Consider the following 126,935-nt stretch of genomic DNA (forward strand, 5'->3'; position numbering starts at 1 on the left):
ACTGAGCTTCACAGCTCTTTCAAATATCTAGGGATCTGTTTTAATGAAATACTTTATTGGAAAACCCAACCCGAAGCTGTTAAACTGATTATATCAAAACATATCCTACAGATTTTAAAATTCTTTTTCCCTCAAAAGGCAAGGCAATTGATAGAACCTGCCCTAAAAGCATTTGCAAGGGAAGCAGTTGCCCAAGAGTGTTATGAGTCTGAGATATGGGGTGAAGGCAATATACTTCACTGGATGTAGTATAGAATGGATTGTTAAAGAAAAATTCTAACATTGTCTCCATAAAGACCAGCAGCCCTGCTAAGAGAAAGGCAGGCCTGTCCTCTATGGAATCAAGAGTTAATAAGAGTATGAACTGGAAATGGTGCAGCCTAAACAAAATTGCAGATGTATTGAACAAGGAGTCAGTGAGGAAGCAAAGGTGATTAACTAACCTGAGCTATCATTGGAGGTTTTTCGTTAACTTTTTTATCACCCATGGGACTTATGATACAGGGTGGGTGGATAATAATCATATTAAAATAATAATTTTAGCTATGGCTTGTCTGTTAAATTAGAATTGGGAAGCTCAGTAACTCTTTTTTCTTTGTTTTTTACTGTTTGCATAGGCCAGTGACCATTTTATCTACTTGCACTGGCATGCTTTCGAACTGCTAGGTTGGCAGGAGCTGGGGCAGAGCAATGGGAGCTCACCCCGTCGTGGGGATTTGAACCGCCAACCTTCTGATTGGCAGCCCAAGAGGCTCAGTAGTTTAGACCACAGCACCACCCATGTCTCCTAAAGTTAGGATAAAACTCTCACTATATTTTGCTTCCTGCAGGTCCCAATTTTTTCATGCAATCTCATATTGGGCATTTTCTTAAAGTACAATCTTATTATTATTTTAATTTATTACCTTCCCCTGCACCCTAAGGTCCCAGTGGAGGTTACAACACTTTAAAACAACTTTTTAAAATCACAAAGAATACAATCGCAAAAAGTCAGGCGGGGATTCGAACCGCCGACCTTCCGATCAGCAAGCCCAAGAGGCTCAGTGGTTTAGACCAGAGTGCCACTCACTCCCCGCTAGTAAGATCTAGTACTACTGTTGGGAGGACCTAACGTGGAACAATGTTCTGCATCCCTCCAGGAAATCTGTGGGCCTCCAGGTGCTGTTGGACTCCAGCTCCCATCAGCTCCACCTACTTTGCTAATCATCAGGTATTCAGCACCATCAGGAGGATCACAGGTTCCATACACTTCCTTGAACTTTGTTGGCACCTGGGTTGATGTGTGGGCATGTGCCTTTTCTACACACACACAAGCACCCAGGGGACGGGTGTGTGTGCTCTGTATAAGTGAATCATTTCCCACGTGTTCCATGTGTTGTGCTTCCACAATTTTTTCAGAGACTGAAAAATGTTAAATGAATGTTAAAGGATGGGCCTAATTGCAAGTCCAAGGAAGGTATCTTGCTACCTCTCAGCATCAAATACTCACAGTGAGCAGAAAGACAGAGGCAGAGGTTAGTACCACTGTGGGAGCCTGTTGCTACAGCAATAAAGGAATAATATATTAAGAAAGGGGTGATGATTAAGTAGTCTCACTCCCATGGTCCCAATTTCATCTACATGCATATTGATTTTAACAAATCCAGGAAATATAGCTTACCATAAACATGCTAGCAGTAAACATGACACTATTAAGAGGCTTGGGCTCTAAACTTTCATGTCTCCCAGTTTCTCCAATTTTTGAGGGACCATCCTTATCTTCTGATACCTGCCATTGGTAAAACAATGTTCCTATCTTTTTTATAGGGAGATATGTGGGGTGCTGTTGTCCCCCCTTCCTTGAATATTCTTATTGTACGCTGTGATGGGACGATGAGCTGCTTGTGTGTAAAATCCTAGTCCCTCAGAGTTTGGTCAAGTTTGCAAACCTCTGTCTGTAACGGAGCCCCTTAAACATGGCTCCGTCAGTCGCTGGCAGATTCCGACAGTGGTTGCTTTCGGAATCGCTTCCAACATAAAAGCTCCTTAACGGAAACACGTCTTCTGGACTCTCTGCGTGACAGTTTCCGGCGAGGAGTGGGTGTCCCTACAGGAGGTCCTGAAACCTCCCCACTGTTTTCGCTGGAAGTGTCTCTGAGCCATCCCTCCAGCTCCCTTTCCCTCAGCTCAGCTCCTCTCCCCCTACTGGTTCCCTCTTCAGCTGCTGAGTCTCTCCCAACCTGTGTGAGCCCTTTCACTTCCCTTCCTTCCGATGGCAGTTCCCTGACATCCACCTCCCCTCCAGGGCCCCCTTCATCCCCTCTCGCCCCCTCCTCTACGGGCGGTGAGGAGGCAAAACCCCGGAATGAACTTCCTTCATCTTCCGATGTCCCGAACACTTCTCTCCACCTGTTGCGGTTCCTGGTCTCGAAGTACTCCTCCTCCTCAGAGTCCATCTCCCCTTCCCCTTCCGATTCCGAGAATCCTTCCAACTCCTCCTCCTCATCGGTGGTCCCAAAGTATTCCCTCCGGAACCTCTCCACAGGCTGAGGTTTCCTTGGGAACCTTTGATGGAACGTTTCTATCAATACCTCGTCATTGATATCTTCTGCCATTACCCAAGTGTTTTCTGACTCCGGTTCTCCTTCCCACGCTACCAAATACTCCACCTGATCCCCCTTCCATCTGGCGTCGAGGATTTCTGCCACATGGCTGCTGCATTCCCTTTCTTCTATGACCGGTCCCCGAGTGGCCAGCCCTTCTCGTCCCCCCTCATACGGTGACAGTAACGACCTGTGAAATACTGGGTGCAGTTTCATGTGGTTGGGTAACCGGAGCCTGAAAGCCACTGGGTTGACCTGTTGAATGACCTCAAAGGGACCCAATCTCCTGGGTCTTAATTTCTTACAACCTCCTTTGAACGGCAACCCTTGGGTTGACAGCCACACCCTATCTCCCACCCTTATGGTTTCACCTTCCCTTCGGTTCTTGTCTGCCTGCCTCTTGTATTCTTCCTTCGCCCTTTCTAAGTTGAGTTGGAGCTGACGATGGATTGCTTCCATTTCTTCTACAAAATGCTCGGCTGCCGGGACACCCCATCTCTCCCCTTCTCCCCCTGGGAAAGCCCTGGGATGACACCCATAATTAGCCAAGAAGGGGCTCATCCCTGTGGACACATTCTCGGCATTGTTGTAGGCAAATTCCGCCAGCGCCAACTTTTCTACCCAGTCATTCTCTCTGTCATTGACATAACACCTCAGGTATTGCTGGAGGACCCCGTTTGCTCTTTCCGCCTGCCCGTTGGTTTCAGGGTGCCGGGCAGTCGAAAAGTTGACCTCCACCTGCAGTAAGCTCATGAGCTTCCTCCAGAACCTGGAAGTAAATTGTTTTCCTCGGTCTGAGACCACCCTCAATGGCACTCCGTGCAACCTAAAAATGTGTTCTACAAATAACTTCGCTGTCTCTTCCGCCGTGACTGCATGCGAGCAGGCTACAAAGTGGCACATCTTTGTTAGTAGGTCTACCACCACCATGATGGCTGTTTTCCCCTTGGACTTCGGCAGATCAGTCATAAAATCTATCGACACTGCCTCCCAAGGTCGTTCTGGGGTTGGTAAGGGTTCTAATAGCCCCGCTGGTGCCCGCCTCTCCCCTTTGGCTCGCTGGCATTGCTCACACCCTCTTACATACTCCCGTACATCTTCCCTCACCTTAGGCCACCAAAATTCCCTGGTGACCAACCACATGGTTTTGTGTTGTCCAAAATGCCCCGCCGTGGGGCTGTCGTGCAACTGCTTGAGTACCCTCCCCCTTAAGTCTCCTTCAGGGATATACAGTGCCCCTTTGTAATACAAAGCTCCATTTCTTTCCTCGAAACCCCCTGGTTCCTCTCCCTCACCCCTAAGACCTCTGAGCTTATTCTGGGCGTATTCATCATTCTCTGTTTCCTCTACCAGTTCTCTTTGTCCCACCAATGCCGCCCCACACACCCAGCGGTCCTCTGGAATGACATGTCTCTCTTCGGGTGCTCCCTCCCCCTCCAAATATTCAGGTTTGCGTGAGAGAGCGTCCGCCCTAATGTTCTCTGGGCCTGGCACGTAACAAATCTCAAAGTTAAATTTGGAGAACTCCTGGGCCCATCTCACTTGCCGTTGGTTGAGCACTCGTGCCGTCCTCCAATACTCTAGGTTCTTGTGGTCAGTGCACACTTGCACCTTATGTTGTGCGCCAATTAGCAGGTGCCTCCATCTCCGGAACGCCTCATGAATGGCTAGTAGTTCTCGGTCATACACCGTGTAGTTCCTCTCGGATTTGTTCAGCTTTCGCGAAAAAAAGGCACACGGTCTCCACTCTGACTCCTCCTTCCCTGGCTGCAGAAGCACCGCCCCAATAGCTCTGTCTGATGCGTCAGTTTCCACTCTCATCGGTTTTTGTAAATCCACATGCAGGAGTTGTTGTTCCGAGGCGAAGGCCCTTTTTAGTTCCTCAAATGCTCGCTCCGCCTCCTCAGTCCAAACGAACTTCTTCTTACTGCTGAGACAGTCCGTAATGGGCGCCGTCAGGTGGGCAAAGTTTCGGATGAACTTACGATAGAAGTTCCCAAATCCTAGGAACCTCTGCACATCCTTCCTTGTTTTGGGTGTTTTCCATTCCAGCACCGCCTGGACCTTGCCGGGATCCATGGCCAATCCCTTGTCTGACAGGCGATACCCCAGGAATTCCACCTCCTTGGTATGAAACTGACACTTCTCCAGTTTCACCCACAGCTGGTTGGCTTGCAGCCTGCTCAACACTTCTCTGACGTCTCTCACATGCTGCTCCTCATTCTCAGAATACACCAACACGTCGTCTAAGAAGGCCACACAATTCTTGTAAAGCAAAGGCCCCAGGACGTGGTTCATAAACGATTGAAAGCACGCGGAGCCTCCTTGTAGGCCGAAGGGCATAACTAAATATTCAAATGCCCCCAAAGGGGTGAACATGGTGGTTTTCCATTCATCCCCCTTCCTTATTCGTATCAGGTTGTACGCCCCCCTTAGGTCCAGTTTAGTAAAAATCTTTCCCTTCCTGACCCTTGTCAAAATGTCGTCAATCCTGGGCATAGGGAAAGCCACTGGTTCTGACACTGCATTTAAGGCCCTGAAGTCACACACAAGCCTCGGCTTGTTCGTGTTTTTTTTATCCACAAAAAACACTGGGCTGCCCCCCACCGCCCTGGACTCTCTGATGAACCCTCTCTTCAGGTTCTTGTCAATGAACTCTCTTAGCTCCTGCATCTCTCTGTCTGACATGGCGTACAGCTTGCCTACAGGGAGCTGTGCCCCAGGGAGTAAATTGATTTGACAGTCAAAGGGTCTATGCGGGGGTAGTTGGTCAGCTTCCCTTTCGCTGAAGACGTCGCGGAGATCTGCGTATTGTCGTGGTACCTTCACGTTCTCCGTTACTTCAGTCCCTGCTAGGGTGGCTTGGGCCCCTGCCAAACCCTTTCCCTCTTTGCAGTGTTCTAAGCAATGTGCTGAACCAAAAGAAACCACTCTCTGATGCCAGCCCACCAGCGGATCATGTAACGCTAGCCAGCTCATCCCCAATATAATGGGAGCTCCTCCCAAGGTGGCCACATTAAACGCTATCAGTTCGGTGTGCCTTGCCACCTTCATTATCATTGGGACGGTCTGCAAGCTGACTTCTCCTCCCAACAGCTCCCTGCCATCGATCGTGGTCACCTGCAGGGGGTTGCTTAAAGGGATCGTCTGTATCTGGTGTTCAGCTGCAAACTCTTTGCTCATGAAATTGCAGGAGCTGCCTGAGTCCAACAGCGCCTTTATCTTTAGAGGGTGTCCGTTTGGCAGCTCTAGCGCCACTTCTATCACTAGGGCGGGTTTAGGAGGTTCTGGCGTGGGCACTTTCACTGCTCTTTGGCCTGGCTGCTGTGCCCCGACGGTGGCAGCCAGGCGTTGGCTTTTACTTGCTTCGGTATTTCTTCCTCTCTTCCCTCCACAGCTCCTACCATCCCTTGCCATTCCTTCCTCTGGGGGCAGACTCTGGCAAAGTGACCTGGCTGTTGGCAGAGATAGCATTTCCGGGCGCCTTTTCCCTCCTTCTTTCCCCCCTCACTGGGCTTTGAAACTGCGCGCGCGCGCGCTGTTCCGATTTCCATCGGCTCTGCCGGCGGGAAAGTTGGCTCTGGAATGTCTGGAATGCGGAACTCCTTCCAATGTTCCCCCTTCCCTTCCCGCCTCTCCAATGCTCTCGCCTCCTGGCGCGCTCCTATGGTCAGCGCTGATTTGGTCAGCTGGTCCATAGACTCCGCCCTGGGCGCCCGGGAAAGTTCGTCTTTCACAGCCGAAGAAAGCCCTTCTTCAAAGAGCATTTGAATGGGTTCCGCCGATAGATCCCACCCCAATTTATGGATCAACATGGTGAACTCAGTCCAGTACTCACGGACAGATCGGCTCCCCTGTTTGCAAGCCATTAACTGTCTGCGGACCACTCCCTGTTCAATATCGCTGGAAAACATCAGATCCATGGCGCGAAAGAACTTCATCGTGTCCTTTAGGACGTCACTATTCGCTGCCATCAGGGGTCTAACCCAGTCTCTCGCCCCCTTTTCAAGATGCCCAATCACGAAAGCCACTCGTGATTCCTCGTCAGGGAATTCATCAAACTGCAGATTGAGGGCATATTGCCTCTCTGTCCGAAAGCCATGATAGTCTTTGGGCTCCCCCCCAAACTTCTGCACCAATCCTGGTACCTTTCTGACGAGCTGGGTGTCTTTCCCCTTTTTGTCTGCATCCTGAGCCCTCCTCTCCTCAAGCCTCGCCGTCTGCAGCGCTAGCTGGACCTCCAACACCCGGTACCTTTCTTCCAGGCTTGGACCCGCTCCAGCTCCTGCTTCTCCGGTTCCGGCTGGGTTGCTCATGATGCCTTCTCCTGCACAAGCTGCTCACGAAGACTGTCGGAATGCTGTGATGGGACGATGAGCTGCTTGTGTGTAAAATCCTAGTCCCTCAGAGTTTGGTCAAGTTTGCAAACCTCTGTCTGTAACGGAGCCCCTTAAACATGGCTCCGTCAGTCGCTGGCAGATTCCGACAGTGGTTGCTTTCGGAATCGCTTCCAACATAAAAGCTCCTTAACGGAAACACGTCTTCTGGACTCTCTGCGTGACAGTTTCCGGCGAGGAGTGGGTGTCCCTACAGGAGGTCCTGAAACCTCCCCACTGTTTTCGCTGGAAGTGTCTCTGAGCCATCCCTCCAGCTCCCTTTCCCTCAGCTCAGCTCCTCTCCCCCTACTGGTTCCCTCTTCAGCTGCTGAGTCTCTCCCAACCTGTGTGAGCCCTTTCACTTCCCTTCCTTCCGATGGCAGTTCCCTGACATACGCCTACTAGTGTTCAAGTTTCGTTTTCCTCCCCTTGCTCCCAAGACATGGTTTATAATATCTGAGGATGGGAAAGTGGCCAATGTAACATCATGCTTAAAAAAGGGATCCAGGAAAAAGCCTAAAAATTATAGGCTGGTTAGTGTAATATATGCGCTGGCAAAACTGGTAAAAAGCATTGCTAAAGTTAGAATTACAGTGGTACTTCAGGTTACATACGCTTCAGGTTACAGACACTTCAGGTTATAGACCAAGAAATAGTACCTCGGGTTAAGAACTTTGCTTCAGGATGAGAACAGAAATTGTGCTCCAGCAGCGCAGCGGCAGCGGGAGGCCCCGTTAGCTAAAGTGGTGCTTCAGGTTAAGAACAGTTTCAGGTTAAGAATGGACCTCCGGAACGAATTAAGTACTTAACCTGAGGTACCACTGTACAAAGCAGAACAAGTCTTGCTGTCCCAAACCAGTATCCCTTCTGCAATGGTCAGTCCCGACTCACCAACCTTTTAGAGTTCTTTGAGAATGTCAAAAGCAGTAATAGGTAGAGGTGATTCAGTTGTTGTTGTGTGCTTAAGATTTTTGAAAGGTTTTTGGAAACTTTGCCAAAGAGTCCTGAAACTTAGCCGTCATGGAATAAGAGGAGGTGTCATCTTATGGACCGGTAATTGGTTAAGAAGCTGGAATAAGAAAATTGGAATAAATGGGCAGTTGCTCCAATGGATGGATATAGATCCCCGAAGGATCTTTGCTTTTGGAGACCTGTTTTTTTAAACTTGTTCTTAAATGATCTTAAATGAGTTAGCAGTGAGGTAGCCAAACCTGATGATGAAGGCAAATTGTTTAGAGTGGTTAAAACAAAACAAAAAAGGACTGTGAGGAGCTCCAAAAGGATCTATTGAAATGGTGCGCTGGCACAAAAACTACCTAGTTCACATAAATGCTCATAGGATTCAGGCCTGGTGGTGACTGACAAGGAACAAGACTGTGGGGGCGCAGTGGATAATTCAATTGAGATGTCAACCCAGTGTGCAGCAGCTGTGGAAAAAAAAAGACTAATTGGATGCTAGTGATGATTAGGAAAGGGGTCGAAAATAAATCTGCCAACTTCACATACAAATCTATGGCACAACTGCGCTTGGAAAGCTGTGTACCGTTCTCATCACCTCACCTGAAAAAGGATACAGTGGTATCTCGGGTTATAGATGCTTCAGGTTACAGACTCCGCTAACCCAGAAATAGTACCTCAGGTTAAGAACTTTGCTTCAGGATGAGAACAGAAATCGTGGTGCGGCGGTGCAGCAGCAATGGGAGGCCCCATTAGCTAAAGTGGTACCTCAGGTGAAGAACAGTTTCAGGTTAAGAACAGATCTCCAGAACGAATTAAATTCTTAACCCGAGGTACCACTGTATTGTAGAGGTGGAAAAACTCTGGTAAATGGCAATCAAGGAGTTGGAGCCACAAGTAGCAAGACTGTTGCTGCACTCAGGACCTGCTTGCAGACTTCTCATGGACACCTGGTTGGCCAATGTGTGAACAGGATGCTGGACCAAATGGTCCTTTGGCCTGATCCAGCAGATTCTTCTTATGTTCTTATCTTCTTAGTCTCTAGGAGACCTGGACTCCCGTCAACATACACAAACAATGAACTCCTCCCTCCCCTCCAGTGCTGCAGATCCAAATGGCGAACGCTGGCGAACGTTGTAAGAGTTGCAGATACAGTGGTGCCTCGCAAGACGAAATTAATCCGTTCTGCGAGTCTCTTCGACTTGCGGTTTTTTCGTCTTGCAAAGCACGGCTATTAGCGGCTTAGCGGCTATTAACGGCTTAGCGGCTTTAAGAAAAAGGAAACAAACTCGCAAGAACTCGCAAGACGTTTCGTCTTGCGAAGCAAGCCCATAGGGAAATTCATCTTGCGGAACGACTCAAAAAACGCAAAACCCTTTCGTCTAGCGAGTTTTTCGTCTTGCGAGGCATTAGTCTTGCGGGGCACCACTGTATCTTGTGTTAAGTGCAACCAGGTTCATTATGAAATGAATCAATCAATCAATCAGTAAGTAAGTAAGTAAGTAAGTAAGTAAGTATAATAATAATAATTTATTATTTATACCCCGCCCATCTGGCTGGGTTTCCCCAGCCACTCTGGGCGGCTTCCAACAAAACACTAAAATACAATAATCTATTAAACATTTAAAGCTTCCCTAAACAGGGCTGCCTTTAGATGTCTTCTAAGACAGCATTATTTCAATGCTAGAACCAGGGGTCAGCAACTTTTTCAGCCGTGGGCCAGTCCACGGACTATATTCTGAAAATAATAATAATAATGAACAGATTCCTATGCCCCACAAATAACCCGGAGAAGCATTTTAAAACACCAGGCAGGCCCCACAAATAACCCAGAGATGCATTTTAAATAAAAGCACATATTCTACTCATGTAAAAACATGTTGATTCCCAGACCGTCCGTGGGCTGGATTTAGAAGGCGATTGGGCCATATCTGGCCCCTGGGCCTTAGGTTGCCTACCCCTGTCTAGAACTAACTGCAGTCTGAGGAAGAGAAGCAGCAGATGCTGGCAGCAAGGAGAAAATGGTGTTACTCTGGCAAGACGGAAGCACTGTTAGTGGGTAGCTCCCATGTCAGAGAAATTGGTCAGTTGCTTACCCTGGATGGGGTTGCCTTTGCCCTGAAACAGCAGCTTTGCAGTCTTGGGCTGCTTCTGAATCCAATTTTGTCAGTGGAGGCACAGATAGCCTCATGGGCTGGAAGGGCCTTTTACCATCTGTGGCTGGTTTGATAGCTACGGACATTCCTGGACCGGAAAAGCCTTGATATGGATTAGTTACTTCAAGACTGGAGGATTGCAAAGTGCTCTATGTGGAGTGTCCCTCAGGCTTGATCCAGAAGCTGAAGTTAGTGAGGCCTCTGTCAGCATATAACAGCTGCGCTCAGAGATCTGCACTGGTTGACAATTTGCTACTAGGCCAAGTTCAATATAAAACATGACCCTCCAAGTGTTGAAAGGACCATAGAATCTCAGAGTTGGAAGGGACCCCAAGGGTCATGGAGTTCAACTCCCTACAATGAGATGGAAGTTGAGAACTTTCAAAACTCATATGAGATCTTGAGAGTCTACTGTCTGCTAGCAAGTGACAAAGCCACTTCCGCCCATCAGAGGAGGTGGAGTTGCGGACTTCACGGCCCCACCACGCACGCGGTGGCTGGAACCCAGCCCTTGCACGATTGGGGGGATTCCTGGCCATGTCAACTTCTGGCCAGCCAATTGGCTGGCTCTGGGGGTGTGGCCTGCCTTATTTAAAGCAGGATGTGGCCGGGGATCTCCCTCTTTGCCACCTGCCAGCTGTTCCTGCTTTTCCCACCCTCCCGCCCTATAAGGTTTTCGTTCCTTGACCTTGCTGTGGACCTTGGTTGGTCGCTGTTGAGGGGCGTGGTAGGAATTTTTCCACTTGGTAAATTGACATCAGCCACTTGGTTTTTGCCGACCTCATAGCAAATCATCACAACTTTATTGATATTGGCAGTTAGGCATTGGTATAGTTCTGTAGATGGAAGAGGGGAGGTAGCGCCATCACCTGTCCCGCATATAGAAGGGTAGTCTGATAAAGGATTCCGGGGGGCGTGGCCCTGTCCAAAGCCTGGGCCTAAGGCACGCCCCCTATCAATGACCCCGGGGGAGTTCCTAGTTGATGTGCATCAGCAGGACTCCCCCTACTGGTGGTTAACCCTTCCCGGACTTCAAGCAGACGGGCTGAAGTCGGATATAGTCGGTTAGGACCAATGCCTAAGCCAATACCGCTCATCACCTGTAACCAATAAAGTTGTGGCCTTATTTAGCCGATTAACCTTAATAATTGTGTCATGTGTCATTATTTCCACTGGGGGGGGGCGGGAACTCACCACACAACAAAATCCTTGAAATAATTAAAAACAAAATTATTTTTATTTTAAAAATAAGATCCTTGAAATAACAAAGGGTATTATCCCACCCAGCTTGAGTGTGGGGTGACACACTGCAGATTTTAGTCCTATGATTTTAGCTGTGATTTTAGTCCTATGCACCAGGCCACAGTCAAGCTTAACTGTTTATGGTTTAAAATGTTGAGCAAACTAGGCCAGTTTGTTCAACACCTATCTCTCTTCCTCTCATCATCCCTGTTATGATTAGTTTAAAATGATGAAACTGAATGCAGGTTATGTTTTTCATGACTGAAGCTCTCAGATCCATTAGCTGAAGGGAAGGAAGAGCCTCTACCTTGGCTCTGTTAGATTTACTGGGATAGCAGTATGACAACCATATTTCATCTTCATGAGTTCTCCAGGGGAATAGCCCTTATATGATTTTTACAGCGATAGTCTTCAGCTGAAATGCAATGCAGGATACTGCAAGAGTATTGTCAAGCAACAGAAAGTCAACTATATTTCTTTTTGGGGGAGTTGCCTGAACAATATTGTTGTGTGCGTAAATAATTCTTAAAAATTGAAGCAAGCTGGTGTTTATATGAAAAATATTCTGAAATAATAGAGGACTTGTGGCCAATCATACTTATTATTCCTTTGCAACTATGCTTTAACTATTCCTTTATTTATTGTAGGAAGCGACTGATCTCACAGGAGGCAGACCATTTATTTTTTATTTTACAAATATCAACATCTTGAAAGGTGCCATGAGGAGGCCAGGTGTGGCTGGGGCTTACATCTGCTCTGTACTGCAGCCGGCCTGACCAGATGTAGACATGATCCGGACAAATGTGGCTTGGTGTGATGGCTGGCTACCTTACTCTCTTCTGTTGCCCTGTTGCAGGGGTCACCAACCTTTTTCAGCTGTGGGCTGGTCCACCGTCCCTCAGACCATGTGGTGGGCCGGACTATATATATATTTTTTTTGGGGGGGGGGGAGAACAAATTCCTATGGCCCACAAATAACCCAGAGATGCATTTTAAATAAAAGGACACATTCTACTCATGTAGAAACACACTGATTCCAGGACCATCTGTGGGCTGAATAGAGAAGGTGATTGGGCTGGATCTGGCCCCTGGGCCTTAGTTTGCCTACCCATGCTATAGAGCAGAGGTCAGGAACCTTTTCCAGCCATGGGCCGGTCCACCATCCCTCAGACCCTGTGGTGGGCTGGACTATATTTTGTAAAAAAAAAAATTAACGAATTCCTATGCCCCACCAATAACCCAGAGATGCATTTTAAATAAAAGGACACATTCTACTCATGTAAAAACACACTAATTCCCGGACCATCCGTGGGCCGGATTGAGAAGGCGATTGGGCCGGATCTGGCCCCTGGGACTTGGTTTGCCTACCCCTGCTATAGAGGATACCAAGGAAAAAGAAGAGAGAGAGAGAGAGAGAGAGAGAGAGAGAGAGAGGAGAGGCAGAGGCTATAGAAAAGAGACCCGTCCCCAGTAAGGGGACATAAACAGTGAACACTGGCTGGAACTGGGATAACTTCTCACCCTGCAGCTGAAACTAGAAAGAGATCTGGTGGTCCAGGCTTTCAGAAAGGACCAGAGAAACACTTTTGAGTTGCATGGCTTCTTTAAGGACTCAGTGGTCTTTGTTTTGCCTAAACGCAACAGAAGATGATAGGCGATTAGGAGAGGAGCCAGGTGCCTGGGATGAGCTGGCCTTCCTGACTCTATATAAAGAACAGGAGGAAGGTGTGCTCTCTGGATTAAAAGGAGGGGTGACTTTAGTTAGGCAGGGCTTCTACTTTTGGCTTAACCATTAGTTTGATACTTGTGTAGTTTGAAACCTGGAAAGAAAAGTGATGCGGAGGGAAACAACAGCAACAACCTTTGTCTAGAAGTTGCTCGCTTTGGGTCTTGGGAGCCTAACTGACCTCACAGAGAAGTTGAAAGTTGAAAGGGGATGGGGGTAAAGAATTGTGCACGTAGCCCTAAGCTCCTTGAAGGAAAAATGAGGTGTAAAAGAGTCAATGCAATGACTGCACTGAGGGAGGGAAATAGTCCCGTCTATGTTAGAACTGGCTTAGGAGGGAGATATGAAGCTCTGCTCCCATTTCTTCATCTGGCAGAAGTTTCCTCCTTATTCAGATCAAAGAAGGAGAGTGTTAGCAGCTTTGGGGAGTCTAGCATGCAGGCGTCATAACTTACTTCGTAGTTTATGAGAAAGGTGATTAAAAGCAGGAGGGAAAGCCAGAAGCCATTCAGGTGCACAGCTTGTAAACAATTTAGTGTCCATTAGTCGGAGCAAATCCACATAAAGAAGGTACGAGTGAAACACCTCCATTCAGAGATGCAGATAATGAGAAGAATCAATATGTAGCTGGCAGGGCTAAAAATGAAATGCTTCTAACATCATTTCTGTATCAAGCTCTTCCTTGGTGGTTTACACTTACAAAGGAGTATGCATCAATGTAGCTTGATTGCCTTAGGTGCATTATGGAAGCTGATTATCTTCTGATTAGAGTTGCCGCTAGAACTTCACCGAAGCAATATTTGAATTGAATTGAGGAATGCATTCTTGGATAAAACGCATGTGGAACTCTAAAGCCTAAATAGTTTTGATTAGTGTTGTGGGAGTAGGGAAGATTGATACCCCCTCCCACCAAAAAAACCCCCCAACTACCCAAGAGTGGAAGAGAATTTGGAGATGATTCAAGAGCCAGTGTGGTGTAGTGGTTAAGAGCGGTAGACTTGTAATCTGGTGAACCGGGTTCGCTTCCCCGCTCCTCCACATTCAGCTGCTGGGTGACCTTGGGCTAGTCATACTTCTTTGAAGTCTCTCAGCCCCACTCAACTCACAAAGTGTTTGTTGTGGGGGAGGAAGGGAAAGGAGAATGTTAGCCGCTCTGAGACTCCTTCGGGTAGTGATAAAGTGGGATATCAAATCCAAACTCCTCTTCTTCAGAAACTGGAAGTTCAGATATAACTAGTGATGTTTCAAAATGAGGGTGGGTTCAGTTCTTCATTCCAACTTCATATTATCTCTGATTAAGTCATCAAGCATATCATTCATTTGTTTTTTAAAAAAACCCCAATAACCACCTATAGAAATATCATAGTTAAAAAATTGAATATCTTCAGCTCCTTGCTTAGATATACTTTTGGGAGACATACGAGAATGGTATTTCAGCACGGTCCTAATAATGTTTTTTTTATATATATAAAAAGTAGTCTCCAGGATATGTGAAACCATGAATTCGATTGACAAATGAAGCCTGCTCATGCGAAGAGTGGATTTATGTTGTATTCCTAAACTGTAAAAGCATTTATTGCAACATGAGTATTGATCTAGAAAAATCAATGCTGCTTCCACCAACTTTGTTACTGTCCTTTCTCCTTTTCTTTAAGAAAGACAAGGTCCCACCTTTTAAAATATGGAAGCTTTCTGAAAGCTAGAAAATCTCAGGGGTTTCTGAAAACTTTGTGGTTTTTTTTCTATAGTGAGGTATGGTGCTGGCTGTAAAACAAATTGTAAATTGGCTTTTAGTGACTGACTTTCAGTGTGTCCTCACTATTTACAAGTAAAGCTGTGTTTTTAATTAACTTCAAGTTTAATAATGGTACTTTAATAGTAATTTACAAAACCATTTACAAATGCATTTCAGAATAATAAAAAGTAAGAAAACAAACTCATTTCAGTATTATAAAATCTAGTATTTTGGTTCTTCATTTCTCTGTACTACAGATTTAGAATCTGATACATGTATTTTTGGTAGTTAAACTGAAATTTCAAAGACATCCACAGCTAAAAGTTGATGGTAAAGTTTTTTGGGCAAATTTTCAATGTCATATAGGTCATATAAAATTCTCAGCTAAAGATCAGGAGTAAATTATTAATTTCATTGTTGCTAGTTAACCCAGGAATTTCCCAAGTAACTGCTTGGGGAATTCAAACTTTAATACATTATTTCCAATTCTGAACGTGAAATTTGAGTGCAAATTGTGCAATCATTTTGATTATAAATGTCTAACAAAGAACAGTGTTGAAAGGCCCGTAGCTGCATTAACAATATTGATAATGAGAAGAGGTTAACACTAAAGTAATCAAGAAAATATCATTACAATTCCAGAATGTACATTTCAAGAAAGCTTATAAAAAGCATATAGCACAAAAATATTTATTGAAGAATGCTTTTAAGCAACTGAAAACAGGCAAGCTTCCAGAAAAGGTCCTGTTTTGAAGAACTTCAAGGGGTGATTGGACCTCAAAGGCGTTTCAAGGCCATTTCAAGGTTCTAATTGAAATTTTCACAGCTGGGAGGACTTAAGAAGTTACTGTATTCCAAGAGGATAATACCACTCAAAGATCCAAAATTATTTTTGTGGCTGTTACATAGAATTGTGCCCTTGTATACAATTTTATAAATATTCAGCAATTACTTGGCGAAGGAAAGATTGCCACCATCAAAATTTGCACTATAGTATGCTAAGGAGGGACGCAGGTGGCACTGTGGGTTAAACCACAGAGCCTAGGACTTGCTGATCAGAAGGTCGGCAGTTCGAATTCCCACAACGGCGTGAGCTCCCGTTGCTCGGTCCCTGCTCCTGCCCACCTAGCAGTTCGAAAGCACCTCAAAGTGCAATTAGATAATTAGGTACCACTCTGGCGGGAAGGTAAACGGCGTTTCCATGCGCTGCTCTGGTTCGCCAGAAGCGGCTTAGTCATGCTGGCCACATGACCCAGAAGCTGTACTCCGGCTCCCTAGGCCAATAAAGCGAGATGAGTGCCGCAACCCCAGAGTCGGCCACGACTGGACCTAATGTTCAGGGGTCCCTTTACCTTTACATTTATGCTAAGGAGGCACTTAGGAAACATTTCCCCCTGATTTTGGTGATGAAGCCACCATTTGCATATGGAATTTTCTTGGAGAAAAAGGCTTGATAGTCAGTGGATTATGACCCAGTCATTGTCCAAAACCGCAGGTAACATTTATTTTTGTTTGAGACACCTTATATGGCTAATAGGTTAACAACCTTCTTTGGGTGCCCCCCCACAAGAGTTCCAGAGGGTGGCAACATGAGAACGGCCCATTTCTGTGGTGGCTCCCCACTTGTGGAAAGCTCTCCCCAGGAATGCTTGCCTGGCAACACTTTATATATATTTAGGCGCCAGGCCAAAACTTTCCTCCATAGCTTAATAGAATAATATTTAAAACACAAGGTTAGCTTTAAAGACATCTTTGATTTAGTGAAAATTATTAGCTTATAGAAAACATCATATATCTAAATGTAAACAAGTTTATAATGAGAGGTTTGTTGTCAAATGTAAGCTTTAAAAATTTGAAGTTCATTGAAAAGGGGGTCAAAAGTAATCTAAAAACATGAAGATACCGTATTTTTCGCTCTATAAGATGCACCAGACCACAAGACGCACCTAGTTTTTGGAGGAGGAAAACAAGAAAAAATATATTCTGAATCTCAGAAGCCAGAACAGCAAGAGGGATCTCTGCGCAGCGAAAGCAGCAATCCCTCTTGCTGTTCTGGCTTCTGGGATAGCTGTGCAGCCTGCATTCGCTCCATAAGACGCACACACATTTCCCCTTACTTTTTAGGAGGGAAAAAGTGAGTCTTATAGAGCAAAAAATACGGTAGTTAATCTCAATGTTAATTAAAGGGTTGTGGGTTTGAGCCTCGCCTTGGAGCAATTCCTGCATTGCTGGGGGTTGGACTTTGTTGTTGTTTAGTCGTTTAGTCGTGTCCGACTCTTCGTGACCCCATGGACCAGAGCACGCCAGGCACTTCTGTCTTCCACTGCCCCCCACAGTTTAGTCAAACTCATGCTGGTAGCTTCGAGAACACTGTCCAACCATCTCCTCCTCTGTCGTCCCCTTCTCCTTGTGCCCTCCATCTTTCCTAACATCAGGGTCTTTTCCAGGGAATCTTCTCTTCTCAGGAGGTGGCCAAAGTATTGGAGCCTCAGCTTCAGGATCTGTCCTTCCAGTGAGCACTCAGGGCTGATTTCCTTAAGAATGGATAGGTTTGATCTTCTTGCAGTCCATGGGACTCCCAAGAGTCTCCTCCAGCACCATAATTCAAAAGCATCAATTCTTTGGCGATCAGCCTTCTTTATGGTCCAGCTCTCACTTCCATACATCACTACTGGGAAAACCATAGCTTTAACTATATGGACCTTTGTTTGGCAAGGTGATGTGAACTCTGCAATTCTATGATTATATGGGGTGGGGGAAAATGAGAAAATAAAACTATGTTTCTGTTCGTGCTAAAACATATGAAGGCACTTAATTATATGCAGCTACATTTGAGATAATGGCCTTTGAAATAACTGTATGGCCCAAGTTATTTTTAAGATGCCAAATTAGTTTTGCTGATGTGTGCTTATCAGTAATGTCCACCCCCATACCAAATGGGTTATTTTGTTTATCAGAAGTGTGAACAATTCTTCTTTACAGCCAACAGAAGTAGCACCAATTTCTCTCATCATGTTTAATTGGAGGGAAAGGATATCCAAATGCAAGAGGCAGAGTCTAGTTTAGGAAGCGAAAGTGATGGTACAAAATCCAGCCACCATAATTTCTGAAGAAGATAAATGTTTAGCCTCAAAGGTCACTGTTGCATGCACCTCCTGCAAATACATTAAGCATTCAGTTACTTTGATTTCAGCAAAGCATTTGACTCTTCCATGAAAACGTTTTGGGCAAGATAGTAAAATGTTGGGTACACCCAAATGAAAATACCAGGGTTTACTTCTGAGTAAATGTTCATTGGATCAGATTGCATGGTGCTTAACTGTGGCCAGAGAGTGCTCTAGTTACTTGATGAATAAGTAACAGGGTGGTTATATCTTGTAGCTCCTGGCTTGCAATGAATTCAGTGTTATTAACTATATATATCTGCAAAATCCTTAGGAAATTTATTTGAAAGTAAATAATATATGGCACTTTGATGGCCCACTTTTACCTACATCAGAAGTTATTCACAGACTGAAGTCCCCCCCCCCCCCCGTAACTTTCTGACACTTGCAATATATTTTTAAAAATATTTAACCTGCGAAAAATATCGTCTTTTTCAGCTTGATAATCACCCTTTTGGATTTTCCCACTCTGCTGCCTACCAGAAGGATTTATGCCTGGTGACAGAGGCAATTAATGAGGCATGGCAAAGCACATATACTTAAATCCAGTACTTTTTTCATGTAAATAAAAGAAATATTAGGAGTCAGTGGTTGGAACACTTCGGATGAATTGGGTTGGATAATAAAGGATGGCATTTCTGACTCAGCAGTTGGAGCTGCTGCAAATGTTTCCACTGAACAAGAGGTGGTGCAGTGGATGTCCTTGGGCCGTACAATAAGATGATGCCAAACATTTGTTGGGCATCCTGAATTTTTGCCACCCACATTGGGTTCAAAGTGATGCTCCTGTAACTTGCATGTCTCTGAAATATAATTGATTAACCTACAAATTAAGATCACCCTTATCTAAGACTTGGTGAAGCTGCAATATAATAAAAATTCTTAGATTGTGTGTATGTGTGCACACACACACACAATTTTCTGGGCTTCTTGCCCAAGCACGACCTATATCTCATGAGACATCATACCCTCCAAATGTCCCAATTTTCCAGGGACAGTCCTGGAATTACAGAAGCCACCCCAGTTTCTGATTTGATCCAGGGATGTCCTGGTTTTGTTTTTCCCCTCCCCCCCATGTCAATGAGAACAATTAAAAGGTGTGTGTATCACAGGAGCCAACTCCTAGGGCCGTTCGGTCCCCCTAATGAAATATTTGAGGGGGTCAGCCCCCCCCCAAAAAGTTAATGGGCATTGTCATTCAAATGGTGGGTGGATGCTGCCTCAAGTGATCAGTTATATGGGGCAGGGCATACCTGCCCCCCATATTTTACTCAGGTTGGCACCCCTGGTATGTGTATAGATGCAAAAATGGAGTTCCGTTACGCTGAAAATAAAATACCTGCACCCAATTTAAGGAAATGGTGAAGCTAGCATATAAAGCCCTTCCTATAATTTTGGAGGAAACAGTCACCAATCCACTTTAAATCCTAAGCATTTTTACTCAGAAGTAAGTCCCACTGAGTTCAATATGATTCACACTCTGGTATGTTCCTGATAATTCTCTGGTGGTGGTTGTTGCTGTTATTTTCCCACCATTTTCCCTGACGGGCTCAAGGCAGCTTACAGCTAAATTTTTATCTCATTCTATTTTTCTGTGGAAGGTGTTGTACATGATCCCTTCCCTCACACATCTTTTCTGTATAACAATCCTGTGAGGTAGGTTCTGCGGAGAGGTTGGAAGTGACTCAAGGCAACAGATGTATATGACCTATATGTGTGCGGCGAGATGAAACGCAGGAATGTTGGAGCTTATGGGAGCTTCCACTATTTAATGAGAATATCCCAATTCTCTTTCTTTAAAAAAGAAGTTGAATTCTGTGACCTGCATGCTTTGACCTCCCAGTGAGTTTCTGAGCTTGATTCAGTGTTCATCTTATGCTTTAAGGCCTTCTTGTCGCCAGCCTCATCCTGCAGTATTAAGTCCAAACCAGCCAAATGGCAGAAGGAAAAGAAAATAACTGTTGAGAATGTGGTCATCCAATTATGGAAGTTGCGTTCAATTTATGTGGGGGTTATATCATTGGCTTGCCCAGGCAGGGGTTGGCACTTATTCAACTTAGCAACATATCATCCTAAAAGCCAAGTTAATAGCAGGGGAGGTCACAGCGCTGGAGTATGATGCAGAATTTAGGGAGAGGGCGGCGGAAGATCCCACAACAAGGTGGGATGTTCAGGATAGTGACACGTAGTCAGAGCTGGTTGCTCCTGATAAGAAAAAATCCTGGGCTGCGGATTTACTCTGCTGCCCAGCTCGTTGGGGTGCCACTCCCTGTGGGTCTCTCCGGTCAGCAAAAGGGTTCTCCAGCCAAGTTAAAGAAGCAAACAGTGGTCAGTAGACCTGATCTTTATTTGTTGCAATGAGGTTCAAACAGAGTAGGAATCCTGAACACGGGGTTGCGTGAACTTTTAAGACCTCTCCCCATTTTCCATAAAACATTTCAATGGCTTCATCAATACATCACAAATATGCCACAAAGTAGGAGTGTTTGGCATGTAGAAACATGAGCCCATCACCCACCCCTGGCAATAACCCATTTCCGACACCTTTTAACTACCCTATTCCCCAAAGAACAATAAGAGTATTTACACATCCCCCTAATAATGCCTTTATTGTCATTGTACAACCTGTGTACAATGAAATTAAATGAGCATCACTGCAAGGCTTTCCTGTATCAGGATTTATTGTGTGGCTTAGTTCAAACCTTGTGGAGGAACAAGGAGAATGTGACCTTATGCTTAAGGGATTATGGAGGCAGGGGGAGCCCAGGATTCCCCTCTTCCAGAGGAGTCATTTGCCGTTGGAACCAAGGAAATCTGTCAAACCGTTGAATTTTTGAGATTTTTTGATTCTATATTGGATAGTCAGAGGAAACAGTGTGATACATGGTGTCCGCGTATTGCTACAATTTTACAGACTGCCTTTCTGAACGGTTTTGCCGTTCTGAACCCTTGGTCTACCCGGCAGCAAGTCAGAATGCAAAGTTCATAGTCCAGGGGTCAATCCACATAAGCAAAGCTTAAAGCTTAGGATAAATTCAAGTAGCCAAGTCTGAAGTCCAGCAGTCAGGATACAGTGAAGAGTCGAATCCGAAGCACAGTCCTACTAGAGCTCCATCAACACAGGCAGTTGAGCACTCACAGAACCTCAGTTCTGCTTCCCTTTTGTAGTTTGCATGCTGTGTGCTGATGACGGAGGAAAGACGTCATGAAGAACAGCTGAAAGCCATTTTTACATAATAATAATACTTTTATTGTCAATGTACAACCTGTGTACAATGAAATTAACCGAGCCTCCCCCCCAAACACTCAGTCTCATTGCACTCTGTGTGCTTGTCACACAACACACCAACCCTGAAAGTCAGTTGCACTGTATTATTTTCTGTTCAGCAGCCTAACAGCCCATGGATAGAAACGAAACTTTTTTAGCCTGTTGGTATGACTGATTATACTTCTATATCTCCTGCCCAAGTGTAGAAGATTAAAGAGGCGCTGGCAGGGGTGTGAATCGTGCCTGAGAACTATTCTCACTCTAATGCAATGATCCCTTGCGATGTCATCTAGTGGGCTCAGGGGACAGCCCATGATACGTGCTGTGTTCACCACTTTCTGTCTGTGGCTGTCAAGCCAATGTACTACGCTGTGATACAATATGAGGACACTTTCTATTGTGGGCTGGTAGAAGGAGGTCATTGTCACGGTCCGGTCTATGGCCGATCGAAGTCCCAACTGAGGACGTCGGGACCGTGGGCAAGATGGTGGAGTGGGAGCAGGAATGAGAGCCCAGAAGCCAGGGATCCGAGGGCTGAGAAACAAGGAGGCACGAAGTCAAGGGTCCGAGGGTCGAGAAGCAAGGAGTCAAGAAGCCAAGGTCTGATGATCAGGAAGCAAGAAGCCAAATGCGGCAAGGCAGGAAACATGTTGCTGTGGCCAAGAGCCGAAGGGAAATGCTGACCTTGTATCCCTTCCCGGCTCTAGCCACCAGGTGCAGTGAGTTACCAAGTGGCCTCACCTGTGTGGCCTCACCTTGCCTTTCCAGAACAAAGTTAGGAAGGCCTCAGTCCTGTGAAGCCCTACTGGTCACAGGGCCCGGCTCCTGCACACACTCCTGACAGTCATCAATTGTTGTTTAACATTGTTGTTTCACAAGACCCTGAGAAAATGGAGTCTCTGTTGGGTCTTCCTAACCACTTGAGTTATATTGTTATCAGTAACTAGGGTTTAAATCAGGGGTAGAGAATTGGAATCTGCCAGAGGGGGGCTGCCCACCTGCCAATCACCTGATGTCATATGATGTAGGTGATTTATTTCACACACTTCCTTTGTAACCCTGTCTTGAACCCCCTCATTTGCAAAGTGTTGGCCACTACCCCAGCAGTGTGCTTCAAGAAACAGAGAGGGGCAAGAGTTAGGGGGATAATGTGGTTGGGTGCATTGTTGCAAACACCTTGTCCCTTTCATCAGGCCACATCAACTGAAATTGGACCCATGATGTTGTGCTGGAAAGCTCACTGGAGACACTACAATAATTGTGGTGTAAAGCTTGCTATGGAGGCAACTAACTTCATATACATATGTCTTGCATATACTTTCCAGTTGGCTTTTGAAGGATCTAAAATTCAGTTGTTTGTAGGCTTCTCATAGGCATCTGGTTGGGCACCATGACAGCAGGATGCTGGACCAGATGGACCACTGACTTGATCCAGCAGACTTTACGTATGCTCTTATTGCCTGGAGTTGATGTTTAACAGGCCCTGGACTATATAGATAAGCTTCCCTGAACTGGAGTATGTGATAGAGGCAGTTTGATACTACTGACCCATGGTATTCTCCTGGACCATCCAGGAGGGTTGGGAGTTGGAGGCAGTGTTAGGCAGTGGTTCTGCTCCTTCTTCCTGGGCCATGCCCAGCTCATCATTCACACCTCCTATGACCCTGTAAGAGCAATGGGTTTGATCAAGGGGGTAAGTGGCTGCATTTCAAACATTTCCCCCTTTACCTGACAGTGAGATGCAAATAACCACTATGATCCCAATCTCTATGTTTCTCTGAGGGCAACCCGCTCATTCTTATGAAGGGAAATAGCCATGGAGAGAGACTTCTTATGGTAAGCATGTGTCTTTAGACAGCAGATGGGAACTCATATCAATGAATGTCCCCACACCCCAAAAAAACCACACCCCAACTTGTTAAAATACCTGTGTTCTTTGTAGAGGGAATTTTTCGTATGGTGTAAAATTCATACAAAATGCCCTCCCTTCAGATGTCAAGGACATAAAGAATTACACATTTTTCAGAAGACATCTGGAGGCAGCCCTGTGTTGGGAGGCTTTTAATGATTGGTGTTTTTATTATGTTTCTAGATATGCGGTAAGCTGCCCAGAGTGGCTGGGGAAACCCAAGCCAGATGGTCAGGGTATTAATAATAATAATAATAATAATAATAATAATAATAATAAATTTCTTATTATGATTACTCATGTGGTCTACCGCTTGTAGCCACCTTAGTGAGGACGAGGGACTATATTAAGGTCTACTTTGAGCAGTCACTGTAATTGGAATGTCTGGATACCACCCACAAACTCCTTCACACAAAGAGAACATGTCTCTTCCCCCCTCTCCTGAGTGTGTGGCACTCTACAAGTTGCTGATGTGGGGAGGATCAGCCACAGTACTGCAGCTATTCAGGATGTTCAGTCTCAAACCCTTACCCGCGCATACCTTATTTATTTTAAATTCATTTTTATAATTCCTATTATATACTTTCCTTCAAAAGAACACAGCATGCTTTACAATGCACAACATAATAAACAGTGTATGTCACTACATAACATAACAGCCTTACAATACAAAAAACTAGAAGTTATATAAATACAATTCATAATAATAAGCAATACATAGTCATAATACATAGTGAGGATAATGAATGTGAATACACACTGAAAAGCAAAGTCAAATTATACACAATGTCATCCCAGCAATAAACTCAACTCCTATAAAATAAAGTCTGATAGCATAAGTTATTACCTACTTATCTGGGGTGCAAATATAAAACATAATGCATATCTAACAGCAACAGCCGTCTGAAAAACAAGGGGGGGACGACAACAAGCAGCAGCATATCTAAAGTGTACAGAACTGTCTATACGTGAATATATTTCTCTCCGTACAAAACTAGCTTGATCTCAGAGGGTAGCCTCTGTTATTAAGGAGAGGGAGAGGGAGAAAAATGTTTGAAGTTCAACTCCCTTTTCTTTCCTTGATAGCTGGGCTTCTGGGACCACTGTTTTTGCCGTGGGGAGCCACCATTGATCTTAAAATTGCTGGGGCAATCAAAGAACCCTGAATCAGCTGATCAGCTGCAAAAGTGATGGGAGATGCATGCCATTTGAAGTAAAGAAGCGTTGGGTGGAAAGGTACTCTGATGTAGAGGGGTTCACAGCAGAAAGTAATTAGTGGAGGAAGGGTAAAATATTCATTGCCTGAGTTCTTCTTGTACCCTGCAAAGTGCAACCTCTCCTCATCAGTTAGCAGACGTTAGGAAGTGAATGGGATTCTCAAAGTCCTTGGCTAACAAATGTTTGTTTCCACTCTGAGATTCCTACACAGTGCTTGGTACATAGACTTGGGTCATAGGTTCTATTTGTATTTGCTCTCTATGAAACTCCTTGGAGTGCATGTTGCATCTTGTACTTTAGCTGAGTCTTGGCAAGTGATAATCAGAGCCAGAATAACTGTGGGAGCCAAAGCTCGATACTTATTTTCAAGGCTTTTAGGAAGTGTCTGGGTAATTTTCCATTTGCACACAACACCAGCTGCAAAAAGAAAACATGCTCTTCCCTGCAGCTGATCTTAAAGACAAATTGTCTTGCCAAATTCTAAGGCATTGTTGTGGAGATAAATTGCCTCTAAATACATTCTTCTTTTGGATGGACTAAACAATTGCCATGGTTAGCAGGGTGATGATAATTGCAACAAACAGTTGGGAATAGAAATTTTATTACACACATCAAGCTTGTATGCTGCTAAATGCTGCCTGCACATTCCAGCACCTTCAGAATCTTAAACATTAAGCAGCATCATGCATCAGAGCTTTCCTTCTCAAGCCTATTGTACCTGTTTAATGCAGTCCTGCTAGGTCCATTTTCTTCAGTATCTGATGGTGAGATGGAAATTGTCCCAGAGATTGCAGGGAAGACATACAGGAGAGAATGCAGTGTAATATGTTGTGGTCAGCTTCTGAAAGAATAAAATTATGGTGCCTTGAGGAGCAATGGAGGTGGACCCTGATGGGGTCAGGGGTGCTTCATGGGTGGAATCCTGTGGTAAAGTGGCAGTCCCCAGAAATAAAACTTCATCTAAGGTGTAAAGCCCTTGTCTGTCATATAGCAAGTCCCTTTTCATCAAGATAACGGTAAAGGTAAAGGGCCCTTGACAGTTAAGTCCAATGGCTGACGACTCTGGGGTTGCGACGCTCATCTCGCTTTACAGGCCAAGGGAGCTGGTGTTTGTCCGCAGACAGTTTTCCTGGGTTATGTTGCCAGAATGACTAAGCTGCTTCTAGCGCAATGGAACACCGAAATCAGAGCGGCGCATAGAAATGCCGTTTACCTTCCCGCCGGAGCGGTACCTATTTATCTACTTGCACTTTTGGGCGTGCTTTCGAACTGCTAGGTTGGCAGGAGCTGGGACCGAGCAACGGGAGCTCACCCCGTCACGGGGATTTGAATTGCCGATCTTTTGATCGGCAAGCCCAAGAGGCTCAGTGGTTTAGACCACAGCATTACCCACATCCCTTTTCATCAAGATATATGCCCATCATTGACACCATAAAATGCAAAAATGGGTAAGTGTCCAAGATGTTGACAAAATGACTGTTTTATTTTTGTAGCAGCCCAGCACATTTGATCCAACTATCATTTTAGTCCTTCTTCAGGAGCTGTAAAAAAAGACAATGCATCACATGAATATTCAACATCAATATTCAATGTCAAAAAACCAAAGTAAATTCATTATATATAAAAAGCATAAAAGTTGATATGTATACTTATTCAAATTGATAAACATCCTGCCGAGATCTCTAAGAAATGTATAACTCAGACACATAAGTGGCAATTGTTTGAAGGCAATGAATTATACATTCTGTGAAGAATCGTACATAGGTGTTGTCATATGTGATAGAAAATTGAGGACTTTTTGACTTATAAACATAACAACCATGCACACATGAAGGGAGCACTCAAAACCTGTACACAGATTATGGTTAGGGTTAAGGTCACAGATGGAGAAATACCATGAATAAAAATGGCTTTGGAAAGGAAGGTTGCATTTTCAGAAATCCAGGCCTAAATAAAATATCCCCCCTCCCAATACTTCAGACAACTCTTGTTTAACTTTGTACATGGCACTTTCTAAAGAAACAGGTATGACGAGGCCCCACCTTGCAATTAAGGACACAAGGAAACAACTGGGGGGGGGTGTTTGGAGGCATTGGTAGGAAGGGGAAGAATATGTGAATATTTCCATTATATGTGCTTTGGCTAAGTTATAATAAGGTATAGGGACCAGGGAAGGGTAAAGGTAAAGGTAAAGGGACCACTGACAATTGAATCTCTGTGATGGAGTGAGCTCCCGTTGCTCGGTCCCAGCTCCTGCCAACCTAGCAGTTCAAAAGCACATCAACTTGCAAGTAGATAAATAGGTACCGCTCCCGCGGGAAGGTAAACAGTGTTTCCGTGTGCTGCTCTGGTTTTTCCAGAAGTGGCTTAGTCATGCTGGCCACATGACCCAGAAAAACTGTCTGCGGAAACGGACAAACACCGGCTCCCTCGGCCTGTAAAGTGAGATGAGCGCCGCAACCCCAGAGTCATTTGCGACTGGAGTTAACTGTCAGGGGTCCTTTACCTTTAAATTACTTAGAGTCCTAAATCGCTCCCTCTTATCTGTCCTCACACAATGTTTCTGGACACTGAGCAATACTTCTGTTCTCTCTTCTCTATCTTCTCTTTGCCTGCATCTGGCAAAGATTGTGACATTTACATACTTGGCCTACCTCCAAGAATTCATGCTGCAGAACATTTCTCCACCCCCCAGCGGGAACATTTGATTTGTCATGTATCAAATCAGTCGTGTTCTACGTACTACCCGTGGAGATTGTTGGTACCTCTTGATTCATTTCCAGCAGTATTCGAGACTTGAGTTAACAGCTGCTTTTTCTGGAATAGAATGTAATTTGCTAAGTAAGACAAATGTCTGAAACTAGGAAAGCACTGTCAAGGCAAGTCATGATTCTATGTCTTGCGGTGCTCTTGTTTGTACCCCCCAAAACAAAAATGTGATTTGGTTTAATGCCACCCCAATCTCTGAGCAGAGAGATTTCAGGGCTTCTAGGCTTTTACCCAGGGTTCGTGCTTCCTTTGCAACGTGGCACAATGGAGACTCTGGTGTCTTTATGATATATGGTTTGTTTACACATATATACAACCTGAGCCTACGAAGGAGAGGTTCACAGCATCAACACCCCAAGAGAGCCTTGCTTCCTTCATAGCCACAGCCTTGGATCAAAACAGAAATAAAACATTGCTCTGTCTCTCTCAGTTCCAAGATTGCTGTAAGTCACACCATTTTACTCTCTGCCCTCAACTCTGGCTTTGTCTATCTAACTCTCTGTGAGTTGGGGGAGGGGGCCCACCCATTTGCTGGCCCCACCCAGATTCACTTCCCCTTAATGGCCCATTACCCAGGTGATCGCCTAACCAGGAAGCTAGTCTAGTTTATATTTTAACACTTGCTGGATCAAGGGTATAGAAAGGTCTTTGACATACAGCCTACTCCCCCCGCCACAAACTCATCACAATATGAATTAGGGAGTGTGACGTTAACATATGAGAGTGCTGGAGGTGAAATAGTTAAACAGGTTACCCAATCAGAACCCAGGGAGGTGGAGTCAGAGGGACTATAAAACCAGCTCTGGGAGGGGCAAAGGGAGGAGTTTGTTGGGAGTTGGGTGGTTGGTTGGAGTGGGAGTGAATTGGGATAGAGTCTGTGGGTAGGTTGAGTTAGTGTAGTGAGATAAGCTGAGTCAGGAACATTTAGGAGCTAGGAAGACGAGCAAATATCTGAGAGGTGGTTTAGTGAGTGAGAGCAGGTAGCAGAAGTTATAGGTCTGGATAGGCACCCCATGATTGTAATTGGCCGATACCGTTTATGAAACCACACGCTTGTTAAACTGCAATAAATAAACAGAGGTTTATGTTCCAATTTAACCCTGACTGGACTCAGTATTGTACCAGGTAGGGCCTGGGTGGTGGCAGCGAGAAATAAAGTGGTGGCACAGGGATCAATAGACGGTGAAATGTCCAGGGACCCTGTGTGATCGCTACAGGGAGTAGCTTTGCAAGCAATATATTTTTCCTAAGATAGTGCATACTCTATTCTATCACAATCTCTACTTTCCCAAGCAGAACAACACTTATTCATTTAGAGCATTGATAATATGCTCAGCTGGACCCCGGGGCAGAAAATGCATGTACATTAAAACTAAAATTAACAATTTAAACAAAAAATAAAATACTACTGCAACAATGGTATAATTTACTGTAAAATCACAGAATAATAAAACCACAAGGCAGCAGCAAAAACCTTTTTTTATTTTAAAAGAAGGGGGGGGCTCCTATTTTTTAACAAAAATCTTGGCAGTTAGGTGAAATTTGCCGGCTTAGCCACCGTTTCTGCGGGAAGGGATCCTGCCAAACTTGAGACAGATAGATGCAGGGTTGCTGCTGTTTTGAGTGGGGGCAGGAAGAATGTCTCCTATGCAAACAGAGATGTCAGAAGTTAGTGTGCATCCTCAGGATGTTTTGTGCTCTTGCCATCTAACTGGTAGCCTCTGCTTTGCCCACTCCCTTGCCCCCAGGGTCTCAGCTCTTACTTCTGGGTCAGGGTTGGCAAACGCACTCACAATATGTCCAATCCAATTTTCAATCTCCAACCTTTTCAGGGGGTCAACGCCACCTCCGTTCTCTCCTAATTCCCTTCCTCTGTGATCGGGTGTGCTCCAGTTTCTCAGAGCACAATCCCGCGAGCATGCCAGGCTGGAAGCCTTCCATAATACACATTATCTATCTGTTGCGTGGCAAGTTCCCACCTCCCCCCTCAGAAATAAAGATGCAAGACACCAGAATTTAAGGTTAATGGGTCAAATTAGGCCACAACTTTATTGATTACTGGAATTGAGTGGTATTGGCTTAGGCATTGGTCCTATCAGCTAACTGGCTTCAGCCCGTTTGGTTGAAGACCAGCAAGGGCTAACCACCAGTAGGGGGAGTCCTGCTGATGCACATCGACTAGGGGTCACCGATCGGGGGCATGCCGTAGGCCCACACCCCCATAGGCTTAGGACAAGGCAACGCCCCCTGGAATCCTTTACTGGACTACCCTTCGATTTGGGGGGAAGGCGATGGCGATTCCTCCCCCCACCCAATTCATCTGCATAACAATACCCCTACCAATGCCTAACCGCCAATGCCCAGGAAGTTGTGACGGTTGCTACGAGGTAGGCGAAAAACCAAATGGCTGATCAGCTGGAGCGCGGAGAGGAAAGAGGGAGGTTCTTGGCCACGCCAGCCCTAAATAGGGTGGGCCACGCCCCCCGGCCCAGCCGATTGGCTGGCCAGGGGGATGACGCGTCTGAGGATTCCCCCAGTATCGCGGGGGCTGTGCGCCACCCCCGCGTGCGTGGGTAGGGGCGTGAAGCCCGCAACCCCACCTCCTCCCTAGTTCGGAAGTGGCTTTATCTACTTTGCAAAAATTAGTCAAAGCATATTAAGGATTTTGTTTGGGAACAATGTTTTTCTGGATACTCTGTAACAATCCCACTCATTTTTGAATTTTTGGTTTGATTGGTTCCTGATTGCCTCTGTTATTTTGCTAGTTCTAGATATTCACATAATTTAATTTGCCATTCTTCCTTCGTGGGTGTCCCCCCCCTCCTTTCCAGTTTTTAGCAATCAGCATTCTTGCTGCTCTTGTTGCATATAAGAAAACCCTCCTCTTATCATTTGGCATATCAGATGTCAAAATGCCTAGAAGAAAGGCTTCTGGTTTTTCCACAAATATTTGTTTAGACTTTTTTTTTTAAAAAAACTCGTCCTAGACAATATCCCATTGAAAAAAAACAACAAAAACCCCACAACCCCACTACATGTGGTACATTGTTCCCTCCGCTTGCTTGCACCTCCACCATATGTTTAAATTTGTTTTATATATTTTGGCCAGTTTGCTGGGGGCCATGTACAATCTATAAAGCATTTTCATAATTTTTTCCTTTAGTGTGATCCAAGCAGTAAACTTGAAATCTCTTCTCCATAATTTTTCCCAATCGTCCATCTGACTGGAGTAACCAAAATCCTTTGACCATTTGATCATCACATCTTTAACTTCCTCCTCCTTTTTTAATTTTTTTAAATTAAATTTGCTTGGTAACATAACATTATTATATATATTCTATAAAACAAAGAATACAGAACAAAATTCATTCATACTACAATGCCTAACTACTTAACATTAATATAAATGGTTTCTGAAAAAAGGCTTACATAACAAAATCAGTTCAAAATACCATCCGGTTTACTTCCCCCTCCCTCCCCACTCCAGCCCTCCCCGCCCCTGGTCAGGCCTTCCTTCTTCATATCTTTATCCATGTACACAGTCTGTTCATTCGAGCTTGTATGTTAGGGTTGGCTTCCTCTCTTTCTATCCAGTTCCTGTAAAATGCCCATTTATTTGTGATTCTTTGGCATTTATTTTCCCATCTATCCTCTGCCACTATCTGTGCGAATATTTCTGATTGTACGTATTCAAAAACATAATCATTCCATTTCCCCATATTGCATTTGGCCTTTTCTTTCCATCCCAAAGCAATAACTGCCATTCCAGCTAAAATCATAATTTTGTACAACTTTTGCTTATTACTCTTTACTTTGTTATTTCCCAGTATTCCTAAAAATAACAAATCCCTATTAACTTCTATGTTTATTTGAAATAATCCGGAAATTACCTTTATAATCTTTTGCCAATATTCCTTAACCAGATTACATTCCCACCACATGTGTGAATATAGTCCTTTTTCCTGACCACAATGCCAGCATTTGGGACCAAACCCTTTCACTATATACGCCATTTGTGCCGGAGTTCCATAACATTTTAATAAAAATTTTCTACTTAATTCTTTATACTTTTCTATTTTAATATTGTTCATATTCTTCATCAGTTCTTGAACTGTGTTTGGATGGATCATACCTTCCTGCTCCCATTTAATCTGAATTATCCTTATCATTCTTTCTTTGTCGCTTATCATCAGTTTATATAACATCCCTGCTATCCCTTTCTCCGTTATTTGTCTTTTGTTCAACACCATATCTATTTTGATTTCTGTCCTCATCGTTTCCTCTGCTCCTTCCGTTTTTATTAAATCATAGGGTCCTTGCACTTTCAGCCAATATTGTTTTCCTATTTTTTCTAAAAAAACTTTTTTTGTAATTAAATTCCCTTCTTCATCGAACATATCTTTTAATTTATAAAATCCCTGATCTTCTAATTTCTTCCACCAACCCGATTCCCTTTGACCCTCTTGCATATATTTTAATGGCGTCCACCTTGAGTATGTTGGCATCCATTTGGAATTCCAATTCTTCCAGATTCCTAACGCAGTTTTCCTTGGTCCTATTGTCTTCTTAAAAGCCATATTAATGTCTCTATTAAATATCCCTTCTCTTCCTATTCCTTCATTTATTTCATTCTCCAGCCTTATCCATTGAATCCCATCCTTATAGCCAATATCTATTAGATTTTTCAATTGGAATGTTTCATAATAAAATTCTAAGTTCGGTATTCCCCATCCCATCTCTTCTTGAGATGAATAATTTACTATGTCTGGGGTTCTAACTCTTTTACTTCCAAAAATCCAATTTTTAAATACCTTATTCCATGTTTTGAACCATATTTTCCTAATGGGTAGTGTAATTACTTGAAATAAATATAATAATTTTGGTACCAGAAACATTTTAACTGCTCTAATCCTCTAATCCTACCTAGAATAGATAAATTCTTATTTTTCCATGATTTTATGTCCTTCTTGATCTTCCTCCATGCTTCTTTGTAATTTACATCTGGAATCCTAGCAATATTTTTAATAATATTTACCCCCAAGTATTTAATTTTTTTTTTATTGATATCCATCTTTGTCATTTTTGCAATTTCCTTCTTCTCCTCTTTATTTACATCCCAAAATAAAATTTCAGACTTCTCCAGATTTACTCCCAATCCCGACTCCTCTTTAAAGTCCTTCAAAATTATCATAAATTCTCTTACACCCTCTAAGGGGTTTGTAAATAATAATAGGATATCATCTGCATACATGTTTAACTTGATTTCTTCCTTTTCTTTCTTATATCCTTTTATCCTTACTGAGTTTCGTATTCTATCTGCCAAGTACTCCATACCTAATACAAATAGTAGTGGTAAGAGTAAACATCCTTGTTTAACTCCTCTTTGTATAATGAATTGATCTGAAACCCCCTCATTCACTCTGACCACAGCCTTCCCTTCTCTATACAATTCCTGGATTGCTTCCACAAAGTTCTCTCCTAATCCTACCTCCCACATAATATTCCATAAGAACTTATGTCAAAGGCCTTATACACATCCAATTTTAAGACCACCAATTTTCCTTTTACCCTGCTTATTAATACGTTAAACACATTTCTTATAGGATGGCCTATGTATCTTCCCTTAACAAATCCATATTGATCTTCCTTAATTATTTTAGGTAGTACCTTTTCCAGTCGCCTTGCCAGGATCTTTGTAAATATCTTATAGTCTTGATTTAATAGGCTAATTGGTCTGTATGACCCCACCTCTGTAGGGTCCTTTTGTGGTTTTTCAATCACTACTATTTCCGCTAGTTTCCAAGTGTCTGGGGCTTTCTCCCCTTCTAAGATATTATTAAATACTTTTTTAAGTTCTAAGCCCAGGATATCAATTGTTTCTTTATAAAAATCTACCGTAATTCCATCTAAACCTCCCAATCTAGCAGGTGTCTTACAGCGACATCTGTCACCCCATTGATCACCAGGGTGGATTCGGCTGATCTGGCTGGCTAGGCGGGTATCCCCTTCCTCCCTCACTGCTCCATGTGCGTCCCTCCTGAAGCTGCACGCTCGGTGGAAGAAGACGACCATCCCAGATAGAAGGAGTGTACCGTTCTTCAGTCAAGGGTATACGATAGCTGCGCTCCCCTGCTAGAACCTCCAAACAAGCTCAACTTCCTCCTCCTTAACCTCCCAATCTTTTTTTTTTATATACTTCTTTTTATTAGTTTCAATTCACTATACAACACCAAACAATAATAGAACAAAAGAAAAAGAAAAGGACAAAACATTACATAACAAAAAAACACACACACACACCAACAAACCAAACATACAGTAACTAAACAACACATCAATAATTGACTTCCCTTCAACTCGGTTTTGGACTATATTACAAAAGGTTGAATGAATGAATTTATTAATATGGTCACAGACCAGCGTCAACACACACAATATCACAGATCATAAAATAATAATAATAATAAAAAATATCAAAAATACAGAGGACAATATGAGTATAACAAGCATTTAAATATAAAAAAATAAAATTAATTATTAGCGTGCCCCCTGTAATTAACATTTGGGGGTTTGGTCATTATGGGATACCACTTGCTTCCTGCGATTAATTGCAGACGCACAGAATTTGGCTACATTTAATGTAGTCTTGGGATTCTTGTCCTCTAGCAGTAGTTTTAAACTATGGTGTCCCGATTCTTTCCTGGACTTTTGCAAAACAGGTGTAATAAAAGTCAAACGTATATCCTCATAAAGACAACAGCGTAATAGTACATGTGAAGCAGTTTCAACTTCCAACGAGCCACAGGGGCAGACCCGTGCTGTGTATGGTTTACCCTCAAATCTGCCCTGAAGTAAGGCAGAAGGGAGAACGTTGAATCTGGCGAGGGTAAAAGACCGTCTGTATTTGGGTACCTGAAGACCTGACAGATAGTTAGCTGGAGAGAAACCTCTCCCATGGTCCCTTATTGCAGGATGTTTGATCATTTCGCTCATGTGGCGTTGTAATTCTACGTCCCAGATACGCTGGCGAATTGTAGTCCTAGCTTTCTCGAAGCCTGTCGCTATCAGGGTCTGCTGTGGGATCCCCAAGCCTTTAAACTTTTCCAGCAGTGTAGCTTTCCATTTGGATTGGTACGTATCCAATAAGGTTAAAGGTGCCAGCCCAACCGGGAAGAAAATAAGCTTTAGCCAATAATGGATCTTCAATATCCATATCCGAGTACTGATAGGAATTTGCCCAACCTCCAAACGGACCGCTATGTTGGATATGCAAGAGGGGATCCCCAGCAGGCAGCGGAAAAACTTAGTTTGAAATGCCTCTAAGAGAGTAAGGTTTTTAAAGCTGCAGATCTGGGATCCATATAACAATTGTGATAATATTTTGGCAGCAAAGACCTGGGAGGCTGCCGGTATGTATTGGCCTCCTTTCCCATAGAAGAATCTTATTAACGCTTTGGTAGATCTTTCTGCATTTGCAATAGTATTATTAATCTGAAAGCGCCAGGAGCCCCTTTCCTGGAAGGTTACACCCAGGTATTTAAAGGTTGCTACCTGTTCTATTAAGCGATTGTCTATTCTCCATTTGTGCCTCCTCCTTTTTTTAGAGAACACCATGACTTTGGATTTGTTGTAGTTAACTGTTAATTGTTCGGTGCTGCAGGATTTGGTGAAAGATCTCAAAAGTTTTCTTAATCCAACACAAGAAAAAAGAAATTAAAACTGTGTCATCCGCATATAAAAGGACCGGGAGGGGCGTATACAAAAGGTTTTCTCTCTGCAGTTTCACTTTCTTAATCTCTACACGTCGCAGGAGCTATATCGAGCCTACTGTGATTTTTAAATTTCTTACATCTGCTTCAATATATGTCATAAATTTATTCCATTCATTAATAAACTTTGTACGTTTTTGGTTTCTATTTTTTTGTGTCATTTTTGCCAATTCTACGTATTCAAATAATTTAGTTTGCCAATCTTTTACAGTTGGAGTGTTTGGTGTCTTCCAATTTTGTGCTATCAATATTCTAGCAGCTACTGTTGCATATTGGAATAATATCTGGTCTTCTTTTTTAATTTCTTCTCCAATTATCCCCAAAAGGAAGGCCTCAGGTTTTTTTGTAAAAGTATATTTAAATATTTTTTTTAGTTCATTATAAATAAGTTCCCAAAACTTTTTAATTACCTCACAGGTCCACCACATGTGGTAAAAATTGCCTTCCTTGATTTTACATTTCCAACATGTTTTGTCTCCAGTTTTGTACATTTTTTCCAATTTTACAGGTGTAATGTACCACCTGTACATCATTTTTCCATGTTCTCTCTAAGTGCTGTACAAGGTGAAAATTTCATACCTTTATTCCAAAGTTTCCTCCAATTATCATACTCTAAATTGTATCCAAAATCTATCACCCATTTCACCATTACTTCTTTTATCTCTTCATCTTTGGTATCCCATTCTAGCAACTGGTTATACATTTTGGATAGAATTTTTGATTTGCCTTCCAATATTTCTACCTGATATCTGGATTTATTTTTCATTCATCCCGATCTTTTTGTCTTCAGTCCACAGAGCATTAATTTGATGAAATTGAAGCCAACCTGTTAGTTTATTCTTTATCTCTTCATATGATCTGATTTTCCATCCTTTTTCTGTTTTTACTAGAAGATCTTCATAAGTCCATCTTTCACCTTCAATATTTATTTTTTTAGTTGTTAAAATGTCAATTGGTGATAACCACCAGGGAGTACTTCTTTCCAGTAGTTTTTTATTTTTCTCCCATACTTCCAGCAGTGGCCCTCTAATAATATGGTTGGAGAATCCTTTGTGAACCTTTTCCTTATTGTGCCACAGATATGCGTGCCAGCCGAATCTGATGTTGAAACCTTCCAAATCCAGCAGGTCTGTGTTCTTTATAACAATCCATTATTTGATCCAACAAAGGCACGAGGCTTCATAATATAGTCTCAAATTTGGAACCGCAAATCCTCCCCTATCCCTTTGGTCCGTAAGTTATTTAAATTTAATTCTCGGCCTTTTCCCTTGCCAAATAAATTTGGAGACCACTTCCTGCCAATCTTTAAATACTGAGGTTCCCCTGATTATCGGTATGTTTTGGAATAGAAACAGCAGTTTCGGAAGTAAATTCATCTTAATTGCCGCCATTCTTCCCGACCAAGAGAGTTTTATCCTGTTCCAAGTATCCAAGTCCTTTTTTTTATTTCTTTCCAGGTGTTTGTATAGTTATCTTCCATTAAATTTATATTTTTCATAGTTAGCCAAATTCCCAGATATCTTACTTTTTTTACTACTTTGATCCCAGTCTGTAATTCAAGATGATTTATTAATTCTTCCTTCATATTCTTTCTCATCTAGCAGGTGTCTTACATTTTGGGTAGTATTTTCTTTTTGTTCTGTAATATAGCTTTTTCCAACACTGATACATTAAGATCTAATTTGAAAACATCATTTAGTTGATGATACTGTAGCCAATCTGTAATATGATGTTTGATTTCTTCAAATTTTCTCAATTTAAGTTGGTTTTGGTCTTCCTCTAATATTTCTTTATAGGTTGCCCAGTCCCCCCCCCCATGTTTTTCCTCTTTACTTAGATAGCCTCTAGAGGGGATAACCACCAGGGGTTTTTTGGTTCCAATAAATTTTTGTACCTGTCTCACACAGTGTATAATGATTTCCGTATTAAATGATTTAGAAAACCCCTGTGTATTTTTACTTTTCCATAGCCCAAATAGGCATGCCACCCATATCTATTGCCCCATCCTTCCAAATCCAATAAATCATTATTCTGCAAGCTCATCCACCCTTTTAACCAGCAGAGGCAGGACTCTTCATAGTAGAGCCTCAAGTCTGGTAATGCAAAGCCCCCTCTATCTTCAATATCAATTAGTAATTTGTGTTTAATTTGGGGTTTCTTCCCTTGCCAAATGAATTTTGATAGCTCCCTCTGCCAATCCCTGAAACATCCAGTCCCACCCACGACTGGAATCATCTGGAACAGAAACAACATCTTTGGAAGGACATTCATTTTGATTGTTGAAATTCTCCCCCAAAACGAGAGGTTCAGCCTGTTCCAGATTTCCACATCTTTTTTTGCTTAAAAGTTGTGTAGTTCTTTATCTCCTTGACATCTGAAGGGAGGGTGGTACTGCTGGGAAGGCCCTCTGCGTGGTTCCCTGTAACTCCCTCGCAGTGAGTGAGAAGTCTCTGAGTGTGCATCAGTTTTCAGTTTAGCAGCATAGCAGGTAATAGTAACTGCATTGTGAAGAAAGCTCCCTAAGCCAGCTTTAAGCAAAACACTGGCTCCTTTTCCATGACATGATGTAACCGATCATGATGCTCAATTCAAGGAACCTTCAAGACACTGAGTGCTCACCCCTCCCATCTTGAAGGAGCAAACACCCCCCTCCCATCAGAGGTCTTCATTAACCGGTCTTCACTAGCACTGGCCTTCAAGGACTGATAAAGAGACACCTGTGTTTGCTCTCAGTGCTTAGGAATTTCTAACAATTCTAACACAAATCAGAAAACTCCAGGCTGGATGCAAAATTGTTGCAGGAGATCTTGGAGTTCTTACTGGACCCCAATGGCAAAGGTGGTTCTGTTAGACTACGAACTACCTGAAAATGTATCTTTTTTTCCTTTTGACAAAGTAATAATCATAAATAAATAAGAATAAACATAAGCACCTCACCACCGAGACCATTGCAACCTCCCAAAATTTCAACACCTATTGCGTGGCTAGACCCCTCCCACATGTGAAATGAAGACACTGGACACACTTATTTAAGGTTAATGGGCATAAACAGGCCACAACTTTATTGATTACAGAATTGAAAGGTATTGGCCTTAGGCATTGGCTTCTATCGACTACCCGGCATGCAGACCGGGAAGGGTTAACCACAAACCGAGGGGGTCCTGTTGAAGTACGCCAACTAGGATCCCCCGGGTGTCACCGCTCGGGGGCGTGCCGGGGGCCCTCACCTCCCTAGGTTTCGGACAAGGCAACGCCCCCGGAGTTCTTTACCGGACTACCCTTTTCTTGGGGGAAGGTGATGGCGCTTCCTTTCCCCCCATTCCTTTGCATAACAATAAACCCCTGCCAATGCCTAACCGCCACTCGAGCAAAGCTCGCCGCCAATACCTTCAAACCTGTAACCAACTCCTAATCCCAGCTATGATGTCCCCTAGCCAAATATCGTTACCCGCATCTGACAGATGCACGCCATCCCATCTGTAGAGGGCCTCGTTGCTGTACTGGATGCCTGGGTGCCTTATGATGCACCCACCCAGAGCCGCCACTCTACGTTCCACAGCCCGCTCCAAGACCTTTCTTGCTTTATTGATTCCAACAGGGCTCACACAATCCCTCCCCGTCCTCCTCTCAAGCAACGAGGACCACAAGATAGTAATGTTTGGGTAAACCGCCCTCAGATCTGCAAAATCGTCAAAGATGTTCCATCTAAGGTCAATAGCTTTTCGGTACGCTAGGTCGTTTTCCCCCAACTGGACAACCAGCGCATCGGGTGGACCCTCAGAGGCAGCTCTCGCCATCACAGCTGGCTTGAATTCACTCCAGCGCATGCCCCTTCGCGCTATCCACTGCAGCTCCACATTTGCAGGCAAGCCTAGATTCATACCCAACCCGGTATCCATGGCACGATCTTTGGCCCAGTGCACGATGCTGTGGCCCACCAACCAAATGCGCACCCGCTTGAATTCTGAAAGGCAAATAGACAGAAAAACCACGGTCAGGGGAACAAACGCTAGTCATAGGTTCTTTCTCACATAAGCTTTGTATGCGTTAGATTTCCAACGCCCTAAATCCTTTATCCTCTCAGTGGAGAGCCCAAGGTGCACAGCGGTGGTCGCTGCCCCGATCCGGAAAGAGTGAGCTGCGAATTCAGCCGCGGGCAGTACGCAGGCTGCCAACGCCATGCGCATCACCCTCATAAACTGATGCCTGGCCAAGAGTGATCCATTCGCGTGAATAAACAAGGGTCCGGGGCCCTTGGGTCTTAGGTAGAGGAAACGCCTCGTATACCTTACCGGGCATGGCCCCCTAGCTTGTGCGGCTGGTAACCGCAGGAGAGCCCCCCTACCCTGTTGGTCCGTCTTAGAACTCCGAACACGAATTATAAGGTCAGTCTCCGATAGGGTCAGGTCACTTAAGAGGATGCCCCTCTGGCAGTGGGCAACCCCCCCTTCGCAGACGACCTCGCCTATGCGCAAGGCACCAAAGAAGGCTATGGAATAAGCGGCAGAGAATATGCGAGCTTCATACTTTGACCAGCATATTTCTCGTAATTTTTTGTGTATCTGGATCAGAATATCGTACGTTATGGGTTTTCTCATGTCAGAGCTGGGGGGCTGTTGCCGGCGCCAGCCCTCCAAAGTCTTACGCACAATAAATTGCGCACACGGGTCGGTGGCGAAAAAGGCTTTACAAAAATAGGAAATCCCAGCTGAATATTGAGCGTCTTAGGTGCCCTGCCCAGCTCCTTCAAATGGGTTAAATAGCGGAGGACCTCCCTCGTAGAGGGCACCGAAGTCTGCCTAGTGTTGGGCATTCTGCTGCGGAACTTCAAAAAGTCAGACCAGGCCTTCCTATATGATCTCATTGTGGAAGGGGCGACTGCACCGAATACTCCCTTCATCACTTCCTGTTCCCAAGGCTCCAGAGATGCTCCGGGAAAGACATCGATGATTGCTCCGCATCCGGCGCGGAAGCGCTCCATCTGAAAACGAGACAGAGCATCCGCGATGTCATTATTAACGCCAGGTACGAATTTGGCGGAAAAATATATATTCTGTTCCAAGCAAAGGAGGACAAAGGACCGAAGCAAGTTTCCTACCCTGGTGGAGCGCGCCGATTGTCTAGAAAGAACAGTGACAACTGCCTGGTTATCTGTGTTAAAACAAACCCTGTGATTGCGGAATTGATCTGCCCAGAGATGCACTGCTACCACGATAGGGAAAAATTCCAGGAATGTAAGGTCCCGAGTAATGGGCTGACCCTGCCAGTCTGCAGGCCACCTTTGGGCGCACCACTGGCCCCTAAAATACACTCCGAAACCCAGTGAACCTGCTGCGTCCGACTGAACTTGGAAATCAGCGTTAAGTGCCAAGGAATCCTGCCACAAGGATATACCATTGTACTTGTCGAGGAATTGTAACCACATTCCCAAATCCGCCTTGACTTCTTTGGAGAGGCGTACCCTATGCTGTGGGGCCCTAAGACCCGCAGACAGTCTGGCCAGACGGTCGCAAAAAGGGCGCCCTGGCGACACTACCCTGCAGGCGAAATTTAGGTGTCCAAGCAGGGTTTGAATTTGCCTAAGGGTAACCTTCCTTAGGGGCAGTAGTTGTTGTATCAATGCTTTAAGAGCGACCAGTTTGCTCTCCGGCAACCTAGACGACTGGGCCACGGTGTCCAACTCAATGCCCAGATAGACCATAGAGGTAGCAGGACCCTCAGTTTTTTCTGCGGCTAGTGGTACCCCCAGCTCCCCGGCTAGGGAAGTGAAAGCCTCCAAGAGGGCGGAGCATCGCTGCCTGTTATCTGCCACTAAAATAAAATCATCGAGATAATGCGACACGCCCAACGACCCGGTCCTGAAGCGTAGAGCCCAATCAAGAAATGTACTGAACGACTCAAAAGCTGAGCAAGCCATGGAGCAGCCCATAGGCATTGCCTTGTCAATGAAATAAGCCCCCTCAAACCTGAAGCCCAACCAACGGAAGTCAGCTGGATGGACAGGAAGGAGGCGGAACGCCGACTCAATGTCACATTTGGCAAGAAGTGCCCCTTTTCCAAATCTGCGAATCATTTTTACTGCTTGGTCGAAGGAGGCGTATTTCACTGTACAAAGTTCCTGGGTAATAGCGTCATTGACTGAACCTCCCCTTGGGTAAGAGAGGTTGTGGATCATGCGGAACTCTCCCGGGGTCTTCTTCGGTACGATGCCCAGAGGGGATAGGTGAAGTCCTTCCAAGGGGGGCTCGGCGAAGGGGCCAGCCACCCGACCTGCCCTAATTTCTTTCTCAATCTTTTTTCTGACTATCTCGGGCCTTTCCCTAACTGATTTTTGATTTTGTGGGTCCCCGGTGTTAGGTGGGAAAGCCACTGGGATTCTGAACCCCTTAGAAAACCCCTCCCACAGGTATTGTGCAGCTTTCCGATCAGGATATTGATCTAGCAGGGTTTTGAGAGGCTGCAGCCGCACGGGGGAGAAGGCCAGACCCAGGTGCGTATTACTGGCGGTTACCGGGTCCCTGGTTGGAAGATCCGGGGGCACCTCTATTGCTGTTGTGGAAGTACCCCCTGCCTCCACGAAAGGGCTGCTGTTTATTCTTGAAACACACGGAGGCAGGGTGGTTTCCCCAGCACCGGTCGCATTCATGTAGATACTTACAGGAGGGTCTCGAGCATGCACCCCTGTTGAACTCCCAGCAGAGGCGACGCCGCTTGGCCTCTGTCTTACCCGCCTTGGTCGGAACCTGGTTTTTCTTTTCAATGTAGGGATTAACGTCCTCGCCCCAGTAGTTAGGGTCCGTTAGGTCCCATCGGGTGGAAGGCAGAAGAGAAGCATTTCTACGGAAGTTCTCATCATATGTTAAAGCGAAATGTTCCCCTGCGAGCGAGTGAGCCCGCCTAACATGAGCCAAATAAGCAACTAAATCCATGGAGCGCCGAGGATAAGCAGCACAAACAACACCCATGAAAACTTGGTACCCGTCCAACCAATTCTCGAAGGTGCGCTCCGCTCTAGGGGTCCTATACCTCCCCTTACCGGAGGATCGTCTCTTTTCACCTTTTCCTATTAGTTTAGTAGGCGGGAGCAGGGTAAACATGTCGACATAGTCCCCGTTGAGGATCTTATTCCTCTTCTTCTGGGACAAATGGTTCCCCAAAATAAAATCAGTGGACTGATTGGTGGCAACCTTTACGTCATCGACCAACGCCCCATCTTTCCAGTCCAGCACCCCGTTGAACGTCTTACGATGAGAATTGGCTCTCCTTTCATGTGCCCAAAGTGGAATCCCGCGATTCCCTTCACCCAAACCCCAGTAACCATCCATGGGGCCCTCACTATCTGAATCAGAAGATGACGTACCTGACTCGTCCTCCGTCTCGGACTGCTTGCTTCTTTTCTTCTTTGCAGACGTGTGCTTCTTCTTTGATTTCCTTTTTCCGCCCTGTGCCTCCAAGTTGGCCGAGATCGCACTGGCTACTGGCTGAACAATTTGAGGTTCCCTGTGCTCCTCCTCCAAGCCGGAACCTGCACTGTCCTCAGTAGAGCTGTGCTGGGGCTGCTGCTCCTGCAACACACTAGGAATATCTACCACCTGTGAAAAGGCATTGCTACTTGTCCCTTTGGCAATGGCCTTCCCCTTGCCGGGCCCTTATGCTGATGCCTTACCCACTCCAGCGTTTTGGTTGGCCCTCCTAGTAATGGCTGCCTGGGCACGGGTATTAGGACGACCTGGATTTGCGGTTTCTGACTGGGCACTGCCCCCCGCAGCGGCTGGGATTCCCTGCCGCCCTTGATTGTTAGGAGGGGTGTCGGGTATTACCTCCTGAGATGGTTCCGGGGCAGGGAGCGCCAGCGCCCCAGGCCTACATTGTCTATAAAAGGTTTCAAACGCCCGAAAAAATTGAGCGAATGCTTGCGGGTCACAAGTCATGGCCGCAGGTTGGGCGCTACCATTACTTGAGCCAGGTGCCATTTGATTGCCGGATGTGGATGCCTGCTGGTCTCCACCAGAAGCCATGATACACTATATACGAGACCTGAGCAATCTCAGAGTACTTCCTAGACAAAATGCACCCACCCTGAAACAACGCGCCTCCGAGGGGTTCTGTCTAGCTCAGTATTGTCTACACCCTTTGCGGCTCTACCTGTCTAGTTCAGTATCTTCTACACAGCAATGGCTCAAAAGAGCAAATTCTCCTGATTTAATCTAATTGATTGAATATTTATTTATTTATTTATTTATTTATTTTGGTATTTATTCTCCTATTTATTTATTAAACTATGCGCTGAGAATAATTCGATAACCGAAATGCTCTATGTTGTAACTACGACGTAGCCTATAGTGTTGGGCCCCGGCTCCTAGGCAGGAAGGATGCTATTAATGATTATTGTCTACTTTAATTAGAACCTCTTTTTCTTTTTTTTCTTTTTGTGTTCTAATATAAGTATATATATGTTATGTATATCGATCTATATAAACTGTATTTTCTTATTATTTATTTTTTATTTATTTTATTTATTTAAATATTAAAATATTGTTATGACTATTATTATTATTGTAATATTATTATAAATCTTCAATAAAACTACCTAATTAAATAACGGATGGTTTATTCAGACAAATGCCACCTAACAAAGAAAGGCTAATGAATTGCTATCGCAAAGAACAGCAAAGCCAATGATGCTTGCAGAAGCCCCTTCTAATGATTGCCCAAATACGCGGCGCCAGGGAAACTCCCCTGTCCCAAAGGACGCTAGTGATTTCAGTGGCAGCTCCCCCGAAGCCCACAAGCTTTAAAGATACAACCGAATAAACCAGGAAAGACTAGAGGGACGTTAGCCCTTTGAATCACCGCAAGGCACAACGTGAGGCAAATCCGACTATAACGGCAGCGTCAGGTTACTATAGAGCGAGGAACCTCTCGGCCTCCCTAAAGCAGGCTGCAAGAAAAAACAGGCAGGGAACAGCAGCGCCAGTTACTGCTGCGCCGCTTGAGAAAGTGTTTCCGTTCCCTACTCAAAATGGCTGCCCGGGCTACTCCACGTGGTCCCTACAAAGATGGCGTCCGGAATCAAATCTCGCCCCACCCCCTGCCTATAGGCGATATCGGCGCTGAAGAGATTAGTGCCTCACTTAAAATGGCCGACGTAGCTGAGCCTCCAACACGTGGTCCGCCAAGAGGCAACGCGAAATGGCCGTTACCCTAGCAACGAGGAAACGCTTCCCGTGCAAGAGAAGCAGACGCTCCACGCTAAGAATAGCAAGGTCGGCCCCAAAAAACCAATAGAAATAATGAGCGTCCCTCCCTGGCAGTACACAACCCGAAGTACGAGCAAACCATTTGGCAAAAGAGGAAACAAAAGGAGAGCCCACGGCCAAACCTCACTCCTCGCGTCGCTTCCGAACAGTGTCCTGACGTCGCAGAATCCTCAGCTGACCAGAGAGAACGCGGCAGCAAATTGCCCGATATAATCCACGTGTAACGAGAACGGATACCCGGCCGAGCGGAGAGCCAAACAGAAAAGCCGCGTGGAACCCGCTAGGGAAACCAGGGCTCCGGAGCAGCCGAACTAGCGACAAATAAAAAACTAGTGATTTCAGCTCTTTTCTCGTGTCGCTGCTGCACCTCTCCTCATGGGCTCGACTTTTCGGCTCGATGCGGGTGTCCTGAACGCTGTTGGGAAGCACAAGCTCAAATATTGAGGCAGGGACTCCAGCGAGGTAAAAAACCGCTCAGCTGGCGCGGAGAAAGAGGGCGGTCTCCAGGCGTGCCTGGCCTTAAGTATGCTAGGCCACGCCTCCCCGGCCCGCTGATTGGCGGGTCGAGTCGCAGACACGCCCAGGGATTCCCCTGATCTCGCGGGGGCAAGGCCAGCCCCCGTGTGTGTGGGAGGGGGTCGCCCGCAACCCCCTCTCCTCACGAACTCGGAAATGGCTTTGCAATGGTTTGACCCCTTTCCATTTTAACAGTACAAATTCTACAAACACCCTCCATATCTCCTCAAAATCATTTCTCCTGCATATTCCCCGTCTTACCTTAATGGCACATGTTAATTTATCATTAATCGCTATATCCCACATATAGCTGAATAAAGTATCTTGAAACTGTTTTCCACAGATGCAACAGAAGCAGCAAAGAAAGTTTGCTTTGTCATCACTATCACCACTTGGTAGGCACAACATTGAGCTCTCATCTGTTTTCGGTCAAATTTTGGAATGAGTTTTTCGCTACTGGCTCACTAGCCACCTCAGTGATTGTTTCACAGCTGTTTCATTCCAGAATCATTTGTATACCAATAATAATAATAATAATAATAATAATAATAATAATAGAAGACAACATAATATCAAACATTTAAAGCTTCCTGAAACAGGGCTGCCTTTGAATGTCTGTGAAAAGCCATCTAATTGTTTCTCTTTGACATCTGATGGGATGTATAATGCAGTTGTCACAATACACAAAGCGCCACAGGCTGACTGATAATAACTGTAAACATTTTACTGGTTATTTCCTATTGTAAAGGTCTAGCCCAGTATGTGCAACATATACAGTTCATATGTACGGTGTATCACATAGGAGGCTAATTCCAATATTAATACATTTCTTCTTTTCTTTTCTTTTCTTTTCTTTTCTTTTCTTTTCTTTTCTTTTCTTTTCTTTTCTTTCTGCTTCTTCTAGTAAGTTCCTGTATAACACAATCCTTAGGTGAGAATAGAAAAGTCCCCAAGTTATTGAGAACAACACAGCTGATGTAGACTGCTGGCACAAGGTGCAAACTGCTAACTTGGGCAGAACAAGGTTTCTGGATAATCTCCCCTATTTCTCCCCGAAGGGCTTCCTCAGCTGATATTAGAGCTATACAATATAAATGAATGCATGGTAATACAAAATTTGGTATCCGAGGTACAATAATAGTGAATAAGATATCTGCTGCATCGTTAATAATATTTGTGCACCATATTTTTAGTAAGTATTGAAAAATCCAGAAGTTGTAATTTTCAGTACTTTATTGCTGTCCAAAGACTCACAAAACAATTTCAAAACTAGATACAGTTAAAACGACCAGACAGGCAGATGGAAAAAACCAAGGCAGTCATTTTGTTTTATCTAGGGCATAATGATCTTTGATTCTTATAACCTCTGAAAGAAACTTTACCACGGCCAGTGTAATATCATTTGACCTGTCTTCCAAAATATATTTATATTGGGAGGCTTCAGATTTTCCCGGCAAATTCACCAGTAAGGGTTTGGTCAGTTGATCCCTTGCTTGCTCATATTGCCCACAATGCAGTAGGATATGCTTCATACAATCGACGTCCTGGGAACATAAACAAAGCCTATTTTGATAAGGGATGCCTCTCAGTCTGCCATTTAGAACTTCCGAGGGAAATCCATTTAGTCTGGCTTTGGTAAATAAACGCCGATAGGTAGGTACAGACAAATTCCTAAGGTATGAGGATATCTGAAAGTCGAACCCGTATTGGATTCCAGCTGCGACCGGGCTACAAATTACATAAGATCCGGGATTGCAGGTCGCTATGTGAGATGTCCCAAAGCCTTTGCCTCAGGGATTCAAGGGCAGCGTCGTGACCCAGATGATGTAAGAGGGATGATGGCAGTCCAATCAAGGTGGTTTTCTGGCCATAGTTTTCAGCCATGGGCTGACAAACTTCTCGTTGGTTAAATATATTAATAATCCCTTCCCCAGGCTGAATACTGAGATATTGAGCCAGTATCTCAAGGCAGCCCACCATGCTTTGGTGGAGAGTGGGCATTCCAGAAATAGAATTGAATTTGGGATACAGTTTGGGACCTGTAATAGGGACCAGACAAACTTTGCCTGGAACCCATCTAACTTAGGAAATGAACCATTGTATCAGACGTTTGAAGCATAGAGAAGTTGGGAAACAGATTCTGCGTTAAAAACCTTTATGGCTGATGGAACATAATGGCCTCCCTTTGTAAAAAAGAATCGGAGTATAGCGTGTTTGCTTATCTTCGCCTTTTGATAGGCGGTCTGCCTGTAGCAGTTCCGGACTTTGAGTGATGAAATAAGAGTCCTAAATACCGGAAGCATTTGGTCTGCTCTAGGTTATGGCCATCCAGTGCCCATTTATACGGGGAAAATCTTTTCTCAAAAACCAGTATTTTTTATTTTTTATAACTAATGGATAACCCATTGACACAGCAATAATCTGAGAACTTCCTCAGTTGGTATTTCAGGCCAGGTCTAGAGCGAGACACGATGGCTGCCATCATCTACATACAATAAAAGAGGGGTCTTTCTGGTTCCTATTCTTGGAAGATGGCCATCTGGGTCCATTAGGCTTGCCTCTAGATCATTCAAAAACAAACTAAACAAAGTGGGAGCCAAAATGCAGACCTGTCTCACTCCCCCGGCCATCTTGATACAATCCGAGAGCTGAAGTTGTACATACCGTCAATGTGTATAACAGGTACACATGAGCAATACACATGAACAATACACATTGCATACTTTACAACATAAACACACCTTGTTGTTGTTGTTTAGTTGTTTAGCCGTGTCCAACTCTTCGTGACCCCATGGACCAGAGCATGCCAGGCACTCCTGTCTTCCACTGCCTCCCACAGTTTAGTCAGACTCATGCTGGTAGCTTCGAGAACACACCTTAGACACTAACTTTTGAATCTTCTCATTGTACTGTTTTACATTTTGTTAATATGTACACGGTTCATTATTATTTTTTAACTTTCCCGTTTTGTATCCAGAATATTCTTTTATATACTGTCTTTGTATTTCAAGATTCATTCTAAGTCTGCCAGGAGTTTACCGTTATCACAATAGTTTTTAAGATAGTCTTTAAACATTATCCAATCTTTATTAACTTTCTGTACTGAATTTCCTCTTATTCTCCCTGTCATCCTTGTGAGTTGTTAGTATTCTATCATTTTTGCTTGTCAGTCAGTTTTTGTGGGGATGTTATCACTTTTCCAATTCTTTGCTGTTAAAATCCTAGCCACTGTGGTTGCGTACATGAAAAGAGGTCTAAGATTTCTCTTGATTTCAATGGACATAATTCCTAATAGGAAGCCCTCAGGTTTTTTGTAAATGAGAGTTTGAGTATCTTTTTAAGTTCATTATATATACTGTCCCAAAATTCTCTTATTCTCTTACACTTCCACCACATGTGCCAAGGTCTATGACATCAGCAAATGCTTTTGCCTCATAATTTTGTTTGCCTACTCTGATTCCTCTTATTTCATCATTGCTTCTTATTCTTTCCGTCAGTATTTCTAAGGTAATAATAAATAATAGCAGAAAGAAAGGGTAGCTTTGTCTGGTCCCTTTCATTATTTTGCACTTCTCTGAAATGTTATTATTTATGAAAGTATTTGCCGTTTGGTCCAAGTAAATAGCATTAATACTTTTTAGAAAGGCACCACCTGGTATCATTTCCCCTAAGACTTTTTTTTCATGAATAGCCAAGAAAGATTGTCAAATGCTTTTTCAGCATCTAAAAAAATCAAGACAGACTGCTTTTCATTGTGGACCTCCAGGTATTCTATTTTATTTATTATGTTTCTCACATTGTCTTTTAATTGTCAACCTGGTAAGAACCAAGCTTGGGCAGTATGTATTAAATCACTCATTACTTTTCAAAGTCTATTTGTTAGTTGTGCTGTGAACAATTTATAGTCACAGTTCGCCAACTAGCTGTGGCCCAACTAGGTGAGATGGGCTCAGGCATCCAGGCCAAGGTGTTGGCCCCAAGGTATTGATGTAGCATGGGCCAATGCCCAATGCACCATTCCATACCCCTCAAATGTCCCAATAAAACTGGGACATCCTTTTTTATTATTATTTTGCATGGGAGCATGGAGGCCATTTTGGACACTGCAATCTCACCCCCCAAAAGTGTGTCTTTCAGGGCTGTGCTCTCGCAAGGGTCATGTGACTTGTATGGAAACACAGCCCCAGGAGATGGCATCCTGGCTTTTTTGCTTCAGCATGTTGGAGGGTATGTAACTAGCCCCCAAAACATTTTAGGTGCCTTAAATTTAGGTGCCCATGACAATAGCAAATGATAATAATAAATTCGCACCTGCTGGCTCCACTTTTGGGGGGCAGTTTTGGGTGCCCAAAATGCCTGTAGTCCCATAAAATCCAAAACCAAGCATTTTGAACACTATCTGTAGCTTCTAGGTACTGAGAGCTTCCGCGGCATTCTGGATGCCTTTATTAAGCTCTGTCGACCTACAGAGGCTGTCAGGAAAGATTGCTATCTCTCTGCCAGGATTGAGAGCCACTTGTCCTGTTGATAGTGCTTTACTTTATGTAGCAGAGCCAGCAAAGTGGAGAAGCAACATAAAAACACCATTCAAGCGCAGACGGAAAGCTCAGCAACCTAAAGTGAGCGACGGGGTGCAAGAGTTGTGCATTTCTCTTGGCAACAGGAAGCATTTCAAGAGAAAATTTCTGAAGAGCAGCCTTGGGAGGTGGGGTGTTTTCTCAGGGGTCAGCGTTTCCTTAATAACAATGCACAAATTGGCAATGAAATACGAATTGGCAAGTGAAATAATGATTCAAATGGAAATCGTTTATGAAAAGTATGAATTTAATATGAAAAAATTAACGCTGTGGGGATATGGTTCAATGGTCAGTGCTTTGTTAGTTAATGCAAAGATGAATTTACTGATATTGTTTTAGGATGAATGAATGAATATGTATTTGATCATTGTCCCCTGGAGGGGTGGCCCATGGCTCAATGTGGTCCTCAGCCCCTGTAAAAGGTGAACCACTCTCACAATAGGTGATAAAGGAGAGACACAGAAAGTGTGCCAGGAAGTTAGAATGAGTTCCCAGTGGCAGATTTTGGGCTTTAAAATTTCAGTGGTGCCCTGCGCAACACCAAAATTCCGCCCCCCTCTTGCCTTCTGTTCTGAGTCATTGTTGCAATACTCCCTGCAGCACCCTCTCAACTTAGCATCCAGAGTAGGCAAACTGGTTGTGATCCCCTAAATCTGCCTCTGCTGCTCTTCCTCTTGACTAGAGGGATGGGGCGCTTGTGGCTCTCCAGATGTTGTTAGACTCAAGCTCCATTTGCTGAATGGCCAGTGGTCACAGATGATAGAATCCAGAATGTAACAATTCTGCCAGTTGTGAATCCTATTTTGCACTGCAGTATTGTGAACCTGTGATTGCAGGGGCCCAAAAAGGGCCCCTGACACTTTAACACAGGGGTGTCCGACTCCCAATAGACTGCGATCTACTCACAGTATAAAAAAACAAACTGGCAGTGATCTATCCATTGTTGTAAAAAAACTGGCAGTGATCTACCCAAATTTGTTAAGCTTTTATTTTCTTTTTCAAGTAAATTTTTATTATTTTCTTTACATATTCTTTTCCCAGCAATCCTTATTGTTACCATATGTTCTCTTTGACTCTGCCGAGTCTTGACTTCCCTCCCTCCCGGCAATTGGTATATTTATCCCATTCTTATTGCACACATTATTCTTATATCACAACTGTTTTACACTGAAGGTATTATTCCAGTCCTGCTAGTGTCTTTACGTTTTTACAGTTCACCTTTAGATATTCAATAAATTTACTCCAATGGTTCCTGTATCTCTGATCTTCTTGATTATGGACTCTCTCTGTCAATTTGGCAAGTTCCGCAAAGTCTGTCATCTTCACCTGCCACTCCTGGATGGTTGGTATATCTTGTGTTTTCCATTTTTGGGCCAGTAGGGTTCTTGCAGCGGCCATGGCATACCTAAACAAATTCTGATCCTTTATTTGAATTTCCCTTCCCATTAGACCTAGCAAAATTGCTTCCGGTCTTTTGGGAAAGGTGTACCCATTTTTTTTTTAAGTTCATTATAAATTAATTCCCAAAATGTTTTGACCTTGTCGCAGGTCCACCACATATGAAGATAGTCACCCTCAACTTCTTTACATTTCCAACATCTTCTATCTCTCTTTCTATACATTTTTGCCAATTTTATTGGCGTTAAATGCCATCTATACATCATTTTTAATACATTCTCCTTCAAAGCCATACATCCAGTAAATCTCAAACCCTCCTTCCATAGTTTTATCCACGCTTCCAGCTCTATATTGTGCCCAATGTCAATTGCCCATTTTATCATCGATTCTTTAACCTCTTCTTCTTTTGTGTATCATTCGAGCAGTAAATCATATATTCTAGATAACGTTTTACCTTCATACTCTATCAGCTCAATTTGGAATTTTGATTTTTTTATCCTCAAACCCATTTCTCCTTTTATCTTCATTCAGTATATCATTAATCTGGTGATATTGTAACCATCCTGTTAACATGTTTCCAATTTGTTCATATGGTTTGAGTTTTACCGCCCCCCCCCCCAAAGTTGTTAAGCTTTTAAAGCAAAGTTTTTGAGCTATTTTAAGGAAGCTGAAGTTGTTGAGCTTTGGGGGTTTTTTTGTGGGTTTGAGCCAGAGATTGATCAGGATCTACCAGGAACACCCTGCGATCTACCAGTAGATTGTGATCTACCTGTTGGACCTGCCTGCTTTAACAGATGGGTGGGATTTCATATATTGATTTGAACTAACCAGGCAGTTCCTTGGCTACAGGCCTCTCTATAGGAATGAATGTAGAAGAACATCACTTTTGTTTAAACTATACCACAGAGACATGTTGTTTGCTGTTTCTTCACAAATGGGATATAAATGCAGGAATTATAGATTGCTTTGCTCTTTTGCAGCTGTTGCCTTAAATTCATTTTCAGGGTGTTTCTAAAGTTGTTCACATCATCACGAGTAATTTGTTTGGAATCAATAAGGTTTTACTGAGTATGCCTGAATCAGAAGTAAAAAGGCAAATTTGGGGAGATGGGAAAGTCTTCTGCAATCTGCTGCTAGTTACATAAAATCATATATTCTCCCATCTACCGCTACTTCTGCTTAATTTTAACCGGGACAAAACAGCTGCCTTAGATAAGCAGTAAGCTATTATATAGTTATCTGTATGCACAAGTATGGATAAATTACATCAAATGTGTTCCATTTACCAAAGTGAAGATGTAAGTGACTAATACTCCCAAATACTGAGGAACTGCATATTGGCTCCTAGGGGCATCAATTCACAGAAATGTATTGCTAAGGTTAATTATGTCTTAGAATTAGCTGGCAGAGTGGTCTATTAAAAGATGTTGTGCTAAAGCTGAGTGTCCTAAATGCCCATTAAAATAACCAAATATTGATATGGCTTAGTGTTGCTTGAGGTGAAGGACAAAATGAATAAAGAAGCATACATGAAGAGTCAGAAAAATTGACGGAGCACAAGGATTCTCTCTTTGTTGTATTGGAGAGAGAGAGAGAGAGAGAGAGAGAGAGAGAGAGAACTCCACACTACTGTTAGCCTAATGGAATATTCTTCTACCCAAAGCTTCCACTATCCTACTATTCCTTCTTACAGCTTCCTTTTCTGGGAGCTGTAAGTCGCCAGGCAACAGCTCTCATTGGGAACTCATGAGGCAAGGGAGGCAGTAGGAAATTATTTGGCCCATGCTGGAAGAAGTCTTCCCTTGCTGGTAGTTGCCAGGCGACAACTCCTCTTCAGGGGTGGCCTGTCCCGTTTTGTTGCCTGAGATGAAATCGGAAGATGTCGCTCCCCTGCCACACCGTGGCAGCTTCACTTATTGGTGTCGTACATTGGCAGCTTCTGGCAAGATCTTGTAGAACTGTCGTGAGATCTTGTGGCTTCTCCTGACTTTCTTGGCAGCAGTAGGGGTGGGGTGTGGCACCAGGCTGTGGGATTCCATTACCAGAGGTGGCTGCCTCAGTCCACTTCATGGGCAGATCAGCTCTGTTCCTCTTGCATGCATGTAGGTTTTGTGCCCACTGAACTGATGCCTGTATGGATGTTGGTGGGGGCTGGCACCCCAGATATGATAAACTTTCCTTATAAATGGAATTCAGACTTATTTATAGGCACAGGCATTAGTATGTTGCAGGCAGATTAAACTCGACAGACTGTGCAGGTTTTTGTTATCCAGGTGGTTTTGGGATCAGTTTACATCAAGATAAGAAGGGGGATTGTGTAGAGGATATATTCCTCAGCCTTCAAAATCTTTGCAAGTTTCAAGAAAGTGCCTGCCAGTTTTTTAAAAAAAAACAAAACAAAACAAAAAACACATTTTTGGTTCCTGTTTTGTTTTTATAAAAACATTGGATTCTGTAATGAAGCACAGCAGGTGGAAAGATATTGTGTGGATTTCAAAAGCGAATGCAATAAACCAGGCTGAAAGCCTTGATATTCTGGAGAATGCCAATAGTTTTGCAAAACAAAGCTGTTGCCAAATCATTCCAGAGCGGATGGGATACATCCTACGATAAGTTACTGTATCACCGAGAGCACACCTCTATGCAGCAAGTAAAAGCAAAGCATCGACTCAATCTAGAAAACAAAACCCTGAACTTTGAAATGAGAATGAGAGTGACAACAAGTTGTGTCTTTCTTTAACTTCATTACAGTCACAGACCGGCATAAAAAAACCCCATATGAATAAAATAGCAACTAGGATTTAAGCAGATAGTTATTAAAGCAATTAATAGCAAAGAAACAAGCATAGGATAAAAAATGTGAATCGAATACGGGATTAACACAGATAATGGATGGATTTTAGTGTATTTTTGGTTTCTATGGAAGCCGCCCAGAGTGGCTGGGGAAACCCAGCCAGATGGGCGGGGTACAAATAATAAATTATTATTATTATTATTATGAAAACTAATAATTAAAACAGATAAAATCAGAAAGCACTCAATTAAAATTAAAATAAGAGGTGCGGCTTTAAGGGAATACAGGTCTTACAATATGGGCTTTCAATTTCAGATTGGTTTGTAGCACAAACCATCCTTCAGCGAATATCCATCATGGCAGTGCAAAATTTAGCAACTGAGTATGTGACATCTGGGTTTTCATCCTGGAGTAGTAGGGAGATGTTAAGTTGTTTTATGCGTCCTGGGAATTTATGAAGAATAGGCAGGATAAGCCTGGCTCGTATGTCTACATAGTACTGGCAATGGGGAAAGGCATGTTCCGTTGTTTCCTGCTGCCCAGAGCCACATGGACATTTCCTCTCCTCGTATGGTGTCCTTCTATAACAGCCTTCCTGAATGGCTGAGGGGAGGGCCTGACAATGGGCCCAGAGTAAAAGCCCTTCACTGTTATATTTTTCCCTGCTCATTTCCATGTTGATTGGAAAATGTCCTTAATAGTCAGGGGAGCAAGGCTGCTCGGGAAGAGGGATAGTTTCAACCAGTAATTCAGGGTGGCAAGCAACAATCTGGCCTCGATTCTTATGGATCCAGTTTCAAGACATATGGTAGCTTCGCAGCCATTTGGCTAAGATCAAGTGTAGTACCTGTTCTTATCACAACAAGTTATGGCTTATGGCAGAATGTCTCATTTCAGCATTGCTTGTGTTAACTACCATTAGTCAGGCCTTGTAAACAAGGGAACTATCAGTCTGGCTTTATATTAATATCATCTGTTTACTTCTGTGCCATTTTTAGTCCAAGACCCTCAAAGCACGGAACAAATTAACCCAAGAGAAAATACCATAACACTATAGTAAATACAAATACAAAAGCGCAATACAATAAACCAATAAAAATATAAAATAGCACCAATGGAGTCACACCATTAATCACACTTAATACATTCATGAGTTGCATTTGTACACTCAGCACAGCATAACTGCCCAGAGGTAGATTTAGAACAGCATGACCAGTTTCCCCGCAATGGACGCCTAGCCGAGGGGAGCACCACAGGACATAGTGCATGCGCAGAACAAAAGGCGAGAGGCACAGGGTGTTGTTGAAATTTGAAAGACCAAAGTCTGCCCCTGAGACTTCTCCCTGGAAGCAGCTCAGGCTCCCAGGTGCAGTAAAGAAGGGATAGGGAGGATAAAATTGGTCTTTACCTCCCAGTCTGCAAGGGTTCCATTGCTGATCCTTGTCTAACCCTAAGTACAGAGCAGCCTCCCTACAGCTCTTACAATTACTATCCAGGATGGGAGCGTTTGGCTAAGCCCCATTTTAAGAGAGGTATGCAGAAAAACCCTGTGGTATAAAGAATTATTGTGCCCAACCTGCAGGCCACATTTCAGGCAGCAGATAGGAGCATTCAAGCGATTCTCTGCTTTTTGAGTCTGAAATAGTGCAATTCCAGGAATTCTATACCCTGTCATTAGTTTAATGGAGAAAGCATACAGAGCAAAAGTGAAGTAGAGTTTATTACAAAGCATAACTAGAAATGGTGAAAGGTCCGGTAATCTAAAGATAGTAGCTGGAGTGGTCGAAACAGGCCTAAAGACACAGCTCCTGAAGCCATCCAAGCCTAGCTTGTGGCAACAGAATATAGCACAGAGAAAATAATGTCCTGATTATAACATTTCCGGTTATTTCCACAATGAAAGAGCCTCAAGCGAAACCCCAGAAATCAATGGCGCTTCATAGAATTTTTCAGCAAGGTGGCTGTGAGGATTTTAAAAATCCATTTGTTTGTATATATATATTGTAGTTGATATACCCTCCAACATTTCACAGATATAAAATATCTTGTGTATTTGGAGCACCACAGTTCTTACAGCATAGGCCACTCCATCCCAACCCCCAACCATCCCATGCATTGCTGAAGAAAATTTGATTCTTCTTGATTAGTTTGCCATGTATCCTCCTTGTGTCAGAAGGAAAATGAATTGATACTGATTTATACATGTTAGAAACTTTGTATTAATGTAACATTTTTATATGTAACCATGTATTTTTGTAATATTCAAAGTTGTCTATTGTTGCTTCTTTTTGTTAAATAATTTTTATTAATTTTCAGTTATAAAAATCTAGTATGTGCCATATTATATTAATATCAAATAACAATACCAATTCAAATACAAATCAATTACATAGCCAATTATAAATTTTGTGTGGCTTCCCATGTGCTGTACTTCAAAGTCTAATTCCCTGTAATTCTGCCCCCAGACTATTGCTCAAACCAAATACAATCCACTCTTGATAAAATCCATTATACCACAGCTACAATAATTAACGTCAATTTGCATTGACACATATAATAATTTGTAAATTCGCAAGCGAAGTTCTCCTTTCTTCTTCCTATGTGAGGTTTTAATAATAATAATAATAATTTATTATTTATACCCCGCCCATCTGGCTGGGTTTCCCCAGCCACTCTGGGCGGCTCCCAACAGAATATGAAAAACACGATAAAACATCAAACATTAAAAACTTCCCTAAACAGGGCTGCCTTCAGATGTTTTCTAAAAGTTAGATGGTTGTTGTTTTTTTAAAATGCTTTTTATTGAAATTTTTCCACAAACAAAATAGAACAATCTTTACAGTCATTATTGATGTCATCTTATTTACACTGCGTATAATCACGCCTCGACTTCCTTCCTTCCCAGTTGCGGTTTTCTTAATATATATCTTCTCCTACAGATTCTTCTTCATTTCTATACACATCACGGGATTTATATTAGCCCTGCTGTAGTTTTTAAACTTCTACAGTTAATTCCTATATATGCTACAAATTTGCCCCATTGCTCTTCTTACTTTGTCCCTTTTTGGTGTCAGATTTTATACGTCATTTTAGCTAATTCTGTGTATTCAAAAAATTTAGTCTGCCATTCCATAACCGTTGGGATCTCCGGTGACTTCCATTTTTGAGCTACAAGAATCCTGGCCACTACCGTGGCATATTGGAATAGTTTATGATCCTCCTTTTTTACTTCCTCCCCTATTATCCCTAGTAGGAAAGCCTCCGTTTTTTTCGGGAATGTGTACTTAAAAAGTTTCTTAAGTTCATTGTATATTAGGTCCCAATTTTTTTTCATCTTTTCACACTCCCACCACATGTGGTAGAGATCCCCATCCTTAAGTTTACATTTCCAACAGGCTTGCTCAATTTGTACATTTTCGCCAATTTGGCCGGGGTAATATACCACCGGTACATCATTTTCCCTAAGTTTTCCCTTAAAGTGGAACACGCTGTAAATTTCATCCCTTCGTTCCATAGTTTTACCCATTTATCATATTCTATGTTGTAACCAAAATCAATTGCCCACTTTACCATTACTTCCTTTATTAACTCATCCTTAGTGTACCATTCCAACAGATAGTTGTACATTTTGGACTGAAGTTTTGTTCTTCCCTCCAGGATTTCTATTTGATATTTAGACTTTTTCTTGCTAAATCCTGTTTTTTGTCCTCTTTCAATAAGCCATTTACCTGGTGGTATTGTAGCCAATCTGTCAACCAGTCTTTCATTTCCTCATATGTTTTAATTTTCCACCCACTCTCCGTTTTCACTAATATGTCTTCATATGTTACTCTCTTTCCCTCCATATTTAGTTTTTTTGTTGTTAACAGGTCTATCGGAGATAGCCACCAGGGTGTGGTTCTTTCTAATAAGTTTTTGTTCTTGTCCCATACGTCATGCAGGGCACCTCTAAAAATATGATTTGTAAAGCCTTTTTGAATTTTCACCTTGCTTTGCCACAAATAAGAGTGCCATCATATCTATTATTGTACCCTTCCAGATCCAGCAAGTCAGTGTTTTTCAGAATTATCCATTCCTTTATCAAGCACAAGCAGGATGCCTCATAATATAATTTTAAATTTGGAACTGAGAACCCTCCTCTTTCCTTCCGATCCGTTAGTAATTGAAACTTAATCCTGGATCTCTTTCCCTGCCAAATAAATCTTGATAGGGTTTTTTTTGCCAATCCTTAAACTGAGATGACCCCTTAATCACAGGGATCATTTGAAAGAGAAATAACATCTTTGGAAGGATATTCATTTTAATCGCTGCCATTCTCCCGGTCCAAGACAGCTTTAATCTGTTCCAAATGTCCAAGTCTCTTTTGATTCCTTTCCACACTAAAGTATAATTGTCACTAAATAAATTAATATTTTTCATTGTTAGCCAGATACCTAGATATTTTACTTTTTTCACCACATTAATTCCGCACTTCTGTTCCAGTTGTTCTGTCACATTCCTGTCCAAATTTTTAACCATCATTTTAGTCTTTATTTTATTTAATTTGAATCCTGATAGTTTACCAAATTCCTCTAATTCCTCCAGTGCTTTGCCAACACTAGTTTGAGGTTCCTCTAAAGATAGTACAAGATTGTCTGCATAGGCCTTCATTTTAAATTCTTTAGTTCCAATTTTTATTCCACGTATTTCTGATGATTTTCTTACTCTGTCTGCTAGAACCTCTAGAACCATTATAAACAAGAACGGAGATAGAGGGCATCCCTGTCTCGTACCTTTCATGATGTCAAAAGACTCTGTCAAACTGTTATTAACAATTAATTTAGCAGTTTAGTTAGAATAATTTGCTGTTATACTCCTCATAAATGAACCCTCTATCCCTATTGCTTCCATACTCTTCAATAAAAATTGCCACAACACGTTGTCAAATGCTTTTTCTGCGTCGATGAATATTAACGCCGCTGGTATTTCGTTTCTAATTTCCAAACATTCTATAACATTTACGATATATCTTATATTGTCTTTGAGTTGTCTATCGGGGAGAAACCTGGCTTGGTCCTTGTGAATCAAATCCTTCAAACTTCAATCTATTTGCTAATATTTCTGTAAAGATTTTATAATCGTTGTTTAACAATGAAATAGGCCTATAATTCTTGATATTTAACCTGTCAGTTTCTTGTTTAGGAATTAGGGTTATGTATGCTTCCTTCCATGTATTTGGAATGTTCCCTCCTTGAAGAATATTATTCATAACTTCACAAAGTACGGGAATTAATTGTTCATTCAAAGTTTTATAATATAGGGCAGAAAGTCCATCCGGACCTATTTTCATCTTTTTTATCGCAATTTGAATCTCTTCTGTTGTTATTGGGTTATTTAGTTGTTCTCTTTCTTCCTCTGTTATTTGTTTCCCTTTATGATCTTCTAAGTACTTTCCTATTTTGCTTGTTTCTTCATTCTCCTTCTTATATAGATCTTTATAAAATTCCTGGAAGGTCTTCTTTATTTCCCTCGGATCTTTTATTTGGTGTTCTCCTACTTTTATTTTATTTCTCACATTCTGTTTTTGTCTTTTTCTTAATTGCCATGCGAGGAATTTCCCTGCTTTATTAGCCGATTCAAAAAATTTCTGTCTCATTAATTTAATTTTCCATTCAACTTCTTGGTTTACCAATATCGAAAATTGAGTTTGTAACATTTTAATTACTGGCTTAATCTGTTTGTCTTTAGGTTTTATCGTTAATTTCTTTTCACATTCTTCCAGTTGGGCCAAAATTTCTTCTTTTTTCTTTTCTCTCAACTTTTTCCTATAATTATTTTGCTGAATCAAGAAACCTCTCATGACGGCTTTACTCACATCTCAAACAATGTCCAGACTTGTTTCTTTATTTAAATTCCATTTAAAATATTCTTTCAAAGTTTCTTTAGCTTTTTCAATCACTTCTAAATTCTCAAAAAGATTTTCATTCATCCTCCATCTGAATGAATTTTGTTCTTTACTTTTTAACTCTAAAATTATAGAGTTATGATCTGATAATGTTCGTGGCAATATTTCACATTTCACTATTCTTGTGGTTAAATCCCTTAAAACCCATATTAGATCTATCCTTCCCCAACTTTGATGTGGCTCAGAGAAAAAAGTAAATTGCTTTGTGGTTGGGTGTTTGAGTCTCCAAATATCTAATAAATCAAAATTTTCAACGAGATCAAAGAATGTCCTTGGTAGTTTAACTCATTTACCTCGTTTAACTTTTTTCTTTTTTGTTAGTCTGTCTACTTCTGGCATCACCACACCGTTGCAATCTCCCATTAATATTATCTTCTGATCGACCGTTTCTATCAATCTTTCTTCCAACTTCCTATAAAATTCCACTTTGTTTGTATTGGGAGCATAACTCCAACCACATTAATTCCCCCCCCCCAATTAATTTGTATAACAATTACTCTCCCTTCTTCATCTTTGCAAATTAATTTAGGCTCCCATTTCTCTTTGATATATAACACCACACCTCTTTTCTTATTAACATCTGAATTAATAAATTCCATGCCCAACCTTTTATTTTTCAAAATATGTTTATGCTTTTTAGCTACGTGGGTTTCTTGTAGACAAATTACATCAAGATTTCCCCCCCCTCAAAACATTCTCAATACACTCATGCACTAGTTAGCAATTGAACAAGACCCCAACTCCCTCCCTACTCCAAAAATCATTAAATCATTTATTTATTCACTTGATTAAATAATCAATTAATTAATCTATCATTTGCCTGGCTGGTGTACAGTGCATTCATTAACTCCACATGCTATAGAACAGCATAAATGCAATCATATCTAACAGCTGAAAGTGAACCTTGCCAGATGAAACATGTGAAGAAGTAGCCATGGTGGTCATGTAGATACATGATGCTCACGAGGGTCTAGAGTCTTTTCAGCCCATGTGAAGGTTTAACTTCTAAGGACCTGGACTGGAACTGAAACTTGAAGCACATCAATTCTACTGCACAGTCCCCTGTCAACTAATACTTTAAAACTGTAACACCGAAACCTCGGTGTGAAGCAAAATACGGACAAATTAAGGACAGTGATTTACTAGGGACATGTACCAAACTGGGAATATTTAAAGTGCATGGGAACTACTGAAATGTGTGGGTTTCCCTACCCAGCCTTCTTTTAACCCTCTGATGCCACAACTGCACCCAAAGCAGTTTACAAATACTTGTTGTTGTTTAGTCGTTTAGTCGTGTCCGACTCTTTGTGACCCCATGGACCAGAGCACGCCAGGCACTTCTGTCTTCCACTGCCTCCCGCAGTTTGGTCAGACTCATGTTTGTAGCTTCGAAGACACTATCCAACCATCTCGTCCTCTGTCGTCCCCTTCTCCTTGTGCCCTCCATCTTTCCCAACATCAGGGTCTTTTCCAGGGAGTCTTCTCTTCTCATGAGGTGGCCAAAGTATTGGAGCCTCAGCTTCACGATCTGTCCTTCCAGTGAGCACTCAGGGCTGATTTCCTTAAGAATGGAGAGGTTTGTTCTTCTTGCAGTCCATGGGACTCTCAAGAGTCTTCTTCAGCACCATAATTCAAAAGCATCAATTCTTTGGCGATCAGCCTTCTTTATGGTCCAGCTCTCATTTCCATACATCACTACTGGGAAAACCATAGCTTTTACTATACGGACCTTTGTTGGCAAGGTGATGTCTCTACTTTTTAAGATGCTGTCTAGGTTTGTCACAAATACTAATCCTCTAATCCATGGGTAAGCAAACTAAGGCCCAGGGGCCGGATCTGGCCCAATCGCCTTCTAAATCCGGCCCACAGACTGTCCGGGAATCAGCGTGTTTTTACATGAGTAGAATGTGTTATTTTATTTAAAATGCATCTCTGGGTTATTTGTGGGGCCTGCCTGGTGTTTTTACATGAGCAGAATGTGTGCTTTTGCTAGAAAAGCATCTCTGGGTTATTTGTGGGGCATAGGAATTCGTTCATATTTCCCCCCCAAAAAATATAGTCCGGCCCCCCACAAGGTCTGAGGGACAGTGGCCCGGCCCCCTGCTGAAAAAGGTTGCTGATCCCTTCAATCTATACCACTCGTCAGGTATTCTGCTATAATAAGGAAATCAATTGTTTTGTGGTGGTTCAACACTTTGCATGTATGTTTTCGCTGTTAAGTATAATTATTTAATTGACAATGAAATGGCAAATGCCTGCATGTATTTCTGAAAGGTTTAACATTGGAAAATTCCACTGGAGTATACTAAGTGGCCTCCGAACTCCTTGATGGGTTGATAATTAGCTATTGTTGTTCTCTAGTAGTTAACACGTGAGTATTTAACCTTTGATCAGGTGAAAAAGGTATTTGGTTGCAAATCTCCATTCTGAAAGCCTTTGGTCTTTGTTCTCAGGCTCTGTGAGAGTAAGATGCCTCTCCAGGAGCAGCATAGCTAAAGGGGCTGGAACGCAGGCAAAATAGAGGCTGTAAGGAGAGAGAACTTAGCTTATAGGTCTGTTAGAATCATAGAATCATAGAATCATAGAGTTGGAAGAGACCACAAGGGCCATCGAGTCCAACCCCCTGCCAAGCAGGAAACACCATCAGAGCACTCCTGACATATGGTTGTCAAGCCTCTGCTTAAAGACCTCCAAAGAAGGAGACTCCACCACACTCCTTGGCAGCAAATTCCACTGTCAAACAGCTCTTAATGTCAGGAAGTTCTTCCTAATGTTTAGGTGGAATCTTCTTTCTTGTAGTTTGGATCCATTGCTCCGTGTCCGCTTTTCTGGAGCAGCAGAAAACAACCTTTCCCCCTCCTCTATGTGACATCCTTTTATATATTTGAACATGGCTATCATATCACCCCTTAACCTCCTCTTCTCCAGGCTAAACATGCCCAGCTCCCTTAGCCGTTCCTTGAAATGTTCTTTTTATTTCTAAGATGCTGAGCCTGTGCTGGACAGCACAATATATTGTATAGAATTATTTGGTTGTATCATTTACTGCTTTTTGTTCTGTTTTGAAGAAAGCTATGCAAGTAAAGTTTTGAACCATCTAATGAGTCTCGACAATGCTTCATCCCAAAAGGACTGAGTTTTTATGCATCCAGTCGCTTCAGCTGTGCAATAATAATATCTGTAATATTTGCTATATTGAACTGTTTCATTGAAAGGGCTCGGGAGTTATTTAGATCTCAATTGAAGTAATGTAGTGTGAGAGGAAGTGCGGAATGAAACACTGACAATCCAAGTTTTTGGAGGTCTAAATTGCCTGAGCATTGCAAAAACTCTCATTTAATATTGCAGTAGGTACTTGATGCTGAAACTTCAGTTAAGCCCTCTAGGAAATAAACTGCCCTCCACAGCTCTACTGCATCATACAATTTCTGGTGGTACAATTCCATAGTTTTAGTCAATTGTAATCAACTGGATCACAATTTTTGAACTATATGTCTAATGGTACTGCCTTATGCAGTGGGACTTTGTTATGTATAGTAAGGTAAAGGTACCCCTGCCCGTATGGGACAGTCGTGTCCGACTCTGGGGTTGCGTGCTCATTTCGCTCTAGAGGCTGTGAGCCGGCGCCGTCCGAAGACACTTCCAGGTCACGTGGCCAGCGTGACGAAGCTGCAGCTGGTTATGTATAGTATTGCAGCTCTAATTGGGGTCTCGTTGACTTTCATATCACATTTTATCACAGGAAGGGGGGTTGGAATGGTAAAATGGTTGCTTCTGTGGCACAATAATGATAAAGCCGTTTCCGAACTGGAGAGGAGATGGGGTTGCGGGCCACCCCCTCCCACACACGTGGGGGCTGGCCTTTTGCCCCCGCGAGAGCGAGGGAATCCCCCAGGCATGCCTACAACCCTGCCCGCCAATTGGCGGGCTGGGGAGATGTGGCCTAGCTCATTTAAGGCGAGGCGCGCCCGGGGACCACCCTCTGTGCCCCGTCCAGCTGACCGGCTGCAAGGGGCCTGGTAGGAATTTTTCCAACTTGGCGCACTTCCAGCCTTTTGGTTTTTTCGCCTACCTCGTAGCAAACGTCACAACTTCCTCGGTATTGGCGGTTAGGCATTGGCAGGGGTAATTGTTATGCAAATGAAGGGGGGGAAGGAAGCCCCATCACCTTCCCCCAATGAAAAGGGTAGTCCGGTAGAGGACTCCGGGGGGCGTTGCCTTGTCCAAAACCTAGGGAGGTGAGGGCCCCCTGCACGCCCCCGAGCGGTGACACCCGTGGGATCCTAGTTGGCGTACTTCAACAGGACTCCCATGACTTGTGGACAACCCTTCCCGGTCTCCATGCTGGGTAGTCGATAGGAGCCAATGCCTAAGGCCAATACCTTTCAATTCCTGTAATCAATAAAGTTGTGGCCTTTTTATGCCCATTAACCTTAAATAATGTGTCCGGTGTCTTCATTTCACTTGGGGGAGGGGACTTGCCACGCAAAAATGTTTTGTGATCTGAAAGCGGCCAGTTTTTAAGAATTTTCTGAAAAGCAAGTTTATTTTCAGAGGTCTGTAGGTGGAGCTCCAAACTCGTCTTCCTTTTGTACTATGCACAGAGGACTGTAGGAAAAGGATTGTGTTCTAAATACAATACCCAAACAGTAAAATTTCTACAGAAGAAGCTGCTTAAAATTTTTATAACAGAATGCTTTTCGCAGAAGAAATAATGAGAACTGATAGCATTTTTATAGTTACAAAATCATGTTGTTTATTTCCCTTAGCTCCTCAATCTTATCAGAAGAAGCAATTTCTTTCCCCCCCAAGCCTGTTACTTAGCCTTATAAAATTTTTAAATCTATCTTAGAAGAAGATACAAAGGATATCTCTTTTTTTAATGGTTGATATATTATGAATGTTTGGCTTCTCTAACATAAGGCTGCTCCATGTTTCTTAATAAAAAGAATGTGCAGGAACTGACTTAGTGTGCTCAACTCTTACGTTTTACTGGTTTATAAAAAAAGATCTTCTTGACACAAGTAACTGAATGATGAGGAACATACACAAACCTGATGTTTATATCTTGACTCTGTAGTGATAACAAGTTAATGGATAAGGCTACAAATTGTGTCCACCTTACTAACAAATCCTGCACAATTACTTTTTCATGAGCTAAGGGGTGTTCATGCATTGCATTCAACATGCCCACAATCTATACACATGTATGGTTATTATTCAGACAAAATGGAAATGTCGCTGGCCCTACTGTTAAGCAGGCTGAAGTAACTGCCTCAGGCAGCAGATGTTGAGGGTTAGAAAACAGTGGTGAGGTGCTGAAAGTGTTCCAGTCCTACTTGGATGGTCATTTTCAGAAGGTGAAGCTTCAAGAGTGCTCTTTGGCTCCATGGAGCCTTCAATGTGGGGTTTGTTGGGGTACAGTTTTATACCCCATGTTGTTTAGCATCTACATACTACAAACCAGTGTGGTATGCTAGTTTGACATCAACTGATAGGAAGTGCCTACAGAGGGTGGTGAATACAGCACAAGATATTACGGGCTGTCCCGTGAATCCGCTGGATGACATTGCAGAAGAATGTTGCCTCAGGAGAGGGAGGAAAATTCTCAGGGATGATTCACACCCTGGCCGGCACTTTCTTGATCTCCTACCCTCGGGCAGAAGATATAGAAGCATGATTAGTCGCACCAACAGGGCAAATAACAGCTTCTATCCGTGGGCTGTTAGGCTGCTGAATGAAAAGACAACAACAGGGCAACTGACTTTTGGGTTTGGTGGGTGTTCGTCAGTAAACGAGGGGACTTAAGACTAAGAGAGCTGAGTGGGGGGGTGCTCATGTAATCTCACTGTATACAAGTTGTACAAGTGACAATAAAGTATTTCAATTTCAATACATGAGACTGCCAAGTGGGGTCATCTGATGTTTTGGAGCACGATGTCAGCAAGATGCTGATGACACAGAGCTCTACTTCTCCTTTACATCTGCAGATGTGACAGTGGATGGGCTGGACCATTGTCTTGCTTCAGTAATGGACTGGTTGAGAGCTAACAAACAGAGGTTCAATCCAGGTAACACTGAGGCAGTGCTAAATGGTTGGTTCTCTAGACCAAATGGACATGGGAGGTTGCTGTTCTTGATGGAGTAACGCTCCTTCGTAGGTATGTAGCTTGGGAGTACTCCTGGATCCTTTGCTGTCGCTTGAGGCTCAGGTGGCCTCAGTGGCACAAAGAGTCTTCCATCAGCTTCAACTGGTGGCCCAGCTGTCCCTCTACCTGCACAGGGATAGTCTAACTTATACCTATACTCTGGTAACCTATAGGTTAGATTTTTGCAATGTGTTATACATAGGGTTGCCTCTGAAGAATATGGCAACCAGGTTGCTCACTGTAGCATGATGGCTTGAGCAATTTACACTGATCCTGGCCTGACTGCACTGACTGCCGGTTAGTTTCTGTGCCAAATACAAAGTGCTGGTTTTGACTTATAAAGCCTTAAATGTCTCAGGGCAACAATACCTCAAGGACTGTCTCTCTCCATGTGAACTGATCCAGACCCTCAGATCCTCTTCTGAGGCCCTTCTTTATGTCCCATGAGGAGTCCAGAGGGTGGCAACACAAGACTGGGCCTTTTCTGCAGCATCTCCTCATTTGTGGAATGCTTTCTCCAGGGACGCTTGCCTGACACCTTTGTTACATATCTTTAGGCACCAGGCAAAAAATTCTTCTTCTTCCAGGCCTTTGGCTTTTAAGCAATCTATGACCTTTTAAACTGTGTGTATTAGGGATTACGGAGGTTCATAAAAAACTTTTTTTTGAAAATGCCTGCTCCAAAGGTCTTATCTTACTACACTATAGCTATATCTGAAATTTCATGCATATCAATTAATATCTTGACCCTCCTCCACAAAAATAGTTGTTTACTTGGCTGTTTTCCTGTGTCGTGAAGGCTGAAATTTCAATTCAGTGGAGCAGGGTCAAGATATTAACTGATATGCATGAAATTTCAGATATAGCTATATAATCCCTAGTGTAGTAAGATAAGACCTTTGGAGCAGGCATTTTTTAAAAAATAAAGTTTTTTTTTTAATGAACTGCCTTATTAGGGATGCGGGTGGCACTGTGGTCTAAACCACTGAGCCTCTTGGGCTTGCCAATCGGAAGGTCGGCGGTTCAAATCCCCGTGACAGGGCGAGCTCCCTTTGCTCTGTCCCAGCTCCTGCAACTTAGCAGTTCAAAAGCACACCAGTGCGAGTAGATAAATAGGTACTGCTGAAGTGGAAAGGTAAACGGCATATCAATGTGCTCTGACACTTGTCATGGTGTTCCATTGCGCCAGAAGCAGTTTAGTCATGCTGGTCACATGACCAGGAAAGCTGTCTGTGGACAAACACCTGCTCCCTCAGCCTGAAAGTGAGATGAGCACCACAACCCCATAGTCGCCCAGGGATCCTTTACCTTTTTTTAACTTAAACTGTGTGTGTGTGTGTGTGCAGGGCGTATTGTTTTTCTTTGTTCCTATGGTATGTATTTTTTTGTTTTTATATTGCAAACTTCCCTGTGATCCTCGGTTGAAGGGTGGCATAGAAATTCAAATTCTAACAGCAACAATGAAAGAATCAATGAGAGAAGAATAGGTTGTCTTTTGGTCTGTGACCTCTCCACCCCCATACTCTGGCTCAGTTAAGATAAGGCTTCTCATCTGAAGAAATGAGACAAAGGGTTAATTTTTCTGTTGTTTACAACTGGAGATGGATTGGCTAGTATTGATTGCTAAAAGCTCATAAGCTGTTTGTCAGCAGCAGACTTCCAATTAGGCCTCTTTCATGGGCTGCAGCTGAGCTTGGAAATTCAATCAGTGATTTTGGAGGGAGCTATATGGGGTTCTCAAATGGTCATACATTTCTATTCTCCATAGCTTAAAGGTGATAAGTATGACTACTGCTAAAGACATCACTGCTTGTAAAATACAGTAATTTAGTTCCCACCCCATATATCACATCCAAATTAGAAACGGTCTAGACTCAATCATTTCAAGGAATTTTCATGAACATTACATGCCTTCCCCATAAGACAAAGGCTGGTTCAAACAGATACATAACACCATTTCTCTAAACAGAGTCAAAATGGATGTGACACAGCACAGGCCATAGGTAAACTAGTTACCCATGGCAACATTCTGTATGATCCCATCATGTTTAAATACACTTAGCACCTGACAAGACGGTTGCGACTTCCTAGCACTTGGGTGTTGTTGAGCCATGGCTGCTGTAGGCAACCCCAGCAAGAGGCTGTGTGAAATCTGCTTTCCTCAACTTCAGGGTTCATTGCTTACTATTCTCAACTTTCCCTTCCCACAGTACCATGAGTTCCTAGGGGACAAAGATGATCATTACTTTCACCATGTCAGCCAGTTGTTTCTTATTAGTTGAAGAATCACTGTTAATTCTTCATACCCTCATTTGTTCATCCTATCTGTAGAGTTTATCCACAGAACATTCTAGTATTATTATTGCTATTTTATTCATTGCATTTCTTACGTGCCCTCCATGATAAGGACCCAGAGCAGTTTATGACAATGTTAAAACTATTTGCAATCAAAAGAATAGTATGGGCCCCAGTCCTCTAATAACAATCTTATTCCTTCCCAAAGTTCATCACCAAATCGTCTAGTGCCCTGTTTCTGGCTTTCAGAAGTGGGTCTGAGACCCTCAAAATAAAATCTGAACAAAGTTGGTGAAGCAGCAAAGAGTTTATTGAATACAATACGTATTCCAGGTGTCCAGAGTAGGCACACCCAAAATTGACAAAGCACAAGCTTACATTCCCTATCCCCGAAGCGCAGGTTCCCTCCCTTGTTTCCCCATTGGCTGGGTGCTTGCAAAGTTTACAGCCTATCACGACTGCATAATTTTCATACTAAAACCCCGCTTTTGTTGACATATTGTATCCTCCTCAAAGAAGGTATGTGTTGCGTGGGATCACCAGGCATCCCCTTCTTCCTGGTTGTGCCTGATCATCGGCTTGGATGGGCTGGTGGGGCGTGGTTGGGGGGGAGTGAGCTATATAACCCACAGCGCACTGCTTCTTGGTCCTCTTTGCATCGCACGGCGGATCACCCGCCCGCCCACCCTAATTTCAGGTTCCTTATTGGCCTTGCTATGGACTGTGTTGGTCGCCTGTTTTGTAACGGGGGCCTGGTAGGATTTTTTCCATCTGGCAGATTGGTAAGAGCCATCTGGTTTTTGCCTACCACTTAGCAATCGTCACAACTTTGTAAGGTTTGGCAGTTAGGCACTGGATCAGCTAGGTGTGGGGAGGGGAGGTGCGGCCATCACCTGCCCCTCCAAGATCAAGGGTATTCCGTTAAAGGAATCCAGGGTCAGTCTGGATCTGTCTAAAGTCCGGTGGAGGGGCTAGGGCCATGCCAGGACCCCATGGGAACCCTGGGTGAGCTTGAGTCGATTCCCATCGATGGGGCTTCCTTTGCTGGTGGTTTACCCTTAATAGACTTCCTGCAAGGCGGGCAGGAGTCAGATATGGTCTATGGATGCCAATCCTAAGCCAATACCACTCACATTCTGTATTTAATAAAGTCGTGGCCTAAAATTTGCCCATTAACCTTTAAACTAAATTCTGTGTCACTGTGTCATTATTTCAGGTGGTGGTCTTGACGAACAACTCCCATTACTCTGAATTCCAATGCCCACCCCCCATATTTACCTTATTCCTTATTTGGTCTATCCCCCTATGCATTTACCTGTTGACGTAAGTGACATAGCCACATCCTAGCCACCAGGTGTCCCATTTGCAAATGTAAGCGAGTTCTATACCTTCTACAGCCCAAGGGCCAGAGCCACATCCTGACCCCTAGTTCTTCTAGACACAGGTGTAAGCGAGTTCTAAATCTACCAATGCCTACAAATAAACAACATTTCAACCACAAGCTGTCCTATTTATGAACATCCTGGTCACAAGCTGTTCTAAATATGAGTGTAAGCAATTTGTGGTTGTCTAGCAGTAGCAGCATTGTGGCCCAGGTGAAAAAGCAACATTATTATTATTCCTCACATTAGCTGCACTCAAACCCTATTCAAGCACCCGTCTCTTCCCGTGGTTAAGACCATATGGAGAGAGAACAGTTTTACACAAGCTGGCTCCACCATCATGTCCTCTGCTCACATGCCCCAGCATGGCAGACTCTCTCATGGTGAGAGTCTACATGCATTCATTGTGCTTCCCTTTGACAGACAATCCTTAATTGCCTGAGCAGTGTAGGGGCAAGGATGGCAAAGAATGCAGAGGTGAGGTGCAGCCAGCGGGCACCACTTTGTTCTCTCTACAGGTGATCTTTTTTAAAAAAATTATAATAATTATACATTTTTTATTAAATTTTCCATTTTACAATTTCAAATAAACATTTTACATCCTTAATATATCAATGACTTCCCTTCTCTTTCCATGGTTCATTTTATGTATCTCAAATTCCTTCATATTTTACAAAAACCATACCAATCGGTTTTCCATTATCGCATCCATCAGAGCTTATTTACACTGCTGAATTTATCTTTATGCTGCCAGCGTTTTCAGCTGTACACAATTATTTTCCATATATCCAATAAATGTTTTCCAGCCTTCTTCAAACATATCTTCTTCTTGCCCGCTTATTCTATATGTTAAGACTGCAAGTTGTGCATATTCGATCAACTTAAGTTGCCAGTCTTCTTTGGTTGGGAACTCGCTCATCTTCCATTTGGGGGTCTCTATAGGTAAAGGGAAAGGGACCCCTGACCATTAGGTCCAGTCGTGACTGACTCTGGGGTTGCAGCGCTCATCTAGTTTTATTGGTCGAGGGAGCCGGCATACAGCTTCCAGATCATGTGGCCAGCATGACTAAGCCGCTTCTGGCGAACCAGAGCAGTGCACGGAAACACCATTTACCTTCCCGCCAGAGAGGTACCTATTTATCTACTTGTACTTTGACGTGCTTTTGAAATGCTAGGTTGGCAGGAGCAGGGACCAAGCAACGGGAGCTCACCCTGTCGCGGGGATTCGAACTGCTGACCTTCTGATCGGCAAGTCCTAGGCTCTGTATTCTGTTAACTTAAGTTGCCAATCTTCTTTGATTGGGACCTCGCTCGTTTTCCATTTTGGGGCCTCTATAGGTGATCTTAATCACACAGACAGAACAAGACATGTATTGGTCTTCCGAACATAATATAGACTAAAACCGACACTTTTACTTTCCAAATCTGTATAATTTTGGGAAAGGGTAATGCCAAAAGCTATAGCAGTTTTGAATACATAGCACCATGCTGAATGCAGCCTGCTCTGAACTGTTTTAGTATGTATGCCTTGCTTAATGTCTCTTCAGGCAGTTCTAAGCCTCTAACAGATGGCAAGCCTGACACCCAGTGATGTGGAGGGGGGGGGGTGAAGGCAGGGACAGAGAGGGAATGGCAACAGAATGCAGATTGTCAGCTCTGAAGGCAAGCAACATGTTTGCAGCTCTAAATTAACTGTCTCATTATTAGGGGTTCCTGATGAATGTATTAAAAACCTATTCCCTTGAGGATTAATTCATCTGTGCACATTATCTGAGCTGTTTGCAAGTTGTTGCTTTTTCACAGTAGGGAACTAGTCACAAGTAAAAGAAAAGGAAAGTATATTTTTTGTAGGTATGGGGAAAGTTATCAGCCATATTATATAGGACAGGAAAAAAGCATTAAAAATGTTTGCATTCTCTGTTTCCCAGGGGCCTGTTAGGAGTGACACATACATAGTGCCTTCCTAAATGTGTCCACCTGCAAAAATGTTCAGAAAGTCTAGCTCTTCTATGTAAATTGGTAGTACAGTTTGTTAATTAGGAGGAATATATCATTTCCTTTTCGTTAAAAAGAACAAAAAACCTTCTAGCTATTTTTTGTTAGTTCCTTTTCATTGGGTTGTTATATAATTTAATAGTAATGGATTCTGTTTTCAACCTGTTATATGTAATTTATAATTTTTTATACAGTTAAAAACTAGCATACTTGTCAGGGGCTGGGCTGGATTGGAAGACTTGGGATTGCAATCGCACGAAGATCAGTTCCTAACAGAAGAGGAGGGGAAATATTTGCCCCCACGCCCTGCTTCCAGCATTTCCAGAAGCAGAGAGAGACAGGCAGACACAGAAGCTGCACAGTTGAGAGAGGAGCTATGCAGCTATGAGATAGTAGCTAAGCAACCAGAAAGGAGGGAGCAGCTGGGCATCAATAGAGAATGGGAGGGGAACCCCTCCCTCCCCCCAAACTCAGAGGTCTGAGCGTGTCAGAGAACAAAGGAGTTGCGGCGGGAGGGGACTTCCCATTGGCACGCTTCTATTTTTTTTTTTTTTTTTTTTGCTGATAAATTTTTATTGGTATTGTACATATATACATATAAACTTATACAAAGTCCAATACTTAAATTACACATAATATATTCATTCCATAAATCATAAATACATTTATTTTTGGCTCTGCCAAGCCTTGAACTTCCTTCCACTCCTTTGGTAAGTATCAAATAGACTTTATATTCACGTATTTTATCTCTTTTACATAATAACCTTTTACTGTTAGAGTTATTCCAATCCCGCCAGTGTCGTTTAAAGTTTGGTCCCAATATATATCCAATATTTAATCCAATTGTCATGAAATTTCTGTTCATCTTGATCTCTTATTCTTCCTGTTATTCTAGCGAGCTCGGCATAATTTGTTAATTTAATCTGCCAATCACTTATATTAGGTATGGCGTCCGTTTTCCAATTTTGTGCTAACATGATTCTTGCGGCTGTTGTGGCATATAAAAATAGTACCTTATCTTCTTTTTTAATTTCTTTACCTGTCATTCCTAGCAGAAAGGCTTCGGGTTTTTTGGGAAACGTGTATTTAAAAATTTTTTTAAGCTCGTTATAAATCGATTCCCAAAAGCCTTTCACTTTGCTGCATAACCACCACATATGGTAGAAGTCACCATCTACTTCTCCACATTTCCAACATCTTTTGTTCTTTAACCTATAGATCTTAGCCAGTTTCACTGGTGTGAGGTACCACTTAAATATCATTTTCCACATATTTTCCCTTAATGCCATACATGCCGTGAACTTCATGTTAATATTCCATAATTCTAGCCATCTCTCAAAATCGATGTTATAGCCGATGTCTATTGCCCACTTAGTCATAACCTCCTTCACCTCCTCGTCTTTTGTATACCACTCCAATAAAATATCGTATATTCTAGACAGTATTTTGTTCTTTCCTTCAACAACTTCCACACTGAATTTGGATTTTTTATCTTCGAATCCTATTTTCTTTTTATCTTCTTTTAACAGGTTATTTACCTGGTGGTATTGCAGCCACCCAGTAAATGAGTTTTTAATCTCTTCATAGGGTCTAAGTTTTATACCTTGATCCGTTTTCCTAGTCAGTTCTTCATAGGTAGGATTCTTCCCTTCCATATTAACTTTTTTGACCGTTAACACCTCTGTTGGTGAGATCCACCAGGGTGTCTTCCTTTCCAATAGGTTTTTATTTCTTTCCCATACTTGGAATATTGGCCCTCTAAAAATGTGGTTTAAAAAGCCTCTATGTACTTTCACCTTTTCATACCACAGGTACGAGTGCCACCCGTACCTGTTATCGAAGCCTTCAAGATCCAAGATGTCTCTGTTTTCTAGCGTTATCCAGTCTTTCAACCACGATAAACACGCCGCCTCATAGTATAAACATAAGTCCGGAAGGGAGAAGCCCCCTCTTTCTTTTTTATCTACCAGTGTTTTCATTTTTATTCGCGGTCTTTTTCCCTGCCAGATGTATCTCGCCAAGGCTCTTTGCCATTCTTTACATTGCTTTAAACCTTTAAGTACCGGGATGGTTTGAAATAAAAATAATCTTCTAGGCAAAACGTTCATTTTAATAACCGCTATCCTCCCCAAAAAAGATAATCTCATTCTCTCCCAGATTTCTAAGTCTTTCTTAATGTTCTTCCAGGTGACCTCATAGTTATCCTTATATAGATTGATGTTCTTAGCCGTAATCCAGACTCCAAGGTACTTCACCTTCTTTGCCGTCATAATTCCGGTTTTTTGTTCTAGATCTACTATATCTTCTTTAGATACATTTTTAGTCAGTATTTTAGTCTTATTCTTATTGACCTTAAAGCCTGCCACAGCACCAAACTCTTCAATTTTTTGTAGGGCTTCTTTTACACTGTGCTTTGGATCTTCTAATGTTAGAGCAATGTCATCCGCAAAAGCTTTAATTTTGTGTTCCTTAGTTCCTACCCTGACTCCTTTAACCTCTGCTGTATCCCTCAGCCTCTTAGTAAGTACTTCCAATACTAAGATAAATAATAGGGGGGACAGAGGGCAGCCTTGCCTCGTCCCTTTAGAAATATCAAAAAATTCTGATGTAGTATTATTTATTATAAGTTTTGCCTTTTGCTCATGATAGATAGCCTCTATACCTTTTCTGAATCTTTCTCCCATCCCCATCCTTTTCAAATTTTCCATCAGAAAGCGCCAAGAGACATTATCGAATGCCTTCTCCGCATCGATAAATATCAAGGCCGCCTGTTTATCTATTCTAGTTTCCAGGTATTCAATAATATCTATCACATTTCTTACGTTATCCTTTAGTTGTCTTCCTGGTAGGAAGCCCGTTTGATCTTTATGAATTCTATTTTGGCACGCTTCTAGCTGCAGAAGTGAGGAGGAGTCAGAGTAGGCAACTGAAATCCTTGCAGAAGGTTGCCTGTTTGTGCTTTTAACAGAATGTTGTAATAAAAGGACTATAAATCTACCAAATGCTCATTAATTCTTATTGGTGAGCCACCGGAAGGGAGAGGGGAACTCCCGTACTTAACAATACTCTATTTCATACAACAAATACTAATATGGATTAAAAAAAAAATGCTAGATAAGCAAAACTGGAGACTCAATAATTTAAAGACAGATAGACAGTCTACATAGGCCCAGTAAGTAAGAATGACTGATGTATTTTGTAGGCTGCTGGGATGCCAACTTGAATAAAATATTGTGGGAGTCTGGTAAGCCCCATCACACATAATCAATCACATGATGAAGTGCGCACACATCATTGAATGGGAATGCCCATCAACTTTGTGGGGGCCCACCCCCTCAAATATTTTATTGTGGGGGACGAAGCCCCCACGTCCTCTGAAATTGGCTCCTATGGTAGGCTGTCATGCAAAATTTTGTGACTAAAGCTGTAACCTCTGGTTTTCTATCTTCAAGAAGGAAACTGGACAATTACAAACTAGAATTTCTGGGTTTTCAACCTGTTGTAAGATGTCTACAGTGAACAGTGCTAGGGGTTGGAATGCTAGGCGAATTGTTTTAAATAATAAAGGCCCCAGGCCTTCCAGAAAGGACACGCCTACTATCTCGCATTATTATCTGGGAAGATCATGGAAACAAACAACAGGCTTTAAAGGATAAAGCACAGACATCATCCTCCTTGGATACCCGGACTTGTTCTGCTGCACACGGAACTACACTTCTGATGCTGCCAAATGTTTTGCACAGACCTTGCCCCTGAGGTCATACAGTGGCAAAAGGTAAAGGACCCCTGACAGTTAAGTCCAGTCACAAACGACTCTGGGGTTGCTGCGCTCATCTCGCTTTACTGGCCGAGGGAGCCGGCATTTGTCCACAGACAGTTTTTCCAGGTCATGTGGCCAGCATGACTAAGCCGCTACTGGTGAAACCAGAGCAGCGCACGGAAATGCCGTTTACCTTCCCGCCGTAGCGGTATCTATTTACCTGCTTGTCCTTAGACGTGCTTTCGAACTGCTAGGTTGGCAAGGGCAGGGACCGAGCAATGGGAGCTCACCCCGTCGCGGGGACTCGAACTACTAACATTCTGATCGGCAAGCCCAAAAGGTTCTGTGGTTTAGACCACAGTGCCACCTGTGTTCCTACCACCAGCTGAGCCATTTGTCAGATCCTGGTCTTATCCAGCCCCACGAGGCACCTGAACTGCCAAGCATAACTTCTTAGCTCTCAGAGTTAGCTGACTGCCTCTGTGTCCAGAAGTCTGGTTTTTATACCCCACCTTGATCTCTGAATTAATTTGACACCACACTGGAATTTATAATTTGGTAATGAAATTAATTACGAATCAGAAAAGGTAGGTTCCTCCACCCATAGCCTGTATTACAAAGAATTGGGTTGTTGTGGCCCTCCCCCACTGACTTTGCAAAAAATGTGGTGGTGGGAGGATGAAACAGAGGGTGTGGGTGTTGGGGGAGAGAGAGAAAAATACCACACTTTGTTCATTTAACTACCTAGAGTTGTAAACCTTGTTTTTCTTTAATAGCAGACATTCTGAGGCTGAGCATGGTGCTCACTGTAGTGATGGGCATCTAACACAATCTTTAGAATTTTTATAGAGAGCTTCCTTTCTCAAATTCTTTGCAGCAAATGCCTAGTTAAACCTTACAGCACATCTGTGCCAAAACAAAGCATCAATACCTTAAAACTACAGGTAGGAACGCAGTGCACTGGGAGAAGTAGTCAGAAATTGCTTGTTTTCAGAAACTGGTTAATTCTCTAGACTATGCAATTATGCCTCATGTAAATAATGGGAGTCATAACAAAACTATGAATATGTAAAAGTTCAGGGGCACTGCTGCAAGAATTCAAGTTCATTGTTTCAGAGCTCCCTCCCTGCAGAAAAAAAACCCAGTTCCAAATGGCAATAATGTATTCCTGGTGTCAAGGAGAGTTCAATTAACTATTTCTTCCCACCCACACAATGATCTTTTTGTGCAGCTCCTGTAGAATTAAGGGCAGGTTCACACATTCATTTACATCAGGTAATTTCTCTTAAAATGTGTTCTTTATCTCCTTGACATCTGATGGGAGGGTGTTCCACAGGGAGGTTTCTAGATTGTGTGAAAGCACTCTGACAGCTTTGGGAAACAGTCAACTGGCCATTCCTAAGTGTATTTCTGTATGTTTAATTAACTGGGTTTTTTCTCTTTAAAAAGGGGGTGTTTAACCTTACAGACCTCTTTGAGCACTTTATAGAAAAGCAGTGAATAAATCCTGTAAAAAACAAAGCAAGCAATATGTGATGGCCTGGGAATCCGATTCAGAGGGTGAACTGGAGGAATCCCAGCCTGCACAGGAGTCCCCGCCTCCAGGGCCGGCTGAACTGGGGCAGGGCCTTGATTCTGAAGCGCCTGCACCTGTGCCGGATCCTCAGGAGCAGGCACCAGGTGAATCCACTCTGGCTCCAGAGGTGGTTGAGGACTCAGTGCCTACAGGTGAGTCTCCCCCTGGGCCCAGTAACCCTTCAGCCTCTCCTGAACTGCAGAGGCTCAGGGCAGAGAGGCGAAGGGAACTGGTTTCTCCCAGGAGGAGTGCTCGCCTTAAGGCCAGGAGAGGTGGGTCTCCTGGGGGCCGGGACCGCCCCTGGCCTCAGAGAAGATAAAGGGCAGTCAGCCCGGTCCCAGGTTGTGGGAGCAACGTCGTCGTTGAGTACCTGCTCCTACCCGGACCCAGACCTGACCTTCCAGTGTTCCTGTCCCCGCCTGGCTTCCTGCTTCGGACCTCGCCTCGCTCCTTGTGAACTGTTTCCAGGCTAGTGACTCAGGACTGGACTTTGACTACGACAACAGTAACCTTCCCCCCGGGACTAGCACACAATAATTCTGAATAAACCTAGTCTTTCTGAATGGCCACTCACCTGGATAAAAAACAATCTGGAAACAAGAAGTAATAGCAGTCTGGGGGACTCTAAAGAAAAATGCAGATTGACTGCAACACCTTCTGTATACCTGAATAAGTACTGAGACATATTAACGGCACCCACATGGAGACCAATAACAAATATGCCCCGCTAAGCATCAGAACTGTTGATGCACTTTCAATTCTAACAGCATCTCTGTGTAGGAAGAGACAGAAGACCTGAGTTACTATTCAGCAAATGAACCAACATCTGTTAGGCTCCAATGTAGACTTGCACAGACTTTACAAACATTCACTCTGACTGCAGTTCTGTACACATTTACCTATGACCAAACTCCACTGAATTCAACAGGACTTATTTCTGACTACATAATGTAAGATTGTTGTGTAAAAGTGTCGACATACTAGCCTAGCCTATGGGGAGCAAGGACAGGTATGATTAAGTAGGTTTCTCTCTTCAACACCATTTAAAAATTATTTTAAACAAAAACATAGCTTCTGAGACTAGATATACAGGTTCTTGACATATTGAAGCAACTGAAAACAAATAAAAAATTGTGGGTACCTGGTTTCATAGAATCATAGAATCATAGAGTTGGAAGAGACCACAAGGGCCATCGAGTCCAACCCCCTGCCAAGCAGGAAACACCATCAGAGCACTCCTGACATATGGTTGTCAAGCCTCTGCTTAAAGACCTCCAAAGAAGGAGACTCCACCACACTCCTTGGCAGCAAATTCCACTGTTGAACAGCTCTTACTGTCAGGAAGTTCTTCCTAATGTTTAGGTGGAATCTTCTTTCTTGTAGTTTGGATCCATTTGCTCCGTGTCCACTTCTTTGGAGCAGCAGAAAACAACCTTTCTCCCTCCTCTATGTGACATCCTTTTATATATTTGAACATGGCTATCATATCACCCCTTAACCTCCTCTTCTCCGGGCTAAACATGCCCAGCTCCCTTAGCCATTCCTCATAAGGCATCGTTTCCAGGCCTGTGACCATTTTGGTTGCCCTCCTCTGGACACGTTCCAGTTTGTCAGTGTCCTTCTTGAACTGTGGTGCCCAGAACTGGACACAGTACTCCAGGTGAGGTCTGACCAGAGCAGAATACAGTGGCACTATTACTTCCCTTGATCTAGATGCTATACTCCTATTGATGCAGCCCAGAATTGCATTGGCTTTTTTAGCTGTCGCGTCACACTGTTGGCTCATGTCAAGTTTGTGGTCAACCAAGACTCCTAGATCCTTATCACATGTACTGCTCTCAAGCCAGGTGTCACACATCTTGTATTTGTTTCATCTGTCAAGCTATTGTAAAAAGAACCCCCTTGTTTATCCATTTATGATAGTCTGTTATGTGACAATAATAAACTATTATGTTCACTGCTATGTGTTGGTAATATTTCAAATAATGTCTACCTAATGTGAAAGTAACCTCTGCGGGGGTACATTCCATGTGCTTGTCATTTTGAGAGAGATGAAGAGATATAAAAGTTCTTTTGGTGAGCAAAAGGTGATGGTTCTCAAACACTTTTCAATTTAAAGAGTTCACACCTTTGACTGAGAGCCATCAAATGATGAAAGATCATGTATGCATGTGTGAACCAGATCACAACTGACTGCTGTTGCTGAAATTATTTCAGCAGAGATGGATCCTGCTCAAATATTATGGGAATGATAGTAGATCGGTGGCAGAGTACCAATTTTGTTTACAGAAGATGCTAGGTTCAGTCCCCAGCCTCTCCAGCTAGAAGAGCTCACATAGCAAGGCTGAGATAGACCCATGCCTGAAACCTTCAAGTCATGGAATCATAGAGATGGAAGAAACCCCATGGATCATCTAGTCTAACCCCATGCAATACAGGAATACGCACCTATACGGGGATCAAATCCATGACCTTGACCTCAGCAGCAGCACGCTCCAACCAACTGAGCTAACCAACAAGACTTGGAGAGCAATTGCCAGATCAGAGGAGATGGAACTAGATGGACCAATACTCTAACTCACTTTACAGCAACATCATGCATTTATTGTCATGGAATTTTACTCAGTATTTATCCAGAGCAGAACTCCAACGTATAGTTAGCAGAGTAAAAATTTAAACATGTTGCAGGATTCCCCCCAAAATAGACCAGAGGCAATTAATATTTCATCCAGCAGAGCTTTACTACTCCTGAAGGCAAATGAGCATAATGGTTACAAACCCAATACAGTGGTACCTTGGGTTACAGAAGCTTCAGGTTACAGACTCCGCTAACCCAGAAATAGTACCTCAGGTTAAGAACTTTGCTTCAGAAATTGCGCAGGTTCTTCAGGTTAAGAACAGTTTCAGGTTAAGAACAGACCTCCGGAATGAATTAAGTACGTAACCAGAGGTACCACTGTACATTCAGGATTGGCCCTGTCCATAAGAAATCCAGTTGCAGCAGACTTAACCTAAACTTACAATAACTTATAATAAGTCTAAACCTCAACACTAAGCGTACTATGTACAGAACACCACACCAGGAGGAAAAGAAAAAGTGAAACCCAGGATCCTTCTGGCCTTACTATTGTAGTCAGTATGACCTTGACAGAAGAAATAACAAAACCTGTTTAATCCATCTGTACTCAGCTTCTCTGAAGGAATAACCCAAACACCACGAACCTTCTGCTTGTTTCTTTCACACAGTGAAGCTTCCAGAACCCTCTTGAATTAAGTAGAATAGGAAAAATCTCCACACATCAAATCAATACTTTCTACACTAAGAAATGCAAACTGACATTCATAACCTTGAGATCTGTAATTAAGTGCTAAAGAAAATCCAGATCGCTAGACTATTTGCCATAACTATAATTTTTACAAATAAGAAAACAAAGAAACCCAGAATTTATGGTAGCTAGCTACAAATAAGGTTATGTATTAGTAACATTTTATTCTTACGTTTTTCCTTCAGTGGAGAAGTTGCAAAAAAGTGTGTCAATAGTGCTATGTTTTACAGATGGTTTCATGAGAACATTGTGTTATCCAGTGCTACTTTAAAAGGTAAAGGTAAAGGACCCCTGACAGTTAAGTCCAGTCACAGATGACTCTGGGCTTGCGGCACTCATCTCACTTTACAGGCCAAGGGAGCCAGTGTTTGTCCGCAGACAGTTTTTCCAGGTCATGTGGCCAGTATGACTACGCCACTTCTGGCGCAACGGAACACCAAAACCAGAGCAGCGCACTTCCCGCCAGAGCGGTACCTGTTTATCTCCCTGCACTGGTGTTCTTTTGAACTGCTAGATTGACAGGAGCTGGGACCGAGCAACAGAAGCTCACTCCATTGTGGGGATTTGAACCGCCAACCTTCTGATCGGCAAGCCCAAGCGGCTCAGTGGTTTAGACCACAGCGCCACCCGCGTGCTACATTAAATAAGATTAATCGGCCTATATGTTGTAAATTCTGCACAGTTGCCACACTTAGGCGTTGATGGCGTCTCACATCTGTACTGATAATCTATCACCAGAAACTCAATGAATCAGTGGGATGGGCAGCCCAATCCTATGTATGTTTATTCATAAATAAGCCTCACTGTGTTCAATCATAGTTACTCCTAGGCAGAGTGAATAGAATTGCAGCTCATCAATAGCTTGCATCTGAAAAGCAGACTGAGTGGGCATTTATACATATAAGTTAACATATGCAAATATTGTATAGTACTGTGTTCCCATCTGTCATTTTTTTTAAGGCAGGTCCTCTTCTTTGGTGATAGATCTGAATAGGGCCCCCACACTGATTACGGACAAAGTTCAAAAGTGAGAAATTTATGCCATCCTGACTTCAGATGGAGGTCGTATCTTCTCCATAGATTGTATGGTACTTCAAAATAAACAAGGGTGCTGAATTTTAGTGCACAGTTTACCCATGGTGCACTGATGATTGGAAAACATTGAAAGGGGGGGAGGGGCATTTTGACATCTAAGACTGCAATTCTATACCTATTTATCTAATGATCTCAATGGGACTTATTCCCGAATAAGCATAAACAGGGCACCCTTCTTTTCATGAAAAAAATAGAATGTGGGTTAATTGATTAAAGCTTGCAGTCCTAGATATTCCAACTGCTAATTAGTTCTTTTCTTGCAGGATGTGCAAAGCAAGCATGGTGACTGACAATATTAGAGATGTAGGGAATAGTGAAACTGACAAAAATTTTTTTTCTCCCCATTGATACAGGATTCTAAATCCATGCAAAATGAGTGAGGAAGAGTAAAGAAACCATATATTTAGAAATCGGGGTTGAAAATGTCAACCAACCATTAATCAACAAAATTAATCAGTAAGAAATCATTTATAATCAATTATTTCAAGATTTAAGGAAGACGTGAGGGCTATTTTATTTTTGGTGGATTACTTTAAGTAAGAGTGAAAGATAATTGGCCAATCCAGTTGAATTGCTAGAGGAAAGTCAGTTCCAGGAGACACTTCACTCCTAATCCTCTCACTGGCTTTGATGTAAAACAGATGTGGTAGAAAAATAGTGTTAAGTGCTAGTCATTAACTTAATTGTACTAGCTAGAACTGAACTGGCGCATAAACAGAAAGTCCCATATGATCCTTTAATTGAGGACAAGATAAAAAGAAATGGGAAGACGATAAATATGAGAAATCTTGCTCACTGAGGCTACTGTCTTATGCACAGTTATCTGAAAGTTAACCCCATTGTAAACATACATACTGTTGCACTATTAATTCATATCCAGGAGGGAAGAGAAAATAGGAATAAGTGCAGAGCTACTTTGATGACTGGATTTTATTTTATTTTTTGGTCATATTGGAATGGCATATTTCAAGCTGAATGTTCCATTTGAACCTTATTTTTAAATTCTGGGTATTAAATTTTATTTATATGATAAACTATAGAAGTTCAAATGCTAAAAAAGCTACACTAAAAGATTGCTTTTCCTTCTAATAATAAATGGTAGCCTTTAAGAATTAAATTGTAAGTTATAGCACAGTTTCATTAGTACACTATCTTGAAAAGACAGATACAGAAATTTTAACAATTCTGCACGTTACCAAAATGTAATCAGTCAGTTGCAAAACAGATGGACTAAGTGATGCACCCTTTTTTTATAATGTGTTTATTTGTGTTAGCTGGACTCCATTTCAAATGCTGTGCCATAATGGGCTGAGGATATTGCACGTTGTAACTAAGGAGAACTGCTTAAGAATTTTAAAAAATGAACTCAGCATGAATATACAGAAAACCTTATTCTGAATTCTTGATCCCAGGAATAAGAACAAATAGATTTTTGCTTAGCTGAGCTATCTGACTATAGTTTCATCAACACTCGATATTGGCATCAGTAGACTTCCTAAGAATTATAGATGTTTACGCAGCACCTCTCACTGCATCTGCTTCCTCAGAGCGGCATATATCAAACCTTTGATGTGCATCACCCACCAAATCCTTTCACTTCCTTCCTGAAGTGATTTACAACGAATTCTTAGCCATACTTATTGACTGCATCAGGATTCAAGCACTTACCTGGGCTGCTAATCTTCTGCTTTTGGTTTTTGTTGCTCTGTGTAAGTTAGTGAGATTGATCTGCTCCTGTTTTCTCTAATGTTAGAATAGCACATTCAGAATTTTAATAACAATGAGAAGGTGGCAGTCGAATGAACAATGTCTGTGAATTGTTTCCTGAACGTTGGTTGTATAACAAGTGAGGAGGAAAGCCTCCCATTTTTCCCATTTGGTATGCAATGAGCAATATATACACAATCATAATATCAAAGCAATAATAATAAATAATAGTAGTAGATTAAGTAGATTAGCACTGGGCATGAAGCACCAAAAGAGAGTAGTTAATGAAAATAGTTCATTAGCTTTATTATTAAGATCGTAAACACAAAGATTATAAAGGCAACAGATGAAATATTGAAGCTGTATAATCACAGAATACACAGTGAGTGACATAGTCCTTCATCAAATGTAAGCAGGTAACAGTTCCTCCTTTTTCAAAGAAACATTAGTATAAATCAAGGAGACATGTGCACAGATGTTTTATATAGTACTATCAATAGAAAGAGCAACTAAGTATTAGCATTTGGGTGCTCAGCCTGGACCCCATCAGAGACTCCTCAGTCACTACAACCCAACTGAGAGGCTCTTCAGATGGCAACTGGTAACCCCTGGAAAGGAGGCGCTGAGGACAAAATATTACGGGACAGCTACATTAGGGATGCGGGTGGCACTGTGGTCTAAACCACAGAGCCTAGGGCTTGCCAACTGGAAGGTCGGCAGTTCGAATCCCTGCGACGGGGTGAGCTCCCGTTGCTCGGTCCCAGGTCCTGCCCACCTAGCAGTTCGAAAGCACGTCAAGTGCAAGTAGATATATAGGTACCGCTCTGGTAGGAAGGTAAACAACATTTCCGTGTGCTGCTCTGGTTCGCCAGAAGCGGCTTAGTCATGCTGGCCACATGACACGGAAGCTGTCTGCAGACAAATGCCAGCTCCCTCGGCCTATAGAGCGAGATTAGCGCTGCAACCCCAGAGTTGTCTGCGACTGGACCTAATGGTCAGGGGACCTTTACCTTTGCTTAATTACGAGTCTGGCTCATTGCCGGAGCCCAGTGTGGTCAGAAGCAATTGGAATAGTCTAAACAGGCCAGTTGTGCTGTGAAAACTTGCACCTTTCCCATTGTAAGCAGTGAAGGCAAGTTGAAATTTGTAGAGCTGGAAACCCCCTGAACTTAGTCTGTACAGGGCTAAGGCTGAGTCAAGGAATTTGAGATGTCTGGAGAATGCATGGTGCCAGCACTTTCTTTCTTTCCTTCCTTCCTTCCTTCCTTCCTTCCTTCCTTCCTTCCTTCCTCCCTCCCTCCCTCCCTTCCTTCCTTCCTTCTAAACACACACACACACACACACACACACACACACACACACCACACACTTTAAAAGCTTTTGGCTTGACCATGGCTACTACCACCCTTCTTTCTTGGGGAATGACACTAGCACACCACAACTGTAAAAGAGAGAGAGGGGGGAGAGCCCCCACAACAGCATAATAAGCCCCCCTATTTCATGCCACATGCACAAATGACTGGGGGTGTTGCAACTCCATGGACAGACCTGATCACCCGGGTCTTTCCTATGCAATATGCTCCTCAAGGGAAAGACTCACAAGACCAGCAGTTCCCACTCTGCTGCATCAATATGCACAGTCCCAAGCTGTGTGGGAGCTTACCACAGAAAGCATGGGCTCCGGTTAGTTGAGGGCTGCTTCTGAAGGGCATTTGTGCATGGTAGCTCTTGTATATTAATTTAAAAATACCCAGACTTCATTACCTCAAAAGGACATTCCCATGTGCAATAGCAAACTACTCTCCTGGAAGGTCAGCTGTCTGAGGTGAGCACACTTTTATATTATGGTTCATCCTGGTACCCATATGGAAAGATGCCTATCTTGACATAATGAGCATACCACTTCCATTTTGCTTGAAAATTTAATTTTAAGTTAATTAAGCCACACAAATCATTCAGTGGCATTGTTCTGGACTTCTTAGAACACTGCAGGCATAAAACACAATAAAAATAGTGCAGCACATTAAAAATAACATGATGTAGGTGGAGGATTTGACTGAGGAGGTCAAGGTTTCTCAGTCATAAAACTGGTTCTCCTCACACCAATGGCTCCCTCAGACTAACCTACCTCATATGTATGTTGTGATGGATACTATGGGATTATGCTGTGTGTGTTACCTAAGTACCTCTGAGAGAGTGGGAAGACATAGATAACAAACACCTACAATAATGTTCTTGTCCATCACAGTGTTGCACTTTGAATATCTAGATTTGGATGCTGAGGTTTGTGAAGGCAAATCATGCTTTCCATTCAGGGTCCTCCAATTTGCATTGTAATAGAGATCCTCTGTATTTTGAACACTCTTTAAGCTGCTTATATATCTTTTAACAGGCCTTCCATAACTATTCCAGGTTAATACCATTCTGACCCCAATCAGAATCGAGCCTATAAATTCTTCGGTGCACTTTTAATCATACAAATAAGCTACTTTACCACTTGGTTTGCTCCTGCTATCAGATCCGAATGTGAAACAGTATGAACCTTTCTCATTACCTTATTAGACTATTTTAGAGTTTTAATCTTCGAAAGCTGCTCTTCAGTTATGTTGGCAGATTCATGAAGTCTGCTTTGACATGCAGTACTGTTCAGTTATAATCTAGGTGCCAGAAAAGCTATGACCTCACCTTTGCCCATTCTGATTTTCCTTCCCAACTGAGGCCTTGCTGCACACCACTTGATTACTGAATTCCGACCCACTTATACATGCAACTCATTACTTGATGCTATAACTCATTACTTGATTATACATGCAACTCATTACTTGGTGGGACCTGGAATAGGTGGCCGCACATGTGGCTGAACAGCTCAGTGGTTACATGTGTTGGGTTTTCCTGACATTGGTGTGGTCAGTGGTGCTGCCCAGTGATATGTGTTTTTTTTGTAATAATAATTTGCATGGCAGCACACCTGTGAACTATCGACGTTTCAGCACACCTGTATCTTAACAATGTAACTAATTAGAGGTGGAGTTATGTGATACAGCAATGTGATAGGGTAACTGATTATTTTGAAAACTGTATTTAAGCTGACCAAATGCTTGGTATTCCGCTGGGGGAGTGTGGAGTGGTGAAAAGGGTGTTTTTTGCAGCTGTTTGATTATTTCTTAAAATAAATATAAGCAAAGATATTGCGGGCAAGTTTTTATTCCATCGTCTCAGCCGCTGCGCAAGCTCAGTTGGTCCAGAAGGTCCAACAATATGGTGTTATTTTGAGTCTATTTAAGCAAGGCAGTTTGAGGCACAAATTGGGTATGGTTCTGCTCTTCAATGGCTTGGGCTGGATGACCATTTTGGTCATTTCCAACTCCATGATTCTGTGATCTCTGACATGATGTGCAGGGTGTGTGGTTTCCCCATAAGGAACAGCCACATAATCCTGCTTTGCAGAGGGTCAACCTAGAAGTTCCACAGGGTCCCTTCCAACTCTACAATTCTGTGATTCTTCTTTGGGTGCTTCACCCCATAAATGGGCTTGGGGTCCTCCCTCCAGACTGCTGTTCTTATTACCCACTTGCTCAGCATCGCAGGCAGCATAGCTTAATAAAGCATGGTGGGAATTTGCCGTATGGGGTCACCTGCGTATTCCTGTTTGGCAGGGAGCTGGACTAGTTGATCCTTACAATCCCCTCTAGCCTTAAGGTGCTGGGGAGCAGGCTATATGACCCAGGGGCCCCTCCCAACTTTAACTATACACACAGATAGTCTTATCATTACATGTGCTGTGCGTTTTATAAGAATAAATAGGCATATGCATGTATGCGCGTGCTTAAACAGGTTTGTGTGTGGATGTGCGTGTGCTTAGCGTTGGTTACTCAGCAAATCTAATGTGGGTAGCTGTACATGGGGGTTGGGCTAGATGACCCAGGGCCCCTTACAACCGTATCTTGCTAACATTATGGAAGGATACTGATATTTTAGCTCTTGGTATACATGTGGTCATAGGTGGGCGGACGTGTGCAGGACTACCATGTATGGTTTTAGTACACATGTGATTTACGGTACTGTTTATATGGGCGTATATAGTAGTAATAATAATTTTATTATTTATACCCTGCCCATCCGGCTGGGTTTCCCTGGCCACAATCAAATATTAAAAACACAATACAGGATTAAACCTTAAAAACTTCCCTAAACAGGACTGCCTTCAAATGTCTTTTAAAAGTAAGATAGCTACTTATTTCCTTTACATCTGATGGGAGGGCGTTCCACAGGGCAGGCGCCACTACTGAGAAGGCCTTCGCTTCTCGCAATGAGGGAACTGCCAGAAGGCCCTTGGCGCTGGACCTCAGTGTCTGGGCTGAACGATGGGCGTGGAGACACTCCTTCAGGTATACTGGACCGAGGCTGTTTAGGGCTTCAAAGGTCAGCACCAACACTTTGAATTGTGCTCAAAAATGTACCGGGAATATATGTATTCTCTTATATCTGCGCAATTTATATAACTTGTTAGAACAGTAATACCGTCTGTGTTGCACACACATGGAATCTTTATGTGCTGTAATTTAGTGCGTTTGTCCCTTCTCAACTTGCGAGTTGTTTTATTATCAATTTTAGCAAATCATGTGGACAAAGTGGGGCCTGCTGATGTTGCCTTTGTATGTTATGCCCTTAAAAAAAAATTCCTTCCACTCTGGAGGCTTCAAATGGCTTGGTGCTAAGAATGCGTACAAATTCATATGGTAACAGATTTCTGCTTTACTTTCATAGCTTTCCCTAAGCGCATGCTTATCTTTTGTGGCTCTGTGGCTCTTTCATATAATTCTTTGCTATATCACTTCCTACGTCTTTCCAGTCCTTTCCAGTACAGTGGTACTTCTGGTTATGAACGCTTCTGGTTGTGCACGCTTCAGGTTACGAGCTCTGCTAAAGTAGTTGCTCCTGGTTGCAAACTTTGCCCCAGGATGTGAGCGGAAGGCATCATTAGCAAAAGCGTGCCTCAGGATAAGAACGGTTTCAGCTTAAGAATGGACCTCTGGAACGAATTAAGTTCGTAACCAGAGGCACCACTGTATTACCATAATATTTACATTGTTAATAGTAAAAACAACAACAACAACAACAACAACAACAGCAGCAGCAGCAGCAGCAGCAACATAACCCTGCTATCAGTCTCATGCGCTATTACAGTACCATCTGCTAGCACAGCACAGCACACCACCTCGCATGCATAAGGGCATGGCATGGCAAGGGGCATAAGGGCATGGCAAGGGGCGCTCCCAGCTGAGCTATGTAGGTGGCTAAGAAGATTAAGAAAAGGGCCCTCTCCTCCAGGCATCGGGTGAGTCCTCCACCTCCAGCTTCTCCCCTGATTATTCCTCTTCTAGGGAATATTCCCCGTGCCCAGTGTATCCACTCATCGCAGCTCGATTCCCGAAGGGCAGGGTAGTTGCTGGGACCTGCATCCGTAGCTGAATCTGACTGCCCATCAGTTAGCGTTCCTATTATTCCAAGGAAAGGTATGTAACTCATGATCATATTTTAACAACGCTAATCGTTTTCAGGGTTACTAATTGTCCTTGGAAGCTTAGGCCATTAAAAATTGGTTAGTTTTAAGGTGCTAGGTTGTTTTTAATAGCTCAGAGTCCATCTTCTCTCTTTCTGTTTCCAATTCTCTTGTCAAGTAGCTTTCATTTTGTTTTGTTTTGTTTTCCTCTGTTAAAACCTTAAGCATGAGAAATGAAAACTGAGATCATGAATGATGAAATAGGAAGTCATCTCTATGTCAGCAATTATTATTATTCAAAATGTATCAGGCAGCCAGAAAAGCAATATAGTTTCTCATCCGTAGTCTCCATCTGTCTACCTGTGCTTGTCATCTTACAAAATATAATTGTTGCTTCTTAGGATTATGTAATGCAATGTCAGAAGACCTGACATGTTGTTTACATATGTTGGGAGTTAGATTTCCTCTCAGCTAAAGATACAAAGCAACAACATGTAACAGTTAATAGGCATTCATTTGTTAAGGCTGACGGCTACCAATAGGTGCTCTAGAAAAATAATTGGAAGAATGCATTGTTTTTACTACAAAGAGAGAAAGTGTGGAATTTTCCTTTTAATTTGTGCCATTTGAAAGGGAGGAATTTGGAAACACCGCTGTGTCAACTGCCTTGAATTCAAGATGCCACCTGTCTTCTTTCAGTTGAATGAAATATGATCCAGCTTTTTCTCATTTTGTTCGTATTAGGATGGGTAAATCCTGCCCTCCAAGAAATTTCCCACAGAAAAGCAGGTACTACCAAATTCATTTGGAATTTTGTCTTAGGCTTTATTCCAGTACTGAAGATGTGAAAGAAAAATTGGATTTTCAAGAGTGCAAGAGTTTATTTAAAACAACAACAAATAAATGGAAATTTGGGGAATAAGGATAAGCAATGAGAAAACAGGAAAGTACAAATGAGTAACAACCCCTCTTTGGCACTGAGCTCAGCTCCTATCCCAAATCTAATATCACTAACCACCAGAAATCTGCAGCCTCACGTTTCAATTTGGTGCCTGAGTCCGAACCTTCTGTTGAAGAAAATAATTACAGTGGTGCCTCGCAAGACGAAATTAATCCGTTCCACGACTCTCTTCGTCTTGCGGTTTTTTCGTCTTGCGAAGCACGGCTATTAGCGGCTTAGCGGCTATTAACAGCTATTAACAGCTTAGTGGCTTTAATAAAAAGGAAACAAACTTGCAAGAACTCGCAAGACGTTTCGTCTTGCGAAGCAAGCCCATAGGGAAAACTCTTTCGTCTAGCGAGTTTTTTGTCTTGCGAGGCACCACTGTATCTGACCAGCTTAGAGAGAACATCCTTCATTATTTAAAAGAAAACATTTATACTGATATTCCAAGCTGTGATACAGGACTCAGTGAAGGCTGTGGTTGGTAGGGGTATGCATTGCATATGTATCCAGCTCAAAATACAAGGCAAAAAGGGGCGATTTAGGTGACTGAGATGCATTACATAATTAGGAGGCATTTTGAGTCAGGTTAGAGACGCCCTAAAGTCCAAAGTTGCTCTATGGACTCTGTTCTTCAAAAGGTTTTCTAGCAAAATATCTGATCTTCAATGGACTATATGGAACTGGCGGAAATGACTGGCAGAATCCGAGACCAGGGAGAAGAGTCGGTGGAAGAAGATTGGAAGAAATTTATTTTAAAGATATTTATTGAAATTTTCAAAATGTTACAAAAAATAAAAAAAATAAAATAGAAGCCGAAGAAAGTACAAAAAATAAAAATAGTTGACAAAGTAGTAAAAGAAAAGAAAAGAAAAGAAAAAAAAAAAAAACCCCTTCCCACCATATGAGAGAAAATTCAAAATAAGAAAAAATGACAGAAAAAAAGAAAAATACAAAAATCATGAACCTTTAAAAACATTTAAAAACAAATTCATTATTTTCAAATCCTTAACTGTCATTGCCTTCTTTCTTAGACCTCCTCCTCCTCCCTTTCTTTGTATCCTAGTTATTAATTATCCCAGCAAATCCTTTCCATGTTTCATAAAATTCTGTCCTTGCATTACCCTAAACTATTTTGATCTTATCTTTCTATAATAAAATAAACCTTAAAACTTAAAACTTAAATCTTATCCTTACCAACTTCTCATAACCATAATATTCTTTCATAATTCTCTAAACATCTTTGCTAAAGCCAAGTAATTTCATTCCAACATTTTTCTATCATTCATCACTTTTATAAAGCAGTTCTAATGGTAGAAAAAAGGGGTACAAACAGATCCACTCTTTATCCAGCGTCCCTTCCTCCTGGTTCCGGGTTTTGTCAGTCCTTATTCCCGTCAATCTAGCCCATTAACCTGGCAACCTTATATCCGAGGCCCTCAAGTCTCTTCCATGTCCCTTCCGCGGCTCTTCTTCATATTTGTAACTGTGTTTTCCTTTGTCTCCTGCTCGTGGTAACTCCAGCTTGACAATGTTTTTAGCCCTTCTCGACAAATCAGCCCCTTTTCCATGTTCAACACTAAATTCCATGTAGTATTTAAAAGCATGTTTCAAAGACCCTCCAAAATTGAGAGCCCCCACAGTCCCAAACATCTCACGGCCCGTTGCCATATTGGAAAAGTCCAAACGTCCCAGCATAGGGGGGTCAATCCAGCCCCCCATTTCCAAACCAAGCCAAACTTTTCCTTTCCAAATCTGGCTTTTTCCAAGTTCATTTGTCAAATCCGAAAAATCATATTCCTGTTGGGCCTGTTCTGTCAAAACACACTCCTGATTTAATGTCAAAAACTCCTGTTCTGTCAAGACACTCTCCTGATTTAATTCCTGAGTGGGCTCCACATATTTTCCCACTGTCTGTTCAAAATTTCCCACTGCCTGTTCAAAATTTCTAGTCGAAGTCGCTATCCAATTCACCTTCTCGTGTAATTGTTCCAGTAGGGCATTTGTTTTATAGAGAGCACACAATAAGGCTTCTGAATACATTGTCCTGCAAGGTCAGATGCCTGTTCCCACGGTTGTAATCTGTAACCACTGCCGGCTCCCTGGAGTTAGTTACAGTTTCACAGTTACAGTTTCACAGACTCCCCCTAGGGGGAAGACTTCTATTTGTTCTTGCAACAAAGTTTCCTTTTTAAAGATACTTTGTCTGTATATATTCCTTTAAAATGCGAAAGGGAACAGTGGAATCACTAGGTTTCTCTTCTTTAAGCTATCTGTCAACGACACTTGTCTTTGGTCAATGAACTTCAAACGTCAGTCCTGACACCCCGCTCCAGGATCAGGACGGAGGAAAGTTACTTCACTTTAAAGTCACTTTAAACAGTCCAAAAAGATCCCCCCCTTCTCCTGCTGTCGAAGGGGGGTTCCACAATTTTAAATGGTGAAATCCAATCTTTTAAAAACGATTTTCTGAGCTCTAGTTTCAATTGTCTTTGCTTTATTCTGTTTACAAAAGAACGGAAGGTTGACTTCCTGTTTAGACCTTCCCGTTCCGTACCAAATTAGAGTACATTTTTAAAGTCCAATTCTTTCCTGCTCGCAAGTCCTTATTTGATGTCCAATTGTTCAAAGTCTAAGTACTCACGGGTGCTTATTTTAAAGTCCAAATTGTCCCAGGAAAAAGGCAGCGCTCTCCGGCAACGGCTATGCAGCTTCACTCCACGGAAATAGCAGTTGACTGACAGCACCGCGCCACTTCCCCCTCTTCACTTCGGAGCCCGTTAGTGGGTTCCTTAGCGGGTTGGGGGGGCGCTAAAGGTGCCCGCCGAGTCCCATGGTCACAGGCTTCATCCGCCTGTGATTTTTAAGAGGGTCCCCGCTTCGCCGTAGCGGAGAAGACCCGTTTTTCGTGGAGCTAGTCCCCCAGTTCAGAGGGAGTCCGCCATTGCCGGTGGCGCCACCCCGGGAATATGAAAAATGGATTACTAACAGGTAAAAATTTAATGTTACAATAATTTAAGATTAAAGACTTGGATAAACAAAGAGGGGAAGGATTTGCTGAACCAACAAACCGAACTGGAATACAAAAAAGGGAGGCGTGAGGAGGTCCGGGAAATAAGCTAATGAAAAATAAGTAATGGAAAGATTGAGTTGTTTTTAACTATTTTTATTTTGTATTTTTCTTTTTTTTCTTTTTTGTGTGTGTAATATTTTGAAAATTTCAATAAATATCTTATAAAAAACAAAATATCTGATCTTCTAACAAAATATGTCACTCATAGGAGCCTACTCCTAGGGGCCAAGGTCCCTTTGCCCCCCCCATAAAATATTTGAGGGGGCCGCTCCCATGAAGTTGATGGGCATTTCCATTCAAATGGGGTCCATGTTCCATGTCTTGTGATCGATCGTGCAATATGGGGCTTATCTGCCCCCCACAATATTTTATTCAAGTTAGTACCCCTGATGTAACTTGTCCCTCAGCTCAGCCTCCATACCTGAGGAAAATAGCCAATATAACACCACAATTATAAAAAAATCCAGTCCTGGAAATTACAGGCCGGATAGCTTAAAGTCTGACTTGGGAAAACTGGCAGAAAATATTTTTAAAGGCAAAACAACAAAGCATATAGAAATCAAGGTAAAACTGCCAATATGGGAATGTCATCGTACAAATCTATGTTGCAGTCACATTTAGAATACTGTGTACACTTCTGGTCACCTCACCTCAAAAAGGATATTGCAGAGTTGGAAAAGGTTTTAGCACAAGAATGGTTACATGCACCCAAAAACTTTCTCCAAATGGGGCAATAGGGTGCAGCAAATAAACATAGGTTAAGACACTTCAGGCTTTCCCTCCCTAGACGCCGTCCCTAAAGCTAAAGACATATGTTGGATTGGCCATTTCCCACACCCTCTAGCCCCTGAGATGTGCTTCCTTTGTACCCAGAGATGCACCTTGAGCTGCCCTTTCTTCCATCTGGTTCCCTAATATAGCCTCTGGATTCTCCTGTTACCCCAATCCATAAAGCTCAATGAAGTATGAAGATCTTAGTCCCAACTGCAAACTGCTTATATGCACATTCTCAATGGTTTTACCACCTTCCAATTGGCTTCTCAGACCCTCAAGCTTTAACAAGTTAACAAAATAATTTCCAAAGTAACTTAGATTTTTATTTTTCATTGCAGTGCATTACCTTTACAGTAAGTAAGTTACTGTAAGTTAGTAACTTTACACTAAGTTAGCCAACTACTAACTATTTTGTTGTTGTTGTTTAGTTCTTTAGTCGTGTCCGACTCTCTGTGACCCCATGGACCAGAGCACGCCAGGCACTCCTGTCTTCCACTGCCTCCCGCAGTTTAGTCAAACTCATGCTGGTAGCTTCGAGAACACTGTCCAACCATCTCGTCCTCTGTCGTCCTCTTCTCCTTGTGCCCTCCATCTTTCCAAACATCAGGGTCTTTTCCAGGGAGTCTTCTTTTCTCACGAGGTGGCCAAAGTATTGGAGCCTCAGCTTCAGGATCTGTCCTTCCAGTGAGCACTCAGGGCTGATTTCCTTCAGAATGGATAGGTTTGATCTTCTTGCAGTCCATAGGACTCTCAAGAGTCACCTCCAGCACCATAATTCAAAAGCATCAATTCTTCGGCAATCAGCCTCCTTCTTTATGGTACAGCTCTCACTTCCATACAACTACTAACTATGCCTTTCCCATGCATGCATTAAACAGCATCTAAAACCTGGAAATGTTTTGACTCATATACGACTTCTCCGTTACCGTCTAGAACTGTCTGATGAATGAGTTGAAGAATATTTTACTACTGTATATAAATTTATGGGGCCAACTTTTCATGTTAGGTGGTATTATGTGATGAGCTATGAGAAATTTCTGTGTATAGTCTAATTGTATAAAAACACTATTTTATTTTTTTGGGGGGAAAACCCCTTCCCTTTGCAGCAACTCTGAGGCTTCTTAGACAAAACACAAAATCTCTGAGCACACAGAAAACTATCGGGTAAGGGATTCAACCTAGCAATATACTTCAAATGCTACTTTTCAATGGTTCTCCCCCGCCTTGAAAAAACATTCAAATATGCAGCCACCCCACCCCTTGTCTACAGAGTAAACTTATGTAGCCCAACGAAAGCTTTTATTATCAGACTTTGCTGATTTTTGTGATGCTATCATATTGATTGAGGCTCTGATTTGTTTTTCTCAGAGTCACCAAAGTGCAGAAGGGACTGGATTCGGAATTCCTTGTTGAGGCTCAAGATGGTTTTTTAAAATGACACAGCTTTTATAGCCGTTACAAGCTTTCTGAAGCCTCACAGTTGAGAGAAAGCGTTTTCATTTACATGTGGTGTAAAGGCTTACTCCCAGCGCTAAACAAGTGGTGGCTGCTTGATTCAGTGTGGTAATTCTGCAAAGCAAAATTGGTTTACAATTTAAAATTACATTAGCGTTCAGAGGTTGCCTCTAATACTAATACTCTAATACTAGGCTGCCTTCATGCACACTTTGACAGTGGTTGGTTTATGAATTTCTCTATTTTTCTTTAGAAGGTTCAGAGTGAAAGCTTCTCTACAGCCAGAACTTTGAAATACAATTTAATAACACAACTTGGTATACTTCATTGCTTTATTGAAAGCACAGAGACATAGTTTAGGTTTGGCGCCGGGGGGGGGGGGGCAGAAAAGAAGTGGCACAATTACTGAAGTCTATCTCCTTGTCAGCCAGCTGCATCAGTCATGCTTCCTGCAGAGTAAACACAAAAGACTGAAAGCTGAATTCAAAGAAGAGAGAAGGCAAATACAATGCTTGGGTCAGAACTAGAATAGTCATGCTTTAGATGTGACCAAGGTGCTAAATGACTGCAATGGTACTGAAGCATGACTTGATTATGCAACCCTTTGTATGTAAGAAGCTCATCAGAGGTTTGTAAAGGACAATGGTGTGGCTGAATTGTGTCTTATGATTTACTTATCCTCTCCCTACATCCAGTGTCTCCTGAACTCTGACATTTCTGTTCCACGTGAGCCATGTTGATCCTAGGACTATTAACTCTTTTAAAATGGTTTCCTTCTTGTCCTCTCTCTTTTGCTTTGAAGAACAGCCTTTTCTGACATGAAAAAAGGGCCACGAATGTTGATCAACACACAACCATGAATATAAGAGGAAATTGACAGTGTATACAGTGGTACCTCAGGTTAAGTACTTAATTCGTTCCAGAGGTCCGTTCTTAACCTGAAACTGTTCTTAACCTGAAGCACCACTTTAGCTAATGGGGCCTCCTGCTGCCGCTGCACTGCCAGAGCACGATTTCTGTTCTCATCCTGAAGCAAAGTTCTTAACCTGAGGTACTATTTCTGGGTTAGCGGAGTCTGTAACCTGAAGCGTATGTAACCTGAAGCGTATGTAACCCGAGGTACCAGTGTACTTTGCAATGTTGCAGGGGTGGGAGGTAACTGGGTATGGGGAAGGAATTTGTTTGGTCTGCTTGTTGTCCATTAGGATTCTGAGGTTGACCAATGATTGGGGTGGTGGTGGAATGAAAACCCAAGGGGTGGGAGAATCGAGTATGCAGGAAAAGGAAGACGGTAAAAGAGACACCTAGACATACAAAGGATATACACAGAACCATCTTAGTGTCTAGTGAGGTCACTACCTTGTTCACATTGAGAAACTATTCTCAAACGGAAAAGTTCAGTTGGTAGGGTTTGAGGCTCTTAATCTCAGAGTCTCAGATTCGTGGCTTTGAGGCAAAAAGTTTACTGCATTGCATGGGGTTGGATTCTGGATTCTGTGAAGTGTCCCCAGGGACCAAAGTGAGAACTGCTCCCCCTCAACCACTGAGTCAAGTTAGATGCCCATTCAAGGAATACAATACAACGTCTTAGTGCCTATTATATTGTATTGCACTTGTGGCTGTGAAGCTTCACGACACTGACTGGCTGAGCTGGTGCAGTCTTGTGGAATGTCCATGACTGTTTAGATGATAAAGCTCTTGGCGTATGAATATTTTGAATCCAGGATCTGTGAGCAGGGAATACTTGCCTACTTTGTCTGATATTAAAACCCTACACAAGCCATTGTATGAGGAAGAGTTTGGAGTGGAAGACAAGCGAGCAAGCAAGCAAGCAAGCAAGCAAGCAAGCAAGCAAGCGGGGGAAGAGGTGGAGGCCTAAGGAAAAAGGCTTGGCAGTTGTGGGCTACAGATCTAGACTCTTCTGGGCCTTACAGAAGCATATACAAGGGATAATTCTACCACCTTTGGCTTCTACAACCACTGGTCTGGCAAACCTGAGGAGGCAATAAGGTGAAGAGGCATTCAGATGCCACAAGGAGCCAAATTTTATGTCCTGACTAGAACTAATTCTGTTGCAGGGTTGACTGCTGGCAAGGGTAGCTATCCCGTTTTGCAGGCGAAACAGGAATGTGATGCCTCCCCCTGCCGAAGCCTCACTTACTGGGCTCATGTGGCAGCAGCTTCCAGTGACTCTCATGGAGCTCTGATGAAATTTTGCTGGAAGCTGATGCTTCTCCTTGAATCTCTGGCAGCAGTGGCATGGGTGGGTTGTCTGTAAGGGTGCCCCCCCATGAGATTATGCCACCAGAAGCTGCTGCTTCAATCTATTTCATAGGCAGGTCAGCTACAAGGTTAGTTTGCCCTGAATATTCTGGGCAGATATATATCTAAAGCAGCCTAATACAGTTAATGAGACCATGTCCAGGGCAGCTGTCTGCCAGCTCCATCTGATACGCAGGCTGAGACCCCACCTGTCTGCAGACTGTCTCACCAGAGTGGTGCATGCTCTAGTTATCTCCTGCTTGGACTACTGCAATGCGCTCTACATGGGGCTACCCTTGAAGGTGACCCGGAAACTACAATTAATCCAGAATGCAGCAGCTAGACGGGTGACTGGGAGCAGCCGCTGAGACCACATAACACTGGTCCTGAAAGACCTACATTGGCTCCCAGTACGTTTCCAAGCACAATTCAAAGTGTTTGTGCTGACCTTTAAAGCCCTAAATGGCCTCGGCCCAGTATATCTGAAGGAGCTTCTCTACCCCCATCATTATGCCTGGACACTGAGGTCCAGCGCCGAGGGCCTTCTGGCAGTTCCCTCACTGCGAGATGCCAAGTTACAGGGAACCAGACAGAGGGCCATCTCGGTGGTGGCACCCATCCTGTGGAATGCCCTCCCATCAGATGTCAAGGAAATAAACAACTATCTGACTTTAAGAAGACATCTGAAGGCAGCCCTGTTCAGGCAAGTTTTTAATGTTGGATGTTTTCTTGTATTTTTAATATTTTGTTGTAAGCCGCCCAGAGTGGCTGGGGAAATCCAGCCAGTTGAGCGGGGTATAAATAAATTATTATTGTTGTTGTTGTTGTTGATAATTCTACAGCCTTATATTGTTCTATATTGGTTCTATACACAAACACTTTAATATGGGAGCAATGGCATATCCTCCAAATGGTAGTTTAAAACTATAAACCAGCTCGCAAAGGTGCCTCGTCACAGGATTTTTCCCCTCTCAGGAGTAATTTGTATACACTTCCTGGATTTTATTCAGATACAAAATTTGCATTTAGATTGGACTCTTTTTTGGGGGGAGGAAACACAGCACAGGAATCTTATGATTTCTTTTCACCTTAATGCAGCAACAATTGCAATGATTGCCTGTGGCTGGAAACCATTAAGCATATCAAATTGTGATTCAATTTCCCCCACTCACCTAGGATAGGTCAGCAGGCATCAAAGATTATTTTCAACCAGCCACCACTCAAGCCACATATCAGGCTGAAAAGGTCAAGAATATCATGTTTTGCGTTCATTAGAGAATGGGCGATGTTATTGTCTTGTGTTCCCAGAGTATATTAAACAGCCAACACTCTAGCATGGGCCTACCCTTCCAGGGCATATATATTTAAAGCAGAGGTCTGCTCTGATCTTTGCCTCTCCAGACAAGCCTGTTGGTTGGGGAGAGAGATGGGGCCCCAGAGAAAAAAAGAAATAAAAGCTGTGCAGAGAACGAAAGAAAGGAAGGAAGGAAGGAAGGAAGGTAGGAAGGAAGGAAGGAAGGGATGGTGCCACTACAGGCTCTGACATTGCCTACAGTTGTCAAACATATAGGGATGGAACTGCAAGCTACAACTCAGATTCCAAAGTGACTCTGACAGGTGGATCATGGCCTGTTTGTTTGAATGAATCTTTATTTGCGTCAGCCATAGCAATAAAACAACAATACGATATACAAAGAATAGAAATAAAAAGTCAATTATATAAAATATATTTTAGGGTTTTGAAGCAATAGTCAAATAGTGGATCTTATTCTTGTTTTTATATGCTACTGGTACGGAGCTTACAAAAGGGTCAATCTCTGCATCACTTCCATTATTACTGGTAAAGAAGTCAGAATGGTGTTCTGACATCTTCCTACATGTCGGAGTCAGTGGGGTGGCAATGGTGTGAGGTGGATTAATAGATGGGCAGTTCAGTGGGATGAGTTGTCTTTGGACATCTATGTCACTACTAGCACCAAGATGATGTGTCAGAGTTGTTGCTTTCAAGTCAGCTAATTTCCCCCTCAGATTAATGGGTTCCATATTTGTAGTTTCCTCCCTAGGAGTGTGTTTTGGGTCTTGGTTCCTGGCATGGCTGACAGATTTACAACATTTGGAATGTAACATTTTTTTTGTTCTTATCTGTGGGGTCATGACCATTTATTCCCAGAGAGGAGGTCACGAACTGACGCTTCCCTAAAGACTCTCACAGTTTGAATGTAATGAGATTGCCATAGGATTTTTCTCATTTGGGTGAGTCTTTCAGGGGATCATGACCTGTATTGGATCAATAGTCCACTTCAGAATCGGCTGTCCAATGGATTCCATCAGGAGGTGGTCTGAGGTATTGTGGTCCTGAGTCGTTTATATAAATATAATACAGTATAAGCTCTGCTTTTTTCTGGGGGGACACAGGGGTACGCATACCCCTAAACATTTTGTGAATCTTTGTACTTTTGTCAATTTACTGTATTTATTTTACCCAATTTGAACTATAAATTGGTGATTTTCTTGAGTCAAAATGAGAGTACCCCTAAACATTTTTAAAGAAAAAAAGCACTGAATATAAGTATGAATTTATATTGATTTTTAAAGTTTTAGCGTTTTTGTAAACTGCTTAGAGATTTATTTTTTTATATTGGGTCCTCCCTGAAAGAGGGCACATATTGCGGTGAGACCTGGAAACTGATACCCTGTGCTGTGGGTGGGTATGATTGGTCAGCCACAACACCCGATTGGTAGGTCCCTCGAAGCTGGGTGCAATCTGGCCAATGGGATGCAGTCTAAATGGATTGCGGGACCTATTTATGCCCATGCACGTGACCCAGAGCTTCCTCTTTCGGCGCTTGCATTTGGAACACCCGCCCACCTTTCCCTACTTTTAAGGCTTTGCGCTTGACCTTGTTTTGCTGTCGTGTGTCGTCTGTCGTTGGGACAGGGGCACGGCAGGAATTTTCCCCACTTGGCTGATTGGCTGTTGCCATTTGGGTTTCGCTTGCCGCGTAGCAAATCGTCACAACTTGTAAGGTTGTGGATAGGCTGTGGTTCAGGTGATAGGGATGGGAGAACGCTCTCGCCATCCCTATGTGAAGCGTATTCCATTAAAGGAATCCAGGGACTCGATGGTTTGGTCAACCCCTGAGATGGGGTTGTGCCCGTTCCTGAGTCCAGGGGGACATTTGGGTGGCAGAGTGAGCCCGTGCCCGGCTTTCCGCTTATCCAGGTGTTCACCCTTGGCTGACCTATGCTGGACCCCTGGGTCAGCGTTACCTGCATGGCAGGGAGCTAGTTGAACCAGAGCCTATGCAACCACTCACTTTTTGTAATCAATAAAGTTGTGGCCTAAAGTCTGCCAAAACCAAAACCAAAATTTGAGTCAAGTGTGAATTTATTTAGGGGGAAGGTTTCTGGGTCTGAACACGCAAATTAAGCAGCATTTAAATTGCATAAGCAACCACTAAAACCACACAGAGGGAGCCTCTTCCTCCTTCGGGAGGGGGGCATTTCATTTTTCTTGCAGCACTTTCAGTCCTAGTGAAGAGCTGTGGAAAAGCAGCGAGTCTCTTTTACTGAATAAACTCCTTCCTTGTGCTGATGGCAACTGGCCTAACCATTGCAACACCAAATTAAATTTGATGACAAGCTTCTTCTCCTTTTAAGCGAAACTTCGAATGCTGAAATTGGGGGTGGGGGTCCTTTGAACCGACGCCATGCGCTGAGGGTGACAGCGTACATCAATAATTCAGCTCACTGAAAGTATCTGAAGCCTCTCAACAGGGTAGCATTTATCAGAAGTAGCAGCCATGGATTCTGAAAGCTATAAAGCTGTCAGGGAAATGTTAATTTAAACCACTGCAGGTTCCCATTGGGTGGAAATTCAACATCTCATCTACTTGACTGCCTGGATAGAATTCATATCTAGGAAGAGTGTTTTATACTTAGCAAAAGGCTTACTCTTCAGATGAACTGAAAATACTGCAAATTGTTTGTTTGTTTTAAAGGAGTTTTGTTGCAACATCAATTAGGGCTGTGTAATATCTTTATTTTGCACTATTGTTTATTTTGTTATTAAATACGTCATTCATTGTTATTATTTTGTCATTCATTCCATTTAAATGACGTTCGTTTTTTATTGTGCATTTCCTTTCTCCCGCTTCAGTCGACCAAGTGCAGCTGATTTTTCTGTAATGCCCCAGACATTGAATAATTCCTGGACATTTGGGGGGCGGGGTGTCAGGGAATGGTGGCCCCCGATGGTGACCTGGAAGGTCTCGTGGGGGGAAGAAGGTGGCCTCAGGTGCTGTCACCAGAGAAAGAAAAGCCTCCTAGCCCTGAATGAGTGACAAATGGGTATTAAAGGGATGTGAAAAAGGAGGGGTGAAAAAGTCAAACAGACACTGTATTCCCATTTTGCTCCAAGTGTGTGTGTGTGAGAGAGAGGGGGGGGAGGGAGGGAGGGAGAGAGCGAGAGAGCTGCTGTGAATAGGGAGATCTCCAGCTGTGGAAGCTGGTGTTGGGTAGGGTGGCCCTCGAGACCAAGAGTGGTGTGGTCCTGGGTTCAGCTGTGGTTTTTAACAGCTTTGTCTGGTATACCAACTGTACTCTTATCTAGAGAGGGCTAAACTTCACCACGGTGTTCCACGCTTTGACCACATGCAGACTAGATGGTCTAGTCTAGACCACTGCAGTGCTCTTTACATGGGGGTGCCATTAAATATGGCTTGGAAACTTCAACCGTTCCATCATGCGGGTACGTACATTGAACCTACATCAAATCTCTACATTGCAGGGTTTTGGGAAAGCCCTGGGGACCTTGTGCTTTTCAGCTGGCATTCCGAGCATGATGTTTATGAGCCGGCTGATGGTCAGGTTGAATTATGGATTATTATTTTTTGGTCTTCCTATTATTATCATCAATCAAACAATTTTATTGTTTGTAGCCAGTGTCCATTACAATACAGTGTGAACACAAATCACATTGTTGTTATTACTGTCTTTCTTATTTTAAAAATGTGGTGTGACGCTGAGTTGTAGTTTTGAGTGTTGTAATTCTATATTATGGTTCATTTCATCTTTTGTTGTCTTTTGAATGTCATTTGCCTTAAAAAGCTGCTTTTTCTAATAATAACAGTAACTATAACAATAACAATAACAACGATGGTAATAATATCAGGATCTTTAAAGAACATGGCCAGAATTTGCTGCCTTGAAGCAGTTGGTTTAGTTTATTATTTAATGAGAGCCTATTCCCCCCCCATCCAGCGTACAACTGTAAATCAGCAGTAATGCACTTGATTTTAACAGGTAAAGCAAGCAGCAAAATTTATGCTCCTGAAAGGTCCCTCCCACCACAACCAGTACTGAAAAATCAATAATGTTACATCTTGTCGGAAAACAAGTGCATGGATTTTGGCATCCCTTTGGCTGGTAGCAATATCTCTTCTGACATTTTTCTGTAAAAATGCTGGAGTTTGTTGCTTAATTAGGTTTTTATTGCATTGATCTTGGAGACATAAAATAATATGAGATTTATCTATGCAAGAAGCCAGCATTTCAAGAACACAGTTACCTTTTTGGTCACACACACACACACACACACACAGGATTATCTCATGCTTGTTCAGTTCTTCTGTGAATTAGTCTGAAAAGAAAGATCTTAAAGTGTTCTGGGCCCTTTTCCTAATCAGCTAGTATCATACACATGCTGAAGGAGCATTTCGTGTGTAGTTCCCTAGTTGGGCGAGGAGCCATCTGCATAGAATGGTGATGTTATGCATCATTCCCAAGCTCATTCAACAGATCTGGTAGATCTGCAATGTTTATCAATAAATCAAGCCAATTAATCAATGGATGCTCTGTGCCTCAATTAGAAAATAGACCTTTGGGTTAATTAATAAAAAAAACAAAAAAAATTGTCCAGTAGCACCTTGTTGTTTAGTCATTTAGTTGTGTCTGACTCTTCGTGACCCCGTGGACGAGAGCACGCCAGGCACTCCTGTCTTCCACTGCCTCCCGCAGTTTCGTCAAATTCATGTTGGTAGCTTCGAGAACACTTAGAGACCAACTAAGTTTGTTCTGGGTATAAGCTTTTGTGTGCATGCACACGTCTTCAGATCCACTGAAACAGAAGTCACCAGACCCTTATATATAGTGGGAGGGTGGGGTGGGATTTTCCTCAGAAGGGTAGTGGGTTGATTGGGTTAATTGTGAGCTGTTAATGTCTTGTGTGGAGAAGCGGGTGTATCTGAACAATCCACCCTTTGGGAGTTCTCTGCTTGGGCTGGGTTCTGCTCCCCATCAAGACACAAGGGCCTGTGGGATGTTCTACTATTCCCCAATGAGAGAGTGTTTGGAGGAGGAAATGGAGCTGCTGCTGTCCAAACTTGCTCTCCAAATGCTTTGACCACAAAGAGACAGCATGGGTTTCATCATGGCAGGCTAACACCTACCTTTTAAAAAGGGGGTTCCTAGCCTGGTAGATCAGGGGAATTCTGTGGATTTTGGCAAGGATTTGCCAAGGTCTCCTATGACATTTTGGCTGGCAATCTTGTAAAATGTGGATGAGATGAGGCAGATGCTAGGTGGATTTATAGCCGGTTGATGGGCAGTACTCCTACCTGAGACATGTAACTGGCAACCCTGGTTGATGGAAACCTTGCAGATATCTTCTGGCTAGTGTGAAGCTTGTTTCCTTCAGGGTATGAAAGTACTAGGAAAGCTGTAATCAGAGTCTCTTGCCTGAACCATGAGTTTGGCAGGACACCATTCTTGATCAAGAATAAAGGCTGCTTGCTTTGCTGCCTTTGTTTGGCTCATTGACCAACCACTAGGCAACAAACACGTGGGACATTTATCATATGGCAATACTGAGGGTCCTTTCAAGCCCTATGATTCCAAAACGATGTTTGCAGTGCTCAGAAGGGATGGGGGAGATTTAAGGTAGTTGCATTTTTAAATACCAGTAGAAAAAAAAAAATCATGCGTCTTCAATTTGTCTTGGCTGTGAGTCCTGGAAGATCTGCTCCCTGCCTTGCAAGCCTTTCCCCACCTGGTCTGGGAAGGTGGGGACAGGACTGACTCCAGCTACAAAAAAATTGAGGCTGCTGAACAGGCTTTTGGACTGGAGTACTGCGTTAGGGTTTTATTTGGGGGGGTGTTGTTGCTGTTATTGATATTAATTTTGTATCTTTATTTCTAATCCTATGATTTACGTGGATATTGTTCAATTTGGTTGTGTACCTTTTGATGTTTTATTTGTTATGTTTGTAATTATGTATTTTTTTTAATGTTGTAAGTTGCCTTGAGCATGGTTTTAACCATGGAAAGCCAGCATACGTATAAAAATGGTATATGTATGTATGTTTGTGTCAGTATTTTCTACCTTATTTAATTTGTGCCTACTGGGCAAGTCAAATTGGCAGCAGTTTGCTTGATTGGTTTGCAGTGGTAAAGGAATGGAATCGTTCCTGCTTTTTACTCTTTGTTATAAAATGGCTGTGGGGCTTCTTTTGGGGGCTTCTCTAAACAGAAAGGTTATTGGGAGATAAGGGGCAAATACAAATTAGGGAGATGAATAATGTATATAAGCAGAGACTTGAAGAGATGTTGTGAGAAAGAGCTGAAGGTCTGTTGAAGGAGCTGGAACACTGTGAAGTCAGAGAGCATGCCTGATGCATTGGAGCAGAAATGAAAGGAAGAGAGACGGGCTGCAGACCAAAGAAACAATTGAACTCCAAGATGGCTGAAAATTGACAAATATCAGCTTGGTTAGAGAAACAGTTGAATCCAAGTTGCTGGATAATTTATCTCTAGGGTTTTTTTGTTGTTGTTTTCTCGGACCTCTGGGGAAACTATCAAAACTTTCCCCCTAAAAGGCTTTCACATTACCCTCCAACATTTCTCCAATGAAAAAGAGACATCCTATTAAATTAATAGGACTACAAAGAAGGCTGATCGCTGAAGAATTGATGCTTTTGAATTATGGTGCTGGAGGAGACTCTTGAGAGTCCCATGGACTGCAAGAAGATCAAACCTCTCCATTCTTAAGGAAATTAGCTCTGAGTGCTCACTGGAAGGACAGATCATGAAGCTGAGGCTCCAATACTTTGGCCACCTCATGAGAAGAGAAGACTCCCTGGAAAAGACCCTGATGTTGGGAAAGATGGAGGGCACAAGGAGAAGGGGACGACAGAGGACGAGATGGCTGGACAGTGTTCTCGAAGCTACCAGCATGAGTTTGACCAAACTGCGGGAGGCAGTGGAAGACAGGAGTGCCTGGCGTGCTCTGGTCCATGGGGTAATGAAGAGTCGGCCAAGACTAAATGACTAAACAACAACAACAAAATTTAATTAATAAGAAGGTTGTATAGCTACTTATCTCCTTGACTCGGGAATCATATAACTCCACACCCGCCAACATTTCTCTGATGAAAATACAGTAGGGACGTCCTAAGGAAAAACATGACATTCCGGGATCAAATCAGAAACTGCAATGACTTCTGTAAAACAGGGAGACTTGGATCGTCTGCTTTCACCCTTCAGAAACCTGAAATAAACACTGAGTTTCCTTTGGATTAAATATATTTGAGACCCATCTAACTCATCTCTCTCTCTCTCTCTCTCTCTCTCTCTCTCTCTCTCTCTCTCTCCATTTGATACAGCCCTGATTTTGACAAGCGTGAGTTTTCAGGAATCTCCCCCTCTCATTTATTTGTTTATTTCTTTAATATATATTTCATTGCCATGTTTAAGGCAACTAGCAAAACCAGTTTGTCCACTTGAGTTTACACTGCTGCCTGAGCGTTTAAATGGCAATGTCCTCTGACGCACAGTTCTACATACAATGCACCTTAAGTATTTGGAACTGCTGAATGAAAATCGCATTCCTGCTTTTGCAGATAAATGTCCAAAATCTGCATTGACAATGTACAGGAGAAAAGGGAAATATCCGCCAAAAGGGGGAAATATGCCTACTCACCATTTATATTCATGTGCACCCTGACCATCATGTATTCATTATAGGCTAGAATCCTTTTTTTATTTTTGAGACTCCCAGAGAAGGATTGGCCATGAACTGAGCAGATGTCTCCCATTCACAATATTCCAGATTCTATTCCTACAGCTGAGCTGAGAGGCCTGCCTGTGACCCAGAATGGCTAGCACTGAGCTAATGTTCCCTGCCCCCATGTATCCACCAGCTCCTAACATAATGCTGTGATCCCCATGTGCAAAATGTGACAGCGATGCTCCATCCAGGAAGAAGTCAGAATACAAACTCAAGAGGATTCATCAAAAGGGCGTAACAATTATTCATGAAGTGCAAATGTTGTTTGCTTCAGCTGCAAAAACCATCAAATGCCCTGACCTTACACAGTCTAAAACGGCTATGTTTGCTTTGCTGACTCCAGAGGTTACTTGGCAAATGTTAACTGTAGTAAACAAATATATTAAGATGGATGAAGCACAATGAACTGTTTGCATGATGATCCCAAATGTCTGCTCATTACAGAAAGTACAGAGGTCTCACATGGCTTGTGGGTTGTAAGAGAATGTTCCCCAGCATGCAAAATTAGGAAATCCTATTCAAACCCTCAATTGGGCAGATTCTGGTGTTGCATCTTCCTTATAGTGAAGTGACTATGGAACATATATATAGAGAGAGAGAGAGGGAGAGAGGTTTTTATCCTACTTAGCCACACAATTAATTTTAAAATTAATTTCCACCTTTGCCAACACAAAGACTGCCTAGTTCCTCTTTATTCCTGTTTTCCACCTATCAAGAAAACCGTATGCTTCACCTAAGGATGGAGGAAGACTTGAGTAACAGGTGTTTCTGTATTTCCAGACATTTGGGGTTGGTTTGTGGGTTGGTCGTGGTTAGCTTCTTGTTCCCAGCAGGCCTTATTGCAACATGACACTCCTAGTAACACATAAATGGCCTCATTTATATGTTGGCTACCTCCTCCAAAATTCTCTTTAAAGGCTGTTATCAGATGAGGATGCATGGCGTTATCAAAAGCCAAGATTTCCTCGCCTCTCTGCTTTGTTTAGCATTTAGCCTGATGAAGATTTCTGAAGAACTCAAAAGGTTGCAAACTATTTTGTCTCATTTTGAGTTGACCTAATAAAGGCTTACCCTAATATGTTTTTAAGCCCCATTGATTTCAATGGGACTAAAGCATAGACAGTTTGGTGTGGATCCAACCCATAGTAAATTCATCTCCAATTCATTAAATGTATGAAATCAAGAAAGCTCAACACTGATTCTTGACATGGGTATCCATCTTGTTGCTTGATTTCTTTTACAACTTTATCACGCTATCCTGGTCAGTAGTGAGATTTTCAAGAATAGAACTGCAGATGGCCAAAATCTGGAAAAGAATAATGATTCCAAATGAAACAGCATTGGCTCCTTTAAAAGTATTGTCCATGAAAATGTCATTTTCTTATTTCCCTGCTGACATATTGGGTTGTGCGATTTGTCACAAGGGCTGTGTCTGTCATACTGCATGACATAATACAATGAAGTTGACAAAATGTGATATGACAAGCGACCTAATGCCTGGAGTCAGTAGGGAAATTTAAAAAACCGTTTATATATCCCTGTTGTTTGGCTTTTGAAAGAAAGATAAAACAAGAAAAACAAAAACTGCGCTATGATTTGTATGAAAATATTGCCTCTGCATGATGGCTAAGATCAGTTGTTCCATATGCAGAGTTATGGATGACATCGTAGACAGGCAAATTATGGAATATAATTTGCAGCAGCAGTGGGTGGAAATAGTTTTCCCTGGTGCCCTGCTGGGAGGTGCCATTGCTTGCCCAACAATGTCCTTGGAAGGATGCAAACACTGTGATATCACATCCTTCCACAAGCAGCATTGCGTTATCTGCCATGCTGTCAGTCCACAAGCACAAGGGCCCTTGCATTAGCATGGGTCTGCTTCTCAATGCTGTGCAACAAGGGAATAAAATGCAACAGGTCTACTGGTGGAACTACTGTGCGAGAGTTGCACTGGTAGAAATGTTGAAAAACTACTTTTTATTTTCCTCTACAAATTGTACATACATATACAGAGTTTCCACTTGTGAAACCTCTTGCACTTGTGGAATGTCTCGATCCACTCTCTGTTAGTGGAACAAGTTCATTGCCAATTGTCTTTAAATTAATGCTACACTGCATAAAACCCGCCATGAGGCTAAAGGCTCGCAGATCAAACTAGGGGCACTGTTGCTGCTTTGCACGGTGGCAAAAACCACAAAAATGGCTGTAGAAAGAAGTTCCATTTGGAACTTTTGGCACAGCATCAGGAAATCTAAATCATGGAGCCAGTTCAGTCTATTTCACCCTCCTCTCCCCTTGGTGGTGAGGGAGGGAGGAAGGAAGGAGAATTCCTGGGTGCCAAGATCTAATTTTGGGAAAGTACTCTTTGGTGAGAAAACCCAGCAGAGATTTAAAATTATTAAACATGCAGCAAAAGGCTGCTTTAAAATATAATGCCTTCCAACATTTTCTTCCCCAAAATTGGAGCATCAGGAGGGGCGCACCTTTTGGTTCAGTGCTCTGGCACTCATTAGCAGGGTGCATCAGAGTGAACATGTTTTGCTCCTGCCAGATCAAAAAAGGGACATTCCAGGATGCAAACAGAAGCTGGGATTGGCTTCTATGATTTTGGGATGTCCTGCTTAAATTGGGACAGTGGGGGGTGGGTGTTATGAAATATGTCCCTTCAAGTGAGTTCCAAAATGTCCCATTACAAAGTTTCTTTCCAAAGTTTTCCTCTTTCTCCAACCTGGGAAAAGACCATATGTTTGGTAAGTTTAGAACTGATTTTCTTACCAACTCTCCACAAATCATGTACAAGTACAAATAGAGAAAAAAGCATCTATAGTGTACGAAAGGTACATATTTCTCCAGATACGAAAGAAAATGCAAATGAATCAAATGCACTCAGGCTTTACTATGCTAATCTGGTCCACATTTAAGATAAATATGCACATAGTGCATTTCTGTTCTCTTATTCATAATGGAGATACAATTCAGTGTTTGGACCGTTCCAGATTAACTTCATTTATCAGCATGCTTCCCCCCATTCCTCTTCCCTTATTCTTTTCTTTTCAGTCAGTTTGAGATGGAAGTGGATACAGTGGTGCCTCGCAAGACGAAATTAATCCGTTCCGCGAGTCTCTTCGTCTTGCGGTTTTTTCGTCTTGCGAAGCAACCCTATTAGCGGCTTAGCGGATTAGCGCTATTAGCGGTTTAGCGGCTATTAAAGGCTTATCGGCTTAGCGGATTAGCTGCTAAAAGGCTATTAGCGGCTTAGCGGCTTAGAAAAAGGGGGGGGGAGCGAAAAAAAATCTCAAGACTCGCAAGACATTTTCGTCTTGCGAAGCAAGCCCATAGGGAAATTCGTCCTGCGAAGCAACTCAAAAACGGAAAACCCTTTCGTCTAGCGGGTTTTCCGTCTTGCGAGGCATTCGTCTTGTGGGGCACCACTGTATTCTCAGTTTACAAAAGTTGTCTTTAATTAATGATCAGAGAGCTTTGGCTCACCACATTCAAAGCTATCACCTACCTTTCCCCATGTTCCTCAGGCTCATGAGCTGGGCTGAGCCTCTCTGAGGGGTAGACTCATCACTACTGTGCCTTAGAGCAAGTTCTGAGCCAGTTGTTATCAGAAGCAGCTTCACTCTCAACACAGCAATCATGTACAGTGGTACCTTGGGTTAAGTACTTAATTTGTTCTGGAGGTCCGTTCTTAACCTGAAACTGTTCTTAACCTGAAGCACCACTTTAGCTAATGAGGCCTCCCACTGCTGCTGCGCCGCCGGAGCACAATTTCTGTTCTCATCCTGAAGCAAAGTTCTTAACCTGAAGCACTATTTCTGGGTTAGTGGAGTCTGTAACCTGAAGCGTATGCACCGTATTTTTCGCTCTATAGGACACACTTTCTGTTATGATATAGAAGCAATGCAGCTGCAAACTGGTAGCTTGAAAACAAAACATGATGGGAATGTTGGGACTGTCTGTGGGAAACAGTGGGACAGTCAGTTCACAGGGCGATGCACCGGAATTTGCTCAGAGTGTAATTTGAGCTCTTCCTCTTGCGTATGTACAGGAAGTACAGGAAGTCTTTGTCACTTGACTGCTGGAGTTTGAAGTGAGCAGACATGTTTTCTGTAATGCTGCAAAGACAGAAATAAAGGCATGTAAATACTTTTCTTTTCTATCTCCTTTCTCTGCCGGGGGAGCAGGAGGGAGGGTGTGTGTTCTTCCCACGTTTGGGAAGAATCGCCTATCAAGACCTAGCCTGGATCTTGCTGGGGAATGCAGCCAGGAAGGTCAACAGGAGACCAAGCCGGGTGCCTGGGAGAGTTGCCAGTTTCTCCCGATAAGGGCTTGATTTCTGACACTTCCCCCCTCCAAAAATTAAGGGAAAATGTGTGTGTGTCCTATGGAGCGAATGCAGGCTCCTTGGCTTCAGCGATAGCAACGCAAAGCCTCCGAAGTGCAGAGGGAGCTCTCCTTCCACGCTCCGGAGGATTCGCGTTGCTTTCGCTGAAGCCTGGAGAGCGATAGGGGTCGGTGCGCACCGACCCCTCTTGCTCTCCAGCCTTCAGGGATAGCCGCCTGAAGCCTTTGGAGCGCAGCGGGAACTTGCGCTGCACTCCGAAGGCTTCAGGTTCCTTTAGCTGAAGCCGGGAGAGCAAGACTCTCCTGGCTTCAGCAGCGAGGGAGAGCTGCGCAGTGCCCCTTTAGCGAAGCGGGAGGAGAAATGGAAGGGGCTCCGTTTCTCTTGCTGCTTCGCTGAAGGGGCGATGAGCAGAGAGGGGGGGATTTTTTTTCCCCTGTTCTCCCCCTCCTATGGTCCGGTGCGTCCTATGTTCCGGTGCGTCCTATAGAGCAAAAAATACGGTAACCTGAAGAGTATGTAACCTGAGGTACCACTGTATTGGCTACATTGTTAGAGTCCCCCCCTCCCTTCCCAGAATATCTCTCTATCCGGTCATCCATTTCTTTTCCTGCTGCTTTTTTAAAAAGCAAAGTGCAATGGAGTGTGTTTTGGACAACAGATGCTTTTGTGGTTTGCTTTAGAGTAAGAGGCCAGCTGTTCCTTATGCTCCAAAACCACTGCCAAGCTCTGCCTTTATGGATCTTATTATTGTATATTTTATCCAGTCGTAATATCATCCAAGGGGGTAATTACTCCCACTGTGGTTTTCCCCACTTTAATAGACACTTGCTTTTATGCCAGAGGTCATTGCGGCTGTTATTACCTGCAGTGACAGAATATCTGGAGCAGTAATCCATATGGCGTTCCATAAAGCAAAGCTAAAAGTGTAGAGTAAACACTGGACTAATCAAAATACTGAATAAGTATATATCCAGCAAGCAACAAACCTGGGCACTTGTGTTCAAGCCAAGAGATGGCTCCTTTACAGCGGCTTCTCTTTCCTTTGGGAAAAGAAATACAAATTCCAGTCCTGTAAAGAGAGAAAGCCTCCTATATTCAAAACATTAATAGTGATGCTTCTTGGGATACAGATGCCACAATTTATTTTGGCAAATATCCTAGATTGCAAACAAACCAGGAGTTCTAGAGCACTTCAAAAACTAGCAAATATATTGCGGCAGAACCTTTCAGAAGCTAGAGCCTACACTGACTGTTGTATGGCTGCCTGCATCTTATGCCATGGTTACTGTGCTGGAACCCATTCACAGAGGAGTCAGCCTACTGCATCTCTTAATGATTTAATGTTCTGCCCTTGTCTCTGGAGCAGGTAGTTCTTTTTAGTTTCTGCATTGTGAAAGTACCATTCAATCATTCCTGATTAGGGATGCTGGACAATTCTGATGAAAATGGAAATACTAATTGCCCCACGTCTGGAACAGAAATCACTCCAGGGAATATGATTTGTATCATGTTTCTCCTCTATCTGCTTTGTGTTTCTTTGGCATTGAAATGAATGAGGTGGAATAGCATAGCAACAATTTAATTAATTATCTAAGTTGTATTGTTTTGCTAAAGTGAATGGTGAACAGAATAATGTAGGGTTTTGTGGGGTTTTTTGTTTGCAAAAGACAAACTGCAGCAGAATGGAAACAGTGCTGAATGCAGGGCAAAATGGAAAATACCGCCTTTATACATTCATTCTCTTTTGCCCACAGAATGAAGTTTACATGAATCATTGCTCAGATCGTGAGGCATAGCTAGATCAGTTACTTAAGCAAAAACACAGGTTGTGGAGTCCTCCAGTAGCATAAAATAATAATAATTTATTTGTACCCCGCCCATCTGGCTGGGTTTCCCCAGCCACTCTGGGCGGCTTCCACAGAGACCAAAAATACACTAAAACGTCACACATTAAAAACTTCCCTGAACAGGGCTGCCTTAAGATGTCTTCTGAATGTCAGGTAGTTGTTTATCACTTTGACATCTGATGGGAGGGCGTTCCACAGGGCAGGCGCCACTACCAAGAAGGCCCTCTGCCTGGTTCCCTGTAGCTTTGCTTCTCGCAGTGAGGGAACCGCCAGAAGGCCCTCGGCGCTGGACCTCAGCGTCCGGGCAAAACGATGGGGGTGGAGACACTCCTTCAGGTATATATATCAGTATACGGGTTAGAATGTTCAGGACATGAGAAAACTGCATCCCAATTCAGTCATGAAGTTTGCTGTGTGACCACTCACTATAGGATGCGGGTGGCACTGTGGTATAAGGCATAAGCGATTGAGCCTCTTAGGCTTGCCGATCAGAAGGTCAGCGGTTCGAATCCATTTAATGATATGTCTTCCCTGGTTCAGGTTTCCTGAATCAATAGGATGTGGTGTTGTGATAGAAAATCAGTGAAACAGGTTTCCCGGCCACATTCCAAGTTAGGAGGGTGACCTTATGCCGGCCTATTGACTGTCCGTCCCTCTTTGCCTCATGAGATGGTTGGGGAGCTGTTAGTTCCTTCTGTGCTTTTGAAATTCATAGGTAACATACACAATATACCAAGATGAAAACAATTGTGTACTAATAATCTGATATATGTTCACAAAAAATAAATTTAAATTAAATTTATGCAATCTCTTTTTTCCTATCTTTTTACTAACAGAGAATAGACTTCCTGTCATTTCCCAATGCATATAACCTTTCTGGTGATGAATGTACTTATCATTATTACCTTACTCTTTCCGTATTTTCTAATACTTGCTTACAACAATTCATACCTTTTTGCTTGTTTCTTAACAGTTCATTTAGACATGGGTCATTCAAATGCTGCCATAGATATTGTACCACTGTTATTATTTTGTAAATATCTCTTATACTTATCCCATTTTTGAATAAATGATTGTCTTGTATTGCCTCTTAGTTTGTTAGTCAATTGCGCCATTTCTGCATATTCCAATAATTTGCACTGCCAATCTGATAAGGTTGGAACTCCCCCCCCCCCCCCTTTCCAATTCATTGTGATCAGTATTTGGGCTGCAGCTGTGGCATATAGAAAAAATTCTCCTAGATTTTTTGGAATGTCTTTACCTAAAATTCCAAGCAGAAAAGCTTCTGGCTTTTTAAAAAAATGTTAACTTAAAGATATTTTTCAGCTCATCATAAATGAGATTCCAAAACTCTCTAATCTTTCTGCATGCCCACCACGTGTGATACATATCTCCTTCACTTTCCCCGCACCGCCAACAATTGTTCGCTATGTTTTTATACATCTTTGAAAGTTTTGATGGGGTGAGATACCATCTATATTGCATCTTTAGCATGTTTTCATTAATGGTGTAGCATGCTGTAAAGTTCATGTTTATTTTCCAGAGAGTTTCCCACTCACTCATCAAGAGGGTGTGCCCAATATCCTGAAAGTATTAAGGAGGCATGTGCTGCAAAGTGGGGGTCGTTGGCTAGCAAGGAGCCAACTTCCTGGGCAGAGACCTCATTTGTCCTGTTTTGCCAGAGATGTAGTGGGGAAAGCTGGTCCTCCTGTATGAGGGGGAATATCTGGGCACCAGTTGGATCTTGAGTTTTAGAGGCATTAGGCAGAAATCCTTGTGTAGCCTGGGTACTGTTGTGTGGTTTCAGCTGTCTGTTGGTGACACAAGGTTCATTGAAGGTTATTTGCATGGGAGTGGCAGGGTTGTCAGACTCCTCCTTTTCGTCACTGTCGCTTAGGGAGAAATCAGAAGGATGCACACGTAGCCGCCTTCATGATGAGGAGGTGTTAGGCGTATTTGAATGTTGTATTTCTAGCTCCCATGTCCTTGCGTCTAGATTTGGGATTGCAGACTTTATGCTTACTGATCTTTTCTTCAGCTCTTGTAGTTCTAAACTCAGGGTTTTATCCTCCCGCTTCGTCACTTACGGACTCACTGTTAAAATCGTGTTTATGGAAGACACTCTTACTCGGCTACGAGTGATCGCAGAAGAAGAAGAAGAAGAAGAAGAAGAAGAAGAAGAAGAAGAAGAAGAAGAAGAAGAAGAAGAAGAGCTCCTCTGAAGGATGGGGTAAATATAAAAAAACACCCATGCTGGAGTAGAACCTTTCTGATGTTGGTACAGAAATCTTTAATCTGTCTTTGCATTTAACATGGAAGGCTTATACAGTAAAAGTGAGGGTAGTTATTATGTTCACAGGAGGCAGGGTTTCTCCTGTTGTGGTCCTGGGGGAAATGACTCATTGGAAGGCATTTGCTCTCAACGCAAAAAAAGCAGCCTCAGAGAAGGGATATTCCTCAGGGCCTTTTCGGGGGGGGGGGGAGAGGCTTAAATTCACCTTCTCCACCCACTATAGTCATGATAACTATCATCCCTTCCTCAGCAGATGTTATTTACAGTTTAAAAAACCTTCCATGTTAAATGCCAAAATGCAGTTAATGTCACGTCTAGATTGGCCCTTTGGTATTTGCTGTATAGCAGACAAGCAAAGTGTGCAGCTCACATTCACTCTGACCGATGGGGTTCGTGCAAGAGAACTACCTAGCGGATTGGGCCCTGGATTCCTCAGCCTGGGCAAATTGAAGCAAACTTAGCAAGCTCTGCCTCTACGAAGCTGCACCTTTCTGCAGTGTGGAGAAAATAATGATTTGCCAGCTATTGCCTCAGCTTTCCTTGCTCTGCAAAGGCAAACAAGACTTGTCAGGCAATCCATCACCATTTTTCACTTGTCCACAGCTCAGTGACTGGCCTTCCTATTGCTCGTTCTTCAGGTCAATAAACATGTCCTTTTCTGTGCAATAAGCCAATAAATTTCAAGGGGGCGGAAGTCATATTTGGAGTGCCATAAACAATATGCGTGTTTGTCCAGTTGTTGTGGGCAAACATTCCCATTCTGCCTGGTAAATCCAAGCTGGTGCTACTACCATAGATGTGTGTAGAAGTCATTGAGCAATGTAAGCTTTTGTGCTGGGCTGGACAACCGAGTTTGCTTTAGCAAACTCAGTGGTAGTTGTTTTCTCACCATGTATGCTGACTGACACAGACTGAGCCTCCTCTACTCCTTTACTCAGTTCAAGGGAGCATCTAGGGCAGGGGTCTGCAACCCGCGGCTCCGGAGCCGCATGTGGCTCTTTTACACCTTTGCCGCGGCTCCGGGACGGATACTAGCGAGGGGAGGAGGCGCATTGTGCGCCCCAACACTCCCCACTGTGGCGGGCGCTGTACTGGGTCTGACGTCGCATGGGGGCGGTGCGTGCGTTAGTCACGCACCGTCCCAACGTCACCTTCCCGCCCGCTGTCAGATCGGAGGGCAGCGGCGCGCATGCTTTAAATGTCGCAATGGTTTTGCGGCTCCCAGTTGGTTTTTTTCTTCGGAAACGGGTCCAAGTGGCTCTTTTTGTCTTAAAGGTTGCAGGCCCCTGATCTAGGGTTTAGGCCAAATTTACTCTCTCTTTCCATGGGCTTTCCATCTTAAATGATTTTTGCAGCTAACATTTCCCCCCCTCCAAATTCTCTTTTGCATATGTTGAGATCTCATATTCTTCAAATTGTACACCATTAGCTATTTATTATACTCAGTACTGAATTATATTTGAATTCAATATTTGGTTTCTGATACTGATTCTGATACAGGGACATGGGTGGCACTGTGGGTTAAACCACAGAACCTAGGGCTTGCCAATCAGAAGGTCGGCGGTTCGAATCCCCACAATGGGGTGAGCTCCCGTTGCTTGGTCCCTGCTCCTGTCAACCTAGCAGTTCGAAAGCATGCCAAAGTGCACGTAGATAAATAGGTACCGCTCTGGTGGGAAGGTAAACGGCGTTTCCGTGTGCTGCTCTGGTTCTCCAGAAGTAGCTTAGTCATGCTGGCCACATGACCCAGAAACTGTACGCTGGCTCCCTAGGCCAATAAAGGAAGATGAGCGTCGCAACCCCAGAGTCGTCCATGACTGTACCTAATAGTCAGGGGTCCCTTTACCTTACTGATTATTATTTTGCAGTATTTGATCACTGATATGCAGTTGCGTCTGAAGACCCCCAAAACCACCCCCAAATGAAGACAATAGACACAAATTTTAGTTTATGGTTTCTGGCATTAATTTTGGCCACAACTTTATTGATTGCAGCATGTGAGTGGTTGCTTAGGCATTGGTTCCAGACTACCTGAACCTGCACAGTGGCAGGAACAGGACTGACACTGGGCACCACCATATGTCAGTAAGGGAAAGCATCCTGGGGGAGTGAGAACTCCTTCGATCTCATAGCTCATCCCAGATGCTCCCAGGGGCTCTGGCGTGGCCCTAGCCCCTTGACAGGGTTCAGACAAAAGCAAGGCGAGCCCCTGGATTCCTTTAAGGGAATTCCCTAGCAGCAGCAATGGAGGGGCAGGCACAGCCAACCACGTCCCCTCCACAAAACATTGAACCAAATGCCTAACCGCCAACCTTACAAAGTTGTGACGATTTGCTACACGATAGGCAAAAACCAAGTGGCACCAGCCAATCAGCCAAATGGCAAAATTCCTATCGGGCCCCTGCTCCAAAACAGACGATGCCTAGACAGGCATAGCAAGGCCATAAGAACAACCCTAAATATAGGGAGAGGAGGGCAGGTGATCTGCTGCACATCGCAAGAAAGTGAAACTCTCCAGCAACATGCAGCAGCTTAAGTAGCCCCTCAGCAGCCAATAGCCAACCCAACTGACCAAATTTCTGCCCCAGTAACAGAGGGGCAACCAATGGGGTGTTGCGGCCATCCAAATGGTCCCGCCTTACAACAGGAAGGCAGTTTCTGGTGATCTCACCGTAAAATGTGCCCTCCATGATGGCCGATGGCCTTACCATATTGGCAGCTGATATACAGTATTATTTTAGCTGAGCTGAAATTTACTGGGAGTTGTTTTTATGTATTTATGAGATTTTTCTTTTCCTGACTTGCATAGAAAAATGCCAGGTCACATAATCTCCTGTGAATATTCTCCAATGTGTTTTGTGATGCTCCTCCCACACCAAGGCCCTGGCATGACAACAGGACTGGGGTATTGTGAAGGATTCAATATGGTGGCCAGAAAAAAAATGGGAGGGAATTGCTGTGCTACCACCACTGCTAATGGTGAACATTGACTCCCAGGAAAAGAATGGAGAATTTCTTCTTTCCCTGAAAATACTTGGTGAAATGTCCCCCTCCCTTAGTTTCTCTGCTCACAGGAGGGGTTTTTAATATTTTGGTTTTGCCCAAAGTCGTCAAGCTTTTGGGCAATATTGCTATTTTTATGGAAAATCGGCAAAAACAGCACTGCCTACATGGGCTGCCATACATTTGCCAATTTCCACCTGGACACTGCTGTTGAATGCAATATTCTGAATATGTCTGAGGAATTCTGGATGTATGGCAACCCTGTAGTAGTTTTCAAACAAAGAACGCCATATTTACATCTGCTAAAGAATGTCAGTGGGTCTGCCACACAATCCATAAACGGCACATACACATGGGGTAGCGTTGGGTGTCACCATCACTGATAGTGAGCTCAAAATGCTGTAGCTGGTGACAAAGCTCAGTAGTGATGTCCAAGCTGCCTTTCAGCTCTTCTTGAGCAATGGAAATGTGGAGAACAGAGTTTAAAGGTTGGGAAAATGAGGAACAGAGAGAATCGGAAGAGACAGTGCCCTGCTGTCTATTGTGCCAGGCAGCCAGGGTGAATGAGCTGCGACTCGATGCATCTCTACATGTCTCATCAAGGAATCATCAGCTTCTCCCTGAGGAGGCAGCAGAAGAACACTATGTTGTAGTGCCTCTAATATATATAATCACACCCCAGTCAATAAGCAAAGCCAGGGTTTAATTTTGGATGGTGCACTACATGAAAAGAGTCAATTAGGCAAAAGTTGTATAGCACAACTGAGTGGCTGGAGGGGATGTAACCCACCAAATACAAAGTCTATCTTCAGGTGGTGGGAAAAACAGTTAGCTTAGAAAGCGTGATCAGAGGCGCTTGCCTTGATGTTTACCAATGCTGTTCTGGAACAGCCAGGGAATTCTAGAGAAATAACCTTCCTGCAGTGTGAATTCTCACTACATTTATATGTTTTTTCCTGATGGGTTTGCAAGAAAACACCAACTGAAGAAGAGTCACCAGCCAGCACCCTTTAACAATTGTTTGAAATTCCAAAAGTCCAAATCATAACCTACAAATATTCATTTTCTTCTGTGTTTTCGACAGTAAGTTTCCGCATACAAGACTCTTGAACTTAGATCATATTTGAGTTTCCTTCCTTTTATTTTCTTTGGTCAAGATTCATCATTCACTGCTCTAAGCTCTTTTTCCTCCCCCAAATACTACACTCAAATGAAATGCAAAAATGCTTTAAAGAGCCACATAACTGAAGTCTACCAAAGTAAAAAATGCCACCAAGCCTAAGGCACTCAAATTTCAAATTAAACATTTCATGTGAAAAGGCACATTTTAATTTTGCTTCAGAATTTCTCATTTGATAATTTGAATGGCAACACCGGAAAATCACCTTACTTCAGACAACAGACTTCAAAGAGAGGCCCTAGTATGAAATTACTTAACTAGAATGTATTAGCTAATTAAATTCTATGCAGTATGGAATTAAGTGAGATTTCTCACTACAGAAAGCATTTGCCTCTTTTTAAGTGTTAAATTGGCATAGCAAGTAAATATCATTGCCGTTAATTGACGCTGTGAATGAGTCGCTCTTCACAGAAATATGAGTTAGTGCGAGTGCTTGCATTTCATGGTTTTTGAGCCTCACCTTGTACAAATGTTTTTCTTTGTATTCAGATAAATAGATTTCCCTCAGGGTGACCCAATGAAATTCATCACCACTAGGTCTTTGATGGCATCTTTTAGGCTGACAATTTTGTTGTGGCAAAGACTTTCATCCCTGGGGGAAATTACTCTCTATCAATTCTCTCCACCCCATTCTCAATTTTATAGATCTCATTCATGTACCCTCTTCAGGAAACAGATAACTGAAGGGAGTTTTGTCATTGACATCAGTGGGGTGTGGGTTGCATCCAAAAATGAATGGCTGCTATAATGTATCTTTACCCCCAGCTACTAAAATGGGAAGCATTTGGTTTATCTAAAGCCAGCGCTAAATGGGAGATGTTGCATTAAACTAGCAAATAATTCTGGCTAATTAGCCGGCCTCATAATTCCTGGTGGCTTAATATCATGTAAGTATTGTTCCACTGGGCTGTGACTGAAAATTGGCAAGACCTGACTGAGCTGATTAGTACAGGGAGGGTTTATTGGAATTTTAATTAAGTTTCGGAAAATATGTTTCAGTAATTTGAAGTCGCCCAAGGGCTAGTAGAAAAGCTTTTTTAAAACATGATTTCGCCTGGATTGCCTTCTTCATCGATGTTTTCTATAACACTGGTTTTGCCCATGCAACGTGAATTATTTAGATTATCCTGCTTTAAGAAATAAAAGTATATTTTGCTGTATCAGAAGACAACATTCTTTTCCTCATTCACTTCATGGCATGGTTCACATATGATATATGTTGCTTTATTTCTCTCAACACCTGGTTGCTCTACACTCAGTGTTCCCAGGGACTTTATTGCACTTGAGGAAATAATGAAAATTCTGTTTGTGGTGTCATATTGGCGATGCCTCGTGCATACACGCAAATCATCATTTGGCTAAAAAGACCCATCACACACCCCCTCTCTCAAGGTTTTGGGGATGCATCGTTACAGATGCACAGCTGTAGTTTTCCTTCCTAGGTAGATCTGAATTTCAGGGGGACATTCTCTGTGACTGTTTCCCCAAAGAGGTGTCTCTGGCAGCATCATTGCACACTTTTCATCATATGCTGAAAATGTACCTCTGTATACTGCCTGTAACACCAGTTCATTTCCGAGCTCCCAGTACGTTTCCGAGCACAATTCAATGTGTTGGTGCTGAACTTTAAAACCCTAAACGGCCTCGGTCCTGTATACCTGAAGGAGCGTCTCCACCTCCATCGTTCAGCCCGGACACCGAGGTCCAGCTCCAACAGCCTTCTGGTGGTTCGCTCCCTGCGAGATGTGAAGTTACAGGGAAACAGGTAGAGAGCCTTCTCGGTAGTGGCACCTGCCTTGTAGAACGCCCTCCCATCTGATGTCAAGGAAATAAACAACTATCTGACTTTAAGAAGACATCTGAAAGCAGCCCTGTTTAGGGAAGTTTTTAATGTTTGATGTTTTATCGTGTTTTTAATATTCTGCTGGGAGCCACCCAGAGTGGCTGGGGAAACCCAGCCAGATGGGCAGGGTATACATTTATTATTATTATTATTATTATTATTATTATTATTATTATTATTATTAATAGAACCCATTCTATTCTGTTGACTGGACTTTGTTTTAACTGGTTTTAATATTGCATTTTTAAATTGTTGCAACTTGCACTGGTGAATGGTGGTTAGGCAATCCAAAATATCTTGAGGAAAGGTCTGTGGCAAAAAAAAAGTACATCTCGGCTAATGTTAAACAGTATTTATTAGTAGTCCAATCACTTGGAATTCAACAAAGTGATCTAGGAAAAAAGAAAGACTACTTTTCAAAATGCATTTAAAAGTCTGACTGCAAATAAAAACACATCTCAACTACTCCCCATCTGCCTAACAGCCAAACAAAGGCAATGAGGTGTTGGATGTACTAAACTGTGAAGCCAGAAAAGTTGGCAACTTGCTTATAAGCAAAGGGTGTGTGTGCAGAGACGACCATTCTGTATTCTCCCTGTCTTGTCCATTAGAGTATCAGCTTGAAGTATTTACTTGCCGCTGGATTGCTTTCTCATCTCAAGGTTGTCCTGTGTCTCCCCTTGATTTCTTGCCCTTTAAGCCTGAATAATGTGACTAACTCTCTGCTCCTGTACGCTATCAACTCGCCTCAGAGGTTTGCTCTGAGATCTATCCATCTTAATCATGGGAACTGAGTAGTCCTGCCTGCCAGCAACTGGCATAACACACCCTGGCATAGTGACTTTATGTTGTTTAAGCGATATGCAAAACTACTTGCTCTGACAACAGCGGTGGAATAGTTGCCACGTGACGCAGTTCAACGAGTCAAACTGCAACCCAGCAGTTGGCAAACTGGGTATTGGAGCAACACAGTAATATGCCCAAAGAGTCCACATGCAGAATAGACTCTCCCTCATGTGAACAAATCTTGACGTATAAAGACGTACCAGCATTCCTTGACACAGTCCATGAGTATATTATGGGGGAATCCCAGAAGCATTGGCAAGGGAAGAACAGGGCTGGCCCAATACATTTTGGCACTTGAGGCACAAAATGGTACATTGGGAACAAAACCAACACAACAATAAAAAAATAATAAAAACGTTAGACACCCTAATAGTAAAATAATCATCATAATAACCGTCTACTTCTCCACACTTTCACAGACCATTCAGTGGTCTGTGTTTGCTTGAGCTTGAGTCTGTACTATGAATTTTGAGCCCCTGTATTCTGATTCGCTACATGATATCCAATTACAGAACATTTCAGGATTTGGGCTTCTGCCATTGGCCCTTAAACTCTTGAGTCATGATTCGCAGCTTGTTAGTTTAGACAGCCAATCATGTTGGGAGTGGGAGTGACCCAGGCTTTCTTAAATGTATATAAGCAGTTGCTTTGCCCCTGTTGTCCAGCTCTGTTAATTTAATAAAGGTTCTTGCTGTTATCACTGTGTCTTGCCTTGTGGGAACCCGCCTACATTTCAGTTCAATCTGGAACAGGAGTGCAACCTGAATTGGGGCCCAAATGGTTCTTTTGATGGAAATAATGTCAGTAGAATCCAGTGAGATAAAGTGGTTTATAAAACATGGGCTTGAAGTAACAAATCATTTAGCCCTTAGAGGTCAAGACTAGGGCATTTTCTTTTCATCAGAAGTCTACTTGGATGCATTCTTCCTCACCATATGGACAAACTGAAAGGGAAAAAAATGTATTATGCAGAGCGTTCTGTTTCAGTCAAAAGAAAACGAAATCTTACAAATGACAAGGCTGATAGGCTGCACAAAGCAATTTAACTGCCTTTCCCAAGCAAACACAATAGATTTAGAAGGGAGAAAAATCCAAAAATGCTGGTGGAACAGGGATGGGCGGTGGGCAGGGAGAATGGGGGCAAAAACTTCAGTGTAATTAAAGTTTTTACGTAAGAAACTCGTTATGCTTCCCTCACTCTGTTTTTAAGCGTTTCCCCCCCTCATGCATTCTTTTATTTTCAGTGTATATTCTCTGGGTTTCTCTCTCTTCAGAAAATGAAGAATAATTGTCAGCTGTGAATACTCAATGAAGACAATTTTGGATGTTTTATATAACCATGTTAAGAGCAGAACTGAAGTCATTTCATGCTACATTCTGATGCAGGGAGTCAATTCTATTTTCTTAAGACAAAACATCTTTGTGTGAAAAACAGAATATAATCTATTGATTTGACCGGGGGGGGGAGGGGGGAGAGAGAAGTGCAATCCCACCATCATAAAGGAGAATAGGGTTTAAGATAAACTAGGAAGATGCAGCATATCTGCATCTGTATTGATATGGTCCTTTAAGTCAGTGCTTTGGGCAAAATATCACATTAGTCCTAGATGCTCCAATATTTTCATATTTCATCTTTAGTTGGGGTGGGGGAATCCCAATGTCTTGCTCACCAAACATCCCCATTAACATTATGAGAAGTTCAGATTGTGCAAGACAAGAAAAGGGCATTTGCTGCAACATGGAGATGATAGAGCCTCATTTAGTTAATTAACTTGGGCACTTGTTACATAGAAAAGCCCCCAAAAATACTTTAGGCATTCAATCCCATGGCAGATAAAAGTGACAGATTTATTCCAGGAAGAGTCCAGGCCTGCATTAATGAAGACATTATTGCTTGATAACATACAGCCATTAAAGTGTCTGGGTGCTAATTGCCTTTGTCATTAGGAAACCATGCTCTGCAGTTACAAGGCTTGAGCATGAAGCTGTCGGCTGCAATCAAGTGTCTCATCCTCTTCAGATGTGAGTGTACAACTGCGGACGAGAAGCACCAAGGGTCTGACTCCATACAAGGCAGCTATGCTTATGATGCAAAGGTTACAAGGAGGATGGGTTGAGTGAATTTATGGAGAGAAGAAGAAGAAGAAGAAGAAGAAGAAGAAGAAGAAGAAGAAGAGGAGGAGGAGTTTGGATTTGATATCCTGCTTTATCACTACCCTAAGGAGTCTCAAAGCAGCTAACATTCTCCTTTCCCTTCCTCCCCCACAACAAACACTCTGTGAGGTGAGTGAGGCTGAGAGACATCAGAGAAGTATGACTAGCCCAAGGTCACCCAGCAGCTGCATGTGGAGGAGCGGAGAAGCGAACCCAGTTCACCAGATTATGAGTCTACCGCTCTTAACTACTACACCACACTGGCTCTCACCTTGAGAGAGATTCATCACACATACCCTCCAAGTGTCCCGGATTTTCAGGGACAGTCACGGAATCACAAAGCCACCCCAGATCGTGATTTGATCCTGGAATGTCCCTATTTCCTCCACCGGTGCTGCTGCTGAACTCAGGGAGGAGAATGAGCCTGTGCTTGTCTTGAGTGACGGTGGCTGTGATGGTGGCTGTAGCTGTGAGGAAACACTCAATTGCATCTCCATGGCTGCTGTTGCCAACTTCCTCCCTTGAACCAAAAACAAACCCCTGTGTTGCAATAAGAACCAATCACAACAATACAAGCACAAGACATAGGCTAATGCTTAGTAGAGGATATATAATAGAATAATGACGTCATTCGAATTGTAGGAATAAGCCAATCAAAGTTCATATGTACGACATAACAGAGTGATAGCAAGGACCGTCAAGCTGTGTGTTCAAAACAGATGTCTAAGGACAGTCTCACAATAGTCTTTCAAAAGTTTCAATGGAAGACGCCTCAAACGCCTCAAAAGGACAGTGTCTCCGGAATGGTACTACTGTAAGTAAGATTCATGTTAAGGATCAGTGCTCTATCTAGTGACGGTCCTGTCTTCCCAAGTGACGTGTAAAATTTTTCAGAGACACCGTTGAGGGAATCTTTTGAGGAATTGGAGATGGCGTTTATAAGTGGTCCATGTTTCACAAGAATACAGTAAGGTTGGCAGTACAATAGCTTTGTAAACAAGCATTTTGGTTTCCCTGCGAATGTCCCGGTCCTCAAACACTCTGCACTTCAGTCGGGAGAAAGCTGCACTCGCAGAGCTCAGGCAATGCTGGATTTCGGCACCGATGTCAGCCCTTGTGTAAAGATAATTGCCCAGGTAGGAGAAGTGATCGACATTTCCCAACGTTACACCATTGTTTATTAAATGGATTATTAAAAGATCTCAGGGTGGTGTACAACATTACAACACATTACAAAACATCAATGATAAAAACATAATACAAACATAGTAAAAAGCATACTTTGGGAGTCTGTCCATCCACACTTCAGAGAACAGACCACTCTTTCCCTCTTTTGATAGGCTGGTATGGTGGTACAGAGACCAAGGTGCCTGGTTCCTGCTACCAGCACATTCAGTTTTGTGCCTTTGACACTTACATTGAGGTCCAGCAACACACACACAAACAAACAAACGTAATTCCTCGGTTAGGGTTATACACACCCTGCGAAAAAGCAGAAGTCCTTTCTTCTTGGCTCCTTTCCGTCATGGTGCTTTTTGGGTTTCCAGTGCATTTCCAAGCCCATTGCCCTTGCTGTAATTCTTGTCATCTCTCTCTTTACCCCTCTGTGCCATAATGTAAGCACACTATGAATGAAACACATCATATACAATTTTTAACAGGATGCATGTTCCTGCTTTACTTGAGCCATTAGGAGAGTTGAGCAACGTTCTAGCAGACTCTCCGCATTTATATTCTTGGTAGGCATGCTTGAAAATGTATTCCGTGCTTGGCATGAGAAAAGCAACCCTGTTTCCCCTAGTGGAAATTGGTTTCTGCGGATCTCGACACACTAAGATGGAAGGATATTGATAGTGCAATACAAGGGGACCAGAAATGGATCTCACTGCACTGTAGCTGGATTGTCGATTTTAATCTCTGGAACGCTCCATCTTTCTCCCTTTATGAACACCAGTGAATTAATCATCTGCATTTTTTTCTTTCTCTCTTACACACATTCCTGCATTTTACTACTTTTAACATTTCAAACATGAATTTCATTAGTGAGCTCTCTAGATTTTAAAGAACAAATGGATCATCTGTAATTGCACCTGGTGCGAAATTTCATTAGAGTGCAAGGAAATGATTTAGCCCAAAGCTGGTCACTTTTGAATCTCATTGATTTCACCAGGAGTGGTTTAAGCATGTGATTAAGCATAGAGCGGGATCAGTCTGAAAGCACCATCCCAACATGTACATGGCATGAGGCATGCTCTGAAAAATCTGTTCTACAGTTTTTCAGTGTGTTTCAAGGGAGTAGGGAGAGGTACCCATTGGCTAGCAGTTGTGACATCATCAACACACCACCTTCCCAGTCACCACGCCAGTGTAACCATTTTTAAAATAACTTTGCCATTACTTTTAATGGTTAATATTTATAAGCATATACAGTGGTACCTCGGGTACCTCGGGTTAAGAACTTAATTCATTCTGGAGGTCCGTTCTTAACCTGAAACTGTTCTTAACCTGAGGTACCACTTTAGCTAATGGGGCCTCCCGCTGCTGCTGCGCTGCCACCGTGCGATTTCTGTTCTCATCCTGAAGCAAAGTTCTTAACCCGAGGTACTATTTCTGGGTTAGCAGAGTCTGTAACCTGAGGCGTCTGTAACCTGAGGTACCACTGTATATGCTGGCTTAATCTCTTGTTTAGAAACAGCGCACCTGAAGCATGAGGGAAAGAGCTGAAATGATGATATGTATAAAATAAGCTCAGCAAGAACCAAGAGTCCTAGTGGAAATGAAGGTTCCCTCAAGTTTCATTACAAAAACTTTGTGAAACCTGAGGTGCTGAAACAAAGCAATGTCCCTTGAAAAAAATCTCTCACCTTTTCAGCAAGCTTTGCAAATTCTCAGTTGCTTGATCAAAAATGAATTATTTGCAACAATTATTTAGCTAATCAAAATAAGCTTATTTATTTATTTGTATGCCACCTCATAGGATAACATTACGATAAATAGGTAGAACACCATTAGAACCAGTTACAGATAGGTAGCCGTGTTGGTCTGCCATAGTCAAAATAAAAAATATTCTTTCTAGTAGCACCTTAAAGACCAACTAAGTTAGTTCTTGGTATGAGCTTTCGTGTGCATGCACACTTCTTCAGATACACACCATTAGAACGTGAAGAATGAGCTTTGTAAGATCTGTACTGCTAGCATAAATCAGAAACCAGACTCTAATTGGTTTTCAAATTAATCAAGAGAATCAGTACTTGTTAGGAGATTAACAGCACAGAGCAAAGGAAACTTAAACGTAGCAATTTTCTGTCTTATACCTTATGGTTATATCATATTTTTAGCAATGCTATCTGAATGAATGCAAATATCTATTACACATTTATTTTTAGCACGGGTGAAGAAGCACAGGCAGAGAGCGAAAAGACAGGGAGGATACTCTGCCTCTAATCAGAGAATCACAAAGTTGGAAGCAAGGATGGGAAAATCTGTCATTGTTGCTTTCTCTCAATTTCTCATTTCTCCAGTCTTTCAGCTAGTTCTCCACATTTCCATACCAGCTTGCTTTTTTTTTTTTAAGTCCTCATGAAAATTCATCCGTAACTTTAGATGAATTTGCATGCTGAGGTCCCCCAAAACACCCCTACCCCAATAACTCACACATCACACATAATTTTTGTTTAAGGTTTTTGCATAATTTTGGTC

The 126,935-nt window shown here is 42.8% G+C and overlaps 1 long non-coding RNA gene across 1 annotated transcript; it reads left to right on the plus strand.

Annotated features, from left to right (window-relative positions):
• Positions 1–16,669: 16,669 nt before the first annotated feature.
• LOC308460698 lies at positions 16,670–115,506 on the plus strand. The gene is made up of 2 exons (XR_013978734.1): positions 16,670–16,934; positions 115,159–115,506. It is a non-coding gene; the product is annotated as an uncharacterized lncRNA (long non-coding RNA).
• Positions 115,507–126,935: the final 11,429 nt, after the last annotated feature.

Source organism: Podarcis pityusensis (assembly GCF_964106645.2).
Source record: "Podarcis pityusensis genome assembly, chromosome: 13".
NCBI classification, from domain to species: Eukaryota; Metazoa; Chordata; class Lepidosauria; order Squamata; family Lacertidae; genus Podarcis; species Podarcis pityusensis.